At 52.8% G+C, this 130756-nt stretch overlaps 35 protein-coding genes and 1 non-coding gene across 36 annotated transcripts; 9 read left to right on the forward strand and 27 right to left on the reverse strand.

The window, feature by feature from the left end:
- Positions 1–4519: 4519 nt before the first annotated feature.
- INS49_005801 (uncharacterized protein) lies at positions 4520–8275 on the reverse strand (the record flags this gene model as incomplete). The annotated part of the gene is made up of 6 exons (XM_043166579.1): positions 4520–4708; positions 4793–6146; positions 7095–7441; positions 7574–7819; positions 7902–8035; positions 8128–8275. 6 exons carry the CDS (start codon positions 8273–8275, stop codon positions 4520–4522), a joined length of 2418 nt encoding a protein of 805 aa, XP_043027723.1.
- Positions 8276–10706: 2431 nt separating this feature from the next.
- Positions 10707–13977, forward strand: INS49_005802 (uncharacterized protein; the record flags this gene model as incomplete). The annotated part of the gene is made up of 2 exons (XM_043166580.1): positions 10707–12419; positions 12502–13977. 2 exons carry the CDS (start codon positions 10707–10709, stop codon positions 13975–13977), a joined length of 3189 nt encoding a protein of 1062 aa, XP_043027724.1.
- A 547-nt stretch (positions 13978–14524) lies between these two features.
- INS49_005803 (uncharacterized protein) lies at positions 14525–14833 on the reverse strand (the record flags this gene model as incomplete). Its single annotated transcript, XM_043166581.1, has 2 exons — positions 14525–14713; positions 14819–14833. The coding sequence occupies 2 exons, from the start codon at positions 14831–14833 to the stop codon at positions 14525–14527; spliced, it is 204 nt and encodes a 67-aa protein (XP_043027725.1).
- A 1989-nt stretch (positions 14834–16822) lies between these two features.
- On the forward strand, positions 16823–18304 carry INS49_005804 (uncharacterized protein; the record flags this gene model as incomplete). The annotated part of the gene is made up of 4 exons (XM_043166582.1): positions 16823–16847; positions 16944–17177; positions 17243–17386; positions 17451–18304. The coding sequence occupies 4 exons, from the start codon at positions 16823–16825 to the stop codon at positions 18302–18304; spliced, it is 1257 nt and encodes a 418-aa protein (XP_043027726.1).
- Positions 18305–20921: 2617 nt separating this feature from the next.
- INS49_005805 (uncharacterized protein) lies at positions 20922–21263 on the forward strand (the record flags this gene model as incomplete). Its single annotated transcript, XM_043166583.1, has 2 exons — positions 20922–21060; positions 21118–21263. 2 exons carry the CDS (start codon positions 20922–20924, stop codon positions 21261–21263), a joined length of 285 nt encoding a protein of 94 aa, XP_043027727.1.
- Positions 21264–21817: 554 nt separating this feature from the next.
- On the reverse strand, positions 21818–22441 carry INS49_005806 (uncharacterized protein; the record flags this gene model as incomplete). The annotated part of the gene is made up of 4 exons (XM_043166584.1): positions 21818–21821; positions 21863–22011; positions 22071–22273; positions 22336–22441. The coding sequence occupies 4 exons, from the start codon at positions 22439–22441 to the stop codon at positions 21818–21820; spliced, it is 462 nt and encodes a 153-aa protein (XP_043027728.1).
- A 97-nt stretch (positions 22442–22538) lies between these two features.
- INS49_005807 (uncharacterized protein) lies at positions 22539–22976 on the reverse strand (the record flags this gene model as incomplete). The annotated part of the gene is made up of 2 exons (XM_043166585.1): positions 22539–22788; positions 22903–22976. The coding sequence occupies 2 exons, from the start codon at positions 22974–22976 to the stop codon at positions 22539–22541; spliced, it is 324 nt and encodes a 107-aa protein (XP_043027729.1).
- An 883-nt stretch (positions 22977–23859) lies between these two features.
- Positions 23860–25658, reverse strand: INS49_005808 (uncharacterized protein; the record flags this gene model as incomplete). Its single annotated transcript, XM_043166586.1, has 4 exons — positions 23860–24890; positions 24984–25046; positions 25102–25471; positions 25524–25658. 4 exons carry the CDS (start codon positions 25656–25658, stop codon positions 23860–23862), a joined length of 1599 nt encoding a protein of 532 aa, XP_043027730.1.
- A 2853-nt stretch (positions 25659–28511) lies between these two features.
- INS49_005809 (uncharacterized protein) lies at positions 28512–32834 on the forward strand (the record flags this gene model as incomplete). Its single annotated transcript, XM_043166587.1, has 10 exons — positions 28512–28794; positions 28939–29573; positions 29938–29989; positions 30885–31266; positions 31336–31480; positions 31556–31627; positions 31687–31899; positions 31988–32136; positions 32525–32711; positions 32814–32834. 10 exons carry the CDS (start codon positions 28512–28514, stop codon positions 32832–32834), a joined length of 2139 nt encoding a protein of 712 aa, XP_043027731.1.
- An 836-nt stretch (positions 32835–33670) lies between these two features.
- INS49_005810 (uncharacterized protein) lies at positions 33671–35924 on the reverse strand (the record flags this gene model as incomplete). Its single annotated transcript, XM_043166588.1, has 2 exons — positions 33671–35854; positions 35913–35924. The coding sequence occupies 2 exons, from the start codon at positions 35922–35924 to the stop codon at positions 33671–33673; spliced, it is 2196 nt and encodes a 731-aa protein (XP_043027732.1).
- Positions 35925–36923: 999 nt separating this feature from the next.
- INS49_005811 (uncharacterized protein) lies at positions 36924–38504 on the reverse strand (the record flags this gene model as incomplete). The annotated part of the gene is made up of 2 exons (XM_043166589.1): positions 36924–37988; positions 38055–38504. The coding sequence occupies 2 exons, from the start codon at positions 38502–38504 to the stop codon at positions 36924–36926; spliced, it is 1515 nt and encodes a 504-aa protein (XP_043027733.1).
- A 1678-nt stretch (positions 38505–40182) lies between these two features.
- INS49_005812 (uncharacterized protein) lies at positions 40183–43782 on the reverse strand (the record flags this gene model as incomplete). The annotated part of the gene is made up of 12 exons (XM_043166590.1): positions 40183–40619; positions 40686–40730; positions 40813–40937; positions 41041–41098; positions 41262–41324; positions 41510–41614; positions 41674–41745; positions 41850–42199; positions 42412–42539; positions 42597–42790; positions 42896–43451; positions 43516–43782. The coding sequence occupies 12 exons, from the start codon at positions 43780–43782 to the stop codon at positions 40183–40185; spliced, it is 2400 nt and encodes a 799-aa protein (XP_043027734.1).
- Positions 43783–47043: 3261 nt separating this feature from the next.
- Positions 47044–48076, reverse strand: INS49_005813 (uncharacterized protein; the record flags this gene model as incomplete). The annotated part of the gene is made up of 3 exons (XM_043166591.1): positions 47044–47359; positions 47433–47632; positions 47759–48076. 3 exons carry the CDS (start codon positions 48074–48076, stop codon positions 47044–47046), a joined length of 834 nt encoding a protein of 277 aa, XP_043027735.1.
- A 1296-nt stretch (positions 48077–49372) lies between these two features.
- INS49_005814 (uncharacterized protein) lies at positions 49373–50170 on the reverse strand (the record flags this gene model as incomplete). Its single annotated transcript, XM_043166592.1, has 1 exon — positions 49373–50170. One exon carries the CDS (start codon positions 50168–50170, stop codon positions 49373–49375), a length of 798 nt encoding a protein of 265 aa, XP_043027736.1.
- Positions 50171–53691: 3521 nt separating this feature from the next.
- Positions 53692–54183, reverse strand: INS49_005815 (uncharacterized protein; the record flags this gene model as incomplete). The annotated part of the gene is made up of 1 exon (XM_043166593.1): positions 53692–54183. The coding sequence occupies one exon, from the start codon at positions 54181–54183 to the stop codon at positions 53692–53694; it is 492 nt and encodes a 163-aa protein (XP_043027737.1).
- A 2050-nt stretch (positions 54184–56233) lies between these two features.
- INS49_005816 (uncharacterized protein) lies at positions 56234–57028 on the reverse strand (the record flags this gene model as incomplete). Its single annotated transcript, XM_043166594.1, has 2 exons — positions 56234–56471; positions 56688–57028. 2 exons carry the CDS (start codon positions 57026–57028, stop codon positions 56234–56236), a joined length of 579 nt encoding a protein of 192 aa, XP_043027738.1.
- Positions 57029–60585: 3557 nt separating this feature from the next.
- Positions 60586–62106, reverse strand: INS49_005817 (uncharacterized protein; the record flags this gene model as incomplete). The annotated part of the gene is made up of 1 exon (XM_043166595.1): positions 60586–62106. The coding sequence occupies one exon, from the start codon at positions 62104–62106 to the stop codon at positions 60586–60588; it is 1521 nt and encodes a 506-aa protein (XP_043027739.1).
- Positions 62107–64235: 2129 nt separating this feature from the next.
- On the forward strand, positions 64236–66200 carry INS49_005818 (uncharacterized protein; the record flags this gene model as incomplete). Its single annotated transcript, XM_043166596.1, has 4 exons — positions 64236–64479; positions 64687–64940; positions 64991–65541; positions 65630–66200. The coding sequence occupies 4 exons, from the start codon at positions 64236–64238 to the stop codon at positions 66198–66200; spliced, it is 1620 nt and encodes a 539-aa protein (XP_043027740.1).
- A 2341-nt stretch (positions 66201–68541) lies between these two features.
- INS49_005819 (uncharacterized protein) lies at positions 68542–71054 on the reverse strand (the record flags this gene model as incomplete). The annotated part of the gene is made up of 6 exons (XM_043166597.1): positions 68542–68618; positions 68691–69180; positions 69252–69681; positions 69817–70439; positions 70496–70514; positions 71011–71054. The coding sequence occupies 6 exons, from the start codon at positions 71052–71054 to the stop codon at positions 68542–68544; spliced, it is 1683 nt and encodes a 560-aa protein (XP_043027741.1).
- Positions 71055–71682: 628 nt separating this feature from the next.
- On the forward strand, positions 71683–73997 carry INS49_005820 (uncharacterized protein; the record flags this gene model as incomplete). Its single annotated transcript, XM_043166598.1, has 4 exons — positions 71683–72122; positions 72181–72778; positions 72855–72941; positions 73680–73997. 4 exons carry the CDS (start codon positions 71683–71685, stop codon positions 73995–73997), a joined length of 1443 nt encoding a protein of 480 aa, XP_043027742.1.
- A 295-nt stretch (positions 73998–74292) lies between these two features.
- On the reverse strand, positions 74293–75312 carry INS49_005821 (uncharacterized protein; the record flags this gene model as incomplete). Its single annotated transcript, XM_043166599.1, has 1 exon — positions 74293–75312. The coding sequence occupies one exon, from the start codon at positions 75310–75312 to the stop codon at positions 74293–74295; it is 1020 nt and encodes a 339-aa protein (XP_043027743.1).
- A 659-nt stretch (positions 75313–75971) lies between these two features.
- On the reverse strand, positions 75972–78207 carry INS49_005822 (uncharacterized protein; the record flags this gene model as incomplete). Its single annotated transcript, XM_043166600.1, has 10 exons — positions 75972–76064; positions 76131–76548; positions 76615–76842; positions 76899–76991; positions 77052–77437; positions 77503–77521; positions 77591–77638; positions 77710–77875; positions 77960–77984; positions 78061–78207. The coding sequence occupies 10 exons, from the start codon at positions 78205–78207 to the stop codon at positions 75972–75974; spliced, it is 1623 nt and encodes a 540-aa protein (XP_043027744.1).
- A 1125-nt stretch (positions 78208–79332) lies between these two features.
- On the reverse strand, positions 79333–80350 carry INS49_005823 (uncharacterized protein; the record flags this gene model as incomplete). The annotated part of the gene is made up of 3 exons (XM_043166601.1): positions 79333–79701; positions 79783–79960; positions 80043–80350. 3 exons carry the CDS (start codon positions 80348–80350, stop codon positions 79333–79335), a joined length of 855 nt encoding a protein of 284 aa, XP_043027745.1.
- Positions 80351–83371: 3021 nt separating this feature from the next.
- Positions 83372–84013, reverse strand: INS49_005824 (uncharacterized protein; the record flags this gene model as incomplete). The annotated part of the gene is made up of 1 exon (XM_043166602.1): positions 83372–84013. One exon carries the CDS (start codon positions 84011–84013, stop codon positions 83372–83374), a length of 642 nt encoding a protein of 213 aa, XP_043027746.1.
- A 353-nt stretch (positions 84014–84366) lies between these two features.
- INS49_005825 (uncharacterized protein) lies at positions 84367–85691 on the forward strand (the record flags this gene model as incomplete). Its single annotated transcript, XM_043166603.1, has 3 exons — positions 84367–84558; positions 84627–85590; positions 85660–85691. The coding sequence occupies 3 exons, from the start codon at positions 84367–84369 to the stop codon at positions 85689–85691; spliced, it is 1188 nt and encodes a 395-aa protein (XP_043027747.1).
- Positions 85692–88308: 2617 nt separating this feature from the next.
- Positions 88309–89476, reverse strand: INS49_005826 (uncharacterized protein; the record flags this gene model as incomplete). The annotated part of the gene is made up of 4 exons (XM_043166604.1): positions 88309–88551; positions 88715–88906; positions 88966–88991; positions 89065–89476. The coding sequence occupies 4 exons, from the start codon at positions 89474–89476 to the stop codon at positions 88309–88311; spliced, it is 873 nt and encodes a 290-aa protein (XP_043027748.1).
- An 8081-nt stretch (positions 89477–97557) lies between these two features.
- INS49_005827 (uncharacterized protein) lies at positions 97558–97891 on the reverse strand (the record flags this gene model as incomplete). The annotated part of the gene is made up of 2 exons (XM_043166605.1): positions 97558–97717; positions 97773–97891. The coding sequence occupies 2 exons, from the start codon at positions 97889–97891 to the stop codon at positions 97558–97560; spliced, it is 279 nt and encodes a 92-aa protein (XP_043027749.1).
- Positions 97892–98680: 789 nt separating this feature from the next.
- On the reverse strand, positions 98681–100307 carry INS49_005828 (uncharacterized protein; the record flags this gene model as incomplete). The annotated part of the gene is made up of 7 exons (XM_043166606.1): positions 98681–99136; positions 99219–99309; positions 99402–99582; positions 99662–99931; positions 99989–100025; positions 100080–100099; positions 100181–100307. 7 exons carry the CDS (start codon positions 100305–100307, stop codon positions 98681–98683), a joined length of 1182 nt encoding a protein of 393 aa, XP_043027750.1.
- Positions 100308–102765: 2458 nt separating this feature from the next.
- Positions 102766–104450, forward strand: INS49_005829 (uncharacterized protein; the record flags this gene model as incomplete). Its single annotated transcript, XM_043166607.1, has 3 exons — positions 102766–102982; positions 103066–103690; positions 103745–104450. The coding sequence occupies 3 exons, from the start codon at positions 102766–102768 to the stop codon at positions 104448–104450; spliced, it is 1548 nt and encodes a 515-aa protein (XP_043027751.1).
- Positions 104451–106876: 2426 nt separating this feature from the next.
- Positions 106877–108597, forward strand: INS49_005830 (uncharacterized protein; the record flags this gene model as incomplete). The annotated part of the gene is made up of 4 exons (XM_043166608.1): positions 106877–107159; positions 107213–107619; positions 107683–108295; positions 108368–108597. The coding sequence occupies 4 exons, from the start codon at positions 106877–106879 to the stop codon at positions 108595–108597; spliced, it is 1533 nt and encodes a 510-aa protein (XP_043027752.1).
- A 1304-nt stretch (positions 108598–109901) lies between these two features.
- On the reverse strand, positions 109902–110525 carry INS49_005831 (uncharacterized protein; the record flags this gene model as incomplete). The annotated part of the gene is made up of 1 exon (XM_043166609.1): positions 109902–110525. One exon carries the CDS (start codon positions 110523–110525, stop codon positions 109902–109904), a length of 624 nt encoding a protein of 207 aa, XP_043027753.1.
- Positions 110526–111506: 981 nt separating this feature from the next.
- On the reverse strand, positions 111507–112090 carry INS49_005832 (uncharacterized protein; the record flags this gene model as incomplete). Its single annotated transcript, XM_043166610.1, has 2 exons — positions 111507–111977; positions 112034–112090. 2 exons carry the CDS (start codon positions 112088–112090, stop codon positions 111507–111509), a joined length of 528 nt encoding a protein of 175 aa, XP_043027754.1.
- A 1003-nt stretch (positions 112091–113093) lies between these two features.
- INS49_005833 lies at positions 113094–113230 on the reverse strand. The gene has a single exon. It is a non-coding gene; the product is annotated as a tRNA-Pro (tRNA).
- A 7798-nt stretch (positions 113231–121028) lies between these two features.
- INS49_005834 (uncharacterized protein) lies at positions 121029–121324 on the reverse strand (the record flags this gene model as incomplete). The annotated part of the gene is made up of 2 exons (XM_043166611.1): positions 121029–121036; positions 121111–121324. 2 exons carry the CDS (start codon positions 121322–121324, stop codon positions 121029–121031), a joined length of 222 nt encoding a protein of 73 aa, XP_043027755.1.
- Positions 121325–125664: 4340 nt separating this feature from the next.
- INS49_005835 (uncharacterized protein) lies at positions 125665–126075 on the reverse strand (the record flags this gene model as incomplete). The annotated part of the gene is made up of 1 exon (XM_043166612.1): positions 125665–126075. The coding sequence occupies one exon, from the start codon at positions 126073–126075 to the stop codon at positions 125665–125667; it is 411 nt and encodes a 136-aa protein (XP_043027756.1).
- A 3496-nt stretch (positions 126076–129571) lies between these two features.
- INS49_005836 (uncharacterized protein) lies at positions 129572–130112 on the reverse strand (the record flags this gene model as incomplete). Its single annotated transcript, XM_043166613.1, has 2 exons — positions 129572–129576; positions 129683–130112. 2 exons carry the CDS (start codon positions 130110–130112, stop codon positions 129572–129574), a joined length of 435 nt encoding a protein of 144 aa, XP_043027757.1.
- Positions 130113–130756: the final 644 nt, after the last annotated feature.

The following is a 130756-nucleotide window of genomic DNA, read 5'->3' on the forward strand; positions in this document are numbered from 1 at the left end:
ATATTAAAAAGAAAAAGAAAGAAAAAGAAACTTAAGAAAGAAAAGAAAATTTATATATATAAAGTTATTATAATAAAAAAAAATAAATAATGCTAATAATAAGCTATTTTATTATTAAAAGAAGTAATTTATTATCTTGCTTTTAATTAAGGTTAATTTATTATTTAAAAAGGGGTTACTTATCTTTAATTCTTTGCTTATAAAGAAGTTATTTATCTTTTTATTATAAAGAAATTTTAATTAAGTAATTTATTTTAGCTTATGCTTAATAAACTTATAAATTAAAAGGAAAGTATTTTATAATTAGTTATTATTTAAGAAAAATAAAAAATTATATACCGCTTTTACTTTAATTATTAATAAAATAATAAATTAATAGCTTTTAATAATAACTTATAAGCTTCTTTATTATTCCTTTTTTTTAATTAATATAATTATTTAACTTAAGGGTAATAAGTTATTAATTTTTGCTGCTTTAAGCCTATATACGCTATTATACTTATTTATTTATAGCTAAGCTTTCTTTTTACCTTTCTTTCTTTTCTTTTTTTTTTTACCTTTATATAATTATTAATTAAATATTAAAGGTTAGCTGCTACCTAATTATTTTAATAAAAGTATATTTTTAATATATTAATCTTTTTCCTTATTTAATTCTTATTTAAAAATAAGCAATAATTATTTATAAAAGTTACCTTAAGCTATACCTAAATATTAATTATATTTCTTTTTTATTTTTAACTTTCTTTACTTTAATTATTTATATAATAATTTTTAAGGGTATAAGGCTTTTTTTATTATTATACCTTCTTTTTTTATTACTTAACTTTTATTATATACTTTTTATTTTATTATTTATCTTCTTTATCTTTTTTTTTATAATTAAAAGCTATAATATCTTTTAATTAAAAAGATAAAGTAAAGAAGTAATTTTAATTACTTTTATATTATAAGGTATTTTAAAACTTTAATGCCTTAATTTTAATAATTAAACTTATTACTTTAAAAAAAAAAAGATTTTATATTAATAATTATAAAACTTTCTTATTTTAATAACTTTAAAAACTTATTTAATAAAGCATTGCAATTTTTAAATATTATAAATATATAAAATTAATAAAACTTTATTTAAAAAGTAAGTATTAACTTTTTTAAAAATCTTTTTAAAATAAGAATTATTATAAATAAGGTTTACTTAAATAATATTTAATAAACTTAAACTCTTAATTATTTATTATTTTTTAATATAAAATAAATAGCATTTAATAATAAGCTTATAAAGATAATATAAAAATATTTTTTAAATATTAACTTTTATTTTAAATTAAGAAAATTAGCTAAGTTAATAAATTTAATAAAATAATATTAAGCCTTTTTTACTTTTAATTTCTTTAATATAAAAGGGATGCTTTATAAATATAAAGAATTAAAAACTTAATATATTATAATCCTTATAACTTAATAGCTTTTTAATTTTTAAAATATTATATTTTTACTTAAAAAATCTTTATATTATAATTATATTTTATTTATAAAATATTAATAATATAAATTAATAAAAGATTATAAATTTATTATTATATTAATTTAAATATTTAATTATTAAATAATAATAATTTTTAATAAAATTAATAATTACTACTTATTATAAAATAATCTTATATTAAGAAATAAAAATAATAAGATAAATAAAAATGTTAAAGCGCTTATTTATAAATATTTAATAACTGCTTAAAAAAATAAAATATAAGATTTTAATAAGGAGTTTATATTTAAATTAAGATAAATTAATAAAATATTTTATAAATAATATGTTATTAAGTTTATTAAAAATTACTTTAAAGAAAATTAAGAAAAAAATAATTAAAAAATATAAAATTAAGCTAAAGCTGCTTTAATTAAAACTATATACCTTAAAATATTTAAAGTTATTATTAATATTGCTATTTAAATATTTATTATTTAATTAAAGCTTAATAAAATTAATAAAGCTATTTAAATATTTATATTAATTTCCCTTATTAAGATTAATAATATAAAAGTAATTAAAATAAAAAATAAGCTTTTATTATAAAAAAAAATTATTTAATAATAATTATTTAAATTATAATATATTAAGATTATTATTAATTAAAAAAAAGGTATAAGGGAAATAATATTTTTAATATAAATTAATTTAATAACTTAATTTTAAATATTTAATATATAGCAAAGCATAAACTTTTATATAGCTTATAATTAGCTAAGTATAACTTTAATTAAATAAGCTTTTAATTTAAGCATTACGTTATAAAATATTTTAAAATTAATAAAAAATGCTTATCTTAATATATATAAGGATTTTTTTTACTTACCTTTTTTAATAATAAATATAAATAAAATTTAAAATATATTAATTAATCTTAAGCAATTAAAATAATAATAAAATTTACTTAAGGATAATTTAAAAAGCTTATAAATAAGCTAACTAAATAATTAAATATAAGGCATAAGATTTAAAAATAAAAGCTTTATAAAAAGTAAAATAAAAGTTAATAAAGCTAATATATTATATTTAATATAATAATTAAAAAAAAAAAAAATTTGCTTTTTATTTTATAAAGATATTTAAATCTTTAATAATTATATTTATGTTAATTATTAAAATAAACTTTAATAGCTAAGAAAATATAATTAATAAATATATTATTAAGTAAGTTTTAAAAATATTTAAAGCTTTTATAAAAGAGTAAAAGTTATAATAAGATAAGTAAGTAAGGAATTAAAAATAATAATAATAATTAAGATTATAATAAAGTAAATTTTAAAACTTAAAGGCTTAATTAAAGATAGCGAGATTTTATTTTAATAATCTTTATAATACTTATTATAAAGTGCCTAAAGAAGGGTATATTAATAAGAGCAGGGAAATATATAAGAAATAGTATTATGCTAAATTCCAGCTAATTATAAAAAGCTAGCTTTTATATTTATTTTAAACATTCTTAAAGAAATTAACTCTTCTCTTTTCTTATATATTTAGGGCTTTAATTAAGCTTTTTTTATTTTTAAAAATTTTTAAAATATTTACTTTTTCCCTTTTTTAACTCCCTTTTATTCTTATCTTCCCTCTTTATTGTATTAAAGCTCCTCCTTAAGTTATCCTTAAGAGGGTTTAGCAAAACCTGTCCCCTATTTATTTGGGTAGCTCGTTTTCAATATTAATATATAATTCTTTATAAAAGCATTATTAATTTATCTTATAGCAAAGTATAGTTTTAAAAACATTAAAGATTTATATAGCTTTATATAACTTAAGAAGTTTAATGTATTTTTCTTAAAAGTTTTTAATTACTTAAATAATTAAAAGTATTTTATCTTTTTTAAAAGGTTTTAATATTATAATTATTAATTTTTAATATATTAAATATTTAAATAAGTAAATAAATAAGAAATTAATATAAAAAGCATTAATGCAATTTTTATTAAAAAATAATCCCCTTATTAAAACTTAATTACTTTTATTTAAGCTATAATTATTTATATTATTTTAAATTAAGCAAATTAATTAAAAATAAGGATTTAATTATAATTAACATTAATTAATATTAAATTTAATTAAATTATTTATATTAAATAAGTGCTAAGGTTAATTAAAGTTGGCAAAAGTTATAAAAGTCCGCTACTTATTAATATGCGCTACTTATTAATAAACCACGTTATATATAAAAAATATTATATTTTTATATTAATTATAAATATATTAATTAATATATATATAAATAATTAAAAGCTAAATATATGCTTTAATATATACCTTTAGCTATTTTAACCTTAAAAGTTATAAAGTTTAATTTTTAATTAAAAATTAAAATACTTTAAATTTCTTATTTTTAAAAAATAAATAAAAAAAAAGATAAAAAAATAAAGCCTTATAAAAAGCTTTCTTTTTATATTATATAAATAAATTCTTAAGAAAAGATATTTAATATTTAATTTAAAGCTAAATGAGTATTTAGTTAAGAGCTAAATAGATATTTAAAAGTGTCCTTAAGAGGTGTGTAATTGCTATCCGCAATTAGAGTTGGTGGACTATCCACCTATCCACGAGGGGTGTTATACGTCAATGTGCCTATTGTAACGCACCATTTTCTTAGCGTTGCTAGGACAGCTAGTAAGGAGTGAGCGAGACGCTACGCACACAGCTTGCGGCATTTCATCTGAATGAGTCTGGAAGAGACCTCTGTCTTCTTCTCCTAGCGTTTTATTTTGCATTTCCAAGTCTCATTGATCTCTCTCCGCCCTTCATATTGTTCTAGGAGCAAGACGTCAATACTGTGATGACATCACAGAGTGCGCACGCGCAGTGTATGGTGCTACCACGCAAGAAGAACAGGACCGCAAGCCCCGCCATAAAGAACTTGTATTGTCGAGATGTTAAATTTCGTACAAACATCGGCTCCTAGCTTTCACTCAGGCATCATGAGGATGGACGAGTACCGTAGTCTCCTTGAGCTTCACTCACTCGCCTAGGTGTGACTTACTTCTCCCGTCGGATGACTCTACAGATCAGGCCAGTTTGCCAAACGAACCAGTAGTCATGCAATTTCCATTCCCTTGCGGGATCAGACAGCTCAAAATCAAACCTCGTCAGCAGCTGTGGCACCAACTTGGATATTTCCAACAAGGAGACGTTCTTTCCCAGGCAGGTCCGGGAGCCGCCACCAAACTAATAATTCGTTAGCAGAGAGGACGGCGTTAAAAAGAGGTCAATGACCAAGACTCCAGAGCTTAAAATGCATCATTTACGTACCGCGAGGAAGTTCCTCTCCATCAGTCGTAGTTGTGCAGGGTCTGCCTCAAGCCATCTTTCTGGCCGGAAGGCATACACGTCCTCTCCATACACGGATCGATCTCTCGCCGCAACCCATGGATTTATACCGATGATTGTCCCCTCGGGTAACCAAACGCCGCCGATTTCTGCATCCCCTTTGGGCACCACGCGCTCGAGCAGGAGGCCGACCGCGGGATGGATGCGCAGGGCCTCCTTGACGACCGCCTGGAAGTACCTGAGCTGCTGCGCCTCCTCGAACGTGACCGGGTCCGAAAGCTGGCCCTGCCGTTCTGCCTCGTCTATCTCGGCGAGTAGCCTACCGTGAATGCCGCGATTGCGGCACAGGTTGTAAATCAGAGCCCGCAGTGTTGCGGCTGTGGTGTCGCTTCCCGCCAGGACGTTGGCGGCGGCGTGGGACATCAGCTCCGTGTCATCCATGACCTGCTCGCCGTCCTTGAAGCGCTTGAAGCGGCCGAGTAGATCGTTCAGCTCTATCGTGCTGGGGTCCTTGGTCTCGCGGCGCCGCACCTGCTGCGTGATGAAGCCGATGAGATACTTGGTTGGGTTGAGAGAGTCGGTGTCTCGGAGGTGACTGGTTACCCAGCTCACTAGGCGGTTGCCGGATAGGTACTTGTGCAGGTATGGCGCCTGTCCGATGGTACTGACGTATCTCAGCCTGGTCGAGAGCGCCTCGATGACTCCCTGTACGTCCGTCTGTGACTCCATGAAACCAAGGCGGTTGGAAAATGCGATGGTTGTGATGAGGTCGAAGGCATACCAGTGCAGCCACTCCCCAAGGTCAATATCCTTCCCTACCAACCCCTCGAGCTTGGTGGTGAGTATGGCTGAGCACTCATCATTCATCGGCTCGAGCTCCTTTATCGTGCTCATCGAGTAGGCGGCTGCGACCGGTCTCTTCTTCACCCTGTGCTTCATCTCGTCCCGCTCGGAGAACGTCGTGGTCGTGCCGTCCAGGTTGAACATGTCATAGAACTCGCTCTTCCAGAACCTGGTGCTGATGCCGTACACCATTGGGATGAGACTACCGTTGGAGAAGGAAACATGCTTGGGGCCTATGCGGACGAGCGGGCCGTACTTCTCGTGCAGCTTAAGGTGGTAGCTCATCTGCCCGGCGAAGCAGCTCCAGAGGCGGTCGAGGTTGGATATGCTTGCCAGGAAAGGCCCGGGGATGCTGCGGAGTCCGGCTCGGTAGCGGGTGAGGATGGTGCTCGTCACGCCCAGGACTGCAACGAGCAGTAAGAGGCATGTTGTGAGCTCCAGTGGGCCAACGCCCCGGACATTGTTCAACAGTGTCTTCGATTCCATGTTCATACTGGGAGTTATCGCTGAAGTCAGCCGGTGGAGGCTTGCTTACGTTCAAAGGGGATTTTGTACCATCCGTGCGGCAAGCTCGGAAGTCTTGGTGTCATCCTTGGAACACCGGCTGTCGTGGTCGGTTGCAAGATTGGGGTAGGCGGAGATGGTGCTTAAATCCCCGGGTGCCATACAAGCATGACAAGACCCATAAGAATAATAAATCCGATGTATACGGATTGTTTTCCATTTCAAATTGAGTTCAGCGACGCATCTTATGAGCAGCGACGAGATTGTGATCGGGAAAACCTTTCAAGTGTCATTGGTCATGCACCCGGGCAACTCGACTCCGTCTTCCGAGGTCCTCTAGCACTGTCACTTGATACGATTTCATTCGATTACTTTATCGTGCCGTTCAAGCTGTCCTCAAACGCTTTCCGGAGTCTTTTGGCATCGATGCGTCTGGGTCTATGTTTGCTATCGATTCGCATGCACGAATAGCTAACGATCAGATGCGAGTGAATGCTCCGAAAACAAGATCGCATAATTGTAACATATTGTAAGACTCAGAGCAAATGCTAATTACTCACATTTAATCTCGAATGGTAAAAACAATATCCTCAACATCGACGCGTACATGCAAACGACCCCCGAGCCCAAACGCCCGATACTGAAGACTCCCTGAACGGACAGGGTCTAAAACTAAAATATTCTTTTAAGATCTCACACCAATGGCAGCAATACGGGCAGACCGTCTCAAAGGATTTCGGTCAGGGTCGCCCTTTGTACGCCATCGACCCCCAAGACCTGCGCCGCCTGACCCTGGGAGCAGACGCCTTTTTAAGCCAGCTCAGCCTTGTCTTGGAAACGCGCATCCGTCTCTGTTCCACCCATGCCTTTTCCACCCGTGTCTTTTCAACCCGTGTATTTTCCAGCCGTTTCTTCTCTAGCCGTGTCTTTTGCACACCTGGTCCACCCGCCTCTGCGTCGTCCGCCGAGCCCGGGCAAAGTCTGCTCCCTCGCACCGCCGCCGCGCTGGCCCCTGGCGCTGCCATAGGTGCCGACGCCCCGGGGGGAGAGACTGCCGTCAGGATGGACGCGCCTGCGGTACATCTCGGACGTGTGCGGGTAGGCGAACGCGTCGCACTGGCAGGGGAAGCCGGCGTTGAAGTACTCTGGCCCGTAGTCGACGGTGATCTCCTCGCCAGCCCTGATGAAGCGGCTCGTCCTGAAGATCATCGCGGCGCGCCCGCCGTACATGGCCACCTCTGGCACGGTGTTACAGTCGCAGTGGTGGTTTACGTAACGGGTGATCTGTCGTTGCCGCTGCGTGTTAGTGCTTGCGGTTCTCGGTGGTACGGAGCACCTCCCCGGGGGGGGGGGGGGCGTGAGAGTGCAGTCCCGGATGGGAAACGCGGAGGGGAAGAGAAAATGTGGGAAACCTACATTACCGTACTGCGCTGCATCACAATCGGCATGGCCGGGGATCGTAAAGTTGTAGTGACTGATGGCGGGCGTGGCAGAATCGAGGGGCATAAGACGACCCAAGTACTCGCCGATGGCAGTTCCACTTTGTATATTCGCCCACGCAAACACTCCGTAGCCCCATCTCGCCTCCCTAATCACTAGCTTGGAGTCTTCCACATCCTGAAAATCCGCCTTGGCAGCGTCAATACAATATTGCCCGGCGCACTGATGCAAGGATACGATTTAGTACTTGAGGTTGACAATATACCTTTGCGGGAAACAGGAAGGGGTAAGGAACAATACTCACAAGAGCGCCTCTTTGGCTACACATAATACATTCCATGTCATCCGTATCAAAGCCAAGAATACCCTGGACGGTGTTAACCCCGTTGGGTGGTCCCGCTCCGTCCCCTCTGTCAACGCCGCGGTTATTAGCCTGCCCTGCATCACATGGTGTTAGCAATTGTGAATCTCAAGGATTAAAAAAAAGGAATGTGGCTACGGAGCGCACTACAAGTCCGAGAGATACTCACAATCTACAGAGTCAAGAACGTAGTCATGGATTACTCGGGGATGCGTATTGTCTGCAGAGACAATATCGACCATTTCATCCCGAACTGGGTCATCGTATGCAAATACATCTAGCGTGTCGAGGTCTGGTAAACCAGCGGGGGCAGCCATTTTTTCGGGTGTTTAATTGCGCTTCAAATAAATATTTAAGGAGTATGATGCACTTTGAGTCGTTGTAAAGTCTGTTATATTATGTCTATCGTCACAGGTCATTTGGTTCTCCGTTCCTTTACTTATATCCAATAGAGCTCAGTGTCGCAATACAGATTATCGGTTCGCTCTAATGTCCCGTTGCTCGCACTTTGTTCTCAGCTCACGGGATTTCCATATATAACTCAAGCAAATTTAAGAGTATGCCAGAAAGGTGGCTCCCGTAGGTTCCCGGGATGTCGTTCTTTGTCAAGATAAAGAACCCTATAATGGCTTTCGTATATTTATACATACGCGTCTGATCCTGAGCGCCTATACCTCTTTTCTTGCTGTGCCGTCTCCGCATCATTGTCCGAAAATGTATACGTCCAATGTATCGAACGTGTGTGGTGGTCTCCTCAGCTGCCTTCTCCTTATATGACTGATCTCGATACAGATGCCTTACAGCGGGAAATTACAATATCAACTGCCATATTGTCTACCTACATAGCACGTTCGCGGGGCTGGTACATGCATGCTGAGTATGTGTGAACCCTTAATTTTCCGCCACCTTCGCTACTCTTCTCCTTCCAATCCCAGTAGCTGCTCGGCCGCTCTAAACTAAACTATTTCGACTTTCCAAACACCATAACAAGATTAAAGTGACGTTCAGTGTGGAATCTATGAATCAGGACATAAAAGCGAGCGACGCAAACTCAGTCTTGAGCAACTTGAGTACCGGGCCTTCCGTTCCTTGTCTAATGCGCCAACGGCCTCGTTCAGTATTAGTGGCTTACCCGATTCCTCAATTAAAAGCGCGCTGAACACGCAGAGAAGTTTCTTCTGGTTGTACGATAACGCAAACTTGCAGAATATCTGTGTCCAGAGTCTCATACAAGGAGATGGTCGGCCAAAACGAGATATTCGTCATGATTCTAAGGAGACGTCTGTCACTTAAATGTTATTTTTAACTTTCCTGAGAACAACTGTGGAAATTCTGGCGTGAATCGCTTTGTGGGAGATATCTCAATACCTAGGTATCAAAAATGGTTTGAAATTAGTGCTGAAGTCGATTTTCTGTTCCAAAATTGAGGAGAAACATCCGAGTGGGCCTCGCCCAGAACACAGACAGTGGAGTCTCTGTGGCGATTTGGAGAAACTCCATTGCCGCACACTCGAGTGGCTTGGCAAAGAATGTTGTATAGCCGTCCATTTCCACCACGTAGAGTTGCTATGATGTAGGGAAAGGGTTGTCCCCGTTACGAAGTCCCCGTTACGAAGTCCCCGTTCAGAATATCTGGAACTTGCAGTATCCAACCGGGACGGTCCTGCGTCTAGACAGTGTTTGACTAGTATTGGCCGGACGGCCTCATCCATCGTTTGCCTCATTGGAGTGTTGCCATGATTTCTTTTGAAATGAAGAGGGGTTTATCGGTTTGTTGCAGTGTAGCGTGTGTGAGAGAAAAGGCCCAAAACACATCTGCATTTGGGGGGGTGTGATGCTGCTAACTCCCACAAGGCAAAGCCGTGCATAGGAACTGATAGTGCCTGCACAGCTGGGCCTGGCTCCGTTTGCCCACACCGTCTCCACAAGCAAAGCACATGTCCGCGAAGAAACGGTCTGTTTCTTAGGGTCTGACTGCTGCAGACAAGTTTCACCCCACTGGTGTGCACGATGCCATTTGTCGGGCCTCCTGCAGCTTGTGTAACGCATTTCCTATGAGTCAATCAATCACAAGTAGGGAAAAGGGGAGAAGAAAGGCCGGTTGGGGCTCTTTTGACTTTGGTTTGCAGGAGATGGACAGAGCAAGCGGGAAGGGGGGAGGGGTGTTCATTGAGTGACCCACTGCAGCTGCGCTGCCCGTCAGGGTTCACAGCTTGTCCTTGGTCCTGGCCCCTCCCTCCTTACTAATAAAAGTTTAGGTCCCCAAGCTCTAGGTAGGCCTCATGCCCTTGCCTTGGCAACTTCCACCTTTCCATCATCCACCTCCTTGCCGCTGCTTTGCCTCATGAGGAGCTCATCAGTCTCTTCTGTCTTTCTCTCAGAATCCTTTTGCCATCTTCATCCTCATCCTCATCCTGCAGTCACCGACCGGCTGGACCTGCAGCTGCTCGAGCTCCGTCGCCCTGGTTTTGGAGCTGTCCTAGCTAGCAGGTAGGTCGACCCACCCCCACCTCAGCTCATCAACACTGTTCCTGGCCATGCCACGGAATCCCGCGCTAATGTAAATATAGATATCCTCAATTGGATAGATGCTCTCCTGATAGCTCTTTGTTGCATCGACATCACTTGCTAGACCATTGCTGTCTCGAGCTGTTGAAACGGCTGTCCGACATCCAACCCTGCCTCTGTGCCTCCGACTGTAGCACAGCACCACCAGCAGCACGTTCTTGGACACTTGCATGCCCGGCTATGGCTGATAGAGGCCGTGGCAGAGGACGAGGACGTGGTGATGGAGCCGCTCGCGGTGGTCCAAGCCGAGGAGGTGCCTTCCCGCCGGCCCGGGGAGGAGGTGACCGCGGCCGCGGTGGATACCGTGGTGGCGGCGACCGTGGCAGAGGAGATCGTGGTGGTGGGTACCGCGGAGGCGGAGATCGGGGCAGAGGTGGCGGTGACCGAGGCGGCCGCGGCGGCGGACGGCCAGCTGCGCAAGTCTACACGCCGCCCACGGGAGGAGTCCCCGTCCCGGATGCCCAGGTGAAGGCCGTCGAGGATGCTCGTCAGAAGGCCCGCAAATCACCTGAGTTCGCGATGAGCTCGCTGAGCATCGACGGCTCTAACGTGATGCCAGCTCGACCTGGCTACGGCACCGAGGGCCAGCCCATCACCGTCTACGCCAACTACGTCCAGCTGGTCCCCCCTTCCGACCTCACGCTGTACTCGTACTATGTCGCTGAGATCAAGCCTGACGTCGTTGGAAAGAAGCGTACACAGATTATCCGTCTTTTGATCAGCGAGTCGCCAGAGCTGGCGGAATACCGAGGCGACATGGTCACCGACTTCAAGTCCACCCTGATCTCCCGCAAGAAACTGGACTTCGAAGGAACTGAAAAGGTCATTGAGGTCACGTACAAGGCTGAAGGGGAGGATGATCCCAAGGAGCGCGCCGCAAAGTACAAGGTCTCGGCCAAGTACACCAAGACGATGACTGTTGGCGATCTCATGTCCTTCCTCACCTCTACAAACCCGGCAGTTCAATACGACAGCAAGTTGGAGATGATCCAGGGTCTGAACATCTTTCTCAAGCACTGGGCCAAGTCGAACAACAACCTGGCAACTATTGGAGCCAGCAAGACCTTCTCCATGAGCGGCAATGCCGATAAGCTCGATCTCGGACGAGGCCTGACTGCTCTTCGTGGCTTCTTCACCAGCGTCCGGGCTGCTACCACCCGCGTTCTTGTCAACGTCAACGTCAGCCATGGCGCATTCTACAACGAGGGACAGCTGACGGCTTTGATGACGGCATACGGCTTACGTTATGATCCCAGCGGATTGCGCTCCCTCGAAAAGTTCCTCAAGCGTGTTCGTGTGCGAACGACACACCTCAAGGAGAAGAAGAACAAGAAGGGAGAGGTCGTCCACCGTCCCAAGACCATCTTCGGGCTGGCTAAGAAATCTGACGGCCAGGGACCCAATCGGCCCAGGGTCAGTGAGTTCGGCGCTGGACCGAAGCACGTTGAGTTCTGGCTCGAAGATAGATCCACGGCAGCAACAGCTTCATCCTCCACCCCAGGTGCCGAGCCAGCCCAAGCCGCATCCAAGAAGAAGGGCAAGGGCAAAGGTGCGAAAGGCAAAGCGGAAGCACCTGCCACAGCCGGGCCGCAGCCTGCGTCTGCCGGCACTGGCCGTTATATCAGCGTCTATGACCATTTCAAGAACACCTACAACATCACATGTGGAGATGACTATCCCGTTGTCAATGTCGGCACGGACAAGAATCCCTCCTACTTGCCCGCCGAAGTTTGCGTTGTGCTGCCTGGCCAGAGCGCCATGGCAAAGCTCAGCGGCGACCAAACCAGAAACATGATCCGATTTGCTGTGCGCGGGCCCTGGCTCAACGCACAGTCCATCGTTAATGATGGCATCCTCACAGGTGGTCTGTCAACCGAGTCTAATCCTCTCTTGGTAAGCCCTGAAAGCTTCCGTAGAATGCCTCGCAGTCTCTCTTGACGTCTTATACAATTCATAGCTAATCACATCTCACCAGGCACAATTCGGCATCAACGCGGGCCGAAATTTGATTACCGTCCCGGCTCGCGTGCTGCAAGAGCCCAAGGTGTTCTACAAGAACAACAAGCCTGTCAATGTCGCTTTCGGCAGCTGGAACATGGAGAACGTCATGTTCAATAAGCCGGGCAACCTGAAAACGTGGTCCTGGCTCGCTATCCGAGACGGGAGGCGGTCTTACTATGAGAGGAAAGACCTCGAGGCTACCGTCGGCAGATTCTCTGCCTCACTGAGCAAGAACGGAGTGACGGTCCTACAAGCAGCGCTCCCTGGTCAGGAAATTCCCTTGAAGTCGTCCAGCGACCCGGAGTTGGATAAGTTGTTCGAAAGGGCGTCGAACAAGCTGGATCTTCTCCTCGTCATCCTCCCTGGCAGGGACAAGAGCGACAACACGGAGCTGTATAGCTATGTCAAAACCCTTGGCGACACAAAGTATGGCATCCATACCATTTGTGTCGTGGGATCAAAGTTCACTGGTGGAAGAGGAGAAGACCAGTACTTTGCCAACGTTGCCCTCAAGTTCAACCTTAAGCTTGGGGGCAACAACCAGATGGTCGATCCATCGCGTCTGTCATTCCTCAACGAGGATAAGACCATGGTTTTGGGCATTGACGTGACCCATCCGTCTCCTGGCTCGTCATCACACGCACCGTCTGTCGGCGGTTTGGTGGCGTCTATAGACAAGCACTTTGGTCAATGGCCTGGCATCCTCAGCATCCAAAGCGAGGCACGCCAGGAGATGGTGTCCGACCTCACTCCTATGCTTAAAACTGCCCTTAATAACTGGACGACGCTGGGAAGACACGCGAACCTGCCGGAGAACATCATCGATTACCGCGATGGCGTGTCGGAGGGCCAGTACCAGACCGTCTACGACGAAGAGATCCCGCGCATGCGCAAGGCCTGCGCAGAGATATACCCGGCCGACTGGACTAAGAAGGGTCTTCCGCGGCTGACCGTCATCATCGTCGGCAAGCGCCACCACACGCGCTTCTACCCAAGCCAGACCAAGGACATGGACCGCGGCGGCAACTGCAAGCCCGGCACGATCATCGACCGCGGCGTCACGGAGGAGGGCATCTGGGATTTCTACCTGCAGTCGCACGCGGTGATCCAGGGCACGGGACGGCCGGCGCACTACGTCGTGGTGCTGGACGAGATCTTCCGGGACCGGGCCAAGAAGCTCAAGTCCCCCCGGCCGCAGGACTCGGCGGCCAACGAGCTCGAGCGGATCACTCAGGCCCTGTGCTACTCGTACTCGCGCGCCACAAAGGCCGTCAGCATCTGCACGCCCGCGTACCACGCCGACATCCTGTGCGAGCGCGCGCGGCGGTACATGGCGGACCTGTTCGAGGGAAGCTCCGACGACGCGAGCAGCGCCGCGGGGGCCAGCAGCGCTGTCGCTGCGACTGTGAAGATTCATCCGAAATTGGAGAAGTCGATGTTCTACATTTGATTTTGGGAATTTCCACACTGATTGTTGACAATCATATCATGTGATACGTACGGTCTGAGAATTCTTGATGCCTGGGATGATTTTTTCACATGTTTGGAAACGGTTTGGATCCTCAAAAGCGTCTTGTCTATGTTGCTGATCGAGCTTGGAAACCATGGGCATTTGTTTGCAGCGCTTCTTTTCTGGTAGCGACAGCGTGTACTGAGATCAGTCATCAATGAATGTCTAGACGATGTTTTCCTGAAGAGAATTTCAGCACTGTGCTGAGGTGACGACCGTTTGTTGTGTACTGCTGTTTCTACTTTACCCCTAGAGACAAATTTCGATCATTGTAGGCTGCGTGGTACCGTTGGCAGCCACACCATGTTGCGATTTCCATAACAGCGATTTGTCACAAGAATTCAAGCGATTGAGACCCGGTAGGCCGTTCATATTGAATAATTGTAAAAAGAAGTATGTGGAATAAGACGCTACGTTTTCCCTCCGACCGTCAACACAACGTTCCCGCCCACGCCGACGGATGAACATTTCCCCCTACTACTGATCATCAGCCCCCCTCGGGAAGAGCATCGTCCGCCTCGTCGTCGCTGCTCTCGGCGATGCCGTTCTGCTCGCGGAACTCGGCCAGGCCCTGGCGGACGATGTCGGTTGTCTCGTCGGCGCTGAAGCCGTCGATGGGGTTGCGGAGGCCGTTGCCGTTGATGGCGCCGGGCGCGTTGAATATGTCCAGCGCCTCCTAATCTGTCAGGCCCGTCTTGGCCGACTTGGTCTGCGCGTTGGTGTTCTGGCGGGCGGTGAGGGGGAGGGTGGCTGCTGCTGCGGTGCTGATAAAAAGGAGGACGGTTGAGACACGCATTTTGGGATTGGGGTGGGTTTGTTTCTTTGGGTGACGGTTGTTGATGGATTAAAGTGAGATTAAATGGCCAGTTCCAGCTGGTAAGAAGCCAAGAAGGCGGTTGTATCTTGGAGTTGATTGAGAGGCTGAAGGGTGATTTTGATCTTAGCGGAGTGATGGTGGCATCACGGGTCTATTTAACCTTAAAATGTGAGCCACATCGGACTCTTTGAGCCCCTTCTGGAACCCCTGTGTCGTGAGACTTGTTCGTCTGGTCGTGTAACATCACGCATATGCCAACCCAAGTTTTGTAGTTAAGCAACTTGAGACCGCCCTGCCAAGATCATAAATACGGGAGATATGAAACAGGATATGGGGCGCGATGATTCCACCCAGAGATCTTCAAAACAGATCGTAGCCCCGACTTGACCTGACCACAACCCTGTTGTCGCGTTCGTGCCCTGGCCGGCGGCGACACCGATGCACTGCGAGGCTCGGGGTATGGTGTCATTGCCCACTACTAAGCCTTGCGAGAGATAGAGTCTTCTTTGGCCGTTTGATTGCCGCGCCGGGGGCTACGCTCGCAACGGTCTTTTCGACACCTGCCAAGCGCGCTGTCGCGCCTCTCTGATCTAAATTGCTATATTGGGAAATATTCAGCGCGCTGATTGCACGCGCATGGCCTTACCAGGCACTGTCACTTTGTCGTGGAGGTCTGGCAGTGTCCACTGGGTTGACGTGGTGATCGGTGATGCAAATCACCAAGAAGCCCAGTGTTTTGTGAGCCTTCATGGATTGTCCCTTGCGATTCGGCGGAACTGCCCGCGGCCCTTGCATCTTTGCCCTTGATCCAGTTGCGGCGCGTTAAAACTGTTGCAACAGCTCTCAGGCAACGCAGTGTGCAGAGGAGGCTGCATATAATTATCCCAAATTACTATGTCCCGTTCTCAAATTGTGAGTTAGAACCTGGTGATGTTCTCTTCTCAGACCACACCGTTGTTGAACAACAATTCGGCAATAAGGAAAAGTTGAAACCTAACTTTGAATGACTAGTGGCGATCTTAGTGTTTTATAACCTCTCTCTTCTTGTCTTCATCTTCAATCCTGTCGCCAAAACTAGCCCCATTGGGATATGATTTCACGTCCACCGGGCGTCGCAAAATCTAATTTCAACCTCAACAACTTACATTTTGAACAGAGGTGAGCGTACAGAACGTTGAAAAAGCAAAGACAAAACGCAAAGAGCCAGAAGGAACATGCAGCCAACACATTTCACGCATGATCATTGAAGTGATCGCACAAACGTGGTGATTCGTATTTATAATGATCCCCTTCCTCGAAGATCCAGGTTCATGACGGGAGATTGATCAGCCTCTTAATTGTCCAACTCACAATCGAGAAGAACCCTATGCCATATTGCCAGTCCGACAGTTTGCGCACTAACTACCGCTCGCTCAGCCGGCTAAGCCTTCGTCGAGTTCACACTTGGCAATCCCACCCTGAGTCAGACTGATTTACATTGTACCGACCAGAGTGGGCCGCCCCAATTGCCGGGCCAAGACCGTCCAGATGCCCTACCTTATCTTTTGCGGAGCATTTTTTGCTGATTAGTGTGTGATTGAAGAATTCCTAGCCCCGTGGATTCCGCGGCGAGGAATACTGACCGCTATAGGCGGCGTTATCTACTCGAATTGGACAGAGGCGATGAGGGGAAGGCCTTAGCCGGACAACATCGGGTGCTGGTGATGTGTTGTACCCCACTGACGATTATCCGACACCCTCGTCGTCGGCATATCACAACTGATAGAGCGGTTTCCATCTCGGGTGTCGCTTACATGACAATTGAAAATTCCACCAGAGGTGAATATTTGACACGAGGAGTAAGTGGTATATTAAGCCCTGTGAATCTCGCTGAGATGCGGTAGACTTTTCAAACTTGGTTCATAACCTCTTATTACCCGATAACCTTCGCAATAACAGCCTGTGCTTGGCTCCCGCCCCGTTCAAAAGATGGCTTCGTGGATGCTTTGCACATGTACACTAATTCTCTGTACCCTTGGCCAAGTTTCTGCGCATGCCCTATCGTCCCGGCAGTCCACTGACAATCAAACAAGCCCATATACGGATGCAGTGTCCAAATATGTCGACTCTATAAGCGAGACTCTCTGGCCCATCAACACTGAGATCCACGATAACCCGGAGCTTCAATATGAAGAGGTCAGGGCTCATGACCTCCTGACCTCGTTCCTCGAGTCTCAGGACGGCTGGAACGTGACGCGGTCTGCATATAATATTAGCACAGCTTTCACCGCTGTATTCCAAGGCAACGGCGACGGCCCGGTTGTTTCATTCAATGCCGAATACGGTAGGTCTCAAACAACCTCAACCCTGGTCAAGAAATCAGCATGCTGACAATAATCATCTTCACAGATGCATTGACCGGACTGGGACATGCTTGCGGGCACAATCTGATCGCCATGGCGTCGCTCTCTGGAGCACTTGCCACTGCTGAAATCATGCGCACTGAGAAGCTAGCCGGAACAGTTATTCTCTTCGGCACTCCGGCAGAAGAAGGTAACGGACCGCGCCTGTGATATTCCACGTTGAAGTCGTAGTTGGAGCTAATAAATTGCTTTAGGCGGAGGCGGCAAAATCAAGCTGAACGACGCTGGCGCTTACCGAGACCACAAGATTGACATCAGTCTCATCTCGCACCCAGGCGTCGGCGGCGACTCCCCCTACATGTCCACCACGTCAACAGACAGGTTTGAAGTGGAATATTACGGCAAGGCGGCTCACGCCGCAGCTGCACCCTGGGAAGGGGTGAACGCCCAAGACGCACTGATCCTCGCCTACAACGCGCTGTCGATGCTGCGCCAGCAGACCCGCTCCACTGACATCATCCAAGGCTTCATCAGCTCCGCCGGCACGCGGACCAACGTCATCCCCGACCTGTCGGCGGCCTCGTTTGCCGTCCGGGCCGTGGACGATGACAACCTGCACAACCTCACCAAGCGCGTGCACGCGTGCTTCGAGGCGGGCGCGCTGGCCACCGGCGCGAAGCTCAACCTGACCATGAGGCCGTACGGCTACTCCAACATGGTCACGAACGATGCCCTCGCGGACTCGTACGCCGCGTGGTTCATCGGCCTGGGACACGGCGATGACCTGATCCCCACCGAGATCGCGAAGAATACACAGGGCAGCGCCAGTACCGACCAGGGCAACCTCAGCCACGACTTCCCGTCCATCAGCGCCGGGTTTGGGATCACCAACGAGGACGGCAGTGTCCCGGAGACTGGGCCTCACACTGCGGCGTTTGAGGTGGCCGCGGGTAGCCGGCCGGCTTTTGACAAGTCTCTTTTGGTTGGCAAGGGTCTTGCGGGGGTTGCCCTGGATGTGTTGACTGTTGATGGGTTGATTGACAAGGTTAAGGAGGAGTTTGGTGCTTTGAAGAAGGTGCCACGCGCGCGAAGGAGCATACGTACATAATGCAGCACCAACACCAATAGGGCGTCTTGGAGTGTGGCAGTTAAAAGCCGAGATCTGAGATGTAGGGCAAGGACCACACTGGTGCGGCTGTCCTACCTCTGCCCGAGGATGTTTCGTCTGCCCACACTCATACAGTACATAATTGAGCATGGTCCCGGTGCGAGTCATTGTCAGAAGTGCGTGCCCTGTGGGATCCCCAGGCTTCGGTAAGCCATGGGTGGGTCATGTGAGGTCTTGTAAGAATTCAGGACGATAATAGAGTACCTACCAGGGGGAGGGGGGGTCCCTGACTGGGTTACGCAATGCACTTATGTTTTGACATTTAATCGAAATTTTATAATTCTAGCGAAATGCTAGTAAAAGGCTATTAAAATATTATTAAAAGCAAATTATATTAAAGCTTTAAATTATATTAATATTAACTTAATGTTAATATTGGCGCTATATTAACTATTAACTTTATATTATTAAAAAATTTATATTAAAAGCTTTAATTTAAACCTTATTAACTTTAAATCTGCTTTTATTTTTAAATATTTCCGTAATTTTATAAATCCTTTTATAGTAAATAATTAAGCTAGTAGAAAAGAAATAAGTAGTTAAGTTAAGAATAAAAAAAAGGTTTTTTTTTACCTTTATATTAAGAGTTAACATAATATTAATTCTTAACATTATGTTATAATATATTATAAATAACTATATATTAATAATGTGTAAATAATGCAATATATATATAAAAAAAGCATGTTAAAACCTTAATTATATATTATTATTATGTCGCTATTATATTAATATAGTGGTGCGATGTTAACGGAAACCCCCCCTCCCCCTGGTAGGTATATTTAAGCCATTTAAAGGAGGGAGATTTAACCCATATATATAGACGAACATTCGGCTAAGTCTCGGTCTCCCAATTAGTACTAAAATAGCTAGCAAAATAGAGTCCTCGTGTTGCTTATTAGTTTGTGGCTTGGAGGTAACTAAATAACGGCGTATAGGCCGCCTATAGACGGTTTTATTTTAGAGGTCTAAACCATATTTTGTCGTACAAGGGGTTCATGTTCGAAGGAGTCAGAATCACGCCCCTTTCCCCCTAAGCCAACAGGGTATACGCACTGTAACAAGCCGCAGGATCTGGACCTTCACCCGGAGATATTTTTTGGAGATGCTTCAGAAGTCAGCAGATCGTGTCAACGGCGACTCAATATTCTGGGAGACCATGTAGTGTTCAAGCAATACCTCCTGTCACTGTGATGATCAGGAAGTTCCCTCATAGGTTGTCCCCCAGGAGGTCATGCAACGGTTGGCTAAGAGTGATGCTGACAGCCTTGAGCGCCGTGGACAGCCCCAAACATGTCTGGGCTAGGGCACCCATGTCAGTCACCTCAGCACGCTATTTATCGACCAGACCATTCGCAAAACATTTCATACGCAGTTTAAATCCAGAATTCTGCGAATGGAGAATCAGATACAAGCTCCTTGGTATTGCGTCTCCTTAACATGGTATCCGCTGCGATGCATGCTGGTATCGCGAGCCCCGTAATAACCCGGGAGCATGAGTAGCATGAACCGCCCAGAGACAGACGCCCATGACCGGAATGCAGCGCACACGAAGTTGGAAGACATTGCCAACTACATTTTCTTGCACTTCGAATGGTGCAAGGGGGGAGGTGGGCCGTTCATAGCTTGCAATTCACCCAACTTCACGCCCTTGCTGAAATTCGAAATCCAGTGGCGGATCCGTGACGACAGAATTGGTCGGTACGTCCTCCCGTTTGATGTCTCTGACGACAGTCACTGAATTTCCAGTCCCAACTCAGCAGAATATGCTGGCTTCATGGCGTGAACACGTGCAGTTTCAGTGTTTGATCCGCGGAAAACTCCGCGGAAAGTCCTCCTCGGACAATTTGTACCCGCTGCTGCGACTCCCCCGATAGGTTTGAGAAATCCATCTCTAGAGTAGCTGAAGCTATATTGAGGACCCAAAACCAAACAGCGAGTCACGGTGCTTGCCTGGGGGTTGACAGGGACGCGCTCTTCAAGTGCCGAACAAGCCAGTCAAGTCCAATAATTTCATGAAAATGAGTAGCACTTATGTTCCTAGTCCCGATGCGGTCTCTTTTCCCAGAGTTTGTCTTATTAGATATCAGTAATAGCTCGCTGGTGTAGGTCTGAAGTCTGTTGACCATGTTGTCGGTCATGTGCGCCAGTCACGTGCCGCTGGATCCTGACGTCTCAGAAAGCGTCAGCGTAATTCAGATCGACAGCCCACTTAGACGCGGAACTAGATAGGGTAGGCTAATCTGTTTAGCGGCATGCTCAGGCTCTCTCAGGCTCTCTCAAGTCCTTTGAGGCTGATCAACGGCGGAGTCCGCTGCTCTGCTTACCCACATATTGGCCGCTGTCACAATGACCTCATACAGATCAACGGGTCATGAGCGTGGGTGTCGTCATTGCCCCCAACAGTGATTGGTACTTATGTCCACAGCACATATTAAACTTGCGCTCCTGCAACATGAGCATACTATACCGATAATCGAATTCTGATCACCTATACGAAATCTTCCTCTCTTTAATACACCCACAGTCCAGAAGTGTATACCCCACAAAAGTCACCATGTCTGAGAAGTACACCATGAAGCAAACCGGCAGCGGAGGGATGGCCGGGAGCGTCCAGACACCAGCCAACTCGCACCTGGGTCATGACAAGCCCAAGGCCTTTGACGCCGACGGAGCCATCGGCAAACAATTCACAGGTACGCACCCTTCCTTGAAAATGATCCAGAACTGCTAGCTGATATTTGATTTCGCAGAGGACGGAGCGATCGGAGGAACAGCACAGAAAATTGGTGGGCCTCTTGACAAGGACGGCGCCATTGGCAAGCAGTTCACCACAGACGGCAGCATTGGCGGTACGGTGCAGGACAAATTGGGCGGCGCGGCCAACAGGAGTAATTAAAGTTTAGGGAGCTCAGAAAGGATCAATCTTGAATTCACATATCGATACGTTTACCTACATTCCCTGTTCGCTCTGTGGGACTCGGACTGAACTGGTTGATAAATTGAGCTGTCTTCCGCCCTGGCTGTGAATGTGGTCCAACACCTCAGTGCCGAGCCCGACCGTTGTTCCTCGGTTCATTTGTCTTCTCACTCTCTAGCACTTTCTTGACCAACGATAGTGGGATGAAGTAAAATACTACCGGCCAGCAGCACTCGACAATCTTGTTCTGAGGTACGCCACAGGTCACAGTGCAGGCTGTGCCAGGGTCTCTCACGACATCGACTAAGAGGTTTCATTGAATGAATCGCTGCTCTCTATTCTACGCCATCACCCAGGTACATCTTATTCAGGCCTGGATGGACACGAAAGAACGGGCTGTGTCTACAATACATTCTTCAAGTGACCTGTACTTCAACCCAAGGACCTCCACACTCCTCCGCACATCCACATTGTATGTGTCTGGCTCTTCTGGAGTTCGTCGGGCCAGGCGGGCACGCAAGGGACAATCATGCTTACCTGCTCCAGACGCCGACGTATCAGGTAGATTCTCTCGATACTCTGGGAAGTTTTCACGAATGATGTCAATAATCTGTGGGTTAGAGCAACAGCCATTTGTGATGAAGAATCGTTTGTTGGCAGCAGCGGCTTGCTCGAAAGCTCGCACGTGAGCTTCTGCGACGTCTCGAACATCGGCGAAGATTGGGTTCTATGCGGCATGTGAGGAAATGCGATTTCAGAAAGGAGAAGGGCTCGTGACAGGCTTACTGTAGTGGGAGGGATTTCCTTCTTCGCGGCCCCAAGCGTGAAGGTGCGGATGAATTGGTTGGACGTATTTAAGGAGTCCAAGTCCGGAAGGCTCTGTACAGCAGGGACAAACACAAAGGGCGGCAGAATTGTAGCGAGGGTGAAGCTTGGGCTTTCTTCGTCGACGAAATCCCAAGCTGCCTTCTCCGCGAATGTCTTACTTGCTGGAACGAACAGTCAGGCAAAAAGGGTTGGTGAAATTCAACTCCGTAAGATGGTGACTTACCGGAGTAGCCCAAACCAGGATTCTGAAGGGCTTCCTCCATGGTGATGGAATTCCAGTCTTCCTCGCTGTACGTGTGCTCTGGCCAGAGTCCCTTGGAAATGTCCATCATCGAACCGAATGATGAGGTAATCACCTACTTCGTCAGTATTGATAAACAGAACTTCGTGAGAAACGTGACTCTTACGGCGCGCTTGACAGTCGAGCTATTTTTTCTTAATGGCGCGAAGGATGCCGGTTGTGCCGATGATGGCAGGGTCGAGAAGGCCCTTCTTGATGTCTGTCACGTTGAAATGGAAGGGGCTGGCTGTGTGAATCACAGCTTCGAAAGGAGGATCCGAAACCACGGCGTGGTCAAAAGCATCAGCTTGAGAGACATCTGGAGCGATGGCGAAGTCGAGTCTGTCCGTTTCATAGCTGGGATGCGCCTTTCGAATGCCCTCAGCCTTGCTGGCGCTGCGGACAGTTGTAACCACAGAATGATTGCGTTGATTCGGTTAGAAGAAGTCACACAAACCGTGGAGAGGGCAGTCCAGGCCAAGCAAGAGGGAAATACGGCGAGAAGCTTACCCTCTCTGCAGCAGAATTTGAAGGATGTGTGTAGCAATGAAGCCGCTTCCACCAGTGAGAAGAACTCGAGTCATCGTGGATCCGGTTTATGGTACATGTTTTTTTTTTGTTCAAACTACGAGTTATGACAGAACAGCAGAAGATAGACAGAAGAATTACGAAGACAGGCTTGTAGAGCATTACAGAGGTTTTATACACGTCGGAATTAGGGGAATTCGACGGATACGGGAGGCGACACTCTCCTGAATCACGCTTTGCCACGGACTTAATGTTCGGGTGTCACCTGCTCAGAGCAAGTCTGGCATGATACACATGGCTAAAATCATGACTTGACGGTATCTCCGAGCCAACTCGTCGGCGGGCCTCGGATTCAGGCCGTGGTCGTTGTCCACCAAGGCCAAACTGGGAATCGTGAGGGCTCAGATGCATGTTGCTTACGAGCTTAACATGTGGGCCCGGATGCACCTTGCTTGTGAGCTTAAGTTATGGGTCTAGTGCATCTTGCTTATGACCTTATAATGTGGGTCCAGCCAATGGTTGGGCTCCGGACATAACAAATGCCGCAGTCCACTACACCACAGGTGTACCTGGGCATCGTCTCTTACATCCGGCCCCGTGGCGGTGTTTCCCACTTCATTCGCAATTTCCCCCGGTGGGAGATGATTACTGACTGAAGCTTGGAAGATCCAACTGTTGAACACCAGCTAGCAATGCTCGGAAACACGACGCACCACGCCGATACGGCCACATTTGTTGTGGTGTACATCAACTCATCCGATGAAGAACTTCAATTTGTACGAGCAATCGAAGGCCTGAAAACAAATATTGTGACAAGCCATCCATTCATTGTACAGGGTAAACTATTGAACTTGCACGAAATTCCACGAGTCTGCGGCCCCGCCCACGCGTTAGGGATCTCTCCTGAAGGACTCAGGACGGGTGGAGATGGGTCCGTCACTAAGCAAATGCTTTCTGCCACCACGCGCATCTCTCAATCGCAGCCGGTTGAGATCCCATGAAAATGCCCTCGTTGCCCAACACAGTCGAGGTTGCATTTCCGCCGTATGCGGGAACAGCTCCGAGACCATCCTCCCAGCTCTCGGGGATGCCATGAGCCGCGAAGCTGGTGAAATAGTCCTGCATCACGTACGCGACCGTCTCATTGTCCCCCCACATGGTAAGCAGGGGAAGCCCTGGATAGGCAAAGTCCGGGTTGTAAAAGGTGTGCTCGATGTCCTGCGCATGGAGGCCTGGGAAAACGTTAAACAGGTAGGAAGAGTGGCTGCCGTACGCACTGTTCGGGGCAAAGGCATTGCAGAAGAATGTTCCTTCGCCCATGGTCAGCGCAGCACGTTCCATTTGGTCTTCGTATCCCATCGAGCCGTCATATACCGAGGGGTATAGATCGTTGGCAAGGTGACTGATTTTGTCCTCTCCAGCTGTGGGAAAATTGGCTCGGATAAGGTCCAGATATTGGGCATCGTTGGTGACGGGGGCGGTGAATAGAAGACCCTCATTCGAGTTCTGTCCAACCATGATCCTCACCGAGGTATCCAATCGGCCTTGACTCAGCGCCACCTTCGGGTCTTGGGTGACGTAGTCTCCATCAACGGATGGCCCGAACCCATGGCTGCCATACGGCGAGGCAAAGATCTGAGCGTCGTTCGCTGCCATCAACTGTTCAGTTGGCAAATCACGAGCCTCCGCTATACTAGTGACGTTTGCAAATCGCAAAAAGTCATGTATCCTCTGCTCCTGGGTGGCCAGGGATTGCATGGGAGTCCATCCTGGAGACTGGATGATGGCCTGCTGGAAGGGCGCGGGCTTGGTGCCACCGTGAGCTGTGAGATGATGGGTAATGGAGCCTCCACTAGCTGACTCGCCCATGACCGTCACTCGGTTCTTGTCTCCGCCAAAGAGATGGATGTGGTCCTGGACCCACTGCAGGGCCAGGCGCTGGTCATGGAGTCCTGCGTTGGCCTTGCCGTCTGCTTGAACAGTTGGCCCTGCAAGGAAGCCAAACGCACCCAGCCGCTAGTTTAATGCCACGAACACGACACCCTCTGACGAATTTGTCTGACTCCGGCGGATAAGCTTTCTTGGATCGTACCCGCTGGTCTTGGAGCCCACCGCATAGCCACCACCTAGGATGAGGCTTAGTCAAAACATCCAGACAAGCTTTGCGAATTTGATTCTTACCGTAAATCCAAACCAGAACAGGAGCTCCGGAGCCCCGGCCTGCCTTTTCAAAGACTGCCTCAGGAACCATCACGTCCAGGAAAAGGCAGTCCTCGTTCTGCATCGGATCCCGAGGTGGCGTTGATGAGGTGTTCGTGGACGAGACTGCTACAGCCGTGGCGTTTGGGACAATCCCGGATTGGATGTACTCAGGGACCCAGCCGATGGATGCCATCCATGGCGGGTAGTTCTGCGGGCACATGCGAGATTCGGAGCCGTCTTGAATTACAGAGCGATCGGCTGCTGGAGGCTCCGGTGCCCTGAATCGAAGGTCAACAACTGGAGGGGCGGCATAGCGGATGTTGGAAGAGTTGTAATACCCTTCAGCTTCCTGAGATGGTATTAGCTCACAGATTGACGAGAATGTGAAACTCGAGGATTACATTGAAGGCCGCCGCACGATGAAGTGCATATCCAAGGTCAAGGACAGGGAGCGATGCTGTGGAGTTCTGCGCAGTGACGACACCCGACAGGACGACGGCCAGAGCAGCCGCACTAAAGTATTGTGGAGGGTACATGATGAATTTCCGATGTCGAGTCTGAACTTCTTCCGGATATTTTGACGATAACAAAAGAGACAGTGAACGCCTTGACGGCCGACCTCTCTTTTAAATTGTTTTCAGCCATAGCCTTCCCACAGTCTTCCTCAACACGATCGCGCTGTCTGGTTGTTTGCTAAGGTCTAAACTTGTGTACGGCGATTGCCGAACCATAGCCCCCTACCAGAGAACATGGGCTTCAGAGCGGAGTACGGAGATAAAAACGGCATCGTCCAAGCCATATGGCATCCCAGATCTAGCATGGTATGCGTCGTCTTCTGTTATGACTCGTTCTGTTGTGGCTTACCATAGAGCATTGTATTCCCCTGATGTCCGCTTCTTGTTCATGCTTTCCCCGCCTCTCGTCAAAAAACAGAGGCGACCCGTCTCTGATCACCGTCCGAAATGTGACCGCGAGAGCTGCCCCATCATCTCCGCCACGGTGTTGGCGGATACGCATTGAACGACTGGGAAGTACGCCATCCAGTCGTCCAGGGGGGCCAAGACAGGGCCACAGTCGATCACCAGGGAGATGATGTCTGATTGACAAGAGGTTATCGCCCCGAACGAGAATAATTCACGTTTTCGTTTTTGCTAGATACAAGCCCGGTGACATGCCAGAGACTTCAAGCAAATTAATGCCTAGGAAAGACCAGACGCTTGTCCCCTCGTCTCTCGCGCCAATAGTTGGTAGAATCAAGCAGTGTTTGGCAATCGCGAACAAGCCATGCCCACTTGCGTAGGAACGGAATGGTGGCTTCCCAAGCCCACGGGTCAGAATGATCGCCCCAGATTACCAAATTAGGCTTCTCGCGGTGATTCTCTTCCACAGCTACCAGGTCAATGTTGAGCTCCTCTTCCCCCGACGTGCCGCAGATGCGAAGCATGCTGTCACTCACCTCGGGAGCTCTAATTGACAACGACGGCCAGGGGGCAGGTGTTGGTTAACGAGTTATACGAGCTGGATCACAATTCCGTCGGCGTCCTGTGGCTCCTGTTGCGGATCCGCGTTCGGCGGGTGCTGAAAGTGTCGACTCTGTTGTATTTTCTTCCCCGTAGCAAATTGATTAATCAGGCTGAGTGGCTCGGCTTCTCCGGAACTGGCTGAACAGACTCCAATTTCTTTGGGCAAGACGGTTCTGCAACCGCCTGTGTTCCTTGGGATCGGTGACACCTGTCCAGTCATCTTCTGGATTAGACGCTCCTGCCTGCTGGGCCATAGGAGCTAAGGCAATCGCAGCGGAACTGCTGCTTGCCGTTGGATCCTCAGCATCGTCATTCATTGTCGGAGAGAAACAGGCCACTGGAAGGGGGCAGGTGGTATCAGGTAGCAGTCTGTAAGGTTCCTAGTTGGTAAGTTGCCAGACGATAACAGAAATGGGACAGCCTAAGGAGGTCACGGACATGGCCCCCCTGGTCCCCTTGAGCTTGCCGCGATCAGACCCTAGCCGGACCTGGTTTGCTCTTCGGGACTCCACTTCAATGCAGAAGTTTAAGGTAGTGGAACTGATTTTGATAGGTGCAGAGGCAGAGCAGCGGACGTTGTTCAGCTGGCCATTTTCATGCGAGCGGTGCCTGGACAGATTAACAGAGCCCTCCAAAGCTCATCCGCAGTTTGTAAAAGCCACCAGCAACGAGGAAACGAACACCAACCCAATCCCTTTGATGAGTCTCACTCACTCCATTATCTGGTCCTTCTTATGCAGTCTTTCTTCTATCCGCACAGTCATAAGAAACCCCTTTCTGCGTAGCATAGTGAACAGTCCAGATTGTCCCCCTCATGCTATCGAGTCGCTCCCTGAAACCACGCATCACCACACGTGAACCGTGCACATCTAGACATCAAACTCTCGTATTGCTGAAATTCGTCATACTCATAAAAGGCGAGCTTCATGGCTCTTTCGAATTTGTTGGCGAAAGACCAACCCGCCGGGTTGTACACCCAGGATTCTACCGTGAAAGTACCCGAAGCTTCTGGATCTGCGGGACTGTGATCGTCGTGCTCACCGAACACTCTTCTCCGTCAACGAGTTATCTCGAGAGCCAAGTCTTGGTTCAAATTATAATGCAGAGGGCATGCCGTTCTCCGTCTTGGCAGAGCAGTAGGGAGTGACCTGCCATGTAACCCGGCTCCTGGTGATGGAAAAGCTGCCTGCCAGCGTGCCAAACATACTCGGATCGTCCGCCAAGAACGGTGGAGTCCTGACCGAAGTTGGACCCGCCTTCGGGTTTAACCATTATTCCACCTTTCAACTACTCTTTAAGACCGCTGCCACAGCCTCATTCAAGATCGCGTATAGCGAACAAATAAGGGGAATCGCGGCATTACTTCGGCGATGGCGATAGGACGCATCAGAGGCCGAATCATCAACTTCAATTCCTAGAGGTTGTAAGGATTGGAAATGTACCTTCAAGATCAACAGTGACGTACTTGTACATCATTCCCCATAGTTATCGTTGCCCACACCTGACAACACAGACCAAGGTCACTCTCGGCTACTTGGCATTTGGAGATATTCGTCTTGAGCATACTGACGTATTGGTTACAGGCAGCGTAGGACTCTGTAGAAGTACGGACCGCGTCAGCTCGTAGAATAAAAGCCACTTTATTGATGCTGAGCCTTGCAGCATGTGGACAGATCGTCGCTGGACGTGATGACGATGCAACACAATCTATTCGCCAGCCCACTGCAATACAGATTTGGATAGTTCACTTCAGGTATATAAGCGGTCAATACCCGGTGGACTGGTATGTTGAGAAGGATAGACTATTATCCATCTTTCTCCGGACATCTGCCGTGTTGTACAGGAAACATCTGAACTTCTTCCACCATGGCGTCACTCATGCGTGCCGTTGCCTTGATGGGCGCGTATAACATCACAGTCATCGACGTGCCCAAACCGCTGATTGTGAACGCAACAGACGCCATTGTGCGCGTTGCGGCGTCGGCAATCTGTGGTAGTGATCTACACAACTACCACCGGGATTTGGGCTCGCCTGAGGATCCTCTGCGGATCGGCCACGAGGCCATTGGCTACATCGAGGAAGTCGGCGACTCTGTTGAGACCCTACAGACTGGCGACTGGGTTGTCATTCCCTTCGCGTTCGACGACGGTCACTAGCAATACGGTCCCTCGGTCGAATATGCCCCTGGAGCCTGAGACCGGCATGCAAGGCAAGTTTGTTCACCTTGGTAGTCCAGCGTTCTTGGAAGTGGAAGTCATACCAAACATCCTGGTAAGTCGTCTCTCTCTACAGCCGAATATGCCCGCACCCCGTACGGGGACGACTCTCTGATGCCTGTGCCCATCAACAGCAGCGCCAATGCCTCGACAATCCACGACTACCTCTTCATGTCGGACATCCTCGCTACAGGCTGGACGGCAATCGATTTTGCCGGTCTGCGCCCCGGCGACACGGTTTCTGTTTTCGACGCAGGGCCCGTAGGCCAGATGGCAGTGCTCTCTGCTGGTGTACCCGGCGCCTCAAAGATCTATGTCGCCGACCGCGTGCAGGATCGGTTAGACCTGGCCGCCGCCCACGGCGCTATCCCGATCAACTTCGTGGAGGAGGATCCGGTGGAGGCGCTACTCCGTCTCGAGCCGGGCGGCATCACCCGCGTCGTCGACTGTGTGGGCTGGGAAGCCGACGACGCGCAGGGCAACGTCAACAGCAGCATTGTTCTGCACCAAGTCGGGCAGGTAGTAGCACCGCACGGAGGCATCGGCGGTGTAGTCGGAGTCTACGGGGCCGGGAACCAGACGCAGGCCGTGGACCTGAGGCCCCTCTTCATGGGAGGCCTCTCGGTGCGTGGCGGCGTTTCTGCACCGTTGGACCTTGGTACCGAGATGCTGAATCTCATCGCCGCCGACAAGGTGCACCCGAGCTCTATTGTCAGTGCCGTTATCAATATCGAGCAGGCACCCGAGTCCTACGCGCGTTTCGATCGTCGGCAGGAGACTAAAGTCGTTATTAAGTTCCCACAGATATTATTTCCTTCAGGAAACCCGAACTTAGGAGGAGTGATCATTGCGAACTATCAGACAGCTAAATATAGAACACCCTGTTTCTATTGATTTTGTTTGCATCTGGCTAGCACCTGGTTGGTGAGCTCCAAACAGTGCAAAGAGACGCAGTGAGTCTCGGCCTTTCATAAGACGGGGTAACTTTGAGGCATGCAGACATACCGGGCCTGGCCGGTAAGGAAAAAAGATGTGCGCTCCGTTTCCGACGAAATGTACGAGCATGAAGGCACAGATTACGACGCCTATAGCCGTCGATGACCTGCTCGTATCGGAACTCTACTTCAGTAAGGTACGCCCGAATCGTAATGCACGACAGGCACTGGCCTGCGAACGTGTTAAGCTTTGATTTTTTTGTGCAATCACAATGCGAGCGGCTTCTGATGTTACCGTGATCAGACTTCAGGGCGCCATTAGCGCCATCATCACCCACCATCGGCCCAGGCACACAGCGTTTCTTGGCAGAAGCTTACACGGCATGCGCCCGTGTGCTCAGGCTACTACAGGGAAACCTGACAAAGAAGCCTAATTCGTGACTTCCGTGGCGTTGGCGAAGGGTCCCTTGACTCTCCTTTCTTATCTATGCGTTACCACAAAAATAATACCAGTTTTTTAAGGTAAAAATAAGAAAGAAAAAGGTAGCTTATTTATAGCATTATATCCCGAATATGCTGTAATAATATAGGTTTAATTAAGGAAAGGATAAATTATAAGCTGTGATTGGTTGAAGATTATTACCTTCCTGAAGTCTTTGTAGGGCGTTGTAGCGACATGGATAATCTTTTCCAGGTCGCCCTGTACAGGTCGAGCATGGATGAACTGCAATATCACGGGATAATATCGATATTTGGGTGTCGGAAAGCTGAGAGTTCAGCGATTATAATCTGCGGTGAGGGGGAGCCGTGTACCCGGAAGGTAGTTTTGAGATGGTCAGCTGAAGTCATGCCAGTTTGTCAACAATATGTGGTCGTATTGTATGGGATGACAAAGCGAAGGGGATAAAAAGGTAACTCTGGGAACAAGAACGAAACCGAGAACTGACCAGAATCCATCCAGGTTGCTAGACTCCGCTTGTTGTAGTAAACATCATATTGACGATGTCTTCCTTTTCGCTACAGCTGCTATGCGCAGCACTCTTAGTCGTGCATACAGCAGCATATCACAATCCCATACGTTCTCCAGGTCCGGACCCATCCATGGTCTACACCGACGGGAGCTACTACATGACCCATACCTCAGACACGCACATCGAAATGTCCAAAGCCAAGACACTCGATGCCCTCGTGTTTGGAGAGACCAAGACTATCTGGGAGGACACCAACGCCACCCGCAGTGCTCACATGTGGGCCCCAGAGATCCACCATATCGACGACACATGGTATATGCTGTACTCGTCGTGCCACGCGAACGTAACGTGCTGCGACACCTGCATGACGCGGATTCTGAGAGGGTGCGATGGCTCCAACCCATATGATTGTGACTACGAATTTTTGGCAGACCTGGTGCCTCCTCCTGGAAGACGTGGAGGCCCGGAGAAGAATCTGACTTTTTCTATCGACGGAACGTAAGTTTGACCTCAAAGAGAGGTAGCAACTACGTCTACTGTTGCCATTCTCTGACGTCGGACTCTCAGATATCTAGAAGTCCCAAATCATGGACGATACCACGTTGTCAGTGCGATGGATGAGAATAACAACCAGTCCATCCAAATCACCAAGTTGGACACAGATTCGTGGACCGTCGAGGAGTGGAACATCATCTCGCAGCCTGATCAACCTGTGAGTTGAGAGCCTCCGAAAGTACGGGCACTCTCTCGTCGTGCTCAGAGACAGTATCTGGCTAATGCATCAAAGTGGGAACAGAACTTGACGAACTTCCAAGGGAACGTGACCGGCATTCCATTCGCACTGAACGAAGGACCACACGTATGTCAGACTAGCCCCGTATCGAACTGTGAAAATTTAGACTAAAGTAATCATCATAGCCATTATACTACAAAGGGCAAATTTGGCTGACCTACTCGGGTTCTTTCTGCGGCACTCCAAACTATGCCCTCGGACTGCTACAATATTTGGGCGGAGATCCTCTGGACAGGTCCTCGTGGCTCAAGACTGGCCCCGTCCTCACACAGGCCAACGGAAACTTTGGAACCGGCCACAATTGTTTTTTCTCATCCCCGGATGGCACGGAAATATGGGTAAGTCAACGAGCACAAAGCTGGTACCATTGTGTCGCAGTCCTTCTCGTGGAATCACATCATGATGGCTGATAATCATCGGTTGAAGAATGCTTTCCACGCAACGACCAACCCGGCAGGCTCGTGTGGTGACGACAGGTTCACCATGGCGCAGAAAATTGAGTTCAAGGGGAACAACACCCCGAGCTTCGGTATCCCTCAACCACTTAGCGAGATGCTAGTACCCCCAAGTGGAGAGTAAAGGGCTGCATTCAAACAAATAATGTTTGGGTTTAGTTTGTGGTCAGCGGTGGGGCCAACTTCATCCTCAGCGAATGTGCTCTACCAGCGACCATTTTTCAAGGCTACTAGATGCATGAAGGAAATCTAGAACGAGAGTGCTGCATACTGGGGACTTCGGAAATTCGGTGTCACAACTTCTCGGTGTTTCCTGTAGATAAGGTCGCTAGAGTCATTCAAAGCTTTTTATAAACGGGATGAGACAAAGCATACAAATCAGTGGTGATGCAGCCAATTGAAATTGCAAGATCCCCTTATTCCAGGTACAAGAAACGAGAACGAGAGACACCACGTACAACCCCATTCTAACCATTCATCACTCCTCGAATTCTCTCAACTTCTACAGCTACGCGGTTTCGGAAATCTGGGTCCCTTTCACTCTCTTCTGCGACATTCTGTTGCCTAACAAGATCCAGCGTCCCTCGAACGCCATCGAGGTGTACCGAAATCGTCTCTTCCAAGTCCTCCTGCACCTTGTCCGCATTACGGTAAAAACGCTGTTTGAAACTATCGATCAAGTTCCTGAATATGGCGTCCGTCAAGGTATTGGCGACCACATCTTTACGACGTCTGTCGCACCCACGGCCTACCGCATACACTTCAGTGCGCGAAAATAGAGGGCTAACTGACCATAGTGTGTCATGGCCTCACTGTAGACCTTGGACATTACAGTTCCAAACATTGACGTCTCTACGCCAGTGAGTGCGTCTATTTCCAGGCTCCCCAGGTCTCTGTCGGAACTGTCAAATATATCTTCTATTGCTGCAATGAGCAAGTGTTTGCGGGAACGCAAGGCTTGGCAGATTTCATCCTCGGAGGGATCGGAACTTGGCCATGCCCACTCTGCAGAATCGTCAGCATTTGGAATGCATGGTCACTGAGGTCAGTACTAACTTAAGAGACTTATCGCATCCTCCCAGGATTTTTCGATCAATCGACTGAGTTCAAGCTGCTGATTTCGGAAGTCGGTTCGCAAGTCCTCGCAAGGGTCTTCCAGGTCCGTAACCATGACGCGCATAGCCTCCTTATTCCAGTTGCGGTGGCCAATCGTGGCCGTAGTGTGATTGCCTCCATTGCGACAAAATGCAGCATAACTCACTATATCACGTTAGAATCTCTCCAGAGAAATTAATCTAGACTTCATGCCCAAGTCAAAGGGGGAACGGGGGGAGGGGAGGGTTACTGTGGTGCCACTATATTCAAGTTACTTAGTAACGACCGACAAAGGGAGTTTGGTATACAGATTGACTCACGGTAGACCAGTCCAAACAGGCTGTAGTAGATCCTTTAGTCCATTCTGAGATATTCCGGCCTATGAATGACTTAGCACTTTATTCCTCGAGTGCAGGGGGTCAATTCTATTTCTACCTTGCCAAATATTGTGCCAAAAGCTTTCCTTCAACGAAAACCCGACACCTGTTAACGGGGACGTCCCAGAAGCAAGGGCCTACCAAAAGTCAGCATCGGACTGCTCATTCCGTCTTGAGGTGCTTCAATGAACCTTGTGAAGTTGCTCCTCGAACGTATACAGGACACGCCTGACAGCCTCCTTCTGCTCGGCTGAGCTACTTCCCGATCCGGACTGCACCCAAAGCTCGATCTCGCTCAGCAGAGTTGGTACATCGTTGTCGAGGAAACTGCTCGATGTGCGCAGCTGACTGGACGATACCATGGCGGTGCAGTGCTTCCGGATTGCGACAATGCCTGAGAGGCTGAGGAATGGCTCGGCTACCGACTTTTCAGCCATGCGCCGTTCCCAGTACATGGTGTTGCTAACACAAAAGATGTGGAGTGTCTCTGCTGTTGTGTGGCCCTGATAAGTCTCTTGCAGTCGCCTCACGACGTATGCGTTGCGCATTTCGATGGCGTATTTCTTCAACTCATAGTCCTCGGCATTGCGTTGCTTCTCAATGTTCCGCCTATCCTCGAGAAGCTCCAGCAGCTCCTGGTGGGTTTCAGGTCCCATGTTCGGTAAGTCATGGAAAGTTTCCAGTTCCTCATCAGTTTCCTTCAACTCTCTCTCAATGGAGCGAAGCGATTTCAGCAGTTTCCTGATTTTTCGGCCCGGCTCTTTCCCCCAGTCGTCTTTTATCTCCTCGGGATCGATGTCATCAGACTTCGTGCAAACAATGCCAATGTGTCTGAGCCGCGCGTCTCGTGCGAGGTCAAAAACACTCTTGACGCCTACATCCGTAGTGGCGCGGCCGATGTTACAGACGGCAAATATCTCGTGGCAATTTCGTATATACCGTTCGGTAATGTTGCGTCGCGCAGAATTCAAATCGCGGAGCCCGGGAAGATCCACCAAGATGAGTCCTTTGCTGAGAATGTGTGCTTTGAGGAATACCTTTATCTTCCGGATATACGGCCAGGTTGCATGCATCTGAGCGTCAGGCACCTCCGATGTCAGTTGCATCAGCAGCAAGGAACACTGTTCCAGTGAAGTGACCACCTGCCTCGACGGCGATTGGAGACCACTAGCACTTGTCATCCAGTCATGGAACTGATCAACGATGACATCCTGCGACTCTTCGAGAAGCCAGTCGTCATCCTGCAGGAAGCCGCGGAACATTGCTCGAAACGTGTCTGCGGCAATGTTTGCCCTCGCCTCGAGATCCTTCCGCGCTTCTTCGTCCAGGCTCTCGCCGTGTTGATGGAAATTCCTGTAACAGCCTAGCAGTTCGGCCAGTTGCTCATGAAGTTCTTCGGTGTTGAACTTCTCCACCTCGATCACAAACTCATCATCAGCGTGGTAGTGGTACTCGGTCACGACGCAAGTGCACGCGGCACCATTGTTGGTCGTTCGTGCTAGACCCCGAGAGTCCAACAGGGAGTTTAGCAGGCTGCTTTTGCCAACACCAGAGTCGCCCACGAAGCCTACTGTCCGAGTCGATAGTGGCTGAAAGCAACTCAATTTCGTGGCGCGTTCGTGCAGGGTCTTCATGGTGGAATCAGGCTCGAGGTGGACAGAGCTACTGGAAAGAACGTCCGTCAAATCGCCGAGGAGCTTCCTCGTGTCGTTCAAGCGCCTCTGAAAGGCTGGACGGTGAAATTCATCACTCGGAGGCTCTTCGTCCTCGACCTTGTGGGTGACTGGCCCTTGACGCGGAGTCGACCGTCTTCGTGAGGGTCCCCGTGGCGACGAAATAAGGGCCCCATTGTTCAGTGGTGCATTGTTGGAGTTCGTGTCTGTGGTGAGGGCATCGATGGCGGCCCCAATTTCCCTCAAGTCCAAGGCTACCCTCGGCTCTCCGGAAGATTGTCTGCTCGAAAGCTCAAGGTCTTGCAGCCCCCGTGTGAGACTCTCACCCCTTGCATCGGATGGTAATGCATGGCTCGTCGTCGCGGGAGTGACTGGAGGCGGAAGCGAGATCGATATGGACGGCGTTGAGGATCGGCCAAAAGTTGAAGATTTCGGCGTAGTCGCTCCTGAGCTGCTCCAGCCCGCAGTGAAAGTGAATGCCGGGCTTGGACTCCTCTCTACGGAGGCGATGGGCTCGGAAGTAGGTGTTTGGCTTGGTTCAAAGGCACCTCGAGTAATTGAACGGACATTGTCGCTTCCGCTTCCCTCTTCGCTTCCCGCTCGGAAAGCAAGCGTGCTGGGACTACTGCCTGATGTTGGCGTGGCATTCCCAGACGGAGAGGATGAAGCAGAGCTTGATCGAGCTGAAAGTACCTGCTGCACGATCAGTAATTCATAAAGCGTGGAATAACGCGGCTGGGAATGGACTGACAGTGCGTGTCATGGTTGCGGTGCAAGTTCAGGGACGTAATGTAACTAGAAGGGGGTGATTGTGCTAGAATTGGAGGCTGGGAACCTAGCTGAGCGCTGAGAAAATGGAAAGACTACAATAGTGCAGTATCTGAGGCCTGTTTACAGGCGATGATATCTGTGGACGGTCTGATGCGAATTTCAGAAGGGTTATTTTGGACAATTCAAATCTTGGGGAGGGGCTGGAGGGCAGGTTCCAAGGCAGGGACTGAATATAAACCCCCCCTCTCAGCTGGGGACTGCATTTCTGTGGAGTGTCACACAATACAACGAGAGCAGTCCGGCGCCAACTTGCATCATCTGATGCGTCTACTTACTCGCCAGCCTTCTGTACAGCCCATATTGCGACCGCGACGGGGTTGAAATCCGGCCGACCTCGCAGACCCGTCGACGTATCGGGGTGGAGCCCCTGCAGCACTACCAGGGTCAAGTGTGTTGCAATGGAAGGCATACTCAACCAACTGCATAAGGCCGCCTGCTCCAATTGGCCTGGCCCTCCATCCCAAACGGCACTGCCACAGGCAGCAGCTTAGGTCAGTGATTACACACGCCGGCTCCCTCGCGTCCCAAGTGCTTGGGTGATCAAAATGGATGCGGACGGAGTGTCGACGTGTAATAAAACCCCTTGAGCATGCAAGGCTTAAATACCACCAGCGCGTGGTGGCAGTTGGTCGCGCGGACAAGGCCCTCAAGGCGTGTGGAAGCTGATGTGCTACAAAAATAAACGTTTCGATGCAGCTGTCGTCGCATCGGGATCCACGCACTTGTATCATATTCGCAATTGGTGCAATCCATTTGGTAACTCTCAGTTGGCCCCCAATCCCTAGGACGTTGCATTATGTGGTGGCATCAATTTACCTTAATTATATAGAAGAACTATTTACATCTTGAACCCCGAGCTCTGTCGGTAACACCATTGTGCAACAGCGAGAGACCTATGTCACTTGCCCCTCGGAAGCAGCATTATCCTACTTTATGGCTTGTTCCTCCCCAACTGTCCAGCATTCTCGCTCACGTACGTCAGGACATCCGCCCCGGACTCAAAAGATCGAGGCATCGCCTGCTCGCCAAACTTGGCGCAGCTCTGCACCAGCCCACCCTCGACGGAGTCGTCCTTGGTGGTCAGGTAGTAACTGAACTTGTCGGCCACGTTCTCCGTGAGGTTGACGTCCCTGCCGTTCAGCTGGCTGGCAGGCGCGGCCAGGCTTTCCAACCCGGGGTACGCTGCGATCTCCTCGGCGGACAGGTCTGGTGGGGAGCAGAGGGTGGCTGGATTTTCGGGCGTGGCGAGGTCGCTGAATGTGAAGATTCTGGACTCGTCGTCTGGGAATTGCCCGGTCTGGTCGAAGTAGTTGCCTGACATCAAGACAGATGACATGTTGTAGAGGCCCACGTCGTATTGGAAGTCGGGGGTATACTCAGCCCTCTTCTCGAGTCTTGTGGTGTTGTAGAGCGGTGCCTTGTTGTTGTAGTTTGAGAAGACATTGTTGGCAATGTAAACGGTGCCAAAGCGGACCAGCGGGTTCCGGCTCATTGAGTTGACGAAATGGTTTCCGAAGACTGTGAATTTCATCTTGCCGATATCCCGGGGTCCTTCCTTCTCACCGCCGCCCCATAGCAGGCTCTTGTGGTGGTTTGCGATGATGTTGTGGCTGAACGTGATGTTGTCTGAGCCGTCCTCGACATCGAAGAGCCCGTCGTAGCGGTCAACCAGCCAGCCCCAGAGGAACGGCTCAGGCGCAACGGGCTCCGGCCCGTCTTCCAGGATGTTGCCGTCGAGCCAAGCGTTGGTGGTCGTCACAAAGGATATCGCGTCGTATCGAGCATTCCAGCTCGAAGGGTACGTCTCCGGAGACGGGAAGCAGTCGCGAGGGGGCGAGATACGAAGGTTTCGGATGATGATGTTATCCTGGCCGTTGAAGTTCAGGCTCACGCCGTTGAGGTAAGCGTCCGAGTCCCAGCCGATCAACGTCACGTCGCCCTTCGCATCGATAGACTCCCAGCTTTTCTGTATATTCTGGGCTTGGCCCCTCCAGCCCTGGAACAAATAAGTACGACATATGGTTTTATGGGCTGGCTGCATGGCATGCAACAGTTGACTTACGTTTTGCCTGTTCAACAGGCTAAGGTATTCCGTCGCGTTCCTGCCCTCAAACTGCTCGCCTGCCGTCTCAGCAGCTTTGACCGCATCCGTGTATGTCGAGTTCAAGGCCATGACGTAGAGAGTGAAGTTGAAGTCGGGCACCCGGCTCGAGTCGATGTAGTACTGGCAGTCACCGGTAGTGGTCTCGTTGATTTGGCTGCCCTTGAGCTCGCCTTTGACGTAGATGGTCCGCGGTGTAGTCAGTTCCAACGCTGTGCGGAAGTCCATCATGTTGTCGACAACATACGTGTTGTTCTGCGTCGGGGCGCCGCCGCCAGTTACCTGAGAGCCAAAGCCAAAGGGCTTCCGGTCCGGTAGCGTTGGGCTCGAGGCATCGCGTGATATGGGCTGGAGCCTGCCTCCCAAGACGCCCGCGAAAGGAAGCAAGAGCACTGCTGCTGTCCAAAGCATTTTGACTGTTGTGCCGGTAAAGGAAGAGGACTGACGGCTAGCGCAACATCGACCTCATCCAGAAACTATTGTCCAGTAGTTGGAATACGCGGGACTTAAAAGACATCCGTCCCCTGGCAGGTGACATGTTCCCACGGTCGTTTTTAACCCGGATGGCGATCCGAGGCGGGACAAGGGGCGCCGCTAGGCAATCGGGAATTTTTCAGTAAACACGAAACAACAGGCGGGTTTTCATACCCCTATCAATCTCCATTCAAACTGCCCTTACTCGTTCACCTATAGTCCAGTCTGAAAGGCATGACTTTGGGTTGCCTACAGCCCAATTGCATGCCGCACAATTAAAGCTGTCTTGCGATCCACTGTATTGTCAGAGGTCACTCGTTGCCCTCGGCTTGTAAGAAAGTCTCCAATCTGCTGGGTCAGGCGGTTTGGAAAGGGGAGCTATGTTATCGGCGGACCTCGTCCCATGTAAGTGTGGAGACAAACTGATCATCATTGCACAGTGGGGAAGCACCCTGCAAGGAACTCATGCAATGGGGCAAAGATCGGAGGGTGGTGGAACTTGCAGGTTCCTGGGCCCAAATATTGTTTCCTCGGCGCGCATTTTGAGTTGCGCGGGATAGATGATCTCGAGAATCTGCTCAGTAATAACCCTTTTTAGCATGTGTGTTTTAGGTTCGCCTAGTCCGAACACCAAACGATCTAAGCTTGGATGACAACGTCCCGCTCGTTCAGTCGATTCGCACGTCAATTCTTCCCTCCTTTTCACACGCTCGTCATGCAGGTCCTGCTCCGTCTTCTGCCTCGATTGGGTTCGCCCAGACCAATCACTTCCACATCCAGATAGATTTCGTATGCAGACGACATGTGGACGGACTGGACAACGAGTTGCCTGATGGAGCCAGCCGAATCCAGTGAAGCGGTTCCCTGCCCCCACGGAACGCGATGTGATTTGTGGAATTTCGCTTAGCTTCGTGTTGACAACGCCGAGCACCCCAGCGCTATATACGGGCTTGTACCACTCGCACCAATCCCAGATATCTGGATTTGGCTTGACCAGACACCGCTTTCTGTGTCATAGTCTCATTAGAGACGACCTGTAATGTGATACTCCTGTGGGGCAGTCTTCTGTGGAACAGTCTTTCGTAGCAAAGCCTCCCATAGGGTAGCCCACAGAGCAATCTGCAGGGGGTGGCCTTCGAACTCCTTTTCAAATTCTACACTAGATCGTATAGAACATTCCATAAGGCGATACCTGGGAACATTTTTGCCTATTCTTAGCGCCATGATCCCCCCTCAATACTCTAAAATACCTCGTCGAACTCTGGGGCCACTGCGAGCTGTGGTTTGGCTTGAAGGTAAGATCAACTGGTGCTGGCTGCCTTTGTACCTGACTAGCTGGGAACGGGGCCAGTCTCCCTTGGGCATTTGCAATTGTCAAGGCGATCAACATGCACCATCACACATGCTGTCCATCATTAAAGCTTGGTTCATAGCACCGATTACTGAGTGTACTAGGGTCACTTGAAAGGCGAAAAAGGCAACCATTGTAAGACTTGAGCACGGAAGAAATGCATTTGAATCGGTCTATCTCGCACACAGCCGAGCATGCCAGAAACTTTCGACCCCCTCAGAGTCCCAAAAAAGAGTGAACGAGGCGGTGCACCAACATCTACATCTAATTCCAGCTCTTGATCCACGGAGCCAGCACCTCGCCGTCCTTGAGCGTCTTCGTAACAGCCATGGCCTGAGCCTCCAGCGTCTCCGCGAAGCCCGCGGTGCCCCACCACTCGGGGAAGCTGCTGCCGCTGAGCCCCAGGGCGAGGGCGTACAGGATGAGGCAGAGCGCGTTGCCGACGTCGAGCGCGCCGGCGAGCGAGTACGTGTAGCGCTCCCACCAGCCGGGGAACTTGCGCTTGATGATGACGTTGAAGATGATGCCGATGGTCAGGTAGCACAGCAGGTTGAAGATGGTGGCGGGCGGGATCATGCCCGAGACGCCGAAGAGCGCCGGGAAGAAGACGTAGCGGAGGATGCTCCTGGGGTACTTGCGGGCGATGTAGTACTGGATGATGGGGCATGCGAAGCCGATCAGGAAGAACCAGTTGGCCCAGGCTGGTTTGCGTGTCAGCTGGATTCTCTGGAGTCGAAAGGAATGCATCCTGGAAGACTCGTGCTTACAGTACATAGAACCAGCGCCGAACATTCTTGCGGGACCGATGACACCTGATTGCTTAGTTAGCACTAGTGGCGACGGGCATGTACCCCAGGAGCCTGAGCATGGTTGCGAGGGGATTCGCCAACTTACCCCAGATAACACTGGCATTGTAGAAGGTCTTTGCACCAGCGCAGGTGAAGCCTTGAGGCTGGGCCTTCGTGCAGATCTCGGGGAGGTATGCAAACATCCAGTTGAACGTGGCCGTCTGGACGATTCTGCGTTGTGTCAGTAAAAGGTGCTACGGAGCCCGAAGTAATGCGCCCTGAAGATTCCAGAATACTACCAAGGATGACGATGATATGAGGGACTTGTGCTTACGATAGCCACAGCACAGCAAAGAGCTGAGCCCTGAACAAGGAACGAGGAGGGATTTTCACTGTGATTGGGAGTTAGCCTTCGTACTTTTTGGCAAGGGGCTCTGTACGATAGTGGAGTGGGACAGTATTTGGCCGTGGCCGTGGCCGGATCCCGGACTCAACAGCAGTAGCCTATAAATGTGGTGCGTGTGTCTCTAGTCCAGAATTCGAGAGAAAACTTACTGTAGTGACCAATCTTCATGTCTTGAACGTAAGTCAGGGAATTGTATGAAAGCATATAGCCCCCTAGTAGGTGTTAGTGAAAGGGCTGCAATAGAACCTCCAGGGCGCCAGTAATGCATTATGGAAGCCTCCAGAAGACAACAGATGGGGACGTATCGGAGGGGGGGACTTGCAGCTCTCTGTTTTTATGTGTTAGTGACCTGTTGTAGAGTCCAAGATAATGCGTTCTGGAAGGTATCTGTGCTTACTGAACATCATCATCGCGATGGGCTTTCCTGGAAGCATATAACCGACAATCATCTCAGTGATGATATTCAAGCCAGTTTGCTGATTGGTCACGGCTTGAATGATGCCTGTCACGCGTGTCAGCACAGCAAATCATATCGGAGAAGACAACATCAGAGATACTGACCGACTGGCAAGACGAAGAAGGCACCGACACCAATACAAATAATGTAGGCCCACCACGTGAGGTGAGTCGTCCCTAGCACCTGTTAGTCACCTGCTACGGATCCCAAAGTGATACATTTTGGAACATTCTTAAACACAAAGATTTGATATGTGTAGCAGGAGAAGAATGGTACGAACATAGCTGACTGGCTAGCATTCCAAACGCGAACATCACAAGGAAGACGATGGAGTACCACCACTCGGGCACCTCGGGGTACTTCCTCATGAGCTTGAGGTGGACATCGGGCTCCTCGTACTTGGAGTCCTTGACACGGCGGACGACGTCCCTTCCGTAGAACCAGATGACGTGGCTGACGTTGCTGGCCAGTGTCGCGAAGCCCATAGCATACGACAGGCCGAATGCCGCCGGCAGGATCAGGGGCGAGTAGGCCTTGTATGCCGCCTCGTTGATGGTGGTGTCCGCGTTCAGGATACGCGTTGTGTTGTAGTTATTGGCGAACCGGTCGAAATTGGCGTTCTCGACCATTCTGGAATTTGTTAGCAGACTGTTCCAGATCCTGGGGTGGTAGAGAAAGACAGGAAAAGGAAGGAAAAGTGCGGCTTTTTCTTTTTTCTTTTTTGGGAGATGGGGGGGAGGGGTTCGCCCTTGTGACCGGAGGTTCGAGAACCGTTTGGTAGTCACACAGGAAAAGAGGCCAGACCGTACGAATGAATAACACGGAGGAGAATCTTTACTTACGGGAGGTATTGGTTGTACGAGGGACCGGCGAAGTAGATCAAGACGGTGACGAAGAGGAAGAAAATACCTCCAGCGAGCATGTTGAGCAGGGCAAATCCTGGAGTAAGGATAGGATTGCCAAACCACGACTGAAAAGTGTTAGTAGTCTGCTACGAAGCCCGAATCGTTGAGAGATGTGTGCTTACAGCGACGCCAGACCAGTCAAGCGAGATGGGGAGAATGCCGATTCCAGTCACTCCACCGAAAGCTTGGTTCACGGCCACATTATTGGGGGCAATCCAAGTTGGGAAAGTTCCGAGGTAGACCAAGAAGTTGGCCATTACGTTTGGAACCCACTCGTAGCAGAAGGTGACAGCGGAGACGAGCATGAAGAAGTAGTCTAGATCATGTCAGCTTACCCCAAGACAACGCCGAGTCCAGAACTTCCACGTCATCCGAGACCGAGGGATTCAGAGTCAACTAGTAGAGGAGAGTCTTGACATACAACGACCAATCTTCCAACCATTCGTCTTGGATGGGTCGGACGGCGCATGGTTGTGCAAGCTGTCCATGACAGTGCAGAACACAAGGGCCAAGCCGGGCCAGACCATAGCAGCGGGCCAGACGAGGAACCGACGGAGCATGCCGGCGATACCAAAACCCATGGCCTGCGTGGAGAAGACCAGCAGGAGCTGGAAACCCCAGCCCCAGAACTGCTTGTAGTAGACCTGCTGCGCGAGGAGGATGTCGAAGGCGTAGCTGAAACCGGCACCGGCGGCGGTCATGACCGTGATGATGGTGTGCTCCTTCTTGTTGAACGGGCCCGGGTTGAGGTGGAACTCCTTGCCGAACACTGTGAATGACTTTGCCGGGACGTAGTTGGCCCAGCCGACACCCATGGGGTAGGCGATGAGCTGGACGACGGGCGTGCTGATGGACACACCGAGGTAGTGGTTGTTCAGCAGGATGTTCATGGCGGCGACCACGGTGCAAGTGATGAAACCAATAGTCCACGCACGAATGGTGTCCACGGGCAGGTCAGGGTTATCTCCTGGGGAGACCTGTGACGCAAGTCAGGATCGCAGTTCATCGTCAAGTCCACTCCTGGATGGGTCAACAACTTACTGAAGCTCGGACTTCAGCGTACGGCGAGTCCTCTCCGATGAGCTGCTCCTCGACGACAGCCTCCTTCTCGACATCTCCGGACTCGATCACATTATCGATAGCGTCCAGTTTGGAAATGTCCATGAAGGGGTCGAACCTGTGCTGGTCCTTGAGCCTCTTCATGTGGAGGTCGGCATCGGCGCCGCCCACCTCGTAGCCCGTGGCCTCGGCCGAGTCCACGGGCTCGATGGGGCGGGCCTCGGACCTGCCTCGCCAGCTGAAACCCATTGTTTCTGGTGGAGAGTTGCAAAGCTGATGAGATAGAAGACGGTGTTGCACTAGACGAAGTCAAGCTCCTGGTCCAAGATGTCAAGCGCTGGGCACCAAGCGACCAAGAACGACCACACAGGGAGAGAAAAGCTCGGCGGGCGTGCCATCAAGGACGCGAATCACTGGGGTGGCGGGGTCACTTTAATGTATGCGTGCGACGAGATTCCACAAACCCTTCTAAGACGCTGTGCTACCCTTCTGTGAATGTGCCCAGCTTCCGTGGCGCTGTGCTACCCAGATGTAAACGGGCCACCTTCCCTAACGGTACACTCCCAGGAAACGGCTCTTTCTAGAACACTTCGAGAAGCCAAGGCCGCCACTGTCGACGAGGATAGGCCGAGATCAGTCCATTCAGCCGTGCTTGTCCTCGCCGGGAAGGAGATAAGGGAGAGGAGGGGGAGTTCGCAAGGCGCCCATCACCCAGAGACAGCCGGATATGGCGATATGGGAGCGCGCGCTGTGAATGGCTCTTCATGGTGGTGCGAGGTCTCGGAGCAAGGGGGTTCGCAAAAGAACCAGCCGGTCCACCCAGCCCCGTGGTTGCGCCATGGAGGGGGGGGAACCATGTCTCTGTCAATGTCTCGACCTAGCGACGTTCCCTTCGATAAACCATTTCAGTGTGATAGTACACGCGTGCAGCTGGCTCCGAGACAAACATGGGTGATGCCATTGAGCTAATTTGGCGCAGCCCAGAAGTCCCAACGGGCAGGACGGGGTTCTTGTTGGTGGAGAAGCGGCCTGGGCATTGCTGGGCGTTTGCTCGGCGCTGCAGATAAGGCCGCCACCCCGGTTGATTGCAAACATCGTGGGAGGGGTGGTGTCATCCCGACCTTGAACCCAGATGGAATTGGGCCGATCCTCGAACTTGTCAGAACCGTAGATGTGCATCAGATGGGGACGGCCAGATCTCGTATGGTTCGTCTCGATCCGGGGGTCCCTTCTCGAAGGGCGGGCCGAGGTCTCGTTATCAGTAGTGGGATCCAACGGATCCAACAGCACGGGATGCCATATCTACATCGAGTGGCGATGGGCTCAATTGGGGGGCGTGCGTCGGGAAAAATGCGCGGGAGACCAATCGAGCAGAGCATATTAAGCCTGAAATCCTGATCAGGTTTTGACAAGGCGCGATGGATGATGTGATGGACTTCGAAGTGGTGTGGAACCAGATATCGAACAATTCAGTGTTATCGCCTCCCCCCCCACAGGTCTCAGAGGTCATGATGAATGGCGGTCAAAGGGATCTGCCATCTCTGTGAAGCAAGCTCGGGGATGTATTTCGAGATGAAGTCTTTCTTATTTGCCATACATATCGGTGTTGTCTTTTCGTTCAGCTAGCCCATCCGGAGGTGGATATGATTCGCAATCTCGGCCAACCCCTGGCTTAATATAGACTAAATGGCGTTTAACTGTGTCATGTGCCCTCACCCCTTATCTCTTCACTGTAACCTTAATAGACACTAGAAGCAATGGAAAAAGGTTCCCGGTGATAAGGCCGGTTAGTGGGCTTTTTACTTTGCCCTATCACAAGTCAAGGTGTATAGTAGGGATAGTCCCTCACCTCATGCAGCTGCTAAGATGAAGGGCGGTTGCAAAACGAATAGGGCAGAAGTCTCGTCTTTCAGACTGATATGAGCTGGCTGTGGTTGAGTTCCACTGTGGCGAACCCACACAGAAGAAGCTATGGCCAAGAGAGCTAATCTAGGCTGGGCCCATAGCCCGTTGCTAAGTGGTGTGTGTGGTACGATCGCTTTGTCTCAAAAGCTTAAGATTCTTGGAAGAATCGATCCGATAGATCTAGCTGCGCCAAGGAGAGCTTGGTATTCCTGACACTGGAAGAGCATGCATGCAGCAGAACCACGTGAAACGAATTGCAACACCACGGCTGCATTGTGCCTGCAGCTCTGCCATACAATCCGTAATTGGAGCTCACTCTAACATGTCCGTGTGCCCTCCATGTGGCTAGATGCTGTTAGAAACAACCTTCATTGTCGGCATGCCCGCTCTGATATATTTTTGGTCTCCGACGCTATCCTTATATCAACCACAGTCTGCCCTTAGTCCCAAAACTGGTCACCCTTCTGGACCTGTAGCATTGGCTAGGAAACAATTTTTCGTTCCATAGTATGGCCCCTGAGAACTTGAAATGGTTGGCTATTGTATTTCTACTTGAGAAAGCTGAACGCCTACAATATATACAAAACACCTTGGAAATGCACCGACCTGCACAAAGTCTGATGGATGTATAGCATTAGAGGATGACCGCTTACAATCAACCTGACCTCCCTGAGAGAGACTGGAGCAATGAAACAAGCGTGACCAATGCTTGTTGTACCTAACCTATGCAACATTCAAGCAAAAGATCCTGAATCTTGACATCCTAATATGCTTCCGTACAATCATACCTAGGTGATTGCAAGCGTCACAGGCCACTCCGACGAGTATTCATTGCGCAAACTGCAGGGTTTTTTGGTCTCTTCCTCTCTATCTCTTCAACGGCCACGATACGGATCTCTTGCCCTGCCCGCAACGTAGAAGCCCAATCAAACTCTGTGCTTGTATGTCACCAGCCACACTCGCGAATAGCTCTGCAAATATCACATTCACACATTTACGGATTATTTATAGACTCTTTGTGTTCTTTGAGTTCTTATACCACACCGGACGGCAATATCTGTCTTGGTGGAACAAAATGTAGATTTTCCAAGCAACTACTAGTGTGATCTTTCAATATACAAGACTGTAGACAGTGGCTATTCAATGCACTTCCGCAAACCAGTGTTGTTCGGATAACACTTACAGCACAATATTCTGCAGCCAACCTGCATTTTTCTTTACTTCCTAGTTGGCGGAATGGTACTTTATTTGCCTCCTCACGCACAGTAACAGCAACGTACACTTCTTTAATACTGGCGGCGGGTTTTGACGAGGCGGGAGTAGTGTGGATCCTGAGGGTGATGCAGACTAAAATCTCACCACGTGACATTGCTGTGTAGTGTGTATATGCTGGCACAGTAGTTTTGGTAGTGTCAGCTTTGCGCTGAAACGTTTTCATATGCATCGTTTTCTTGGAAACTAAGTATATAACACTCAGCTCTCCAGCCACATCATCCGCCCCCAGAACAACCCCTTTCCAGTAGAATTCAACAACTCCCAGTCGGGCGAATGCTACCCACTGCATGCAAAATGCGCAAATGCGAAAAAGGCGAGCGCCAGAGAAATTTACGAGGTCCACTTGTTGGTGTTGATCCAGTCGACGAACTGGCCGACGCGGGTGTAGACGCCGGCGTAGTTGGCCTCGGCGCAGCCGTTGCCCCAGGAGACGAGGCCGTTGAGGACCTTGGAGGAGTCGACGATGGGGCCGCCAGAGTCGCCCGAGCACGAGTCCTTGCCGCCCGCGGTGAGGCCGGCGCAGAACATGTTGGTGGTGACGGCCGAGGTGCCGTACTGCGACTGGCAGGTGGCGCGCGAGATGACGGGGACGGAGACCTTCCTCAGGTTGGCGGGCAGGGTGGAGCCGTCCTCGGTCAGGAGGCCCCTGTTTGATGCGGGTCAGCGACTTGTTCATCAAAACGGGTAATATCACGCAGATTTGGCGGATGTGTGCTTACCAGCCGGCGACGGTGAGGGTGGTGCCAGAGGCGGGGTCGGAGCCCTGGGCAGGGAGGGTGGCATAGCCGATGGTAGAGCTGGTCGCAATGGGGGTGGCCAGGTGCCAGACGGCAACGTCGTAGTCGATCTTAGCCGAGTTGTACGACGGGTGGTACTTGATGGCAGAGACGCCAACCTGAGTGCCGCCGGAAGCCCAGGTCTAATTAAATCTTGTGTCAGCACATATGTCACCTTTGAAGAGCAAGCCAAAGGAAGAGAAACAAGATCACTGTTTTCTCTGCTCCTCTGCTCGGATAAACGAGAAAAAGATCGAGATGTAACTTACGAGGGAGCCCGCGCGGACCTTGACGGACGAGGCAGTCTGGCCGACGGAGCAGTGGGCAGCCGTGATGACGGTGTTGGCGTTGAGCAGGACACCGCCGCAGAAGTGCGAGTTGCTCTTGGACAGGCTGACGATGAAGGGGAAGTCGCCGGCGGCGGCGGTGGTGCCACCCACGATTCCAGCCGGAGGCGGGAGCTCGGTCTCGTCCTGGCGGACGTCCAGGCCGAAGGGCTTGGTCTGGCCGAGGGGCTTGGAGACTGCCGCGGCCATGGAGAGGACGGGCATCGACAGAGCGAGCGCGAGGGTGAGGAAGGGCGTCATCGTGGCGGTCTGGAGGGCTGCTGGCACTGGGAGCTGTGGTTGGAAAGAAGGTGCTGGGGCTGGGGCTGCTGGACCATCATTCCCAAAGAGAGACGCCGGCAGCGTTGTCTCTTTATACTCGATGCAGTCGACATTGTCTCTCAAACGATCACGGCTCGTACGGTCACGAGTTACGAGTTTCCTACTCAGTTTCTGGGGGTCCTCAGGTACCACTTGCCTACTCAGTATTGGCACTCCGAGGGCCAAGAGCTCGCTGTCAATACGCCAGATAAAGCGCTGTCCAATCCTTTCCTGCAGACCTCATATTTCAACACTTGGCACAGATCTGAGTGTAGTACGAGTGGCCGAAAGCAGAAGGCGAGAAGGCCGGCGTGTTCGTCGGGACTGGATGAGCTGCCGCAGAACTGCCCTTTCCGGATAAGCGCAGCCGGGCTTGGGTCCCTGATAGTCTATCTGACGGCAGTCCACATACCGTCGGGAACCCATCCTTCTTGTGCAGCCAAGACTTCAGCGGGGACCGCCTGGCAGGCTGAACCTCGTCTCCTCGCAAGGTGTTTGGCTGCCTTTTGATTAAGCTCCTGGGCAGGTGACACAGGCGCGACCCCGTATAGGCTCAGGCTACAGCACTCGTCCGCAAAGTCGGCCCTTGATAGGCAGGCGGCCTGGCGGCACTGCGCTATTGCGGTTGACGTTGTGGCCGGGAGGTGGGTGTTCTCCTGCACGCCGATAGTGGTTTCACAAAGCTTATCCGCGAGACAAGGGCGAATAGGCCAGCCGGCCAGTGGCATAATTTAAGCTGCAGCGCATTTCGTTCAAGTGCAGGTTCTCGAATGCAGGCTCCTTGGCCGGATCTCCGCGGGACAAGACATGTGTCCCGGGTCCGAGTCGATTGGCAGCTGCCCGCTGTTGATCGACCAGAGTACCAAGGTTGGTCGTTCTCTGGGTCCGGGCTCGGGGGTAAAAGGGGATCACTGACAAGTACCATGCGAGATTGGCTGCTGTGTAGTATTAGTGTCCTTGGCAAACCGGTATGTGCCTAAATACCGGTTGCAACTTATTGATATCAGGGTTAATTATGCTTATTATGTGTGAGCTGCACTTAAGACCTCTTGAGCTTCCATATTTTCTGTTGCTAAGACCGTGAAACCATATGTCTCAAGACAAGCGAGACATTGTCCATTTGTGTACTTCAATGCTAGTCCAGTATAATTTTCCTGGTGGCTAAGTACAATAATTACAATCCCGTATTAATGACACCCGTGTGGTCCGACCATGCCTGAGAGCCATGGAAATCTCCTAGACGCGTCTTATGCCCCTATATGACGGCAACTGTTTCGCACGAGGCGCAGGACACGCGACATGCGCCGCGACCCAGCGCACGAGATTCCCCTCGCGCCCTTCCCTCCAGTCAAAGCCCACAAACGAGGCCTGGAGCGAGACCTTGGACTGCCCGAGCATCTTGGCGAAGAAATTCCGCGCCGCCTCGTTGTCGGCCTCCCACACGAGCTCGATCGACTCCCTCACCTCCTCCCCGGGCTCCTTGTCCCCGGCCGCCACCGGCAGGAGCTGCCGCCTCCTCTTCTCCCCGGGCATCTTCCACCACTCGTCCAGCACGGCCTTGTAGAGCTCGGGGCCGTACCCCTGCCGTTGGAACTTGGGCTTTATCAGGATCTCGAACCGCGTCCAGCCCGACGTTGGCTGGTCCTCGCTATCCGGGAGGCCGGCCTCGCCTATGAGCTCACCAGTTGAGGCTAGGAACGCCCCCCAGTACCAGTGGCGCTTGTCGTACGGCGCCTGTAAGCGTTCGAGTTGCTCCTTCGACTCTGCTAGATCCCTGTTGGGCCGTCCACGGAATGTCGAGTTGGCCTGGATCTCGGCTATGCTGCGAAGCTCGTGGAAAGCCTCGAGATCGGATGGTAGGAGCGGTCTGATGACGAGTCTCTCCGTTTTGATTTCTTGGCGGTCTCCGACTGGCGGTAGTGGCCTTATGGGTGCGCAGACCTCATAGCTGAACCATATTGTGGAGGAGAGCTTTTCGTAGTCTTCATGCTCAAGTTCGACTTGGATTGTCGGTGGTGATGATCCGCCTGACATTGTGTGTGTTTGGAGGTTTGTGTGTGAGATGCCGGTGGCTGACTCGTAGAAAGTGTCTGCCGGTGTTCGGACAGGTATCAAGGAACAAGGCTGTTGCTGTATGAGTGCTGAGAGCCTTGGGGGTAGACTGAGGCTGGAAGAGGCTGAGGTTTCTTGAAGTGGTTTGATATGAAGATACGAACAAGAAGTCGGACGAGCATGGATACAGGTGGGAGAGGGCGGGAAGTGTTTTATTTGAAACCACGACATTCGTCGCGGGGTGAGAGGTGGGTGGAGCACCATGAAAAATAGAACTCAGGGGCCGTTGGCCCCGGGTGGGCTGCCGTGCTCACCCAAGGCAAATAGGCGAGGACAAATCGGACCGCTTCCACCAGGATATTTCGTATTGGTCCACTTCAACTACAGGGTGGCCATTCCTCTGTTCCTCTCTGTGTCTGCGGCAGCGGCGCGAACGTCCAGACAGAAAATCAAATTTGCACAGAAATCACCCGACTTGTCAGAAAGAAGTACGCGTGCCCAACGGTGTTTTGTCAAGGAGGTGGGGGTGATGCAACGTGGACTTGCGGGCGAGATTGCTCTCGTTTGCATGGAAGCCGAGGGAGGCTGGCCATTGGCCTCCATGATACCAGTGTCATGGGTCGGCCCGCACAACTCTCCATTCAACGGGCCCCGGGGCATCTCGGATGGGGGTTGCCACATGCAGCGAGCGAGTCGTGCCTGCAGCTGCGACCTGCCCAAGGCCCCACGGAAAGGGGGGTCTCAATTATGTGCAGTTGCACATCTCGGGCACATCTGAGCTGTACCGCAGTGGTTTCCCTGACAATCGTAATGTACCCCGATTTTGACATCCTAAATGGGCAGAGGCTCGTGATTGTTGGCTTGCGAGACGGGAAAGGCAGTCGTTAGGCGAACCAATCCTTCCCCCCGATTAATGAATCTGTAGCCGAGCTGGGCTGATCCACTCCCCCTGCGAACTGTCAATGTCCTCGAAAGGCTTGGCATCTGGAGATGGGAAGCTTCAAAGTGGCGCCCGGAATGGAAATCCATACGAGCAAACTCCTTTTTTGAGACGAGTGCTCGCGTAATCTACGCCGCGGCAGCCTCCCGGTTGTTGGCCAGGCCATCATCCACAGCAATTCCTCCACCCGTCTGGATTAAAGAGCGTATCGCTTGACACATCAAACGGTGATGTTCCCCAGATTATCAACCATGCGGTGATCAGATTTCAGCTTGCTTCGCGTCCCTTCAGGTGGAGTAATTGTCCTCTGCGCTCTGATATCATAACACTGGGGTGGATATATTTCCATTTTGACCGCTAGGCTCGTGTTGGAGAACAGCTGCAGGTAACAAAACAATCTGTTTCAGGTTCGGGGGTAAATTTGTGCAAAACTCCAAAGAATGGGATAGGGAGTCTTGCCTCACCCCACCTGCAAAGGTCGGCGAGCAGCCGACGGGTATCGCTGTCAACGATCCTAAACATCGAAGTGCTTGGGCCTTACCCCCCTGAGCTGTGGGTCTAGGGTGCTGAATACGGGATAGGATCCTATACCACATGCATGATGTGGTCAAGACTAGATCATGTTTGGGTAAGTTCAACAGGCGTGCTTTAATCAGGATGCAGATGCCTGTTCGGTATTTCAACAACCAGACGATTTCTGCCGATCGGGTTAGAATCTACTACAATTGGTCCGTGGTTTCTGAAAAGAGGCTCCCTCATCGCCTCCCCTGCCAGCCTGCATGCTTCAAATGGACTCTTGGCATGTGACATTTATATGGCTCGTCGGATGTCTGGAGTCGTCAATGAGGAGACCTGATGATTGCCGACCATCTCAAATACAACAGGACTTGCACCAACGCCTTCGGTGGTCCTCCTCGCCTCAAGTAGGTCTTCCCCTGGCGTGACATTCGTGCTGGTCAGCATGGGCGAGCCGTTCGGTCGATTCTCTCCATGCCACCACCGCCGACACCATCTTCATAGTCACCCGCCCCCAGATTCGGGGCCGAGACGGCCTTTTGGTGTCATCTATGCGAGATCCGACCTGCATGAAGACGACAGCCGAGCGTGAGATCTCATTTATTTCCTGTCGTGCTGTGCAGCAAAGCGTAGGTCTGCTATTGGCTGGACTGAAGAATACATGTGGATCAGCCATGTGGAGCCTGATAGAGTCTGTAAGGTCTAGGATGAAGATGATAATTCCAGGAGATTCGTAACTAAGGACAGCAATAAAGGGAGGTGTGAGCCCCAGCACTTAAGTTATGCCATGGAAAGAAAGAAATAGGCAGGATAATTAGAGGCTGCTTGTGGACTTTGTCCCTCTACCCATTAAATATTCTTTCTTAATTACGCCCACAACCAATTGGTACTTCTAGATGTGTCTCCAACCCCTGTTGATGACTGCGTCTTGCAGTCAGGGGTCAATGGCATTGTGATCAATACGTCCGAGTGTGGCGCCGTGATTGCGTTCTGGGCGTCGGCTGACAGCTGATTTCAATATCGTATTTCCTTTTCGTTCTCGCGCATTACATGCATCTACTGAGCGGAGTCCGCAGCGGAACATGGTGACCGATCTTGGAGGCAGTATTGCAAAATGTCTGGGTCTTTTTCCCTTGGCAGTTTTGGGGACATCATCACCATACTATGTCATATCGTAAAGGCCGACGTCGACATCCTCGACAGCAGCACGGGCTAAAGCTGCCAGTTACCATTCCCTGACAAGTGCCTTGTCGAACTGGACTTGCGTGTTATTCGAGATCAAAGCCTTGACTGAGACCGGTAGAATCACTGACCTTGATGTTTTGGTGCGTACCCTCGAGGATTGCTTTTCTGGTCTCAGCAAGTTTTCAGACAAGAGTCAGAAGTATGGAAGAGCCTTGGAAATGAAAATGGGTCGGGAAATTGACTCAAGGACTCATATCAAAAGAATCAGTGGACAGGAATGAAAGAAGATGTCGCAGTCTCCCATGACAATGTGGGGATGTACCTGGGAATGCTCCAACTGCTGCTGCAAAGTCCAGGATTATACATATTCCATGGCCATATCTTGTCTGGCCCGGCCATCTCGAATTATGCGGCAGGAATGAAATTCCTCCTTTGAGTGACGCTCGAGACCTGGAAAATGAGCAGTTTCACGAGCGCCTCGATGAAGTGGACGAGAAAGAAAGGTCTCAGTTCCAGGACACAAACTAGCGGCTACATGTGGGCTTTTCGACTTAGAGAGTACTACTGAGCCAGATTATTGACAAGGTCAAAGCTCTTAACACCACGGGCGTATCGAACGAGCAAAGAAAAGCAGCCATGGCGATCCGCTCTCTGGAGCGTCACGCAACTAATTGCTTCTTACCGTTTCGAGCGGTGACGTTCACGTATCATTCGACACAGCTATCGCATCGAGCCGTCAAGAGCTTAGGACTATCGTCAGGCTACATCACATGTCCAACTCTCCTTTCGTCGGCCCACATTCCAATATCACGAAGGACCACGGCCACCGGCGCTCGGCGCTGCTTGGAGCTTCACCCGTGCCTCACGTGGCTAGCAAAGGCTGAGTTTCCCGACTCATCAATTGCGCTCCGCTGCGGGCTGCGCCATCAACGGCACGCAGCACGATGCATTGACCCACCGCAATGAGGGCATTGTTCACGCACGCCCAGCCGACAAGTGGGTACCAGTCGTACACCAGCCACAGAGAGGAGCCCTTAAGGTTCTCCGGGAGTCTGAACCTGACCGGCCACAGCAATGCCAAAGCCGAGAAGATGATGATTTGCAGCACAAGCGTCGTCCGGCTCAATGCGGTCCGGCCCTGAGTTGCTCCAGCCGCGCTGGCTTGAAGCCCATAGGCGACTCCGGTCGCGATCGTGAACAGGGGATTGATGACGGCGTAATTGATGCTCATGGTGACCACGAAAGGGAGATCTAGCCAGTCTTTGCTCGGGTTACCAGCCAGGATCGCCCAGAATACACAGAGGGCGGCGTGGAGAGCGACCAGTATTACTGCGGTCCTCGCAGATGGAGACATCTCATCAGTAGTCGTTGGGTCAGTCGTCTCTTCAGCCGTCGCTTCAGTGGTCGGATCTGTTTCAAGATTGCCGTGTGCAGATTCTCTTACTACAAGTACAAAACCCAAGCTGCATTTCAGATCGGCCGATTAGTGGTACTCCCTCTCCAGCTCTGGCTCGTTCAATGATCAAGAAACGTACGCGAGCAAGGAGCATAGCCATTGCATTAGCAGCTGGGATAAATTGAGGTAGTCCATGAGCCGTGGCGGTTTAGGCACCACCGAGCCATCTCTCTTGTATGTTGGGCAGGCAAAGAGGTAGTACGTAGTCGTAATTTGTGACTGGGCGCAAAGAGCGAGCATCAGAGTCGCCGTCACCGAGATGCCACTTGTGGTCTGGAGGGAGAGCAATTTCTTGCACTGTGGCAAGTACGACAACGGTGTGAGTACTATGAGCAAGCTATGCCCAGGATTAATACAATGCCGTCAACGTCGAGGACTCCTGTGCTTACATGCTCATGACATGCAAAGTGAACGCCATGAATGGTAGCTCAGAAGGCAGTCTCTAGATGTTTGAAGAGTAAGACTCGAATCACAGATGGGTTATAAGAGGCGAGGAGGTGTGGCGGTCCAAGGGAACGGAAATAGAGATGAACGAGTTGTTCCTCGAAAAATCGTTGATTTGAATCTAGGCTTATCGTTGCCAATTGAAGGGAAAGAGAGAATAGATGGATAGGCGGAAGGTTCTTCTCCCAGTCTATGAGGAAAACAGCGCAAGGGTGATTCGGCCGTCTTACTTTTAAGCAGGCACGCCTGGACGCTAAGGACCCCTGCTAGAGCACCCTCGAAAACAGGCCAACAGTCGATTGAGCCATGTGCGATGCCGATGCCCAACACACCGTGCGGGGAACGGTGATCTATTGTATATGTCCTGACTCTACTTAAGGGATAGTCACAGCACGCCGACTCAATACTTCTTGCTCGCCTCTTTTATTGTACAACATGTGGGTGTGGGCTGAAACCCAAAAGTTGTTGATTGGTATGCAAGCGTGGCAGGGGAGCACGAGAACCATGGGGGAACGGAGACTCCCTGATCTAGCCACATGCGGCCATGGTCGCACAACATGTGCATGTAAGGCTCTGTGTTCTAGGAGTCAGCCCTAAGATGAAGGCCAACCTTGCTTGAGGCAAGTGAGGATCCCAGTTCCGTTAGGGAAATAAAGCCATATTGCGTGAAAACTCTGTCAGAACGTTGCTGAATATGCGCAAAGGCAAAGTGCTAAACGTCTCGTTGCCATGAACCTCGGGATAAACCATGTTGAATTTTGTAGCGCCGATGCGAAAGCCAATATTTCCAATACTGTCACCGCTTGCAGTAAAATACCATCTACTGGTTGATGAAGGTTCATGTATGTTAGCAAATCCGGGGATAGTAATCGTTGGTTGTGTTGTTAAATGTTCACGTTGTTTGGCACCAATGATGTTATTAAGTCTGAGAGCACTGTCGGCTAAGATTTGTACAAATGATGAAGACTGTCGATGGTATCACGCGAGTGATCTTCATTGCTGTAGCTATTTGCGCTCAATACGTTATGATAGAAGATGACCGAAACTCCAACAACCTCGCAGCTCTGCCGTGATGAACGTCACACGGTAAACCACGCTCATGAAAATCGTACTGTTAGCCACCAATCCTGCCTCCGACATAACTCCACGTCTAGGTAATCAGTCCCAAATCATGCAATTGCCAGCCAACATAGGGAATTCCACCGGATTCCGACGGCTCTATACACAACCAACACAATCCTTCCCTAAATCCTCCTTGGCTCGACGAGGCCAGCCGAGCACATGTTCCAGAGGACTTTGCCGGCTGTCATCGATGACTGCTCCTCAATGCACGTGTCATGCTCTCTGTACACAATGAATTCTCTCGGCGGCTTGTGTGAAGGGACGGTGTGTCACTTCTAACCCAGGAGTTCCTCGTTTCCCGTTGCTATTCGGTATCCTTCAGACCTAGAATTCCCAGTCCAGCGGTATAGCTGTTCTCGAGCTAGTTGCGTCGTATAATGGGTCACCTGGTCCTCCTCGTCTGGGACAAGCGGGTCTGGTGTGTGGGCAGTCGAGACACCATGGTCGTGCCCCTCCTCTTGGAAAACGCGGACTTGGCACTCGACCTGGGCTTGATCCACCGCGAGTTGCAGAAGCGTGTGCACTGATGCCTCCGGAAAAATGTGTGGATCCCGTTCGGGCCGAGGTCGCCAGGGCCGCAGCTGTAAGACGCCGACATGATGACGGGGTCGGAGAGGATGCTTTTGTTCGAGTCCAATGGTCAGCATGGCACGAGTTACGGCACTCTGACGAAAACAGAATTCAAAACCTACAACACGTCCCCATGTGTGCCGCCTTGCAAGTCACACAATAAGAACTGGCCGCCGGTGACGTGATAAGAGAAATGGCTCAGTGCCTGCATCGCATCACACCACGAGTCCCTGGTGTGCGGGACCCAGCCGGTATTGCTGTTGAACTTCTGGAAGTTCAAGATAAAGGGCTCCACCAGGGCTTTCCTCCCGTTGCGCCGGTACTGCCATATCTGCGGGCGGCTCATGACGATGCGCCGGTTCACGATGTTGGCGGCGTGCCAGTTGTCGATGATGTTCTGGGCCCGGTCGACGATGTTGAGCTCCTCCTGGAAGTAGTGGTCCTCGAACACGGAGCTGGTCTTGAACTCCTTGGCGACGCATGCCTCACCCGTCCTGGCGCCGGCGATGTAGCGGCCCTGCCACACGTTCTTGAAGGTCCCCGTTGCGAAGAGGCGGTCCCTGTTGATGTCGGCCGCCGTGGAGTTGTTGTTCCTGGAGCAAGACATGGTCGCGGCGTCTCCTGGACGTCCTGGTAGAATTGCAAGTTTCTCGAGTCAACAATGGGTGGAGCTGGAGCGCCAAAACCAGCCTGCCCTGCTAAAGCCAAATGTGTTGCAGTCCGGCTGGGCTCCTCGGGTCGCGATTTGGATGGTGCTCGGTTTCCTGGAGATGATGGGTGGGAGACGTATCCTGGGAATAGAAGCTCATACAGCAAGCTGGAGCATGGGACGGTAGATCATTCCGATGGAGAATGTACAAATAATGAAGTGTCGAGGCGGCTTGATGAAGTATCATGCCATACCGTTGAGTCAAGCCATCTAGGCACGTGGTTCCAAGCGACTTGTTGTTGCTGGCTGAATCCTCACCGACCACGGATGCAACGGTCAGTTTTGTATTTGAAGAAGAGAATTCCTTTGCCGCTGGAAACCGTAAATACGCTGCCACGTGGTCGCGTGTGGATTGGAGAGGGAAAACGAGGCCGTTGTTGAGTGTGTCGGTCAGCAGAGCGGTAAGTGGCTGCAGAGCACACCCTGTGATGCGGTCTGTCACCTTGGGCAAGAGGCTTGGGCGACGTCGGTCCACGGTAGCAGCGTATCGGAAGGTGTTTTAAGTATCCACAAAGAGCCTGATACGATTGTTTCAAAAACAAAAGCAATGTCCTTTTCGCCCACGTCAGCCAGCACCGGCCATCAGGTGCCCAAGCGGCACCGGGTTGCTCTCACGTGCAGCGAGATTCATTCGTCGAAAAGGCAGCCATCGTGGACCCACGCGCCATACCCGCCGCCACGCTGGCGGTCGTTTCAGGCTAGCTGCATTTCCCGAGGCTTTACTAACCATGCTGGTAGGTGCGGAAGCTGTCCCTGGAGAGCGCAGATCCCCAGGCCAGAGGCGCCCGGGATCTTTCACAGCCTACCGATGTGCCTAGAGTTGAACCTTAACGGCCACTAGAGCGTGGCATGATTCAGGGGTTAGAACTTGTTCCGCCGCCCGAAACGTTCCCATTCAACGGAGAGTGGCAAATCAGAGAGTGGGATTGCATTTCGGGTTTGCAAAGTCAGCAATCTAGACCTTCTGAGAGGGCCACGGCATTTTCCCGCGCTCGGTGCGGCAATATAACTTGGGGTTTCCCGGCCTCACTTAATTCACTCTCATTGCCTTCACATGGGCTTGGGTCACCCCCTTTCCTCATGATCCTTTGCCCCATGTAACACTGAGAAGGTAGGGTTCAATTGTTCTTCGGATGAAGTGGTGGCGGGATCTGGTTGATCGCCAGGCAAAGCCGTACCGCATCTCCCGCACATCCTCTTCGGATCCTCCAGGGTACATTGACAACCTACTAAGCCGGAAGTTATCTTTGTAAGTATCCCCTAGTATCAGATATACCTCATTCTGTTATAAATCTAAGCATGACATATTCAATAACGCAACTAAACTGGTTTTTCATACAGAGTGGCCAAGTACAGAAAGCTTCGTCAGCGGTGATCTCACAGACCAATTCTTCGTTGCAAATCAACGGAAAACCTCTGTTAGAATTCACTAACTATGAGTAAAGGCAAAGTCCTAAACGTCTCGTTTCCATGAAACTGGGGCAAAGCTGGAGTGCACCTGTATATTCTCTTGGGACCCTCCAAAGAACATTGATAACCAACTGGGCCGGAATCTGTCTTCATCAGTGTCCCTCGGCATCAGCCTGAGATATATCTGATTCCCTCGGCTTGGAGCTGGTAAGCAAGGCCCTCGAGGCTTAAGCAAGAATGTCTAGCAGTTGATGCGTACAAAATGCCCCGTGAGGCATTTTGGGATTCGACGAGTCGTCTGTTCCTCGTAGTCAGTAATGTTGGCAAGCCGAGGTCAAGATAATCGCAGGACAGCAGTTTCTCTGTTACTCACTCTCATCTTTTCCTGGCTTGCAAACATGGCAATTTGGATGTCGAAGAGCACAAGCCTCACGGATGTTTCGAGACGATGCTCCATTTTGGCAACGTCATTCTTGCGAATGATGATACTCAGACGTAGGAACTTGGATAGGAATCCCCGAGATGTCATAATCTTGCTTTCCCAGGGCAAAAAGGGTTGTTTGCAGCTCCTGAAGACACTGTTCACAGTGTAAATGGGCTTTCAGCAGCACAATATGTGTTGCCATTGGTGACTTGCCCAGTTCCTCGAGTATCCGGGCTAGAAGGTGGATATCGTCGAGACTGGCGGCGATCTCGGCTGATGCCCCCTGCATTTCGCGGTACAAAGTGCGGACTTTGAATCCGATACTTAAGTAGTCATAATTTTCGCGGCCAGGGCTGCCACCTGCAGCCCGCTGGCCACCGTGCCTAGGACTTCAGCCATGCTCGTCGAAGGTGTCACAAGGAATCACAGAACGGTGTCTATATTCTTTTTACCGTATTGGATTGGATGCACATGAGAACAGGTTCTGGGCATATGAGCTTGATCAAAGCGGGGAGAGTAGATGCATCACACGAGGTTGAGAGTCGCGTTGATTAAGGCGCTATGGATTTGTATAAACATTTCTACCTGCACCAAGGCAATGTGTTGATGTTGTGTTGACGGTGCCGTCGCATTGAATACGTGGACTCTAGGTACCTACGCAGTACATTTGTGAGTAGTTGCACGCTCTGGCAAACAACATGATAGAATGAACCTCGGCAGTGTGACCACACCGTGCTCATCATAACGGTGTACAGCATACTTGCTGCGGGCTGATTTTCGTCCTCCAAACTTGGTGCCTCGGCCCCCAGTCAGCCTTCACAAGGCTGTCGTGCAAACGATGGGTGATACTCGGTCGTTGTGCCCTTATTCTCTCCTCGATTCATGACCAGAGCCCCTCCGTGCCACACTTTTGATGACCACAGATCTTGCGTCAGTGTTGGACAAGCACAAGATGGAGTTGAACAAACGCAAGATGGGCACACGCTCCAATAGACCGCATGGCCCATTCAGGACATATACCCTGAAGGCACCTTGTCTCCGTGTCCGACCATGTGGGTGAGTGCACTTCCCGGCGCCTTGTATCACTCGTGCTGAGGTCCAAACTGAAGCCTCTGCTTACTCCCGGGCCAAAGATCCACAGCTGTCCTGGGACCGAGTCCCACGGTTTGACCCGACCCCAGCTCGGGTAACTACACGTATGAATCCGTGTGATATTCCGAGGCAGAATCGAGAGGCTTGAGTGCATCGCGTCGTCGGGTCAGTGATGCGAGTGTGACCAAGGGAGAAAAATCTCTTGCATTCGTTCTACCTCCGCCGCGGTCCTGTCGTCTTCACAGGCAGGTTGCACAGGTGCGGCTCCCATCATTTTTGAACAGTAAGAGAGCCCCCCCGACTTCGGGAGTCGCAAGTTACCACCTCTTTCACCAACACAGCACGTATGCCTTCTGACTTCAACATGGTCCGATACGTAAGCGACTGTCCTTGAGGGAGGCATTACCTTGGGGGGGGGGGGCTGGACTTTGCTCCCAGGAGCTGGTTATTTTCCTCTGCCATCATGATGCCGTTTTGCTTTCATACCTGCCTCCATAACTCCACTGCTAACGCCGAAAAGACAAGATATTTACAGCTTCGCAAACACGGTAGGCACAGTACCGCTCATCTCGATGAGCGTGCTCTTGTTCCTCGTCCAGTTCTCGAGCCCCTTCCTGCCGTTCTCCACGCCCAGCCCGCTCAGCTTCCACCCGCCCACGGCCATCTCCGCGGGCGACTCGCCCCATGTGTTGACCCACGTGATGCCTGCCTCGAGCTGGGCGATGACCTGGTGGCACTGGTTGATATCCTTCCCGAAGACGCCCGCCGCCAGGCCCATGTCCGTGTTGTTCGCCTTCCTGACGGCCTCGTCGAGGGTGTCGTAGGGCAGGATGCACATGACGGGGCCGAAGATCTCCTCGCGCACGACCTTCATGTCCTCCGTGCAGTCGGTGAACACGGTGGGCTGGACCCAGTACCCATCCTTGAGGGGGGCCGGCACGCTCACCGCGCCGGGGGAGGTGTTGCCGCCGTACAGCAGCCGCGCCTTGTCCGCCTCGATTCCGTGGCGGATGTAGCTGACGACCTTGTCGCGGTGCGTCGCGCTGCTGAGCGGGCCGAAGTTTGTGTTGGGGTCGAACAGGTCGCCGGCGCGTATGTACTGCATCCTGTCGACCAGCACGCGCTCGAACTCGGCTTGCAATGCGCGCGGGACGAAGACCCTGGTGCCGTTGGTGCAGACCTGGCCCGAGCTGAAGAAGTTGGCCATCATGGCGCCGTCGACGGCGGCCCCCACGTCGCAGTCCGGCAGCACGACGACGGGGCTCTTGCCGCCCAGCTCCATGGTCACGTACTTCATCCCGCCCGCCGCGGCGCCGGCGACCTTCTTCCCCGTGGAGACCTGCCCCGTGAAGCTGACCTTTGCGACGCGCGGGTGCGCCGACAGCTGGGCGCCGACGTCGCCGGCGCCGTAGACGACGTTGAAGACGCCGTCGGGGAGGCCGGCGTCGCGGTAGGCCTCTGCGAGGCGCTGGGCGTGCAGCGGGGTGAACTCGCTCGGCTTGTAGACGAGTGTGTTGCCCGCGGCCAGGCAAGGGGCCGACTTCCACAGGGCGATCTGGATGGGGTAGTTCCAGGCGCCGATGGCGGCGCACACGCCCAGGGGCTCCTTGGTGGTGGTGACGGACGCCTCGGGCCGCAGGCGGAAGCTCTCGCCGTTGAGCCCGCCCGAGGCGACCAGCGAGGCGTAGTACTCGAGCACGTCGGCGCCCGTGACGACGTCGACGGTCGAGGTCTCGGAGAAGGGCTTGCCCGTGTCCAGGGTCTCGACGCGGGCCAGCTCGTCGTTGCGCTCACGCAGCAGGGCCACGGCGCGGTGCAGGACGCGGCTGCGCTCGATGGGCGGCGTGGCCGACCATGACGGGAAGGCGGATGCCGCGCTGGCGATGGCGGCGTCGACGGACTGGCGGGACGATGTGTGGATGGTGGCTGTTGGTTTGGCCGTCGACGGGTCGACCGTCTGGAATGTGCCGGGGCTGTCGGCCGACTGCTGTGCCTTGCCACCGTAGAAGGTATGGCGGTCCTGCTCCTGGGGAGATGCGACGGAGCCCATGGTTATTGTGGTGGTGGTGGTGGTGGTGACGAGACGTGGACGGTGATCACTGACGTGAAGTGGATGAGTGAGTGAGTGACCGTACGGATGTAGTAAGTGAGGCTCTAGACTACCCGGAAGACGGCGTAACATGCAGCTCCCCTCTGACAGGCGGTACGGTGCGGCACGGTGCGGTGCGGTGCGGAATGGTTACGGCAGGCCCTTCGGTGTGTGCTCGGGTCCTGCTGCCAAAAAGAACCTAGGTAACCAGTCCGACGGCGGCCGGATCTCGGGGGTCGGCAGGGAGAGACAGACAGCACAGTAGGACTGCAGTAGCACGAGCAAGCGTTTGCCTTACTATTAGCGGCGATGCATCTGTTACACGGCGTCGTTGCTACAAGGGTCTTGTGATCGTCAAGAGTCGAGCCATGCGTGCGGTGATAAAATCGGATCAGGGGTACACAGACATGGTCTGCCGGGAACTACCTCTGGTGCTCACCGACTAGAGTACATAGATAGAAGAAGATGGATGATAGGAGATAGGCAAGATACATGAGCTAGCAGGTGGGTTTTTTTTTCGGCCACAGTATTCGTGTCAATGCTCACAGCCTGCTTCGGCCTGCTCTGCCAGCTACTACGCACACTACAATGCCCACTGTCCGTGCTTTTCTTGTTAGCTGCTCACGCGATGCCGCACTCGAGTCCCCGATCTCCAAGCCAGCGCCCCGTCCCCCAGCCCGTGGGGCCCTGAACATGCTCGCCCACAAGGGTGCCTGGGCAGCACCAGGACCGCCCAGGATTTTCTCCAAGTTGTCGAGGATTTGGCGAGTCAGACTTTGTCATGAAAACCCCATCGACCACGCCATTCGCATGCTTCCGGGACCGAAAACTCGTGCCAGTGGTGACGTCAGCATCCTGGGCTGAGTCCCGTCTGTGGAGGCGTGGGGCATGGGGGAGGAGAGAAAAATCGACGTTGCTCATGGCTGTCCTGGCTGTGGTGGTGGTTCAAGTGCGTGCTGCCGAAAATGCTGAACGCATACATACACCACAGTCCCTTGTCTTGCCGCGGTGGAGCACACCATGGACTGAGTCCGAAGCCTACTGCCTGAAAGATTTTTCTGGCCCTTGTCTCCTGGATTGTGCAGAAACGGGGCGGCCGTTGGTCAATGCCTGGCAGTAGTGGCCGAGGAAAGGAAGCTATGGTGGAAAACCTGCTACCGTGCAGTATTCTTCTCGCCGTCTTCCGCCGGGTTTGACGGGCTTGACAGAGGGCCCTGCAGAACTGGCTTCTGGGAGAGTCCCCTGCAGCACGGCATGACGCAGGATAAGCCCAGCCAGGCTACTGTGACGGTGGTTGTTCCCTCCAGACTGCAGGCGGTCATGGATAGGGCCGACTGACTGAGTAAGCCTCTTCACTGCCGCCCCCCCGACCCTAATCAATGCCGCGCGACGCCAGCCTTGGCCAAGGAAAGTTGCATTTAATTTGTCGACGAGCTGTTAGAGAACTCCCCCCTCCCCTCCACACCTTCTCCACAATCCCGACCAGATGGACCCTTTTTTTTACATGGAGGGGCACAGCAGTAAGATCTGACACTCGTCCAATCGCCCGGCGGGAATTCTTTCAAAAGGCGAGCTGGATCCCACCAGACACCCGGAAGACGGACCCCTCTGGTCTCCACGCGCTCAAGACACGGCCCTTTCTCATGCGCAGCTCAGGCCATTGACACAAACCGCATCCTCATTGGCGAATCGTCCCTGCTAATTTTTAAGAGAGTATCTGACTGCTTTTGCTGCTGCACCGGCTCACCCTGTTCGGCTCTGCTGCTAGCGGGTGTGTGGTCCACAGTGCACACGACAACCAGACAACTCATCTTATCCCAGACAAGACAAGGAAGGCAAACTGCTCGCGTGGCCAGCCTGCTTCCATCTTCGGCAAGTATAAAGATAAAAGCAAACCCTCGCCTCGTCCCCGACGACCCCGGCTCCCAACCCGATCGAACATCGACAAGCCCAACGCCCTCGGCCTCCCAATCGTCACCTGTCCATACAATATTCACTTGTCAGCTCTTGACTGAGTCCGGCAAGACTGAAGCCATCAGAACCCCGATCTCGACCTCTTATCTGCGTATCATATACCGTATCTGCCCAAGATGACGACCACGTACCTCGCTCCCCACGAGACTGACCGCTTCGACTATGTCGTCGTCGGCGGAGGCACGGCCGGATGTGTGATCGCATCCCGTCTGGCCGAGTACCTCCCTCACAAGAGGATCCTCATGATCGAGGCCGGGCCCAGTGACTTCATGGACGACAGGGTCCTGGACCTGCGTCAATGGCTGGCCCTCCTCGGCGGCGAGTTTGACTATGACTACCCTACCACCGAGCAGCCCATGGGTAAGTGATTGATATGATGACGATGATGATGCGCGTGAGAAGTGATGCGCCGGTGTCGACCCCAAGCATGAGCCGTAGTAGACGTCCCAAAGACTCGAACCCATGCTCTAGTCCTGGCTCCGGCTCCAGCTCCAGCTCCAGCTCCAGCTGCTCCTACTTCCTCCCAAGATGTGAACTGCGATGCTCACCACTGTGCCCCCTGAACAGGTAACTCTCACATCCGGCACTCGCGGGCCAAGGTCCTCGGCGGCTGCTCGTCCCACAACACGCTCATCTCGTTCCGGCCGTTCGAGTACGACCTGAAGATCTGGGAGTCGCTGGGGGCCAAGGGCTGGGAGTTCAAGGACTTCATGCGCATCATGGACAAGCTGCGCAACTCTGTGCAGCCCGTCCACGCGCGCCACCGCAACCAGCTCTGCAAGGACTGGGTGCTGGCCTGCAGCGACGCCATGAACATCCCCGTGATCCCCAACTACAACGAGGAGATCACAAGACGGGCTCGCTCAAGCAGGGCGTCGGCTTCTTCAACATCTCGTACAACCCGGACGACCACCGCCGCTCGTCCGCCTCGGTCGCCTACATCCACCCCATCCTGCGCGGCGAGGAGCAGCGGCCCAACCTGACCATCCTGACCAACGCCTGGGTCGAGCGCATCAACGTCCACAACGACACCGTCAAGGGCATCAACGTCGTCCTGCGCGACGGCTCCAAGCGCAGCATCAGCGCCCGCACCGAGACCATCCTGGCCGCCGGCGCCGTCGACACCCCGCGCCTCATGCTGCTCTCCGGCCTGGGCCCCAAGGACCAGCTCCAGAGCCTCGGCATCCCCGTCTTCAAGGACATCCCCGGGGTGGGAGAGAACCTCCAGGACCACCCGGAGTCCATCATCATGTGGGAGCTCAACAAGCCCGTGCCCCAGGGCCAGACCACCATGGACTCGGACGCCGGCATCTTCCTGCGCCGCGAGAAGCCCAACGCCGCCGCATACAAGCAGCCTGCCAACCCCAACGCGCTGCCTGATGGTGATATCGCAGATGTCATGATGCACTGGCAAGTACACGAGTCTTCCTTGAACTGTTCCTCGGAATATTCCACAATGCATCGCCTTAGGCTCCATAGCAGTTCATAATAACTAACACATAACCACCAGCTACCAAATCCCCTTCACATTCAACACAGAGCGCCTCGGCTACGAAAAGGTAGCCGACGGCTACGCCTTCTGCATGACCCCCAACATCCCCCGCCCGAGGTCCCGCGGCCGCCTGTTCCTGACCTCGTCCGACCCCTCGGTCAAGCCCGCCCTCGACTTCCGCTACTTCACCGACCCGGAGGGCTACGACGCCGCCACCCTGGTCTACGGCATCAAGGCGGCCCGCAAGATCGCCGAGACGGAGCCCTTCAGGGGCTGGATCAAGCGCGAGGTCGCGCCGGGCCCGAAGGTCCAGTCCGACGAGGACATCAGCCACTACGCCCGCAAGGTCGCGCACACCGTCTACCACCCCTCGGGCACCACGCGCATGGGCGACGTCGCGGGCGACGAGCTCGCTGTTGTCGATGCCAAGCTCAGGGTCCGCGGGCTCAAGAAGCTCAGGATCGCGGACGCGGGTGTCTTCCCTACCATCCCTACCATCAACCCCATGCTTACGGTCCTTGGTGTTGCCGAGAGGGCGGCGGAGATGATTGCCGAGGAGGCTGGGTGGCAGCACAGTGCCCGTCTGTAAGGCGGTGCGGTGTGTGCTATGATACAGTGGGATGGTAGTTTGATGGGAGGGGCAAATCCCCAGCGATGGCTGGGGCAACCATAGAGTTGATTGAGCAGCCCTTGTATAGATGCGCAAGTTGCATTGTACGCATTTTTTGGGATAAAAAATAAGCCTGTTTTTATGACTCCATTTTTCTCTGCAGCCCTTGAGGAAGTTTGTGACACACTTGTCTTACGTGCACCGAAGCCTCTTTTCTGCCCGCAATCTGAGCATGAGCCTCATAGTGGTACCAAATGCACATGGTTGATACGCGTGTGGACAGGTGATACTCAAATTGTATATCACTGGAGTCAATATCAACGAGGAAGTCTATGGGGCCAATAACGTGCAAAACCAATTTTACAACATCATGTCAGATGGGTAGTTAAATCTAGGAGGCGTGAGTGTGACTACGACATACATTTCTGATTCTGTATTACATCAAATCAATCTTGCGAGGCTCCCTGCCTTCGAAGATAGCAGACCCGCCAAACGCTGCCCTGGAGAAAAAGGTCCCAACACGATAGAATGTATCCGCGGGAGGCTGCAGGGTAGAGCAGGAGGCCCCAGATGTCCCGTCTCAACGTGTGATCGGAGCAAGGATCACAGTGGGCCGCGGCGTCAAAGCCAGGGTGGCTGTCTTCGTGGAGAGATTTCCTATACCCAAACTTCAATGCTTCATTCCAGGGTTTGCTCTCCATCAGGTTGCTGGGCCAGAGACCGTTGGAGCTTTCCGTTGATCCAGCCTCCGACCATGCTCGCTCACCACGAGGTCCACTCTGAGCAGTTGGAGTATTGCTACTTCTGTTCCAGTCCGAGCAGCAACTAGATATCAGCAGAAGTTGGAGTTGCACTCGCATCGGCTTTTTGACACCTGTAGCCTTTCCCTTGATTTGGGACCCAATCGGTATGCACAAAGGCCCAAAAGCCCGGCAAGATCTCGCATTGCAGTTGTTCAGAGAGCCTGTTCTTGAATCCCGGTGAATCCGGGGGCGGTCCTATCGTTGCACCAATTAGGGAGATCGATGCACTTCCGATGCGACCATGCGTGTTCACTCCATCGACGAGGACACGCGATTGCAAAGATTTGAAAGTCCGCCCGCAAGTGGCGTCGCACTCGACTCGTGGAGGCGGCATGGTTCGTGATCTTGAACTCCAGAAGGGACCGCCTGCTAGCCCAACTCCACGATCTCTTGGCTCTGTTCTTCCCAGTCTGTGTTGCCACCGTCTTGTTGGATGCATAGAGAGTCGATCCATAAATACCGCAACCCCAGAACCCGGCACACGACGATGGCGTCGCGAAGGACAGGAGTAGTCAATCCCGAAGGTACTATAGAGTCGTAGAATTGGCATTGGGTCTCCGCGGTGAGTTTGAGCTGTTTCTTGGATTCATCCGCTGGTCCCCAGCAGTAACTCAAAGTTGCATACCTCAGCCCACGGGACGCCCACCTCAGCTTGCTGACCGTTGATTAGCCTAGGCTCGGATTGTGTGCTAACGCCGACATCCAGGAGCCTTTTTGGTCGGTAACAACTGGTTGTTACAATCTCTTCACTTAAGGCTAATTCGCGTTTTGTGAATTCAACGTTGGCTGGATCCAGACATGTGGTTGCCGGTGAGCGGAAGATACCAAGCTTGTCGGCAACATGGTCTATAAAAGGTCAGCCTTTAATTATCATCCCGCGATCATACCTGGGCAGTCACCATTCGTTGTATCTATGGTGAAACATAGACTCTTTCCAGAGCAGGGCGAATTGCCGGCCAAGTCGACCCTTACCGATCCAGGGGATCCTGTAACCGTGTACGCTGAGACCCCAATCCACACATGGACCTGGTCTCCGTCGAAAGCCTCAGGTCGCCCCACAAAGAGTGAAAGCAGATGCTTGCGAAGGAAAAGACAAAAATTGCATCCCTGCAGTAATCTTTCTTCGAGAGCAGGAAGAGCTGGCCAATCATCAATGGCAAGCAAATAGGGCGGTGGCTAATTCCGGAGACTATGTCCTGGGGTCACCTGGTCTTGTTGGGTTGGCCCTCTTGCAAGTTGTTGGAACGACCAGTTGCAACACTGACACAACCGAGTAATGCCTAATGTAGATAGATTAATGGACATTTGAGTTTAAAAAAAAAAAAAAAATGTGGCCGAAGCCATTCTAGGCTAAACCAAAACAGCTTCTATATACCTCTGACGGCTTCAGAAGCGGTAGTTAGTATTGACTAATATCCATTGTCGAAATATGTCCCAGGAATTGGCATTCTCTTCTTACTGCCTAACCTGTGAACGCAATCGGTACAGGGTAGAAGTCTTAGACTGTCAGGCAAGCCTTAGGCCGATAGCACACCGCCCTCATTCTTCACATTCGGCGAGCTGATGGCAAGCATCTTGGCAAAGTCGGGGGTACCTATTCAGAGTCAGCCAAACTTTTTCTTCGAATCAATCAAAGATTTCAGAGCCAGGCGGAAGAGTGACCCACCCAGTCCAGTCACGGCATCCCAGCCCGGCGCAGCCACCCAGCTAGCCCCAGGAATGGCCGGACTCCCGTTGGGCTTCCCGTGGAAACGAGCCTGTCCATCGCAGCCAGTCGAAGCCCCCGTGGTGATATCATTCATCGCAGCCGAGGCGTTCGAGTACAGCCAGGGGTTGAGGAACCCCATCGTGGGCTGGCCGGCCTGCAGGCGCGCCGAGTTGAGCAGCGTCACGATCCCGTTGAACGTCGGCGCCGCGGCCGAGGTGCCCCGAACGGCGCTGTCTCTCCCCTTGTCGATGACGTGGTAGTTTACCGACTGCGCGGCGACGTCTGGGAAGCCCCGGCCCGAGGCGTTGAACATCCCCGTGAGGTTGTTGCCGACTGCTGTCTGCAGGTAGGTGGACACGGCTTGCTCTTGGTACGCTGGGCGGGGCCAGACGTTTGAGAAGCCGCCTGACGAGAAGAATGTGGCCGTCTCTGGCGCGATACCCTGCGTCTATGCGGGTGTTAGCCCCGCGTGTTCACCACAGGATCAACTGCCCAGATTCAAGTGTGCTGTGTACTTACCCCACCGACAGCTGTGACATAAGGACAAGAAGCAGGGAACTGAGGTTGGAATCTGGTCGCATTGGTCCCATCGTTGGCCTGGCAGAACGACCCAACGCCAGAGTCCCCGGACGCGATCATGATTGACTTCCCGCGAGCCCCCAACTGTGCAAACATGTTGCAGACCTGGGTCGCGTAAGGCAGTGGTATTTCCTGTTCGTTCTCGCCGTAGGAGACTGAGATCGAGTTCGGAATCTGGCTGTTATCCATGGCGCTCAGCGCAATGAGCCACTCCAGAAATGGCTCGTTAGAATTGCCCTCCTGCGTCGGTGACTCTCCGTCTGGGACCAGTTGGCCGAGCCCTCCTACGCTGAACTCCGTTACTGGCGTATCAAAGCCCACTGCTAGCACGTATTGCTGGTCTAGATTCGCCTCGCCAGCGTCGGCTTGGCTGGTTTGGTCGTTGATTCCCCCATTCATCGTGACAACCGAGAACTACCTTGGTCAGCAAAATACCAAAAGGGTACAAATATACCGAGTGAAAGGTCCGTTACTCACGTTTCTGTTCGCAGCAAATGGGGCGTACACTTGTTCGAACATGGTCATGTCGGTCAACCGAGCAGACTGGCCCACAAACGAGACATACCCTGCAGTGTTGCCGCCGGCCGGGTTCCCCTTGAAGTTGACGTTGTACAACTGGAACAAACACTGAGGCGTGATCGCCGTGTTACACGCGGGATCTACCGCGTTGGCAGCGTTGACTTTTAGGTTATCGGGTGCAGACACCCATTTCGAAGTCCCATCGGTTGGAGCTCCGCCATCCATGATGTCGACATGGGAGGCGAGTCTCTTTGCGGTCCCGAACCGTGTCGTCGGCTGCACGAAGTTAATGTGCGCTGCAACGTCCTGCGGGACTGAGTATCTGGTCGTCCTCATCATCTGCACGCCGTCTTCGCCTCGGTACCAGTCGAATTGCGTATCCAGTAGCGTGTTTGCTGTCCCGACAGTCGTGCGGAACATGAGATAGTCGCCATCATCTTGAATATCAGTGATGTTGTTGTCCTGCAGCCAGCTGATTGCAGTCGCCGACGCCTCGTCAGTCGGCCTCAGCAGGCTCCGCAGCTCGTGGCCTTCGTAGTGTTTGCCGTACTGAGGGTGATCCGGTGTGGACACTTGTAAGAGGCTCTCGTAAAATTGGTCAAGGTTCTGCTGTTTAAGCGAGACTCTTAACTTGATCTTCTCCGTAGGCTGAGCGCTTTGTACACGGGTCCAGCCTCGCGGAACCTGGTTTAGGGACTCAAAAGCATTGCTAGCTGCTGAAGCACAACAGGGCAGAAGAATAGATACAGAAAGTGCCCGCACGGCCGAAATGAATTGGACCATGATTACGCGTAAAAGAACTATACATGAATCACATCTAGATGAACTGGAAGGGACATCAGCGAGCAAGTCTTGATGTTGAGTAGGATTTGATCACTTTTCTACGGGCTGCAGAGGCGGATTCTTTTCGTCAGCCAGCTTCGTTGTTTCGTCTGAACTCTGCCTTTGCTTCGGATCAAGGCGCGTTTCGGCTGCAGCGGCAGGATTAGGGGCGAGATTCGAGGCAGGCCGAAGATGAGACGACAGGCATGAGAAGCTTGTGTCAATGCCAAGCTGCGCTCTCGATTGGTCAGGGAAGACCGCGCGGTATGTGGATAACCTCCAAGGTCTAATAAGGTTTAGTTTTCTAACACAAACGTGTGCACTCACCTGAGTAACTGTGTCTCAGAAATCTAGAGACTTTTTCGGGGCTGAGTACCTTGTTACAGTGGGCTGTGCTTGCATGATGCAGTGGTTTTGGGTACTATTGTAGCTAGGTGTACCGCTCATCGTTCCATTACAACTCAGAACAGGTCATAATTGCGAGTATGTGCTCAATGCCTGCCACTAAGACAAAATCTGGGCCTTTTTGTGCTGGTCGAAGAACATGCATGCTACAAAACAACTGTAATTTCTGAACTGGAGTGTCTGTGCTCAGAGTGTGATCCGTGAAGCTGGACTTTGGTCATGAAGAGAAATGGGAGGGAATCTTCTGTCCATCGGCTAACCTACAGGCTTTCTCTTCAAAAGTGCCGATGATGCATCGCTGTTGTGTCATCGAGTGAGAATAGCACTGCCGCTGTTTGCGTCGCACGTATCATGAGACTCGTGTTCACGTCCTAATAACTGGTCTGCTATGATACACAACATGATGCTCCCGTGGGCGAGAGGCCGCCTTTAGATGCTGTGCCTTTGCATGGTACACAGGACCTTTTTTTAGAATGGGCATAGGCCAGATCCAGGCGGTTCCGGTGATCCCATGCGACGGCCGCTCTTCTCCTTTCACTCACAACGAACGGTGCCGAGACTGTATTCAGACTATTCATCGTACCTACTCGTCTTTTTGGATATAAGGTCCTGTCCGACATCCGATATGGCTGAAACAGTGGGGATCATTGCGAGTGGTATTCAAATTGCAGGTCTCATAGGGACGATCACCAAAGCTGGATTGCAGATCCGAGCACTCTACCATGAGATCCAAGATGCCTCCGACGACGTTGCCTTCCGTCTCCAAGAACTCCAGATCCTGTCCGGAATCCTCGAAGACTCAAACTCGATTTCGTCAAATGCAAGGAATCTCTGTGGGCTCTGTCTCTCTGAACTTCATCTAGTTCTTGCTGAACTACAATCACAAATCCGCCGGTCCAGAGGAATCAGGAGAAAGGTGGCGTCGGCGAAAGTGATTGTGAAGAAAGATGTAATGCAAAAATTGGAGAGACGACTTGAGAGATCGGTCCAGTTCCTGATGCTCGCAAACCAAATCCATACGTCGTCGACCCAAAGCTTGGTACTTCGAAACCAGGACACTATGCTGTAAGTCCGAATACTTTTCGAGGATACAACTGATTTTCTAAATGCGGATTGTCCATAGGTGCCTCCTCAAGACTCATCCAAACCAATTGCAGATGCCTGGACAAGCAGTCGGCCTTTCTACATTCGAAGACCACACAGAGCACCACTCAGCCGTAACACGTACCTCGCATACAAGCAGTCACAAGGACTGTTCCTCGATATGTGTCGAGGATTCAAGCGTGTGGCGTCTTGCCTGGTCAAACACCCACACACCCAAGACATCTTGGACATTTGGACTACCATTCGCAACGGGCGCCATTCAGTTCGAGAGGCTCGCCATCCAGGATACCCATTCCGAGCTCAGAAAGGAATGTGTCACTACAGAGGACACCGCTGCATGGTCGTCGCCCACCGTACGCGTCAAGGTCGTCTTACCCCAATGGCTGTCTTACAAGACGTTGGATATAATTGCTTGGAAGGCACAAATCGGGTGGAAGCAATACCTGCGTGTGCGAAACATATTCCCTAGTGACAAATCGATGAATGGCCCGGGAACGGCGTTTAATCGGGCAGCGACGACAATAGCTTCTGGGAGTCTGAACCAACTGAGGTCACAGTTCGAAGGCCGAGAATTAACACCATGGGATGAAGACAGTCGTGGAACGACATTATTGACGGTGGGTACGACCTGGATGAGTTGTTTCTTCTCTTGCTTTGCAACCTCACAGACTACTAAAGATGTGATAATATCAGTGCGCTGTGGCCCAGCGTCGATGGGATATTTGCAATTACTTGATGGACCTTGGCCTGAGCATACCGCACGTATCGGCAACATCTGAGGTAAGTCCAACGACCTTATCCTCGACATCGGTCCTAATGAAGTCGTAACAGATACCAATTATCTATAAATTAGATTATCAATTCATTTCAGCACCGATGTCACCTTTCGAGCAGAGGCCGAGGGGTGAAGTGCTTAATAGTTGTCGGGAGTTCATAGGCCGGTTTGATGAAGACCACTCTGCAATATTCTCCCTACTATCCGGCTACAAAGTATCCACTGGCATTGATGATTTCTTGAGCCTCAGGCGCTCTGTATGGCCAGATTCACTTTTTTATCATCCTGACTTTTCATTGCAACGGATGCTCATTGCGGTTGGCATTGCGTGCGATCTCAATAATACGTGGATAGCAGCACCGCTATGTCGCTCTGTCCTAGGCCTCGACGATGGTACCGTGCCAAGCATCATCCATTTCCATGTGCGAACTGACATGGGATATACCTTGTTCCATGGTTTGGCCATGAAAATTGGCAAAAGTCATGGAACAGAGACCGCAGGCGAGTGGCATACTCTTACTCGAAATGTCCTCAGACACTTGGCGGACATCAGGCTTCTAAGTCAATCCCGCTCTATGAGAACATTATCCGGAGGGACTCCATTGTCATTGCTGATTTCGGAAGGGGTCAGAGCACAAACGAGCTTTCGCCGGCAACGCGTTGCCAAATGTCCGACGAATTCAACTACTATACTAGCCAACTGTGAGAAATCAATTTTTGCCTGGCTCGCAGATCTTCATCAGGGCGGGATCGACCTGAATCTTTACGGGGCGAATGAAAAGGAACATTTCCAACATCGATTCGAGGGCTATCCATCCGACGGGATGACCTACGACTATTTTAGCCCCGAGGCATACAAAATTGGTTGCGATAATCTCGGGCTGTACAGGAGACATCTGCACTGGGTCCGACTCATCAACTTCCATTACGGGAGACTTCCCACAGATTGGAAATTCTGGTGGTCCGAGCCCTCGGATGAATTTGCTGGAGACTTTTGGCTTCTCCTAGAATCTGGGACTCAAGAAGCAATCATGAGTGTTCCAGGGGCTTGGGTTGACTGAGGGCTGTTGCCATTGATACAATTGAGGTCACTCGCGGAGCCCTAGCAGGCATCGGAGCCGCGTGCTAGACATGGTGACAGGACGGAACGAGCTCCTGTGCCTCATAGGATTCGAGACCACTTAATCCGAAGAGTCACAGGTGTCAATTTCAGGAAAGTGGAGAGATCAGTGGAAGGCCATGATGATGTGAGCTGGCGCTGTCCAAGCCGGGATAGACATTTGGCGATGCCTAGCCCGTGTTCAATGCTGAAGACGTCTCATACAACAAGCAAATTCTATGCCGTCTAGAAAGTTTTCATCTCCCAGTCCTCCAATACTCATCCAAAACATCCTGCGTAACCTCAAAAGCCCAATGATGACAAGTCTGATGCATAACAGGACTAACCTCCGGCGCATCCTCATCAGCCCCGTCGTCCCAGACCTCCCGGACCCCAGCAGCGACGTACTTCTTCAGCAACATCCTCCGCCACCGGCCCGTCTCACCCACACACCTCCTCCACCGCCCAACCTGCCTCTCATCGTCCTCGCACCGCCGCCCCTGGTAGAACCGGCAGTACCACTGGAACCACCCCCTCACGTCAAACCGGTGGTCGATCCACCCGGCCGCCTCCCACTCCTCGATGCTCTGCCCGCACGCGACCTTGAACTTGTTCGCGTCGGCCTCGTACTCACGCGCAGTCAGGTACCGCCCGGCGTCCAGCCCGGCCGTCCAGTCCGCGGGGAGCTCGGCGTGGTCCCCCGAGATGGTGATGCGCAGCTTCTTGGAGTATAGGGGGCGGAAGTAGGAGCCGCCGAAGGCGCCCTCGCGCAGGACCTCGGCGGGGGTCTTGTTGGGCGTGAAGTCCGGGTGCGAGGCGAAGTGGAGGACACCTGTCTCGTCGCGGGATGGGGCCGGCGCCGTGGGCGTCCACGAGGACCAGGAGGCTTGGAGGGCGGGTATGTCTGCTGTGAGGTCGCTTTCTCGCGGCTCTGGGCTCCCACGGTCGTCATCCTCATGCGTCGCTGCAGCTGTAGTCTTCCCTTTCCTCGGGGCCTTGGTCCCAGCTATAGAAGGGACAGCGGAGGCGTCCTCGTCGTAGGTTGGCCTGACTGGGGCCGACGCGATCCGGGCTGAGGTACGCGTGGGCACAGCTGGAGCCCTTGGCTTCTCCACGCGTCGTCTTTTCGTGGCACGCGCATCTTCTGCCCCGTTTGTCACTTTGACCGGGCGGCTTGACCGGTGAATCGCTTCAGCCTGCGCGACTGCCCCGAGCTCAGCGAGCACCTGCTGGTTCCGCTTGATGTTGTCAAGATGTCTGGAAGAGAATCTGTCCATGGTGGACTGTCTTTGAAAATGGGCAGGTAATGAGATTGGAGTCCTAGTCAATGAGGTTCTGGCCGTGATGCCAAGTACGATCGCGTCTCGTTCAAAGGAACCGTCGCGTGGCTACGTCATACAGAGCAGCCGCTCGAAAGCGAAAACCGCAACACTTTGTCTTGGACACAACGCCCATAAAATCTAAATACAACGTGTTACTGGGGAGATCCTCGCAGCCAGTGATCCTTTCAAGAAGTGAAAAGCCTCGAAGTGAGATACGAGTACCAGGCCCGCTCTATCGACCTTATGGCTTGAGGTTGGGCATTGGCAGTCAAACTCAAGCTTCCCGGAACAAATGCACCTTTGAAAGGGGGAACCAATGCCTCTACAGCAATTCACTGCCACGTAGGTAGATTGTTCATGTTCTTGAGCATTTGGTCAGATACTGGGAATTTATCTAGGGCACTCCAGCTCCAAACCCGCCACAGATAGCCCAAGGCTGCTTGGTTGTTCGAATTCTTGCACCGACATCCGCAGGCGCCATAAGCCTGAGGCGCAACGGTCTTGAACGCCACTGAGCCACAGAGATCAATATGCGAAGAAGCCGGGACAGCTTCCAGCACCGAGCAAATTGCACACACCCGATCCTGTTCTTTCGCTCGCCTTCTCTCACCTCACTAGTAACTACGCCCGAACATGGTCCACGACTTGGCCAGTCCCTGGCACTCGGGGTTCAGACACTTTGTCTCGCCAGCCACGAGGCCATCAGGCTGAGAAGGATGTTAGCACACGTCGAAAGGGAGCACCACCACGAGCAGACTACGCGATCAACATACCTGAGCAAATGGAATGCACAGACTCTTCATGCCCATGCCTGGCATCTTGCGCCCGTTCTCATCCTCTTGGTCCTCGCTGCGGGTCAGCTCCTTGATGCGGTCCTCACACTTGATCTCCTCGCAGAACGGAATGATGACAACGTTGCGGCTGTCGAGGGCAGGGACGACACGGTCCCACTCCGTCAATTTGAGGCGACGGGATTCGAAGGTAGTCGCCGCCTTGGTGTACATATCATCTTGAATCTTCTCGAGCAGGGCTGGGACTTCGGTGGCCAGCTCTGCCAGCGGGATGGTTCCCTTCTCACCGTTGTCACGTCGAGACGTCACAACAACGGAAGCTGCGGCATCGCGGAGCCCGAACTCAAGGCGCAGAGGAACACCGCGCATCTCCCAGTCGGAAAACTTGAAGCCCGGGGTGCTGTTGATGTGTTAGAAAACCGTCGGGCGCACGACAGGCACCCCGAAGGGAACAGGCGCAACTTACTATCCATCGCGGTCATCGACTTGGACGCGCACACCGGCTTTCTGCAAAGTCGCCTTCAGCTCCTGGATCTGCTCCATGTGCTTGTCTTTGTCCTCAGGCTTCGTCTTGGCGTTCAGGCCAACAGGGATGATGACTGTTTGGATGTTGGCCACTTTGGGCGGGAGAACGAGGCCCTTGTCATCACCGTGTACCATGATCATAACGCCGATGACTCTGGTCGAAAGACCCCTGTGCATGTCAGCGAAACCCCAATGCGTGATGCAGCCGTCCCAGTCTTGACATACCAGGAGTTCTGCCAGACGTTGATGTGGCTTCCCTTCTTGTCAGGGTCCTCAACAGTAATGCCGAACATTTTGCTGAAGTTCTGTCCGAGAGCACTGCACGAGGTTGCTGGGTCAGTGGAGTCAACCAAAAGGGACATCTGCGTAGGATCTTACTGAGAGGTGGCTCCCTGGATTCCTCGTCCATTCGCTGGGACGAAAGCCTCAACGGTCGAGGTCCAACTGGCGCCAGCAAACTTCTCTGCTTCTGTCTTCTTGCCGCGCACCACGGGAACCGCCAGCAGCTTCTCAAAAATGGCAGCGTAGAGCTCCAGGATCTCGAGGACCTCTTTCGATGCGAGCTCCTCGGTAAGGTGAGCGGTGTGTCCTTCCTGCCACAAGAACTCGCGGGCGCGCAGGAAAGGAGTTGTCTGCTTGGCTTCCCAGCGCACGACGCTGTTCCACTGGTTCAGGCGCAGGGGCAGATCGCGGTGGGAGCGAATCCACTTGGCGTAGTATGGGTACATGACGGCTTCGGAGGTGGGACGCACGGCGACAGGGACCTGCTCGTCGTCAGTCTCGGGGGCTGGGCTCAGGTAGGACAGAGCGAGTGGGGGCGAAACCAGACCTCAAGGTCCTTGTCTCCTCTGCAAAGCCATCGTTAGCTGTCGGGGGAATAGATGCAGGCTCCCCATCACCCTGACCAGTAAACATACGCTTTCGTAACCCATGCCAGCTCTGGGGCGAATCCTTCGACGTGCTCCCTAGTTCCAATCAGCCTCTGCGCCCCTGTGTATCCGTATCGTTGTGCAGTCCGTACTTCTCCTGTGATCACGACGCGTCAGCTTCTGCAGCGTCGTCGAAGCAGGTCGTTGTGCCCCTTACCTTGGCCAGCGATGTCGCAGACAAGAACATAGGGAAGCTCGCTTCTTGCACGCCCATATCCTCAATTTTGGATTGGAAGAACTTCTTCAGGGTACTCCAGATGTGCATCGCAGGGGCTGTGAGTCATCGTCAACCGTCGGTCGCGGATCGGAGGCAGGGAGCTTGGAGGTGTGCTGGGACTCGATTGCGTTTATACGTACGTCGCAGGATGTAAAATCCGGAGATCTATGCAGGCATTCATATCATGATCAGCTGGAGTTGCGCAGCAGGAGGCAGGACGGTCAATCGCACGCCGACTCACCTCAGAGTAGTACTCGACCAGCTCGGCCTTCTGCACGACCTCCACATACCACTGGCCGCAATTGGTCTCCTTGGGCACCGTGATGCCGACCAGCTTGGGCACCGTGACGTTGGCCTGTTTGGCTCCCTTCTTCTTGGAATCGGCCATGGTGTTTGCTTGTCACCGTGTTGGAGGACTGTGTCTGGGAGGGCGCTGAGTGCGAGAGGGCTATGCGTCGTGTGAGCGCCGAACGGAGGGATGTTTTGGTTTTGGGCCAGGTCGAATTTCGTGCCTGCCCAAGGGAGCTGCCAAAAGTTTGGAGGTGGGGGATCTACAACCCCGCCTTGTCGGGGACCTGGGTACCTCTGAGGAGATAGAGAGATAAGCGGCACTGGGCAGAGTCAGACCGGTCCAGGCCTACGACTCATCCGGGCAACAGTTGACCGTCTTGAGACCTGCAGACCGACCTCGACGTCGATGCTCATTCGAGCAAAAGTTGATCTGGGCTGCATTTTCTCTCTCTCTTTCATCATACGCACTTCTGTTTAAGTTACCATTCTTTGCAGCCAATTGATCATCAACCTTAGTCGTGATCTACCGACTCAGAGCTCCAGATGCCCTGTGAAGCTTCTAGCACTGCAAATGTCAACTCCAGCTTGAGATGTCTTTTCTCTTGGTCGAGCCGAGCCTATCCATCCCACAACGATGGATGACTCACTCGATCATACTGCTAACTTCCGACGAGATTTCCAAGAGTCCAGTCCGATCGGCTGGAGTCCTGGGCTGAAACGCCAGGCTCTGTCTCTTGATAAACAGGATCATGTCTGCAGCTCAATGTGTCTCGGATGAGAGACCTGCGGCCTTCCGCAATTGCTGGGGGACTCCGAGGCAGTCTCAAGTTCAGAGGCCATTGACTTGGATTTTCCTAAGAGTCTTTGTCAAGTTCTTGCACTTCGACACGTACTCATGAGCCGGGTCGTCATGTTCACCTGCCGCAAATGTCTGATCTTGTCAATGTTGAGATCGAATTCGTTATATCTCATACAGTCTCGTCTTTCGCATGATCAACGTATGCATCATCCTTCGCAGCTTCTGGTGTATGTACAGTCTTCGATTAATTCCAGAAATGTACTATCATACTCGTGTCAAAAGGTTGGGTAGGAGGGAACGTCAAGAAGATTATATAACACAGAGACCTGCCTCCTCGACGGCCTCTTATCCCTCATCTCATCATCAATTACATCAATGCGGCTGCAGGTCATAGACCTTGCCCGACGTGTGCGAGCCACATGCCTAGTTATCGAAACCAAACCTCCTCAGCACCACAGCGACGGGGAACGGAACAACAGACCAGTCGTTCTCGTCCGGGCCCAGGCGGTCCAGATCGCTCTGGCTGATCGAGGGCATCATCAGGTTGGAGTTGGTGTCGACGGCGGCCCCCTTGCCGCCCTTGCTGTTGCCGTCGCTGTCGTCACCGCTGATGCCCAGGGCGCGGCCCAGGCCGTCGAGGATGTCGGACAGCGCCGGCACAAGCTTGGTGGGGATCTTGATGGCGCCCCCGCGGCCCTGGAACGCGTTGACGGCCGTGGTGAAGTTGCCCTGGATCTGGTCGTTGATGGGCTGCGCGATGCCCGCGAGGGACGGGTCTAGTGCGGCGATGAGCTGGGGTCATGTGTCAGTCAGCCTGCACTCATACAGCAGTCATGGTTCTCCGGGATCAAGTGAAAACCGGCCCTGACATACCGAACTTCCCAGCTCCTTCGCGCCCTGCTGCTGGATGGAGACACTGTCCCTGATCAAGCTCCTCACATCCAGGATCTTGAGGCCGGCCTTGTCGAAGTCGGGCTTCTTTGCCGCGAGGTTGTTCAACAGTGTGGTGATATCAGGCTGGATGCCCAGGAACTGAATGCCGACCTGTGTTCTACACGGTATCAAATCAGTCAGCCCCATCTGCAAGCTCATGCCTCTTCTCCCGAAGGGATCTCGTCGAGGAGGCGACTTACGAATCCGGTGCGCTCAGCCTTGAAGTGCTGTTTGCGATCCCCGTGGTGTCCGTGATATCATCTCCGAGCTCCACGACGGCCGAGTTCACCTTGATCAGCCCCGTCAGGCCATCGATGATGCCATCCGCACTGAAGTCGACAACAGTGTTGTTTGCCGCGGCGAGCTCCTGCTGCAGGGTTGTGATGGAGGCCTGGAGAGCCTGGAGGCCGCTACCGGTTTGCCTCTTGTCCTCGGTGGGGAGTAGTGGGCTGGCGGTAGCGAGCGACGCAAGCGTGAGGAAAGCGAGGGAAGACGTCGAGCCGAACATGGTGAATTATTTTAGGATTGTTCTGTTGGGGGTATCTCTTTGTTCTATGGCTGGGCCAATGTTGGATATCTGCCAAGAGCCGCAGACTGATTGTATTGCGGTCGTAGCGAGATCAAAATCTGGCGAGGCAAGTGGACAACGGATGACGAACGCATGGGACGCATACCATTGCCCTGCATAGTTCAAGGCAAGGCAATCGCTTTATGTCGACCCGCACACCCTCGGGGTAAGCGATTCCCCGTGGGAGGGTTCGGCCCCGGTGAGGTCGGCCAAGTATGATTCACAGGATCACAAGCGAGAAGGCCAGCATTCTTTCGCCGAGGCTGCCACACCTGTCCCCCGGCCCTCGAGTCTACTTTGAAACTCTAATCAGGTCACCCGGTCCCCTTCCCACCGCCGCTCCGGGGTTGCTGCTCCCCCGCGATTGCCGTGGAACGATGACGGGGCTGCATACCTTGTTTCTGCGGGGCAGAGCTAGGGTGACCTTGCACAGCCTTGCAGGAGGGCATATAAGCATGTCTGCTTGCTTTGCCCATCTAGGCTTGATCGCCGTGAAGGGACTGAGGAGTATCATAAGAGTCGCAAGTAAGGCGACCGTTCTTTAAATGTATGCATATCCGCCGTAGGAGACCGATCATCTGCCGGCGCATCCGTCGTCTGATGTGCGAGAAGCCTATATTGGAGTCAAGCCAACTGGCCAACCAACCTTGGAGTTCAAGATATGTCATCTCGATATTCCCAGGGGACGCAGCCCAAAGCGCCACAATGACCTTGGACGGTGACTCTCTGTCGATCGTGAGTGGGGCACGGCCTTACGGTGCAGGATTTACATAGCCTGTCGGGTCAATAACTTATTGGACTGACCGGATGTACTCTGGTAGGCCGGCAGGGCGGGGCCAAGCGTAGAGTAGCTCGAGTAGGTAGGGTCCCCTATTGGAGATGGGCGCTACTGCGCATGCGGAAGGAAGTCGTCACATTAGAATTCGAAACATGAGACGCCTCGGCCAACCAGTCGCGACTATACCGACTCCAAACTACCGTTTCTCGCATCATCCTGCCCTGACGCATGGCTTTCCATTTCGGTATGGCCATGCGAGCCAACTTGCATGCGGGCAGGCGGGGTGTCGCCTCTTCTCGTTTCTCGCGCGGTGATCTGCCAGTCCAAAAGCTGAACTTTGGGCCATACCATAAGCTTGATATATTGCCTTGGATATACAATGACGCTATGTGTATATGGGAATCGGATCACTGGGTAGCATTAGGTCGATCGAAGGATGGCGTCACAAATCGCTCGTCACCAAGCTGAATCACGGCCTCAACGATAGGCTCACGTTCAGCAGTGGCACATGCACACAAGATGAGCCGAGTATGCTCAGCACATTCTGTGCAGGACAAAACTTGGATGTTAGTCTTTTGTATTTAGAACAATCTTGTCAGTACGTGAAAGGATAAGAACATGAATCGCGGGGAAGCCGTTTTGCGGTTCGATTCTAAGGCGAAATAAGTTCCCAGGCCAACTAATAACAGCCTGGCGAGTGAACACGTCCGAGCAACATGCAAGTGATCGGATGAAAAAGCAAAAATGCTTTTACAGTTCAATGTAAGTTCCTATCCTCCCCTCTTCCTCGCAAGGCACTCCTGTGTGTTCGACATTCGCGAGCAAGAACGTTCGCCAGGCACACGGTTCCCTGATCGCTCTATTCGAGCTCGGTTCGGCACACGGGACAGGGACAGGTATTGATCTTCCATCTTCCCTTCGTTCCCAAGTCCAACCAAGAGACCGGGAGAAGAAAAATGATGTCAACGTGGAGGTTCCGGCTGCAATCATGCCAAGGGTGATCTGAGAAGAGCAACTGGCATATTGGATGAGAAAACCCACTGGAGGGCAAAAGACAAGGAGCTGGAGGATGGAAATCAGACGATAATACTTGCCAACCATTGTCGCTGAATGTATTCATTGCAATTGGATTCAGACAAATCTCCAGCATACTCTTCCTTTGCATTGTAAACCGATCCAGAGTCCCGACCGGTACCCCCGGATTCATTTACTCCTCGGACTTGTATACCACCTTGCTCATACGATGACTATTCGCCGAAAGGCTTTACAAATATATATGCTCGATCCCTCTGGAAACTGAAGGCCCAAAAGTGAACTCTTGAAGCGCACTAGGCACAGATTATTCCTTATTCTGCAGGTATGAGTTTGTCTTACGTCCATGTACAAAGTATGGAGGCCAAGGATCACGAAGGTTCCTGTTACTGCCAACCTGCATCAGTGTTTCCAAGTTGTCAGACAATTTGCAACGGTCAATTGCCATGATTGAATCTGGAACAGAGGCAGAAGCACTTGTTCCGTTTTTGGCTCGAAACGATTTATAGATAAAAATGTCACTGATTTCACATACTCCCTCAATACTAAGACTGTTCCGAGGTGTGGAGATTCTGAATACTTGGCACACGCTCTCTAGATATTGTGATGAGAATCACCAAGTAAGAATATAATGATCCCGGACCGCAGTCCTGTTTGACAAGACCAGCACAGAAGCTCTACTGAAATCGAGCGCTCAGGGTTGGCCCGGAGATCACTGGCACATTTCGAAATCCGACAATATGGACTGAAAGAGAACCCATGCAATGAAGGCCCTCGGATCGGACTATCCGTTCAGGGCCCCGAAGGATTTACAAAAAGCCGCACATCCACATGTGATCTTCTTCCTTGGTGGGAAATTATCACTGATAAGCAACAGCCTTACTTATTTTGAAGCAGGAAACAGTTTCTTTGTGCTACTGTGTACACATCAATGGGGGCCGTCTCATGTCGTTGTGAAAAGGTACAGCGTCCTCAGTGATCAGAAATGGTATGTGAGATGCGACATTGTAGACCAGATCCTATGATCTACACGAGCGCGTCTGCCACTTTTTGAAATAGTTGGCTCAAGGAATTCGCAAATGTGTGGTTGCCATAACAGAGCGTATTTACACACAAGGCTTGTCCCCGCAGGCGTCCAACAATCCTCGAGATCAAGAAGACGAAGTGATATGATCAAGTAGCTCATAGACCCGATTCGTCTCGACCCGGCACGCCTCGCCCGGCCTCAGCGCCCTCCTGAACCCTGGGCCGAGCCACGCCCTGATGGTGGTCACCTCGACACCACTGAAGTTCTGCTGCTCGATGATACGGAAGGCAGAGCTGCACGGCAGGGTAGACTCGCCGGGGGCCTGCGGTGGGAGTCCATCGCAGCCGCAGTCCGCGCTGTCCTCAGTCTCCGCTGCTGGAGGCGCCACAGTCGTATCCGGAATATTTGGAGATTCATCTGTGGGTAGCTGTAGCCCCTCTTGAACGGGTGTTGGGTCCAGGGGCTGCGCTTCCACGTGTGGCACAGCAGCCAGAGCTGCTGTGGAGAGTGGACTCTGAGGCCATGCCGAGGATGGTGGCATACGGCCACGTAGGATCTCAACCTCTTGGGCCAGATGGCTGATGGTCTGCAGGGCGGTCTCAAGCCTGGCGTTGGTCTCCTCAAGGCGCTTCTCGAGATCCTGGACGTGGCCCTTGGCGCGGGCGCGGTGCCGGCGTTGATTGTTGCGCACTCGGATGGCGTTGTGGTCTGCTGGTTTTGATGACCACTTTAGGACTGTGGGTCCGGAAGGAGCCTTCGTCTTCATCTTGGTACTTCCTTTCTATGTAATGCTTCTCACATATGCTATATGTTGATCTGAAGGGGCGGGAGAGGGAGAGGGAGAGGGAGTCAAGTCCAGCGGCGACGAAGTTTGACGAATGGAGAAGTTTGACGGTGACAAGCCGTTTCTTTCCCATATTGAGTTTAGCCTTGGCTGGTGACATACCGAATCACTGCCGAAACAGGGATAGCGTGAACTGATGATGAGGTCGCCTCTTGGTATAAGAACGACAGCGTCCGCCAGGAAATAGAGGGATGTTTGGCCTGGAATAGATTCTACAAGTGGTTCGGTCCATCAAATTACACCATTTATTCTTATACAGATCAAAAACACTGAAAATGTCCACCCAAGAGCTCTACGATCATGTTACCGAGCGCTACAGTGCAGCGTCCCGAGGCACCGCCCTTGAGTACGGAGCCTCAGTCGCCAAAGCGTTCGGCTACTCGGAAGAGGAGCTCGCAGATATTCCTAAGGAGTCCAACTTGGGTCTGAGCTGTGGCAACCCGATGGCCATGGCGAGCATACGCGAGGTGTGTTGGCCGCTCTCGACCATCCATTCAGCACAATGACCAGCTGACCATGGACTCTGCACTTGTAGGGAGAGACAGTCATCGACCTGGGCAGCGGCGCCGGCTTCGATGTCTTCCTCGCTGCCAACAAGGTCTGGCCCAGCGGGAAGGTCATCGGCGTCGACATGAACAAGGCAAGTCACGCCTGTTTCTCCCTCACGTACTCGTGCCGAGCGAACACAGCTAACTCCGGCGGCCAGGACATGCTCGCCCGTGCCAACGAGATCAAGGCCAAGCACAAGAAGACCAACGTCAGCTTCGTCGACGCCCAGATCACAGACATGTCCGCCATCCCCTCGGGCACGGCCGACTGCGTCATCAGCAACTGCGTCATCAACCTCGTGCCCGAGGCGGACAAGCCGCTTGTCTTCCAGGAGATGCACCGCCTGCTCAAGCCCGGCGGACGTATCGCGATCTCAGACATTCTGGCCAAGAAACCCCTGCCGGAGAGGCTCAGGGCCAACATGGCGCTGTATGTCGGCTGCGTCTCCGGGGCGAGCCTGGTCGGGCAGTACGAGCGGTACCTGGCGGAGGCGGGGTTCGAGGCCCGGAGCGTTGTGATCAGGGACGATGGTGCCGACTTGAATGTATATCTCGAGACCAACCCGGACGGGACGAGGACGGTCGGTGGGACTGGAGGCAACTTGTGTTGTAATCCGAGCATTCCAAGTGCTGCTCCCGCTGCCCCTTCTGCCCCGGCTGCGTCGTCCTGCTGTTCCACGAAACCGGCCGTAGACCAGCCTTCTACGACAGAATCCTCCTCTTGCTGCTCTGCGGAGAAGAAATCCGCCCCGGTGGTAGCTCCTGCTTCGTCTAGCTTCTTCGGAGGCAAGTCGAAGGCTGACGCGGTCATGGAATCTGCTGCTGCTGCCGCCGCGGCGGCTTCGTCGTCTTCGTCGTGCTGTGGAGGAGGGAGCAAGCGGGATCAGTCGTATGCGTTCGACGACAAGGATTTGGCCGATCTGGAAGGCGAGAACCTGAACGACTGGGCTGGTGAGTCGACCGCCTTTCCGCTTCTGTATGCTCTCGGCCGTGACTGTGCTGTACTAACCTAATCTCAAGGATCGTACAAGATCTATGCCGTTAAGTCTTGACGGTCTAGAGAGTGTTATTGGCAAGCTGGAGGGCGCAACGGTCGAGGTTCTGGTGGAGGTCAGGGCTACGCGTCGGGCGATGACGAATGGAGCGACGCGACCATGGCAAGGCCATTCGCTTCTTGATCCATCATGGTCTACTGTGCCTAGAAAATTAGTACTAGTCAGTCAGAACCTCTGACTTGTTGACGCGTTGCTGGCACAATGGGAATCTTACCTAAGTATCTATGCCGAAGAGACCTCCCAAGGTAGCCGTGCTTTGGGAGAACCTGGCAGCCTTGTATATGCCGCGATCATGTTCACGTACCTCACATCAGAACTATGCGACCAAAGGATTTCTGTTCAGTCTGTTGTCTACTCGATAGTACAATTGAGCGCGAACGTAGCACCCAACGCCTTCTTCTGTCCTCAACTACAAATGGTCTTCTGCAAGAATGCTGTGCTACGAGATGGGAGTTATCCCTCTACCTAGGTGGAAGACGCAAGAACAAAGAGCTCCATTCTCGGATGCCTAGAAATCTAAATCTAAATCCTAGTCATGGCATCAAAGGAACCTATGGGCCATCTGTTGACAGTATCTATAGCCGTCGGAAATCCTCACAACGTGCTCAGGCCGTCCCCATTGCCAGCCTACCCTGCCTTGACAAGCCTGTGAGGCACCCCATCCTGCTGCTTCAGGCGCTATATTCTAGCGCATCACCGCCTGTAGATTCCGGAAGCACCGCCTAGTGGCATCCAGACCGCATCCCAACAGTGCCTCTAGCTAGGCACTCTGCTCCCTGGGCATGCTCCTATTAGGCGCGTGACCCAGAGTGCGCTGTCGACTTCGAGCTTCCTCTAGCCCGACGGCGATTAAGTATTCTTCGGGACAAGGTCGGATTCTCTCTCTCCCTCTCTGGCAATTACTCTTTGATTTTGGAGAATCTCACTACCAAAGAAGTGCACACAGACACAACTTCTTCTTCGTTGTGGCCCAGGCAACAGCAGCACTCTTCTTGTACTGCTCGAGGGTTTCACCTGCCCCAACGCGTTCTTCGTCAGATAGGACACGAGCAAGAACATCACACGACCACAAGACCTCCTCTTACAAGCTCTGTCGGCCAGATCTGGCGACTCCCGGGGACAACCTATCCATCAATCACGGACTATGTCGCTGCCACAGGACACCGGCTAAGCTACCTTCCTTCTGCTCCAGTCATACCTCCACAACACGGCACCACAAGAGCTTCTCCTATAAGCCTCCAGCTAACCATTTCTCTCTTCAGCAGCAGAGACACGAGAGTCCCTCTGGCCCCTACTCCAAGCCACCAGCGTCCGAAAATCCCGACACTCCTGAGCTACCTAGCTGCTGGTGCTCCCCCGATTGCAGGCCCCGACAAGATTTATGCGTGCCCTCCCAAGAGATTCCAGACAATCCTCCTGGGTATTGACCCATCCTCTACACTCCATATGGAGCTGACAATATCCCTGCCCCTTCCAAATATTCCGCTGAGCTCCGATGCATGCCAATCGACCAAGATACCCAGCAGAGCATCGCGACGGCAGACATGGTGTGTTCCCCAAGCACTCTGCGTGAACAATCCCCAGGCAGTGGAATTCCTTCCTCTCCATCCCTCCTACTCTGAAGCGTGGTTCCAGAACTCCTGGGCTGTCAAGTCTTGGGTTCACATGCAGATAAACATACCCACGGGTACAGTGGAGACTTGCTGGACCGGCGGCAATAGCAAGACTCAATAGGCACCCTCGGCCGTCGCGAGGAGGAACGGGAACACTGGCTTCGAGAGAACGGGCTGGGCTCCTACATTGAACAGAAGGCGGAGGGAAGGATGATGAGGGAGGGAAGAGATGGGAGAGACAGGGAGTCCAGCCGGGAAGTATACCACAGAAGACCAAGAGCAGGTCAGACACCAAGGTTGTCAGTGCATTCTGTCAATTTACAGCTACCTAGGTCCTCAGATAGGAATAATTGATGGTTTAAAGATGGGTATGGCTGTGCAGCCTGTGCTGGTCTATTTGCTGTCTTTTGTCCAGTCATTCAGCGGGAGCAGAGGCAAAGACAGTTGTCACAGGGCACTGGCATATGTAGAGGATCACTGTAGTCCGGAACCATCAAAGAATCACACAGCCGTAAAATCACGTATGCATGAGATGGAAGTATTTTGGTTGGTCAAGTTTGTTTGGTCAATTGTCTGTCCTTCATTGTAACAAAAACAGCCCATCAGCAAGTCATCATCTCATCTTCGTCCCCTGCCAGCACTGACCCACTATCGTGACCGTGATTTCAAAGAGCTTTGTCGCCTAAACAAGTAGATGATGAGGGCTGTGTGTCAAAATCAAGATTCTCCTCGTGTTGAAACTGGTGGGAGAAAGAAAGAAAGAAAATGAAGTAACTTTTGTCGGACTTGGTGCCGGAATCCTCCCTTATGTCCATGCAAGCCAACTCACAGCTGGGTGACTGGTGATTGGGGGAAGAGAAGACGAAAATGTGCAGAAGAAAAGAAGTGACGGTGACCAAACCGATTTGTGTTGTTGCAATTACAGCAGCAGGCTGTGGTGAGACGGTGTTGTTCCTCCAGGGGGCTCAAGAGCCGTACAGGATCGTCTAGACGCCAATCTCCTAGTCCTCATCCTCGAGATAAGCCTGAACATCATCAACTGCATCACCATCATACTCAGTGGCGATTCCCTCATCCTCATGGAAGGGTGCGCCGAGCTCGCGCTGGTTGATTCCGGGGCGAGGAATCCATCCACCAGGAGCAGAGGGAACTTCAGGAAGAGGCCTGTTGCGGGAGAACAGCCTGCTGTAGAAGGAAGGACGAGGCTTCTCCTCTGGCAGGACCTGAATATCCGTGGTGGGAACCTGGTCAAGAATAAGTTTATGAGACACAAGGGAACTGGGCAATATTGTGGAGGATTTGGTGGAGTGCTGAGGGGGGGGGGCGGGGGCCATGAGGCCTGAGTGGGATCTGGAGTGCAAGGGGACTGGGAGTGGTCATGATATATTGTTTTTGTCAATGACTCACCTGATCCTCCTGGGTCACCGGTATCATAGTAGAACCCGTTGAGGCCTCAAGAAGTGGCTTGTAGATCTCCGTACCGGCACGAATGACGGTATCAGGAGCGGCGTCTCCATTCTCGTCCGCGGTTGACTTGACAGCAGGCATGTTGTGAAGGTCATCGGTGTCAGCGAGACTCTTGCTCAGGCCACTGGTCTCCTAGTCCAGGCCCTGGAAGGGGTTGTCTTCGTTGCTGCGACCATCAACAACTTGCTCACCGTGTCCGCCAGTGCAGCTGCAGTGACTGAGGCAGGTCATTGAACCCTCGATGCCATCATCATGGGGCTCCGTGTCATCAAGGGGTCCCACGCCATTACCTCCTGGCGGGGTGACAGGGGGTGCAACGTGGAGCTCGCAATCATCACCACAGCTTGCGAAGACAGGAGAGCCCTGGCAAATGTCGGCCATGGAGCTGGGGGTGCAGATTAGGTGGCAGGTGTTCTGCTGACGCTTCTCCTTGCTGTAGCCAGGAAGGATCTCATCGTTGTCAATGGGGTTGCCAGCATCATTGTAGTGCTTGACCTGGGCGGCCTCCTGGCGAACGTTGACAGAGATGAAGGAGGTTCCAGACGGGGAGGCAACAGAGAGGGTGCCAGTGGAGTTGGTGACATTGGGGAAGACTCCATCATTCTGCTGAACGACCATGGTGGGGAATGCCTCTCCCGCAACCTGCAGGAGGAAGATGGAGAAGATGACAAGGAAAGTGAAAGTCTTGTCGGCGGTGAACATTTGTCAGTTTGGAAAGACTGAAAACAAGCGTGTTTGAGGGGATTGTTGGAGTGTTTGGTGATGAGTTGGCTGGTAACACAGGGAGGCGGAGGAAGACTTACCGCCATGATCATCCAGGTGCAATGGCTTGCTTGAAGGGATGGATGAACGGACTGATTGGTCTTGGGATGACAGTTCAAAGACGAGCTGATGGTTTGACACAAACGCGTCGCGTCGTAGATGACGTTGCAGTGGTTCTGTCAAGGAGTGACTGTGCCTGAGGCAGTGGGCTGCTGGCGTGGTTGATTTAGTCTTACTTACACAGAAACAAGATCACGACAGTGATGATTATGGCAATGGGGAGAAATGAACTGACTGTTTGTGCTTGTTTGTTGTCGAGTTGGTTGAAGTGAATGAGGTTGCGTTGGTGATGGGTGTGGATGTTGAAGGAAAGGAGACAAAGTTGGGAATGTTGGGAGAGGAGAGGGAGTTTGTCTGCAGGAAAGGTAACAGATGAAGGAAGGTCCTCGGAAAAAGTGGGCCCAGACTATGGGAGCTTGCTCAGGTGCCTGTACACTGGAGGAGCTCCCCTGAAGAAAGATGTTGGGACGGCCTGGCTGGCAGGAGGAGGCAGGAGGGAGGAGGACAAAGGAGGCGGCAGGAGCAAGCAGGTCAGACAAACGAGAGTCTCCCTTCAGCGCTTCCTCTTCTGGCAGCTATGAGCACTGGACATAATACTACGTAGTTATAGGCCTTTCCCAAGCCATGGGAAACACACGCAGAAGCCCAGACTGCTGGGGGGGGGCGCGCCCAGGGACGTGCCCAAGGACGCGCTCAGGGGGACGCGCCTTAGGGGGACGCGTGTATCACTTGTGGGCATCAGGACTTGTTGGAACTGAAACTGTAGCCTCAACGATGTGCTCTTCGTTTGTAGATACTGTCCGGTGGCCGTCTATATTGAATTCTCAAACGAGTGCAGAGGGACAGCACCGGAATTCACTTCCGTAGCAGGTATTCCGAGTGTCATGTAGACCACAACGGTCGACTGGTTCCGGAAGCAGTCTTTGCGGATATCTGGGCGATGCTTGTGACTGCCGGCACCAGACTCGGGACTGAGATTGTGTCCTGGACGGTGTTTGAGTTCCGTAATTGCCTTGGAACAGTACAGATGCCTTCAACATCTCCATCACTCGCTTTGATACTTGATGTTGGGTGCCCTTGCAGTCAGTCTCCCTGCCGCGGGCTGCGGGAGCTTGGCTATGTACAGGGCGAAAATCACCTAGAACACTCGGCTGACTGCCAACATTTCCAGTCAGAAAACCACTGAACGTCTTCCCCACTGAATATCCTTTCCTCGATCCTATTCCAGTCGCCTTGCTATCAGTCCTGGCATCTCTGACTGTTGCTTTCGATAGCCAAACGGACGTTGACGGTTTGCAAATCCTGCAAGCAACACCAATCTTCTTGGAAGCCGCCAGCACGCTCTGCGAAATCCGCCAATGCGGAACAAACGGTGTGGCTACTACAAGCAGTGTTGAAGAATCCTCTTCCAAGCTGTACTGATTCTACACGCCGCGGTTCCACTTGCTCGTGGTTCCATCGCGACTGTGCCCTCGTTGTCGCAGCCGACGAGCAGCGTTGTCGCAGCCGACGAGCAGCGTCGTCCGGAGCGAAGCCCATCAAGACAGCATTCTGTTGTGCTGACAATTGCTTACATCTAGTTCCAACGTTGAAGACACATCCGAAGCTGTGTCAGTACCGCGACACTTGCCAAAGACCTAAGCCAAACGAGTTCCCCTTCGGACCGCAGACGAGAAAAGAAGACCAAGTAGCCCGGGAGAACTTTGATTGTTTGTGTCAAGGGGAGCAATATGTCCAAATGGAATAGGAGCCGGAGCTCGGGTGCCCCCTGAGCAGAGCAGTGGAAGACTCTTTCCAACAGCGACAAACACGACGCTTAGCACACAATGGTCGTTAGGACCGACGGTCTCCGAGCTGAGGCTTCAAGAAGTGGACCGTGACACCGGCAAGTTACCTCCCAGGGTCCAGCCCTCGAAGCCATCGAGTGACGCATCCGCATAGGCAGGAAAACGGTCGGTGACGGTGGCGCACTGGCTACAAGCCTATGCCAGCACGACAGATGCCCATGCGAAGGAAGAAATAGGCTGGCTAATGACTACGCAAAGGAGCTTTGGAAGCAGCAGAAGTAGCTCCCCTTGCAGAGGTCAGTACACTCGAGGTGTCAGATCCGTTGGGAATTGCGGTCCGTCGAGTGCTGATGGAGTCGCCAGCGTGTGAACAGGTCTCCCCGGCATCGTATCCACAGCCTCTCCTCCTTCAACCAGCTGCCCAATCGAACAGACGATGCAGTCCTGCTCAAGATCTTCGAACGCTACCTTGCCAAGGACACACTAGCTCCGGAGCGCTAGCTCAAGAGTCGGGTCTGTGGAGCTACAAGAGACTTGTCCTGCGGTTGAGTGGGTTGTGGAAGACTTCTCTGCCGTGGTTGTGGGATATATAGTCAGAGAGGCCGTGGGGTGCAACAATATAACGACTTACACAATGGCGGGAAGTCTCGGCATGCACAAATGCACGTCGCCATTGGTGGACACCGTCTGACCCCGGCACATCGAGAGAAGCCTCCCCCGGGCCCGGACCCGGACCCGGCCGTTGGCTGGAACTGGTTGTTCTGCACAAGGCTTCCGGAAGGACAGAAACAATCGAGTTGCAAACATCAGAGAATACGTCCATGCAAAAGATTGGACATGTATACCCGGCGGCCCGGGAAGGGACAAAGAAAGAGCTATCTAGGCATCACAGCTGAGGTATTGAAAGAAGAGAAACCATTACCAGACAGCCCAAGACACAGGGTCGGAAGAGTCACAGAAGCGTCAAAGGGCCTTAGGTCAAGAGTGGACAGGGGAACAGCTGAAAGGTGGCCGGCTAACTGTCAGAGACTTCCTGTTGCTCACAAAGACATGGAAGACTTCTTTGCACATTCTGGATAGGCTGATTTCGAAGCCGTGCTTGATACCAGGTGCTTCTCATGGCAGAGATTCGGTAATTAGCTACGGAATTATTTCTCCAAGACATGCTGCAAATTGCATGTCCTCCAGTGTTCAGGCTTCGTTGTACCTAACAATATGCCACCTGCACTCAGACGGGCCCAGTCTGACTTGCCATTAATTTGAAAAGTGCATTGAATCAAAGCATTGAGTGTTTAGGCTTCTCTGCTGTGGGCCTGGATTGCCGTGCCGTGCCGTGCTGTGCTACAGCACAGTTTGACCTTGGCAGAGCTGCCCAAGCTCCTCTGACAGCACCACACAGGTCCACTTCCCACAGCAGTACTAAAGCACACCAACACAGCCAACACCAACCACTTGCGCCATCCTCAGAGATACCAATCAACCTGGCCAAGGTATAGATCTCTCCTAGTTATGCTGGAAAAATTAACGGATTTCGACAGAACCCATTCTGCAAAGGACTGTTCTTACCCCGAGGCCGACGCCCAGACGAAACCCAAAGGCCCGTCCTTGTGCTGCTCCAGTCCCGCTCTCGTCCCCCTGTCCTCCTCCCCGATGGAGTGATTCAGCCTCTGCGGCGTCCAGAAGGCCCTTGCGATGCCCTATAAGCAATGCTGTACCATTGACAGCCCCTGGCCTTGGCCTGTGCATGGCTGGTCACAACATGGTGGTTCTGGGCTGTTGGCACAAGCGACTCGAGTGTTGTGTCCTGTGAAAGGCACGGGTTGACTGCTGTACTATGCAGTCGATACAGAATGCAGGTGATGTTAGAATGGTGTGAAAGACTGCTACAAGCAATGTGTGCCTGCTTGTTGGATAGCGGAGGATGGTGATTGATCTACAAACAAGCTCAACATAACACGAGCCTCCAGGAACCAAAGGGTGACCCCAGGGATCGTTTGTTGCTGGTGAAATCAAGTAGGCGCAAAGGGCACCGCGCGGTGCTCCCTGACTCTCTCTGGGTAGGGAACATTCGAGAAGACGCTCTGGGAACGGTTGTTATAATAGGGATGGGTGCTGGTAGGAGTTGGCATATCAAGCAAGTTCCGGCAGTCTCGAGCTTCCGGATGATCAGTCCACAATATACTTCCAATACCCGGGGAGTCCCCAACAACAAATGAACCTGGCAGTGCATTGGGTTGTTGCAAAAGAACTAAAGCCAACGGCATGGAAGTCTCAGTATCTAGAGACTCCTTCGGTTAGTCAATCTGTGCTGGCAAGAAGCTGGTATTGAAGTTGTGGGTTGTAGATCAAATCTGAGGACCAAAGGATTTGGTGGATGATTACACCAAGGCTCCCGGGGTAAAGGACAAAACACTGAGCACACCAAGCAAGCTCAAGACTTAGGGTGACATGGCTGTCTCAAAAAGTGTGATTTAATGAGCAAGTTCCAAGCCGAGCATAGACAGTGTGGCATCATCTGTCCAGAGTTATCACAAAGCTTCAACTCATCTTGTCATTGAACAGGCCATGGGCTTGTGCCCGTCTGTTCCCAAAAGTCTATCCTCTAGAACATCTCCGGACTTTTTGAACCAGCCGGTCCGTGACCAGGGCTCTGGCTTGAAAGAATAAATAACTGGAGTATGAATACATCCCACCTCAATTCGTATTCCAAGTGAACATCCCGTTTTGTTGTATCTTTACAAAACTGTCCCACCAGCCAATCAAGATTGCCCTCGCCCGCGTGCCCTACCACCTCTCCCGTATGACCCACGGCCGGGCCTCCCTGGGCCCGAGGTCCCACGAGATGACCCCCTGAATGTTCTCTGGTTTGAAGAAGAGTCTGACTTCGGCTGGAGGTTGTTCGAGGTCGGGTCATGCTTCGCAGTCTTGCAGGCCGCTGTGAACTCCCTCAGCAGCTCCTACGAAACCATCGAAAAGACGTCAGTATCCACTCGCTATCATCGGGAAACAACAATACAAGTTTCCAAAAGCACTCACATCAAAGTCCTGGTCCTGCATAGACTCCCAAGCAGAACTCTGGTGCATCTTCAGCTCCCTAACACGCGGGCTCATGATGCCGAACGCGACTCTCGCCAGGAACCGCGGGTCATCTCGCACGGGACACTCCGCCAGCACGTTCCGGATCCCTTCTCTATCGAGCGGCGCCTTCCCCGCCTGCGGCCGGGGCACCCGCTGCCCACCCGAGGTGCAGAAGGTGCAGTGGCCGCACTTCTCCTTGCCGCCGGGGAGGCCCATGCCGAAGTGCCGGGCAAGGGCGAGCGCGAAGCAGGTCGGGCCGGTGATGAGGTCTACCACCTCCCTGCTGCGTGCGAGGGCGTCGCGCTCCCTCTGCTCCAGGTCGGCGTACATGGCCGAGGCGAGGTCGTCGAGCTCGTCGGCGGTGGAGGGGAGCTCCTTGAGCACATGGAACTTGGGCACCACGCCCTTCGCCGTGAGCTTGATGATGTTGTCACGGTCGAGGAGGTCCAGGATCTGGATTATGTTGGCGCGCAGGTAGCCCGTCTTGCGCACTATCGCGTTGACGTCGACGTAGGTGTACTTGGTCTTCTTTTCCGAGTTTTCCAGGATGGCCTTGGCTTCTGGCCGGTCCTTGCTGGCCATGTTCTTCATGAACATGTAGTAGGCTCCGGTTATCTCAAAGGAGTACTGGCTGTATTCCGGGGTGATGGCTCGGATGAGGTTGTGGTGGAGCTCGAGGGTGGATGACGCTCAGGGGGCTTGACCGGATATCGAATTGCTTCATCTGGGCATTTGTGTCCTTCTTGAACTCGGCGCCGACCTTGAGGGATGTCACCTCGTCGTTGAATATGTCCCCGATCAGCTGTCGAAACGGCTCGTACGACGGCAGGTCTCCTCTTGCGAAGTTCTCTCGAACGTAGGAGTCGGCGTCGCAGAGATAGAACATGCAGTTGCTCTGTTTACCGTCTCTTCCGGCGCGGCCGATTTGTTGGCTGTATTCTTCGACCGTGGACGCGAGGGTGTAGTGGACAATGTTGCGTATGTCAGCTTTGTCTACTCCCATCCCAAACGCAATCGTGGCAACGACGACCTTGACACGATTCGCCATGAAGTCGTCCTGGACTTTGGTCTTCTGCTCCACCTTCATGCCCGCGTGGAAAGCTGTCGCGTCGAATTTCTGGGCGCGCAGCTCCTGGGCAAGGTCTTCGGACTCCTAAAGGCTAGCATTAGTGCTCTGTACTTGCTCTTCCGCCCACCTTCTTTGCTGACTTACCTTTTGTAATGTAACGTAAATCAACGTTGGGCCTGCATTCTTTCGCAGAAAAGCACACAGTTTGTCGAACTTGTCAGCGGGTTTTGGGACGGACTCGGCGAAAAGGTTGAGGCTTGGCACACATAGGTCAGCAAAAGGGATTCCCTTGGTAGCATGGCCGTGGGCGAGGAGGGCTAGAAGCTAGAACGGAACTCACTTCGGCCGATATGGTGAGGTCCGGAACACTCCGTGTTCTTCAATGTCAAACGCCTTGCGGACGTCCTCTACAACCTTGGCCGTTGCGGTGGCGGTTAGGCAGATGACGCGCTCTGCATTGATTTCTTGGACGAAACGGGCGACTGGAGGCCAAGATATGTGAGACTCAGTAAGCTTCTTCTGGTGAAATGAGGGTGCAGAGGAGTAGAAACAGTACGATACGAACCTTTGAGATACTCTGGTCGGAAGGAGTGGCCCCACTGGAACCATGTCAGCAACATTGTGCCGTGCCTGTGGCGTGAAGGTTGGGAATTACCTCGGATATACAGTGTGCCTCGTCAACAGCAACTAGACGGACACCGCCAGGCACGTGTTTCATATGCTCAACGAATCGCTCGTTGTTGAGCCTCTCCGGGGAGCAGTATATCATCCTCAACTCGCCCCGGCCTAGCTGCTGGTTGATGGCCTGGAGCTCGTCCCAGGACTTTGTCGAGTCGATACAGTCAGCAGATATGCCACGCCTCTTGAGTGCATCAACCTGGTCTTTCATCAGGGCGATGAGGGGGGAGATGATGATGGTGACGCCGGACTGGCCGGGCTCTCTGTGGCCACGAGACCTATCCAGCTCAGGGAACGCCACTGCTGGGATCTGTGATTGCATTCAGCAGCCATATCAGAGTAGTCGGATGTGGGCCATGTCATTCAGACAAGGAGACAGTGCTCACTTGGTAGCACAGAGACTTCCCAGCGCCGGTCGGGAAGACAACGAGCGAATTCTTGCCAGACAGGATGCGCCCGATGGCCCCTTTTTGCTCGTGGCGGAAGTCATCATGGCCAAATTTCTCTTGCAGAATGCGCTGTACTAGCTTGACGTTACTCTCATCATTTGCTTCATCGTCAACATCATCTGGAGAGCCGGGCAGCGAGGTAGTCGTGGCGGTCGTGGTGGTCTTCTTCTGCCGTTTGGAGGCAAAGGAAGAAGTGTCTCTGTCTGCCGACTTGCGCTTCGTGGCTGGGGCTGGCTTGCCTTGGACGATGTCGTTGACGTCGACATCGTCAAAGAGGTCATCTCCCGAGTTGAAATCGTCGCTCATGTTGTTCTGTTAGGTTGGATTTGGAATCCTGCTCTTGATGCTGGTCATCCCTTGTGGGTTGTGCAATATGACGCGTCGAGTCGCGTCCCGCCTAAAGTGATCCACGAAGTCAGGTGCCCAGGCGCTGCACACAGGTGAAGACAGGTGGGCAGGGATGCTGGTTGGGGGTTTGGGGGGCCGGTTAGGCCCAACAGACTGACTCCCTCAAGTGCAGATTCACTAGTTATACAACCTTCACAGCATGCCCACGACTTATATCAGCCTCAAACAATTATAGGAAAATCCAACCAAAGAAATTAAGGATCATGCATGTGTTTACAGATCGCTTTCAAGCCACATTACAGCATGGCACAAGGAGATTCTATTGCTATCATAGTAGAACCTGGACATAACCCTAATCACTTACCCCCCCCCCCCACCCTTCCCTCATGCTGTCTTCAAGCTCAAAATCCACCTGGGCAGTTTCCAAGGGCAGTTTTCAAGGGCATGTCAATGTTTCTTTGATCAAGCAACATCATGTAGATAAAGGCAGAAAACTAGTCATTCAGTTTCAAGGCTTTCCAACCCAACAAATGCTCCTGTTCACCACCACAATCACCTAGGAAACGAGAATGTCCTGCCCACCGTCCTGACAGTAACTTTCTTCCGCGGTCCTACAAGTTCACTCTTGGTGACGATGCCGTCGTCGCGCCGGAAGAAGCTCATGAAGCTGCTGATGGCATCAGATGCGCGTGCTTCCAGCGCTTCCACTGGTCTGTGAAGTGTTAGCCCTGGAACTTTGGACGGCATGTATGCTGCTGGTCTCTGACTCTCTGCATGGGTGTGAAATTGTTGACAGCGGAGTTGGCGAGACTTGCCCGTTTGGCATCGGCGCGGCGCTGATGCCGGCCACAGCAGCTAGCACTACAGCAACGGCAGAGATCTTCATCTTGAATTCAGCTGCTCGCTATGAAAGTCACAGAGTGTGGTTCCGAGTCTTGCCCGTGACTCCTTGCTGTCAGAGTATGAGCTTTCCAGGCCCTGGTGATGTTCTGCTGTGTGTGTCTCGTTCGAAGATATTAAGTTGTAGATGTAGAGAATTAATTGGCTTCAAGCCTTTGGAATAGTAGATGAACTGATTACGTTGAGTGCAACGGGCTCTTCTGTATTTATACCGCTGAACTCTCCTGAAGCTGTACACACGCGGCCCCTGTTTCCTCCAAAGCTAAACTTAAGCATGCTTGACTCGCCTGCTGAGTCGCCGCGTTTATGCCCTTGCGGCGCTCATGATAGAGTTTGACGCCTGAGACACCGCTAGCCTCAGCCTGATCGTCTCATACCCTCGTCAGGTCGGAGAAGCCTCTATAATTGACCGCCGAGAAGCTTGGTTATTTAGAGTTATCTCGCTTATTTCCCGATATTTGCTACTGCGGGTTGTTGGGCCTTAACTTTCTGGAAGACAAAATTTTATTATTGTTGAGAGCGCCGAGAATTTTTAGTGTCGTTCGTGAACACATCGGCCTTTGCCACATCAAAAGTGCGTGGAATCCGCGGCCAGTTCCGATATATTTCATGAAGCCGGCGAGATTTCCTCGGTGCAACATCAACCCGACACCTCCCAGTCCAGCTCGTCGGCAAATCCGTATACCCATCCTTAATTAGTTGTCATGCGCACCGCGCGGAGTCCCTCCTTGGAATAGCCGGCACCTCTGGCTTTTACGCTGGGACAAACCCCAAATCAGGCATCCTCATAAAACGTAGCGATGTCCGTCCTGACACCGATCTTGCCCGAGGGCGGCGGCTGGCGCTTGAGATAGATCGCCTCCTCGCTGCTGTTGTCCTCCACGTTGTACGGGCTGCCCTGGCCGTGGTTCCTGACGCGCGTGTCGACGCGCAGCGGGCTCGGCTTGGCGGTGCCGTCGTCTTCGGCGCCGCTGCGGTCGCCGCTGGCGTGGATGTCGACCTCGCGCCCGCTGCGGCTCTTGTCCATCATGTGGAACCTCGACAGCTTGTTGGTGCTCAGGCTGCGGCCGGCGCCCGCGGAGTGGGGGTGGCCGCCGCCGCCGAGCTTGTAGTCCGACCCGCCGCGGTTCGAGCTGCCCAGCAGGGCTGGGGCGTAGCGCTTGGCGAGCGCCTTGAAGGAGGGAATCGATGCCGCGAGGATGGCGACGTTGGTTTCGATGGCGGACCAATACTGTGTGGTAGAGGCGTTCGTTAGCTGGATGTCCGTAGCTCTATGCCATTCTAGATGACGGCACTGGCGTGATTATCCTTACCATGGCTCCTGAGATGACCCAGGTTGCGTCGGCGTCCGCCGCGAGCATTTGCGGGATGTAGGTGATCCGGATGATCGATGACAAGCAAGCGCTGTAGAGGTGAAGAAAGCGTCATGGTCAGCCCGTTGTTCTCAAAGGCCCGTTGAGAAGTCTCAGGTCAGGATTGGCACGTCTGCAGCTTACAAAAATCCCAGGGACATCATCACACCCAATCCGATCTTCTGGCGCTTGGGCATTTGCAGCTTGGAAACCATCTTGATGGGCAACGTATACGTCAAGAAATCTGTCGAGATGTTCACGGCGGCATTGGCCAGGTAGAAGGCGTTGATGTTGACGCACGTCTTTTTCGTGATGTTGAGATCGTCTGCATATGGACGTCAGAGTCATTCCTTCATTATGGTCGAGCAGGTATAGCCGGCAGCGCACGATGGGATTGGACTCACAGGCAGCCTGGACAGGCGAACATTGGAAGATGCAAACTATGACATTGGCGCCGGCCTGGCAGGTCACAACGCCGACAATGACATACGCTAGCCGTCGAAGGTTGCGGTCACCAAGACGTGCGTAAAGTGCCAGCACTGAGGTCTTGACGAAGCCTAGGCAGGCATTGTAGAAGATCGAGGACAGCCACACTATCTGTGAGTACGATATGAGGTTGTCCGTGCCCCGGAGCATCACATCTTGCATGTGGGATCCGAGTCCATGGTTGACAGCTACAATCATGAGTCAGTTCTCGTTCCCGGCCCGTCCAGAAAGAACCATGTGCGTACCAAGTATAGTTGCGATGATAAAGGCCCATGCCAGTAACTTCGATCAGGTCAGTCATAACCACTCTGCGTGTGGATAGATGTAGCAACCTACAGCAGCAATTATAATGAGTGCTAAGAAGCAGAGTCAGCTGGTATTAATGCATGGAAGCCCCAGGCGCATTGATGCAGGGACCAACGAAAGGCGTGGCTTACCATCATCAGGTCCGAATGACTTTGTGATGTGGATCCTGGCGAATAATCGCAACGATATCGTCAAAATAGTGATGACGCCGAAGACGACAGACACGGTCGTCACCGTGGGCCCTTGAGTTTCAGCCATCTGGGTTCGAGGAGGAGAATGCGGGAGTAGTAAAGAGAACAAGAAGCCAAATCACTTGAGCAGCCCACTTCCACGGTGCGACAAGGAAAGAATGCGCCGTCGGCGTAAAGTAGCGGACCGAGTCGAAAGGAATGGAATGAACGCAATCAAGGTCTCCGTGTCTTCAAGACATTACGATATGAAGTGGGTGGCCGAGGAGATATTTGGAAACGGAGACATGGAAGGAGGCGACATGCCTCCCTCAAAACCCAGGGGGGCAGAACCCGACTCAGTCACAATTCACAAAGAAGGGAAAAAAAGGCGTTGCATGTTTGCAGGGGACTGGTGCGACGGCATGGTTACGAGCAGATCTCTTGCTTCCTTCAGGGCTCGAGGTCTTGGGAGTTCACAATGGCGAGAACATCGAGTACCCACATAATATGACGAGAGGTGTCCGGCCGGCCGACGAATAGGAAGCCGTTGGCCGGGAACCTGCGTGAGTGAAGTGAGTAATTTTCCTGGTCGTCGTCCGCGGGCGGCACCCATCTCCCGGAGGTAATCTAGATTATTTTCCCGTGGAGTTTCACGAAGTACAAGGGGCTTGAAAGTGCTGAAGTGTTCTCTTTATCTTTACAGAAAAAAAGATGCGTACGAGGGTGAAATGAAGATACCCATCGCCCCTTGGACAGAACCGAGCGAAGTAGACGACTAGTGACAGCATGGAGGCCTGAATGTGATACGTTACCGACAAGAAGGAAAGCAAAACGATGGTTCCTGTGCCGAAACGTGGTACAGGTGCAGGTGAGAAGATCCTTTCCCGGACCGTGACGCCACTTGTATGCAGGCAGAAGCAGCGTGGGTCACGGGACCGCTCGTAACTGTCGAGTCTGGCAGTCTGGGTGGTGCTTAGGGTCCTTGCCCCAATTTCAACAGCATCTAAACTTAATTCAGAGGTGGCCCGGCGCCGGATGGCTGTGCCGGTGAAAGTCATTGTTCCTTGTGTGGACCGCACGCACGGAGACGACGATCAACGGGGACAACGATCTACATATCACCACAACGGCTTAGGCTCCATCAGGTGATGTGATGTGCTCCTTCAGTGGTTCTTCGCTCCATCGTCATCTGTAATAAGCCGAGCCGTTTTCTGTCACCAATTCCCCGAAATGTGTACCGCTCTCCTGCATGTTGCATTAGGACCAACCCTAGTATACAGGGGTATGGAGCAGACAAGGACCCATAATTACAGGGGAGAAGCGACCAGTCGCAGATAGTCAGCGGTGCCCTCATAGATACGACTTTGATAGCTAACAAGATGCAGTATATACGGCACACCTAAGTAAACCCAAATTGTGTCTCTAGAGCAGTCTTGGAAAGAAAAAAATGAGTTCCGAAGAGGATGTTAAGTTTGTATCCAAGAGAGCGCAACGAGGATCATTACCAAATCCATGCCAAACACCGACCAGCTTTTGTTCTCCGGCAGTATGCTTCGCAAGGTCCAGGCCTTCACTGGCACTTGGCAGTTCCAACTTCTGGCAATCAGGATTTGGAGGCAGTTGTTGTAGGCCAACCACAAGAGTAGTCCAGGTGTTGGTCCCCACATCCACCAAGGGGCCAGCATCAATCTGAGAAGTACGATGTTGGGACATCCTGGGAATTTCCTCAGCCCCAGTACAACATAACTCTTTTTGCGGCATCGAGGCGCAGATCACCAGGCACGTATGGTCGCAGTGCAGAATAGCAGAGTAGGAACCCAACCTCCCTACCGGCCGGGCTAATCACCATCAAAACCGACAAGTTGGGCCTGATATTACACCCAGACACATTCGCAATTTTGACAGGTGCGGGCACTTGGTCGGGATGGACCGTTACTTTGGACTTAGCAGGCCAATCGCGGATTGTCCGGCTATCATCGATGGGCCTGTCGCACATCTGGAGCCCACGGCCGATCCCCACAGCCGAATCTTGTTAGTGCTGGCTGTGTGTGCCCAGCACTCTGACCCTTCTTCAACCGGCTCCTAGCTGCCGAGTCTTCCTCGGCCGGCGGGAGCAGTCAACGGCAGCCTATTCGCCCCGGCAATGTGGAACCCAGCGGGGGCGAGGAAATTTGGGGGTGATGCGATGTTATATGGGTCTGCCGAATCCAGCAAGCAGTAAGCAGCCGCTAGAGCCCCATGTAACATCAAATGCCACACACGTTATTCGCGAATCACTGCAGAGGGTGGGGAATGATCGGAGGCTCATGATCGAAGGAGGGATCCCTCCTGTCGGTGCCCATCATGGAGTCCACCAACAGGCCGAGCAGCTCGACATAAATACTTTGCACACAAAACTTGAACGGCTTGTCACTCACCGAGGCGCGCAACACCCCAGTCATCCTGACGAGCAGCACGTCAAGTTGGCAGCCAGCGATATACTGTAGGTACTGAAGCTTGGCTGAACCAAGGCTCTACTCGGTTCTCGGTTGCTCCACCATCTGAGAATGCCCTCGATATTGAGGATAGTGGGAGGCCTGATCCTCCTCGGGCTTGCACATGTCATCGGCAGCTTCGTCTACCAGATCGTTTACTATCGCTTCTTTCACCCGCTGGCCAAGTTCCCTGGACCGTTCTGGGGATCGGTGACCCGGTTATGGATCACCTACCACAACATCAAGGGCGACGAGCCTGAGACTTTCCAGGCCCTGCACCGCAAATACGGTATGTGAACGTGCTCTCACCATGCATGAGCGTGAGAGAGGACACTGTGAAAGCGCATGCGATAACTGACATGTCGCGACCAGGCCCCATCATCCGCGTCACCCCCGTCATGCTGCTGGTGAGCGACGCCACCAAGCTGCCCGTCATCTACAGCCGCCAGGCCAACAAGTCCAAGCACTACATCACGGGCAGCTTCGGCAAGACCGAGTCGCTCTTCAACATGCAGGACTCCAAGACGCACGCGCGCTTCCGCAAGGTCGCCGCCGCGCCCTACAGCTTCACCAATATCAAGAAGATGGAGCCCCTCATCGACGCCCGCATCTCCGAGTGGATGGACCGCCTCGACGAGCTCTTCGTCCGGCGCGAGCCCGGTGCCAAGTTCGACTTTGCCCCCTGGGCCGTCTACATGGCTTACGACGTCATCTCCGAGGTTGGCTTCGGCGAGCCGTTTGGGTTCATACAGCAGGGCAAGGACGTCGGGGGCCTGATCCAGGGGTTCCATGACGGGCTCACGCCTTTCGGTATCATGGCCAGGCTCTACCCTATGACAAACTGGATCAAGAGCACTTTTCTTGGGAAATACTTCGTCGCGACGCCCGAGCAGGACTCCGGAATCGGAACGCTCATGCGCTTCCGTGATAAGCTCATCGACCAGCGGTTCAAGGAGATTGAGGCCGGAACAAACGTGCGATTCGATCTGCTTCAGACGTGAGTGAAACCCATTGCAGCATTTACCACATCCGCTTCTGACAACTTCTCCAGATTCATCGAGGCCCGCGACGAGGACGGCAAGCCCCTAGACCTGGACTACATCAAGGCCGAGATCCTCCTCGTGCTCCTCGCCGGCGCAGACACGACCGGCACCGCCTTCCAGGCCATGATGGTCTACGTGCTCTCGAGCCCGCGCGTCTACGCCAAGCTCATGGCCGAGCTGGACGCCGCCACCGAGGCCGGCAGGATCGCACCCGCCGGCAGCATCCCGCAGTACGAGGACATCGTCGCCCACTGCCCTTACTACCTCGCCTGCGTGCGCGAGTCCATGCGCCTGACGCCCTCGGCCCCCAACATCTTCCCGCGCGTCGCGGGCGCCGGCGGCGTGGACCTGGGCGAGGGCAGGTTCGCGCCCGAGGGGACGGAGCTCACTTGTAACCCGTGGCTCGTGCACCGCGACCAGAAGCTCTACGGCGACGACGCGGGCGAGTTCCGCCCGGAGAGGTGGCTCGAGGACCCGGAGAGGGCCAAGGAGTTCCTCAAGTACAACATGGCCTTTGGGTACGGCGCCCGGGTTTGCCTGGGCAGGGAGATCGCGAACATGGAGCTGTACAAGGCGCCGCTGCAGTTCTTCAGGACCTACAGGCCCGAGATTGCGAACAAGGAGGTGCCTGGTCGGTATGTGATTAACGGCGGTGTGAGCTACTACGAGGACATGTGGCTTAGCATCAGCAAGAGGACGGCGGCCAAGGCTTGAGGGGATGTGGTCGGGATTCGAGCGTACATATATGTGTATATGGGGAGGTCTATATAGGGACAGTCTCATCTAATTATTGAATAACAAATAGCGAAACCATACATACGTTGCACTCCCGATGTAAAAGGCCGGCTCAACATAACGATTAATGCTCAAGTGCGTCTTCTATATTGCCTCGGCGAGTTTTCTGTGTATGCAGTCTCGAGTGCTTTGTTCATCTATCCGGCATGCCTCAAATTCCCCAAATTTTCCGCCAAGAAATGCAACAAATCGCTCAACATATCTTTCGAATACCAGTGGCCGAGGTCATCATACTCCTTCCAACAAACCCTCGCTCCCAAATTGTCCAGACACTCGGAAGCTCTCCGTCCCAGCTCGATGCTGACTTTCTCGTCCTGCCATCCGTGGCCAAGGAAGATTGGAATCCTCTGCACCGACAGTAGTAGTTCTGATTGCTTCTGGAGAGCGGGCAGGTCCAGCTGCTCCCTCAACCAAGCCACAGCTCTTCGTGCCGGGGTATTAGCTGCCCCATCGCTCGATTCGCCTTCGTGACATGCATCGTGCGTGAACGGGTCGAATCCCAGGGGTCCATCATCGTGCTGCTTATCCTCCTTGCCTCGGATCTCCGCCATCAGACTTTCGGCGAATGGAAGCCGCCCGCACATCCCTACAACGGCACCCAAACCCTCTCCCTCCCATAGCAACAACGCTACCGGTGAAGCCGCACATCCCTGGCTGAGCCCACCAAGGACAACACTTTTCGTACCCCCGGGGACGATGGCAATCTCTGCACGGAGGAGCTGGTGCAAGTACTTAGTCGTCTCGTGCAAGCCCTCGATCTGCAGCTCTTCCCTGTCTGTCGCCGGCGGGTCGAGTTTCCAGTTGTCGAACCACTGATGGGTGTGTGCGCGCTTGTATATCGTGGCACGGCGTCGTGCAGCGGTAGGAAATACGAAACGGGCGTGTGGGAATGCCGTCCGCAATGTCACGGTGGGCTCTTGGTCCCCTGAGACTTTCCCAGTCTCATCGACTAGGGGCTCGTCCTCGCTGCAATTTGGTAGGCAGGGCCTAGTACTTTGAACAGGCGTTCGCAGCAGCTCGGGCCCGAACTTCTCAGCCCACGAGCCGCGTCAGTGAAGCAAGATGAAAGTCTGCCGGTGCGGCAGCTGCAACGGCTCGAAGACGAGTGGATCTGGGTAGTCCATAATAGTATCCTGAAAGCCTTCAGTTTCTGTTTCCTTGATTTTCCATCCTTTATCAGGCTCATCAAGGTAGGGCAGTGACTGAGGGCTAATAAGTCTGAGATCTCAGGGGGTCTCCACTGCGAACAGTGGTTGCCTATATGAGGCCAAATCAGGCAACTGGCGAGACCTTCCTGCATGTGTTGGCCGCAAATGGAATACAGCTTGCAGGGGTTCACAGCCCAACATAGATTTTGAAAACTAGAGAATACTGTGGTGTAGACAGTCAGACTTGAATTCAACGTGGGACAAGAATGTTTGCAAAAATACGAAAATATATTCCCCAATAACCAGAAAGTCTTGTCTCGAGGACTCCTACTCCATAGCGACTTGTCCAACACAGTGCTATGGTGCATGAGACAAACAAAACGGTATTGAAGTATCTTGTAGATACACGGTGAATTGCAAGCCTTGGCGTCCAAATCTGCGAGCCGTATGCCTCAGAAAATAAAAAAAAAGTCCTCTACCACTGATTTCATATCCTGACAAATTTTCGAGCATCGCTGACATGATCTCATCCTTCAAAAGTGTATATGAGTAGAAGACCATTCGTTTGCGAGGTGGGATTATGTTATAAGTCAGGAGAGCAGGCACCCTACGAAGAGATCAAAAGGGAGATGATACGTTGTCATGGGAGTCTTCGGTCTGACCTATCCCGGTATCTCCGCTCCAAATACCACACTTTTCGGCCCTTTAAATGTAAAAGACCAGTCTAATCGTGCAAATTACGTAGTATCGGCAGACAATGCGGGAGTTGTGCGGAGAACCCAGGAGACTGGTGATTCGTCGTCAACCAGGAAAGAACGAATAGCCTCACGGTTGTGTCCGGTATTTGACCCGACCAAGTGGGAATGGCAGTCGCCAAGAGCGGGATTAGCAGGGGCAGAATCAGCTAAGCTTGCCTACTATGACAAAATTATGGCAGGGCACATGACTTGGAATGGTCAGGGTCTCCATTCGGTCCCCACGCGAGTGTTGATTCGGACCGTTATGTGTCTCCACCTCCACACCAGACCGTGCTGTGTAAAGATTGGGGAAGTGGGACGTGAAAATCATAGCGTAGTAGACTATAAAAGGGGAATATCCCGTGGGGTAGGTTGACAATCTGAGTGATTCGCCAGTGGTGACGAATTGTCGATTTCCTCTCGAGTTCATCTCTTACTTCGCTTCGCGTCGGGTTCAACCATGTGGTTCCTATTGATGCTTCCCTTCTTTGCTGCGGCCGTGGCAGGGGATGAGGCTTCTTGCTCTGCCCTCGCTGGGAACTCGGGGTCTCTGGGTCTCAACAGGACAGTCCTGACCAATTCAACCTGGATCCCAGCAGGTGCCAAGAACGTGTCAGGGACCTTCAACGCAGCGGCATTCTGTGAAGTGTCCGGGACGGTATCCTACCCTGCCGACAACTATGTCGTTTTCGAAGTCTGGCTGCCGGAAGAAAATGCATACAACGGCAGGTTCCTCGCTGTTGGTGAGTACTTCCCGCATTACGTACTTAATCATTACTCGGCTTACAATTTGCAGGAAACGGTGGCATGGCAGGCACAATTGATGAACCTGCACTTGTCGAGAACTTGAACAGCGGGTATGCAGTTGCCGGAGGGGACAGCGGGCATCGAGCAGCGGAGAACAACGGCGGCGAAGGCGAAGCCGGGGTCTCAATTTCCTATCTGCATGACCAGGACCAGATTCTCGCCTGGATCCACAACTCTATATCCTACTTCACGCCTCCTGCCAAAACAATTGTGGAAGCCTACTACACCAGTGCTCCACAATACAGTTACTACAAGGGATGCTCCACGGGCGGTGCTCAAGGCTTTGCTCTGGCGCAGTATCATCCCGAGCTGTTTGATGGTATAGTAGCCGGGTGCCCAGGGAATTGGTACTCTCATCTCACCCTGTCGTTCTTGTGGAACGCACAGGCTTCTGAGGTAAGTTCCCAGAACAGCAGAATATCAGTTTCACCCGCATGGCTGACAGAGTACGGACCACAGGGCACTGGCTTAGAAGACGAGACCGCCGGCCAAGCAATCCTCGACTTCGTTGAGAGCGCCGTGTTGGACCACTGCGATGAGCTCGACGGGGTTAAAGACGGCCTCATCGAGAACCCCCTCACCTGCGACTTCGACCTTACCACGCTGGCATGCGACCCAACAGCAGCCAACTCGACCCAGTGCCTCTCCGCATCCCAGGTCGCCGCGTTCCAGAAGATCTACGACGGCCCGCGCAACTCCACCGGGCACAGCCTCTACCCGGGCTTCACATTCGGCAGCGAGAACGAGCTCATCCAGCAGACGTCCGGCTCCCTGTCTAATTCTTTCACGGCGTCGATACTGCAGAACGTGGTCTTTGACGACCTTTCCTACGACGTGAACTCCTTCGACTGGGACGCGGACGTCGCGCTCATCGACCAGCGCGTGGGGACCCTCATCGACGAGATCAGCCCGGACCTGTCGGCCTTCCGCGCCAGGGGCGGCAAGCTCCTCGTGACGCAGGGCTGGGCCGACCCGTACAACGCGGCGACCTGGCCGATTGATCACAAGAAGCAGCTGGAGGATGCCATGGGAGGAGATGTCTCTGACTGGTTCTCCCTGTTCATGTTGCCCGGTACGTATTTTCCACCTCACTTGGTTGGCTGGTCCGGCCCGGAGTCAGATTTGTTCGACTAACAATATGCAGGCGGGGGTCACTGCGAGGGAACGCTCAGACATAAGTCAACACCGCAGGTGCCACACTCGTTGGAGAAGCTCGTCGAGTGGGTCGAGAAGGGAGAGGCGCCACAGGAAATGCTCTTCAGCAACCCACCTGATGGTGGTAATATCACACGGAAAGCATGTCCCTGGCCAAGCACAGCTGAGTACATTGGCGGAGACACCAACTCCTGGTCTTCGTTTGTCTGTAGCACTTAGAAGGTTTCAGGGTGCAAAGGCGATAATGATCAAATGTGCCTTGAGAACGTTAAGGCTTTATCCCGGCTCTTGTTGATCTCTTGACGCGAATCTTTGCTCGTTATTGTCGCCCAGAAACGCGCGCCCGTGCCAGTGCGACTCTTAATGTCCTTACTCGATGCTTATCGCTATTTCGCAACAAGGCTATGGCAAGACTTTAATGTTGCCATGCTTGCTCGCCGGGAGTTGAAGAACCCTGTAGATCTTTGTGGTCCAATGTCAGCACTACATGCATGTAAGAAGGCTTGGCATCATACTACTCATGGATGTCCAAGATAATGACTCTCACCATATTAGTAGCGGCCGGAGGAGTTCCTTCTAGACTCCCTTCTGATGACAGAAACGTCAACGGGGGCCATGACTGTAACTCGTACTACTACTGGTTATGATGCTTGGGGGTCTCAAAATGATTTAAGAGAGGACCTTTATCCTGGTGTCAACTTTGGGTGCCCGCCCTTTTATTTCCTTGACTGTCCCCGGTCCACTAAACACGCTCGGCGCGAGTGAGTCTGGAACGGCACATGTACAGATGACCAAACAGCCTGGTCTGCATACCTTGGTCTCACAGATTTTAGCTCTGGTTGATGGTGGAAAGCCTGAGATAAAGACTCGCCACTCAGCCATGTTGTGCCACAACGGAAAGCTTTTTTGAAAACTATCGATCTTCGTCTCACCTGTCCCTGCCCCAGAACCGCCAAAAAGGGCCCCCAACCACCGCGGCATGCGCACATTGGTTACACTCAAATGCGTGATTTCCACAGCCTTAGTACTCGGCGCTTCAATGAGGGGCATAAATTGCCAGTGTAGTACAGCTCCGGGCGTGGAATCCTTCATCTCCCACTGTACTCAGCTCTAGAAAGTGTTTTGAAGCGATCTGAGCTTTCCTCCCCCTTTTCCGTGGCTGAATGTAACATACTGTGAGGCTCTGTATCCAGCCTGCATCTCAGCGGTAGGTGCCCCCAGAAGCTTCTCGTGTGAAAATGATGTAACCTGCCGTCGGCTCCTATTCTGCGAGGAATTGGCTGAGACCAGTATTTCTTCCTTCCCGTCATCTTAATGATTGGTTCCAACGCACTCATGCAGCCAAGGACAAGCCGGGCGATACAACAACCAACCATATGCCAACCCAATGCCCCCCCCCCCGGGGTCTCAGATTGCCTCGGACAGGCACTCCTCAGAGCCGTCGTCGCAGACATCTAACGACCCCTTGAGACCGCTCGCCCGCACAGTGAAGCAAGAGCGCCTCTTGGTGGAACAGAATCCCCTCATCGAGAAGGTATCATGTTGACTCTACTTGATGATCCCAGCAACTCGTCAGGCGTCCTGGCATTATTCAGCAGAAAACAGTGCTGCTCTGCACACCAGTCCGGCGTCCGCCGCCACTGGCCTTGGTGGACGGTGTGTGCGGGCGCGTATGGCGTGTAGACTGGCGGAGGCTCGGTGACATGGACCATGGCCGGGCTGGGCATCGACATCTCGACCGCCTGGCCGCCCTGTTCGTTCGTGTTCGGCCGATGTTCCCCGTGACGGGAGTTGAAAATGGCTCGCTCCAGATCTGCCCTTTGCTCCGTCTGTCGACGCTTGAGTTGGCTCACACGGCACTCTTCGATCTCAGAGGCAAGCCAGATGATGGCGGTGGTGGAGATGGTGATTGCCAGTATGACTGGCCATAGGAGTGATGGCACGAGGACAAAGAGAGCTGTGACTGTGCCCCGGAGGATAGTATGGTCTTGGACCGTGGCTGGCAGCTTGCGTAGAACCTTTTCGCGCCAGATTGAGATGTTCATGGCGATCATGAAGGCAGTGAAGATGGCCAAAGCGCCGTAGACGGTGCAAATCGTGGGGACGAGCCAGCCCTCGTGGATCTGTGTGATGTAGATGCGCGCCATGGAGAAGACTCCGCTCTCCGTTGGTTGAAGAATGACTGGTGACTTGTTTCTAAGGACTGGTCGGGCCAGTCCAACTTGCTGATGATTGGAGACAGGGTGAGGTTTTACCTACGTGGTAGAGGAAGGCCGTGGCACTTTGGGACTGTTGTGTGAGGTTTGCTGACCAGAAACAAGTTGACTGACTGTGCTTCTGTCAGCAAAAGATGGACAAGGAAGACAAAGTCAAAAAGGTGAGGTAAGGAAGGGAGAGAGAGTTGAGGTTGAAGACCTTGCTAGAGATGGACTTGATAATTGTATAGGCTTATTAGCAATAGGGAATGATTCATTCGAGCAAGTGAATACCTATTACGAATGATTTTGATGCTAGCGTGGAAGGGGACGACGTAATTGAATACTCGTGATGGCGGCGGAAGTTCCGGTGGAGGGCACAGCTGCCCAAGTGAATGCGTACGTTATGTTACATACTCGAGGTACCCAAACACGTCAACATGATCGTGAGACAGAAGCTAATATTCTTCCGAAGAAAATGAGACCAAACGTTTTCGATCTTATATGCCCTTCAAAGATTACCCCCAATGCCCGTTTCCACGTACATGTAGTTAGCAGCCGATAAGTATGTCAGCTTTAAGCCAGTCAATTCTCGTGTAGCACATAATGCGTACGTCCAGGTCGAGTTACATTTATTTATGATTTTCAAGGACGCGTTGTTCTGCATACGTAGAGACCCGCAGGATGTCAGATGCCTTGCTCTTCCCATGAATGTCTTGCCTTGTTGGATCTCACTATTGCCACCTAATGAAGCACGCGTCACAAACGGTTCCCAGTCTCGCGGCTTTTGAAGGTAGTGGTTCATGCTCGTCTATTCGTCTACGCCGTCTATCTAAAACCTTCCAGTCCCAGTAGCACTATTCCATCTTTTTCCACGTTACCCGCTAAGAAAATTGTACACTCGCCGTGAACCAGCTAATACTTGGATATTCCCTACAACTCCGTGTTGCAAACAGGCACGTTGATGACCTGTCCAATCTGCAGCAGCAGAGGATCGACGCCAGGGTTGGCAGCCTGGAGGGCGTCCACCGTCAACCCCAGGCTCGAGGCAACAATGAAGAAGGTCTCCCCGGACACGATGGTGTGGGTGGCGTCGCCGCTCTCGACGCAGTCGTTGTCGTCGGAGGGCTCGGCGAGGCACGAGGTGTTGTCCGGGTTGCAGGGGAAAGTGGGGACCTTTAGGACCTGGTCCAGGGTGATGAAGCCCGGGTTGGCGAGGTTGTTGAGCTTCGCGATGTCGCAGATGCCGGATGACAGCTTCTGCGAGATGATGGTCAAGGTGTCGCCGGACGACACCGTGTAGTCGACAGTGGGTCCTGGGCTGCAGGTCACAGACGGCGCAGAGCTCTCGCTGGTGCCTGTGGGCGAGGTTCCGGTGGGAGTGGGCTGTGTGCCATCGGGTTGCTGATCATATGTTAGTCTTACTGGCGGCCTGCTGAAAAGCAATGGGGATAGCATACGGGCATGGCTGCCACAAGGCCAGCGATAGCGAGGGTAGAGAAGATTGAGGTCTGCATTTTGGTTGAGGTCTTTCGAGTGATTTTGCCGAAGAGCGACTGGTAAAGAGTGTATAGAGTGAGATTTGATGAACGAATGTGATTCAACGAGGTGATTGTCGAAGAGATTGGTGATGATGACAACCTTCGAGATGATGTTGTGACGCCAGGATGCCGTATCTTATATGCTCTTCACATTCGTGACGTCCCGCCGAGCATTACGATGGCCCCTTACTCGGAGCCGATGTAGTGTCCGGCGACGAACGCATGTTCGTCCAAATTGACTCGCCAAGGCAAGACAGGGTGCCCATGTGTTGACTCTTGTGGCTTGGGCCTGGGCAACTCGAGGTCCTTCTCCCGCAAAGAACCGTCTCGTGTGCCAGCATTGATCTCGTGTTCGGGGAACCCAAGGCGAGCCAGAGGGTAAACATCTGCCAAGTAGTCAGGGGCGCTGTGGAACTGGTCACAATGCCCCCTTCCCTGCGAGGCTGAGATAAACTTTAAACTCATGCCAGCCGATGAGTCAGTTTTGACAGCAACAGTATGCCAAGCTGGAGTCACTTCCCTAAAGCAGAACTCGATCCAGTTCCACGGAACTGGTGAAGCCCCCTTTTCGATCTCGGCCGCGGACCCTTGTTCTTTAATCGGTGGTCATCGCTCGGGAGTCAGGGAACGCCGTATCAAACAACGGAGAATGCATCCTAGAATTGGGAACCCGCGGGCATGATTTATTTACGTTTTCATATTTGAATGAAAGTCTAGATCTGAGATTGAACTTTGTTCGAAAGTACGATGGAAGGCCTACCTGAAATTTCGTGTCAAAAGGGGCATTTGACGTGCCTGATTCACCCAGTAGATCAACTGTACACCCCACCAACAGTACAAGATTTGTCGCGAAAGTTAACGGCTCCTGTGCAGGCAAACATTTCAATTTTGCTTCGCGTCGCAATCAACGTCCATCTCACACGTCGATCTTATTCAAGTACTGCAACGAGAAAAAAAAAAAGGACAAAAAAACTCGGTTGGGCTCAACCGGGATTTGAACCCGCTATTACGGTGTTAAAGAAGGTTCATTTGTAGGGAGTTGAAGTTGCAACTTACGGGCCTCTTGCAGTGCGCTGGTAACCCAAAGCAAGAATCATACGACTAGACCATTGAGCCTGTGACGTGGCGATTTTCGGGCGATTCAAGTACCAATAGTTCTCACCCGTGCGGGGCACAAGCCGAATGCGGTGACCAACACCACCGACAACTGCCGTGTGAGACAGTCCACCTAGGTACTCTACTTATTTGCAGATGGATACCTTGCACCACCCAAAATTCTGAACGGAGGCCATTAAATAGTTATGCGGTGGTTCAAAAAGTTTCTGCAGTGGTACAAATGCTATCAAACGGCTGCAAATGAAACGTTCGAGCTAGAGCGCCGACCAAAAGCCCACAGAAAGTTACGGTAATTGAGATTCATGATAATGCAAGGTTGTTGCCAAAGTGTGGACTGAAAGCAACAATTTCAGTTTCTCCAGGACCGCATAAGTGTTTGAGTGGATGAGCTCCCGACGCCGTGCGCCTTCCCTTTGACCAATTCCTCAGCACAGTTTTGATGGAGATTGTCATCATCCGGCGGCTACTCAGCCCTGTATTTTCTTTCTCCAGCTAAGCTACTAAAAAGTATTCTGCCTGATGATTTCCTCGGCATCTTCGGTCAGCGAGATTTGCTAAGACGACATGTAATGACGGCGACGCACACAACTTTCGAGCTTCTCAAGACAATGCGCTTTCTAACCTCACCGAACTCGGAAGCTCTATTTATCAATCTCGACTCATCAATCTCCAACTATTCGATAACCCCGTGACTAGGTCGAAGTTTCTGAAAGTGACCGGGCGGGGAGCGCGACAGTCTGGACATAGTGCCTCTGATTTCTTTGGGCGATACCCAAGTAGTTTCCGAACTGAAATACTCCATTGTTTTTAATGAGTCAGAAACGGATAGCCCAGCTGAGTGACCGCTGCCTTGGAACGCAAGGACATCAACATGATATGATCTGGTAGCGTGAACTCGGCCCAGAAATATCCCCCCACCTCCAGGCTTTCGCTTCTTGACATGGGCGGAGCTGGTCCTGGCCGGTGGCCTTCAGTGCCGTTACACCTTCACATCTTACAGTTGTGTTTATAGGAAGCTAATAACTAATGCTCAGAGCAACCATCTGGTGGAAGATACTGATATCTTTGTGTCTATGTTGATGCGAAAGGTGGGCAACCTGGTGTGCTTGCCGATTGCTGAGGTTGTTGACAGCCCATGCTTAATGTAGACAGAGACGTCGACGGGGAACCGGATTTGTTAACCCCGAAGTTGCACTTGCCATCTTTAGTATCCAACCATAGAATCTCTGGGTTGATTTCTTTACGTTTGGATTGTCCAATGATCAGTTTGAAAGCTCTAGCTTTGTGGATGATGGGTTCATGGTAGCCTACGTATTTAGCCGCTTCTCGACCGCCCAAGGTTGGAATTCTTCTCCAGGCAGTCTAAGCGGACCTTGAAGTATTTCAGTTTGTAAAGAACTCATCCGGAGGCTTATAAGATGTTATTCAGTAAAGTCCTAAGTTGAACGAGAAACAAAATCCTGATGTACTCAACCGACCTTTTCATTCCAGGATCAGCACACCAACCACGGCAATACTAAACGTTTGAGAAGATAATGGTTTTGCCTTGTAAAGAGCCTCTTGAGCTTAGAGCTTGCAGGAAGACGGAGTTTTGGGACCCGTTGCGAGGTTTCCACAGCTCCCGCTTCCAAATTGGAACTCACCTGCCATAATATGCTGCCAGGAGAATAATAGTGATAAAAATATGGGTATTTTATAGTGCATATGCACTCTAATTGGGCTATCGGAATCAGGAGTATATCGGAATCTGGGCCGGGGACGTTGATCCGACGGCCAACGGACATTCCTTCTTCACCGATATATGAAACTGGATGGATGGATCTGTGCGGAGCGTCCTGGGGCGGTATGTTCGTACCCCCTAGCACTGCAAATCGTGCTCAAAGAGTTCTGCTTCCAACAACTGAGGCCGGCCTCTTCTTTCTGGTCGCGGCCGCTCCCCAGCTTCCTCTTCAGCTGTAGCGTAACCGAGGTATAGCCCAAGCACGCGTAATTCCCCCACAAAGTCTCACACTGTAGCCATCACGATGCATGAACACCAATCTCATCTCACACTGATATCACATGCAGAAGGATTTCCCATTCTCCAACTCAAGCCCACGCCCATGACGTCGAGCTGGCCTGACAGCTTGCCCAGCGCCCGCCTTACGAAGGAGCCCAGCCCTGGGGGGGGGGGGGGCGCCGCCTCGTTTCCCCAGGCGCCCCCCCAGCGAGGGACGAATTGAAATGTCAAATTTGCTGATATCATCATCACGCGACATCGGAGGCGAAAGGGGGTTCACAAGTTGCTGGTGTGCTTTCCCACCCCAGCCCAGCCCAGAACCTGGGGGGGGGACGGACGATCTTGTCGATCCGCCGATCCCCTCCCCGTATCCAGGGTCCACACTAGAGGGTGCTGGGCCCGATTTGTTAAACCGGCTTCTTGCCCAAATCCCAGTAGGAGGGAAAACCTGGGGAAAGGCGCGTCGAGAGGGTTTCCAAGCCTCTTACGGTGACGACAGGGCTCTCCGGTCCCCACACTCGGCCGGTTGGCTGCTGCGACTGTCAGAGTTTAGTAGCCCCCGAGAGAGCTGAGGGAAGGAAGGGGGTGGTTGAGAGCAACTGATACGGATTGGGCATGTGTAGCCTGATGTTGCCTCTGATCAACAGGCCCGCTCTGTATCACCCTCCCCCGGAGATGGTGGTGGGGTGTACATACTGTATTCCTAAGGCACTAGTCTAGTCTGTACACGATACTTGGGAGGGACATGCAAAGCTGCCAGCCTCAATGAAGAGGCCCATATTTCTCCTTTCTACATTGCATGATCGACCATTTGTATAGGGCAACGGCGGAAAGACTTGCTTCTGAAAGTTGTGAACCCCGAAGTCATCACCATCAGTGTGTTACATTGTCTAGAGAGAAGTATACGCAGTCCTCGGCTCATCATCGGGCTCGGAGAATGGACAGCAGTAGACTCAACCCGTGAGGCTCTTTCTCGGCGTATGTGAGCACTTGCGAACTCGGAACACCTGTGACATTACGTGTTGGAAATATCGTGCGTTAATATATGGTCTGTATCACGATGGTGACTTCGCAACATGGTAAACATGCGTCTACATTGTAATATCAAGATATCAACCCTTTGCTCGTGACAACCGGATGTTCCTTCCAAAACCACTTCCAACGCCGCGATTATCCTCCCAATAAGGCACGAGTATATTTTGATTACACTGACATCAACGCATTACGAACAACACTGACTGTCCAATGCTACGGCCTATCGTCGGAACCTTAGCTTCCAGTTTCGTAACACGGAGAAGCATCGGCTACTCCCTTCCAAAATGCTACCCAACTGGAAACTCTATTAAATATTTCTTGCGCTTGACTCGGCGAATTGGGTTTCACATGTACGACATCATTGAATATCCGCTCGAGGTGCTTGCTTGCATGCTATAGACAGACAGTGTGCATGAAGGCATTTCCCGAAAGGAGGGGGACGGGCAAGGGGATGGATGGATGTTGACCGTGTTGATGACGTGACATCACTCGCTACAACATCGACACAAACGATGTTGACAAACCCCCCCCCCCCAATCACTCTTCGCGGAGACGTGCCCCATTTGTTTTTTTCCCTGATCCGTCGGGTCTAGAAGACGCAGCTAGGGGCCACAGGCTGCCACCTCGCCCGTGCCATCGCGGCGTCCGGGGTGCAGGACGCACGATACTGTTGCAGTGGCATCAGCGGCAGCACTGGCCAGGTAATAAGCTGGCCAGAGTGAGTGAGTGAGGTTGACCGACAGCCAGAGAGGTGACAAAAGGCTCAGCGTTTCACTCAACAAAGCTATGCGGATACACCGCGGTGCACACGTACGTAAGCTCGCTGAAATACATACAGAGTATCCACCCCCCAGCCGCACCCCGTAGTAGGCGGCGATACGGTTGCTGTGCAGTTGGAGATTGGACGAAACGCATAAACTTTTCCCTGCTGTGTGCACACTAGGCAGTGCTAGGGGTCGCCTAGTCTGTGCTGATTTCTCTGGATGGCTGGACAATGGTCCTTGAATCCTTAGTCCCTTGGACCCTGATCGCCCAGCCGAGTCCGCGCTTGGTGTCATCCGTTGTCCGCAACGCATGCATGCACCCCAGGAGATCGATAGAACCACAGAAAGTAGTAGCCCACAGATGAGCCTAACGTTAGCAGCGGCAGCGGCAGCAGCAGAGGAGAAAACAACAACACTGCCCCTGTGTCGACGCACGTCCACATCGCGCACGGGCCTGGGAAAATTTCCATAAACCCAAATAGACGCTGTGCGCAAGTTCCCCAGAAAGCCAAGTCGACAGCTTGCAGTGCCCACCACTCTGGAAAGCAACGGTTGACCGCCCGCCCATACGCTGAGCTTGCTGTTCCCCCGCTGGCACTACCACGGCGAAAGAAACACTCTCATAGGTCCCAGGTCCTCTCGAGTGGCACGCCATGGAGGCGTTGCGGAAACGCCACTTGGCGTCGCAAGGCCCACGTAATAACGCCCCAGAGAGAGCTCCCCGTCCGGTCGGGCCGGGGGCGGACGACAGGATCGCGAGCTCACCTCCGACTCGGAGCATGCGGGAGGGTTGAGGCACGCACTGTTGGATGGAGTATGCCGTGCTGGGGGCAAGCGGTAGTTGGGATGTGCTCAGGCTGTGCACCACCCACCACCCCAGGCACCTCACGTCCCATCCCGGCATCTGTCGAGGAGCTGTCGTCGAGAGCCGGGGCTGGTGCACCGGGATATCATTAGTGGCAAGCAAGCAAACAAGCCGCAAGTGTAGTGTACAGTATTTTGACATCCCCCCATGGATGGGGTCAAAACTCGACGATGTCTCCCCGCGGACACCACCCTTGGTATATAGTGCGCCCGGTGGTGGGGAGCGACCCTTGGAACGCCGTGCGGCGGAGAAGTGAACCATGCAGATCTTAGTCTACCGAACGACGTACGTCTGGATGCCTCTGTAGAGTGCATGGTGGTGACATCTCCCCAGTCTTGCCATGATGATGATGATGATGATGAGAGAGATCGGGAAGCTCGGCACGCTCCTTGTTCAACGCCGGCAAGCGGTATCTATCATCTGAACTCTTGGACCAGGATGTCGACGTTGCCGCTCGCTCGTAGAGAAAAGGATGGCGAATAGTGTCGGCGAAACGGCCGTCCCCACTCACAAAGAGGTAGGGCGGCATACCAAACGAGATTTGAGTCGCAGATGTTTCGTTACGGTACAGTGCTTAGGGAAGGAGGGAGCGCAGAGCCAATACAAGAGATAACGCAGGTCGCCGCCTAGACCAATCCAGAACCCACACCTCCCGTGTCGGGCAGTTTCAATGCTCGGGGAATTTCTTGTCAACGAACAGTCGGTGTCAAGTCGACGACGGCGCGCCGCCTCTCTTCTTGGCCCGCAGGCGAGGCCCAGGCGCTACGGCAGGAGGTGCAGCTTGCAGATGCGCCGCCGCCCTGGCTTGCATACGGCCACACACACACAATCTCCCTCTGTTCTTACATGTACAGGCAGTAACGTACCGTACCGTACAGTGCCCACCTCTGCAGCACAGACACGAGGGCCTATCGTCCAATAGACGCGGGCAGTCCAGATCCCGTATGCGTCGAGCTTCTGGGTGAGCTGCAAGGCAACGAACGATGACACCCCTCCTGCCCTCCCGGTGTGGACCAAGGGTACAATGGTGTGCTGCTCGCGCCTCTGAGCTCCCGGGGGCGCGAGTCATCGAGGCCCAGGATGGCGAGCAGGCTTATAAATCCGCTCATATATGCCTCCCTCCTTTGCCCGCAAAATCTCTGCGCAAGCTGCCCCCCCATTGGTATCAGATTTCGGGTCTTGGCCTATGAGTTGCCGTCGTATCCCGTTCCGGTGCGGGAATAACATCAAGATAGGATGAGATGGTGTCGTCTATATTGCAAAATTAATAGTAGATGGGCCCCCATGCGCCCCTGGAAGAGTCCCGGATCCGAGTTCGTCTCGGTGCATGGTCACTGATATCTCGGCGGGCGGCAGCCAAGATGTCGAAACAAGTAGGTTATCGTTCATGAGGGTGTTGGCAACGAATCTCCACAATCCGACCTATCGAGACGAGGCATCCGCGTCGTCAGGGCGAGCGTCGTATGATGATGACCCACTGCTCCAGCGGCCCCGGCCAGTTCATCAGTTGCCCCAGTCTTTCATCGACCGGTTAGGTTCCACATCTATCACCAATTGACAGATTCTGTGGACCCCGGATGGGCGGGGGATTCGGGGACTTGGTGCAATGCCTGTGGTGTACCAGACTGTAGATTAATGGCAATCAATGTGACAGACACTGGGATTTCTGGGAAAGCCCGGTATCGTGCGGTCAGCAATGACCTGATTTCCCATGGCGCCAGTCCAGAGGGCAACAAGACCCGGCAGATCCGGAGATCCGGTGCTCGGCAGCGTTGTTCCCGCCCCAGTCCTTGCTGACAGGTTTTGGTTGTCCTCTGCGCACACACCAGGGTCCTCCGAACCCGTGCAGCCTGGGCTGACTGTTGTAGTCTGCTAGGCTGCCTATCTATCTGCCATGTATTGTACTGTAGGCTCGGCTGCCCGTGTTCAGGGGTCCCGGCGAGCACGGCGTCAAAATGGGCCATCTCATTACCCCAGCTCGCCCGATCTCTCGCGCCGACACAGCTGGTGCGAGGGGACAACAACGGTCAAAATGCCCGGACAGTCGAGGCCACCACGCACCGCACGCCAAGGACCCCTTGGGGAAGACACATCCACCCTACAAGCTCGTCATGCTGCAATGCAATGTTGCATATGTCTATCCCCCATCGCGTTTTTTTGCATGAAGGGTGGCCGGCTTAGCCTGACACCGGCGGTGGAGATCAGCGGGCGTAGGTTGCCTGTTGTGTTTGATAAGGTGCAAGAGGCTCTTATCTCGTGTGTGAGTTTGTGTGTCAGATTTCAATCTTGATATCGGTGGCAGCGATAGTCGAGAGAAAAGTTTTTCTTGTTGAGAGAATCGCCACCCGCCTCACAGGCAGACAACAGGCCGACAGCGCTTCCGAGGCGGCGGTGGCGGGCATCCTCACACCTCCACGCTCCAAGTGCAGTGGCGGAGAGGCTTGGGTTTTGCTTCAGACCAGTGCAGAGTTGTGGAGTCAAGTTGGTGGCCGAGATTCCTTTCGCCTTCCCCTCCATTCCAGTAGCTTTAGTAGACCACGTCCTGTCCAAGCTGCAGTGTGGCCCCTCATGGAAGGAGACTTCCGGCGCCGGGAGCTTGGCGAGAAACCAACCATGCCAAGCTCGCGGACCTTGACGTCCAGCCCAGCCGGTGGACCCTTCACTCCGGCGACAAAGTTCAGCCCGCATGGGGGTTTCTCCTGCATCCGAAGAAATGCCCCCCAAGTGCCAGGAAAGGCATGAGCCCAGAAGCACAGCTTTTCAAGGACCCTCCCAGCTCCAGCGACAACTCCTCCACACCCCTGAAACAGAGATGGCCATAGGTTCGCACCATTGAAAACGCGGGGAAAGGATGTCTGTGGGTTGACTAGCTTCGAGCTCAACTACACTCGGGGCCGTGGAAACTGTTCACACCCGCCGCGGTACTCGCTGTGTCTCGACAGACTGTGTGACTGCTGTTTGCAGGAGACAGTGCGAACGCCAGGAGGAAGAGGCTCAAATATGGCGCAGCTTTACCTGAAAGGGCAGGCATGCTTTCTTCTTCAGGTAGGTTGCATATGTCGAATGCCTCCCCCCCCCCCTTCACTGGAGGGTGTGCCATGGGAGGTTCCTCTGATATCACACCATGCAAGCATCCTACTTCTCTGGTGGTGTCAATCCTTTTCCCTTGGTGCTGTAGCTCCGCATCGCTTTGCCCACTACTGTACGCCCCGCCTACCTGCCAGCTGCCTGCACGGAGGGTTCAAGAGGCGGCGGTCCCCTCTTTTCGTGCTACGCAACAACACCAGGGCAGAGACAGGGAGGAGATGCAACGGGGTTGGCGCAGCTGGGTGCTCCAATGCCAGCAGGCCTCCGTTCCCGGTGCTCGGTCTGGAACGCCCATTGATCTTGTTTTCCCTCGTGGCAGATCCCTCGGGCTGCCGTAGTGGCATGGTTCCTTGTTCCGTCACGATGCCGCAAGCTTGCATTGGGTCTGTACTGCCAGATCTGTAAGGGTGTCTCTCATTCGATGGTGGGAGCAGCCTGTAGACCGTGGATACAACACGGCTCGCTGTGTCCTGTCGCGATGCATGCAAGAGTGAGGCAGACCTGGTAGCATCACGATGACCCTGACAATCAGCCGATATAAGATGGACTGGGTGCCTATCTAATATCAGCCACTGCATAAACGAGCGCCAGATAATCATTAGGACAATCCTACCTTGCCTGACCGGCTGCGGTGCGACCAACCTCTAGATCAGGGAATATCACATCTGATCGCTTTGAGCCGCCTGCCGGGATACCTATTCGAGGCCGTGATGGGCATTCCCCAGACGCCACAGCCAAGGAGCCAACCACCATGGATGCACAGTGACGGAGGAGTCAAGCCCGCACCGCACCGCACCCTCGCCATGAGGGATGGCTGACACTTTGGTCTGATGGGAAATTCCATCAGTCAAAGTTGAAGCCCAACCACTGCCCTGCTGTCTGGTAAACAAACGGAGGGTATCGCGTTTGCTTGTGATATTCCCCGCAAAGCCCCTCTCGCTGCATGCGGTGTTGGTCGTGGCTTGCTTGCGGCATGGCATCTAGACGCCAACAGTGTCACGTCACACGTGGATTCCACTTTTAGCTTGACAACCCTCCACGGCCGCAGCTAGTCGTCCTCGACCAATGCACCAATGCCTAATGTGCAGAGATGCAGCGTCCATGGCAGGCAGAGCAATGGCATCTCTGCTCGAGACGACGCACACTCGCACACGCACACACGAGAAAACCCCTCACGCTCGACAGCGCCGAGCCAACTTGATGCTGGCGCCGCCCGTCAGTGGTTGATATTCCAGCGCACAGCGTGATCCGGTGGCCACTTGACCTGAGGACGACCCATAGAGCGCGGCCGTCTCAGAATGATCTCCGTTCGCCTGTCCACAGCCACGTCACCGTCCCGCTCGCAGTAGTATGTGAGGGCTTCGTGGAAGGAAGAAGTCAAGCCGAGGGGTATGGATCGACACACCAGACCTCGGGGCCACCCCTCGAACTAGCACTTGTCCCTCAGCGTCTCATTTCTCACCTGCTTCCGCAACGAACGGGGAGATCCAACGCGACCACAGCAGCCAACCGAACCCAACGAGGCGTCGACGATCCAAGCCTGGATCTTCTGTGCCTCGGCCGAGTGCCACGTCTGACAGGAGCCAAAGAGGAGACACAGCATCTCACTGTGGTCACTTGACCTGGAAGCACTCTTCCCCTCAGAGAGACTGTGCATACCCGCACCGTAGATGCTCGCAAACTGTTGCTACCCTTCGTGGACTCCCACAAGAGCTAGCTTCTAGTTGCGTGGGCTTGGGCCTCGATCCGAGAGCTCGGATAGTTCGTGATATACCGTTGCAGAGTCGTGTGCCATGCGACCTTCGGAACCGAGTTGCGACTTCGGCTCATATGCCGGGATCTCACCAATCAAAAGAGATGAAAATTCCGGTCGGTGCTGCGAAAGTGAACTCCCATCACGTCAGCCTTGCTATCCGTCTAATATCGCAGGCCATAGAGGCCATTGATTCCCCGTAGTGTCCGCGTGGGCGGGTCCATAGGCGTCTTGGGGCCATCCAAAGTAAGCGCCTTGAGCCACCGAGCCGTGGTCCGCCGACGGACGCGACCACACATTGGCCGTCTCGCTGATCCTGGGATACCGGAGTCCAAACCGCAAAGCGAGCGACAGATCAGCAAAGTGCCAAGGCAGCGCCGGGCTGAACGTCGCAATATCTTGAGGCTCAGTGAACACCAAACAACGCTCACTTCGACATGCCGAAAAGGGGTTACTCAGTCAGCCTCGTCAATATCAGGATGGGAGAGAATTAGACTTTTTTGACGTCTAACACTCACCGCTACTCTCGATCTTGCATCGCCGATTTAACAAGGAGTGAGATCGTACATTCAGCGGGCCGGCCGGCGCCTAGACCGGTAGGTCAGGAAGGCGAGGCAACGGGGGAACGGTAAGTAGCCTTGCCGACGGGGCCTAGCAAGAAAGCGACGTTGCGGGCTTGCGCCGTGTGTGTGCTAGCCACACTAAAAGACAGGTAAGGTAGACCTTGAAGGCCAAAGAACGACCCGAGTCAAGAGGCCGGACTAGAAGCTGCGGCCATGAGTTTACGCAGCAGAATGACTTGGCTCCCGAGAGCATATTTGCCAGCGCCTGTCCAGCTGCCAGCAGATGACGATGTGAGTCGTGCATATGAGGCTGCTGCAAGACATGGGCCATCGTCGTACGGTCATCAAAGGAATGCTCTCGATCCGATCATGGCCCAGCATTGACAGCGAGGTATCTGGCCCCAGCGAGACCAGTATGTCCTGGGCCGGCCGCGATCTGATGCAGGGGCATTGCCTGAGCAGGAAATGGCAGCGTTCCCGAGTGAGAGGAAACACTCCCATTGGGCAGTCATCCCTCGACCTCCCACGCGGGATGTCAATCCTCTTGGCTGCTGTCGATCGAATCGTTTTCTCGGCTACAACTCGAGTCACCTGCCCAGACAGAGCTGTGGTGCGACCCGGACTCACGACGCCAGCCGTCCAGCGTAAGCCATCTCATCACTTTATGAGGCAGTGAGTGGGCAAATCTGGTCGGTCAACGCAGACCGGCCGCAGGCACCGGCACCAGCAACCAACCACGAGAGCCCAGAGGAAGAGGATGTGGCTGACAGTGCCACACCAGGCGAGCTCCCTGGTGTCAGGTGCGAACCATGGTGAGATGTTGAGTGTCGACATCAGGAAGACAAGACAAAAGCAAGGAGCAGATAGGCGTGACCGGTGGATGATGACATGTTACACCGACTTATGTGCACTTCCTCGGAATGGAAACCCGACGATGATAATAATAAAGACACCCGAGAAACAGCTAGGACGTGCTTTCAGCCTCATCTACCGACCACGTGCACGCTGGCATTTCGCTTGCTGATCTGTGTTGATCGCCCACAGCGCAACGCGGGATGCCAGCAGGCGCGGCGGCGGTCGCCACCCAGCCAGCATGATCACTAGAATGTCGATGCCGTAGAACACCTGTAGGCTGCTGTGACGAGCTTTGAGACGTGAGAGGAGACGCCTGCAGAACAGCGCAGCAGTGGGTGGTCAGCCCAGATGCCCGCCTCTCCGCCATCGCTTCTAGTCACTTCGACAGTGCTACGCCGCCATCTGATGGGCGCCTGGGACTTCTGCTTCTCGCAAGCTTAGCACATTGCGCCGGAAATTGGGGGTGAAGAAATCGAAGTCCAGGCCCTAAGCGAAGCTGACCAGGCTGGGGTGTGACAGGGCATCCGCCTTGGTTTTTCGCTCTTTGCTGAAACCAGGAGGACTTTTGTTGAAATGGCGCCGTAATATCATCATCATTGTCACCAGGCCGACAAGCCGTGTCAGGTGGGAGCAGTGGTTTCCATACCTCGCCAGGTCGACCTCTCTATTCGCAGCGTATGATTTCAACGGTCTTGCCAGCCAAAAGAAACACAACTGGCGTCTGCGTCGAATGTCTCGCACGACTGAACTTGAGGAGCAACAGCACGAGTCGTCGGCGGTACAGTGCCAGTTTGCGCAAGAATATCCCGTCGCTCAGTGGGTCGATGATCGTACAGTGCCCGCAGCTCCCTGTAAAATGCCCCGTATCACCATTCACTTTCCATGGTTCTGGGGGCGGAGACACTGTGAGAATTTCTGGAGTGGGTTTGACAGCGCGCTGTGGGGGGCTGTCTGGGGGCCCCTGGGGAGGCACCACGGTGGGACTCAGCAAAACTGCGGGCACAGGCACCAGCGTAGGCCTACTCTTGGTTCAACTTCCCCGATCTTACACCAGGCCACCCGATGCGTGGCATTGGTCACTGAAACGCGGCTCAACGTCATTGACGGCTGAGTTCTGCATCGTGTGGTCCAAGACTAGGCTTGTTCCGGACAAAGCTCTCCGCAAAAATGCTCCGGCCCCTGTCAGCTCCAAGCCCTCCTGAGAACCTTTGGAAGAGTTCTCGGGCTCGAGCGCTTGGCCGTGCTGGCTGACGGAGCTCTCTCCGAGAGTTGGATTGCGGTTGGGGTTGCGACAGGCCTGAAGGTTTTGGGAATCCCAGGTGATTAGGCCACGAGACATGCAATGATCAGACTGTCGAACGGTGCCATGGACAAGCCGAGGGAGCACAGAGCCAACTCTGCGAGACATGCTGAGCCTGGAAGTCGTGTTCGGAGTTGAAGACGCACCTACAGTAGAACCGGTGAACTCGGGACGCCGAAGTCTATTCAAACTTCACGGAAATGCTAAGCGGGCTCACAAGCCACTGAGCTGTCTTGTCCCAGACACGGAACATTCTCCAAACTGACCGCCTGACCGCCTCGATGCTGTCGCGTTCCGTCGTGTCTGACAGAGCTTCCACAGGGCTTCCACAGAGCCCGACTGCCTTGAAACGTTTGCAACCATCACGAAGGGCGCGCCGGGGGCGCTATTGGCTGAAATGTCTAGGTCCCAAGAGCTTGGGGCCAAAGCGGCAAGCCCAGTGGCGATCAGTGGGCCCCGGCCTGCAGGTGGCGCAAAGTCCGCCATGAGACCCATGCTTTCCGTCACACCGTTCGAGGTTTCGGGCCCCACCGACGCCCCCTCCTGCGACGAAGGAGGCCGGGACGGCAGATTGTGACCGAAGAATTCGATCAGGACCGTGGTGAGGAATGTTGAGAATGCCATGTTCCGGCGGCCTTCAGGCTGCTTTGAGCATCGGTGGTTTGAGCTGTCCCTTGTCCTCCGAGGCACTCTGGTCCCTGTTCGACGCGGGTGTTCCTGAACATCAGGGCACGATCAACGCACGTCGTGGTCCCTACCTGCTTTGAAATTGAGGCAGAGGAGAAGTGATACTACACTACCGTGCACAGAAAGTGCAGTAGTGACGGCGGCCAGCTCCAAGGCAGTGGATGAAAAGCGCAAGTGCCGCCCCATGTGGAGTACCGAAAGGGAATAGTTGAGACATTCACTCGACCAGGTCGCTACGCAGAGCTTCCCTGCAAGACGTGGAGTCTGAGAAGTCCAGATTCAAGTGGCTCCCGTGTGAGCGGTTTGTCTGGAATGCTCGTGCCCGTGCCCGAGCCGGTGGGGATTCCCTGGTATTGGTAGTTCGGCTGGAATTTTGGCTCAGAGATATGTCTTCTGCGCTAGGTGTGTCATGACCATGACCATGACCGCGACTGCAGCCAGCCAGCCAACGAATGAGCTGCATACAGTCTCGTGCTGGGTGCGACCTGCAAGGTGGGCAGAGGTAATTCCTATTGTACAAGTAGCGTCCTGTCGCTTGATGAGTCGTGGATAGCTGGCTGCCTCTGGCGAAGAAGGGAGGAGGGCAGTGCAGAGGATGTCGCACCGAGCTAGGCCTTGGTGCGGCAACGCTGCGCGGACACAATTGCTGGTGCACATTCGCAGTCCAAGGGTGGTGGTATGCATGCAAGCCACCGCGTGCGGCAGGCTATCGACGCAGATGATGGCGACTGACTCCAGCAAAGCCTAACGTAGGCAGATTTGTTGATGTGGTGGTCGAAGTGGATTGATTGCCCACATCGCAACACACACGAATGCGATGTTGAGATTTGGAACGCGATTGAGAGAGAGCAAGGGCAGGAGGGGTGTCAAAGTCAATTCCTTCTGTCATCAGCGATGACATCGTATCGTGCACTGACAGTTTGGCAGGACCAGGCCGCCCCTGCCTGTTATCGCCTGTTATTGCCTGTCAACGGCCGGCATCTCGAGTAGTGCCTACCTTTCCTGGCAGGTACTTAGATACCTGCCGCAGTACTTAGATACCTCACAGACAAAGCCTCACAGGGAAGCTGGGACGATACTTACTTAGTAATCTGGGGAAGCTCTCACGTAGTTCAATTGGTCAATGGCTATCAGGACAGAGCCCCGCAGTCGGAGCTTGGACTCCGTACCCCTGCCCCGGCCGGCAGCTCCAGACTCGTCCAAAGTCGGCCTGGCAATCAAGTCACTGTGCGAACTCGGCCGAGATTCGAAACCAGGCTCTCACCACCATCTTTTTGTTGGTTTCCTGCAAAACACTGACGAGCATCTCTCTATCCGTGCTGCCCCCACAGGACCACCGTGGGCCGTCACGTATCCCACAGACTGATAGCATCATGATTACGTCTTCTGCATCAGCTGGGGAGCAGCCTGACTCTCTCCAGCAGCGCTGGTGCTCGAATCAACAGCACGCCGGCGGCGGCATTAAAACCGCCCAGAGATAAGAAGCAAAATAGTCGACGTTGCAGGCACGCGGAGATCCGATGCGCCAACGCAGCTGGAGCCAGGCGATGCAACTGTTTGCATATAGTCGCAGTTACAGTTAATGCAGCACCAGCTGGTGGGCTCAGCAGCCTCATCAGCAATGCCATTTTACCCATGGGCAACGCCGCAGCGGCCAGTGACGCTCGCCAAAATGGGTGGTGATGTCCCCAAGAATTAAGGTTTACGCGCTGGACTCCACACATGCAGCAAAACACAGCGGGCTGCACTGTAAAACCCAGCAACTCCACCCACCATCACGATCCGACCTGAATCATTCAACGACGCTCGACCACCAATGTTCTGCCCGGAACTCGAGACACGCCCGTTGGAGACCTGAACGGCATATTCGCCTGAATATTGTCCAGTGCATCGCGCCCAGAAACACACCGCCCCACGCCCGCAGCCCTCTCTCCCCCCACCATTGCCAACCAAAAAAACCAAGGACGGACTATCAGACGGAAAAGAATGGTCGACCAGTTTCACAGGCAAGGACAAGCCTCCTCATCTACTGAGTGCATATTTGAGCGACGACCCACTCCATTGAGTTTGCTGCCCCAGCGAAACACAAAATACTGCACCCAAGGTTGAACTCTAAAACGCGTCTGACGCCACCGCACCGCACCGCATAGCACGGCATGCATGCAAGCTCTCTAAAAACAGGGTCTCCAAGACTGCTCCGATTCAGCCTTGTCGCCTCATCATCTGCCCACATCCTAACTCAGTACGTCTGTTCTGCGCTTGCGGGGCGGGCGTGCGAGCGAGCGTGTGCAGCTAGCCTGCTAGCTGGGCTGGTAAGATTCAGAACACCCTTGACCCTGCCCTGTGAGGATGACCACACGGCCTCTTCTTAGGTCCCCAAAAGCAAGGTCCGTGAAGGATATATCGTTGTGATAATTATGGAGCGATCGTCGGGAGGAATTGCAGAGCGGCACTGAATACCAAAGCCGCCGCGGCACCAGGCATATTGCTAAAAATTAACCCAACCCGATGGGCCAGGGCGCCAGGTGCACGGGGCTGAAGAGAACCAAAGCGGGCCTGATATCGCGGCCACCCGCACCGCCCCCCTGTTGGTTCACTGTGTAGTGCGCGATCTCCTTCGGGCCCGGGCTCGGCCAGGGCTGACCCTGGCTCTGGCCTGACCGGTGTACATAGATCTACCTACCTGCAGCGGCATCCAGCAACGACCCGAAATGGCGGCCCTGGGGAATGTTTCAGCATGGACACTGTGCCTCCCGCCGTGTTGGAAGGAATTGGGCTGTCTTCGTTGGTTGATATAATTGTATCTGGTAGCCTTGCAGCAGGATGCAAGCCCGGAGGGCACATGACCGCATAGTACAACTTTGTTGGAGACGCAACGCCTACACGTGTTGGCCTGCGGGAAGCCATCCCAACCGCGGCAGGCCAACCCCGCGGCCGTGTGTACATATCGATCGTTGAGAGCTTGCTCGGGCTGCTGTGCGGGACAAGCCGACCGAGTCGACTCACATCATTCGATCGGCGTCCGTGTATGAGTGGATGTGGACGTGGGATGCATGCAGTCGACAACGTCGAACCGAAGCTCTGAAGCGGTGCCCGAGCTTTTCTCCGGTGTGGGGGAGAGACAGATTCTCGGGATTCTCACATCTGATACCAACGCCATTCAACCAAACCAGACCAGACAACAGCTGTCATGATTCGGGGCTGAAGACTATCGACGTGGGGAGAGAAGGGGAGGAGGCAGATAAGCGCAAGGCCAAGTGATTGATCAACTAAGAATGGTCAGCAAGAACTCAATACTCGATCATCCGGACCCGGTTGACTCGGCCAGAAAGCTTCGCCATCAGAACAGGAGGAGGGGTGAAGGCATCTGATAGGCAGAGACAACTCTCAATACCCGACAACGCGTATGCTTCTGCAGGCTATACATGTGACATTAATCTTTGCTTTTCTTTGAGCCTCAACCTTGCACATGTCATGTCAAATATCATAATACCCCACATGCCGCCTCTCCCGCAGCCTGGGCTGCCTGCGCGTCCAAACTTACCAAAAAGGCCGTATGGTGCAAAATCGACAATGAGCTGGGCCGGCCGAGCCGACGATGCCGGGCGCGTCCTGCCGCCGCCACCGCCGCCGCGCCGGCGCCTGCATATTCGTGGGGGGTGAAGCATGTAGAGCAGCAGCAGCCCGGCCGGCCGCCCTGGGCACTCTCCCCAGGGCTCCGTTCTTGACTGTTTGGTTGGTCGGTCGGTCATCCTCCTCGCCTCAGTGGCCCCACCAAACAGGAGCGGGCGGAAAGCCACAGGCTTCCCATGTGAAGTGATCGGCAGCATTGTTCTTCCTTTGTCTTGCGCATCAGGCAGCACTTCCTGTTCTGCTTGCTGCAGCTCCGGGAGACGATCAGGGCCAGGGCACGGGCGCTCTCCCCCTGGGCCCCGGGCAGCCTTTGTGATACCACCAGCCGCCTTCTGCATCATGCTGTCTGTCCTCGACTGGCTGAAAAATATTTGGGTGGGAAGTAGGTGACAAAGGAGGACTCGGGATGGCAGGTTGGGCACGGCAGAGCTCAGCGCAACGGCTCAACTCGGCGCAACAACCCCTCCCGCGTCGCACTGATTCAGGAGGACGCTATCTGTTGGCGAACGGTGGTCTTATCGAACAGACCAAGTACAATGATTGACTTGCGCCCCGCCGTTCCCGGGGGTCCTTATCAACGACGACGATATGTATTGATAATGACATCTCCCGTGGGGAACAGTCCGCGGGCCGGATTGTCCCTCGACAGTGGGTTGCCCAGATCACGGCGACCTGAGCTCTGATCATGCAATAGTCCCCGCGAGTCGGTGTGTCGTAGATCTGTCGTTACACGCACTACAGCCGATGCAACCCACCGCAACCACCAGTGTCTCCACATCAGAAAGTCTATCATAGAGAACCGGCTGCTTGGGGGAGGGGGTCCCAGAAAATGAGCGGAGCGGCGTGTCGATAGCTTCACCACTATGGACGTCAGCTCCAGGCGAGTTGGGCGGGCAGAATGTAACTAATAAGCCACTGCACGACCCTGAAAACCAAGAAAGTGCTGCAAAGCATTATCTGACATGATGCCATTTGCAGATGCTGC

This window comes from Diaporthe citri (genome assembly GCF_014595645.1).
Source record: "Diaporthe citri strain NFHF-8-4 chromosome Unknown scaffold_2, whole genome shotgun sequence".
NCBI classification, from domain to species: Eukaryota; Fungi; Ascomycota; class Sordariomycetes; order Diaporthales; family Diaporthaceae; genus Diaporthe; species Diaporthe citri.